Below are 127,735 nucleotides of genomic sequence, written 5' to 3'. Positions count from 1 at the left end.
AACACCTCACACTGACACAAACACAACCACACTCACTTGTTCACACACACATCTCACACATCACACATACTATATCATACATACATACGCACTCACACCCATGCATAGGTACACACACACCACATCTCACACACTACTTACAAATGCAATCATACCCATGCACAGGTATACACATTCACATACACACACATAACACATATACTTACTCATACACAATCACAACCACTTGTACATACACACACCTCACACCACACATACACTCACTCACAAATATACCCATTCACACATATACAAACATCTCCCACGCTCACTCACACACACACACACACACTCACGCACTCACAAAGACAATCACAACCACTTGCACACACACAAACATCTCGCACCACACAGATAGCCACGCACACACTCACAAACATAAGCACACCCACTCACACATGTTCACATAGCCACACACACACACTCTCACACATACACTCACACGTGTTCTGTGCTCCAGGGAAGCAAGACCAGCACCCTCTATGTTAAGGGGGAGGATGTGTACGGGCCCGTGAACTTGGGGTCTCGTGTGCACGGCTTCTGCAGTCTTGTTCTCCGCCGCCCGCAGGGCACCAGGGTTGGGTGATGTCAGCAGTGCCCTCCTGTTCCCGCAACCGGACTCACCAAAAGCTCATTGTTTCGCCCAAGTGCCTTGCAGCTCTTTTACGTCCCGTTTATTGAAGCAGAACATCTGCACAGAAACGTGCCCAGATTGTAAGTGCAGGTTCGATGCCTTTTCACCAAGGTCGTTCTCAGATCAAGAGGCAGACCATTTCCTGAACCCCAGAGGCCCCCACGTGCCTCCTTCCTGGGATAACCACTCCCCTGGCCTCTCAGTGCATCGATCAGCTTTGCCTGGTTTTGAACTTCATATAAATGCAATCAGAAGTCCACTTTGACGCCTCCTAGCAACACCCACATCAAGAGCTTCATACCACTGACATGCAAGACAAGAGGAGACTAGGAAGCAGGAGCGGAGGAGCAGGATGAGGGAGGGCTTTGAAGCGTGAAAACGGGCCCTACGGATGCAAGGGGTTCTCTGACGCATCAGGCCCAGCTAGCCGCCCAGAGTGAAGCCAGACTTCTTGCTGCAAGATGTGAGCCAGAAAAGGGGGACATGAGGTACACCCTGACTCTTCTCATTGGGGGCACTTTTCAAAGTGGGTTGAAACCACCACTCTGCACACAGATTCAGGAGATCTGGGTCAGAGTCTCGGCTCTGCCACTAACCCCCCGGAGGCCCTGGGTAAGCAGCCATTGAGCCTCTCTGAACCTCTGCTTTCTCACCTGTACAGTGGGCGTGAGAGTAAAAATATTTTACACTTTCTTGAGCACTTACTATGAGCTGAGCACTGCTCCAACTCACTTGATCCTCTGGCCAGGGCTCAGCAGTCTATGGTCCTCAGACCAATCCAGTCTCTCCCCCTCCCCACCCCCGGTTGTGTATACCCTGCAAGCTAAAAGTCACTCATATTTTTTAATGGTTTGGTGGGAAAATAATGCTCTGTGACAGTGATGATATTCAAATTTCAGTGTTCAGAAATAAAGTTTTATTGCAACACAGCCATGCACATTCATTTACATCATGACTGTTTCCAGAGTAGTTGTGACAAAGACCTTCTGGGCCACAGAGCTGAAAATATTCATTTAACTGGCTCTTTATGTTAGAAGTTTGCTGACTCCACTCTAAACCACCCTTACCGGGGGGCACTCTCTTTATCATCCCCATGTAACAGGTAGGGAAGCCGAGATCCAGAGAGGTTAAGAAAACGGCCAGGGGGACCCAGCAGGGAGTGGGAGGGACAGAGCGGTAGGCCGGGGTGCATCACGGGACAAGGTGGAATTGCGTTTCACCTAGGAGTGGAATTACTGGGCGAAGTGTAGGTGGCAGCTCCAGTCTACCCACTGCACATGAGGCTCCCTGAGAAAGTAGGCATGATGGCTTGGCAAACTGTGGAAAAAGAAAGAAACTTGAGCCTGGCTCAGTGGTTGAGCATCGACCTATGAACCAGGAGATCACAGTTCGATTCCTGGTCAGGGCACATGCCCGGGTTGCAGGCTCGATCCCCAGTGTGGGGTGTGTGGGAGGCAGCTGATCAGTGACTCTCGTCACTGATGTTTCTATCTATCTCTCCCTCCCTTCCTCTCTGAAATCTTCACGCATATATACAGTATCTGAAAGAAACTTGAGGTAGATGCCTCCTTGCCTCCTGGCAGGCATCAGTGATGGAGTCTACACTCACCTCTCAGATCAAAATACCCCAACACCCCCACACAAAGCACATCCAGCCCAAAGACCTCCTGATTAATTAACTAGCGATTTTCTACAAACTTCTCAGAGGCAGAGGGTTGAGTTAACCAATACTCCCTGTTTATGGCCTGTTATCATAATTAGTCTTTGCAGGGCCCTGCTCTTGGTTTTCATTCATTCATCCATCCATCCATTCTCTTTTATCCCCTTAGCCTATGTCCATATGATAGTGTCTTCCTGTTTGCTGAATTCTTGCAGAATGGGTGGTTATTTCATATGCATGCGGTCTTTTGTTTACATAAATAGTATTGTGTCATAGCTCCTTGTTTTCTACTTTTATTCCCCCCTCGGCAACATTTTTCACCCTGTTGAGTGAGGTATAACACGCATGCAGTGAACTGTGTAATTGCAGTGGTCTTAACTATAAACTCTCCTTTTTCCTCTATGTGTACACCTGTGTAATCACCACCTAGATCAAACCATAACACATTGCCAGCACCCAGAAAAGTTCCCTTGGGCCTCTTCCCAGTCAACAAACTATCCCTTCCCCTTTCCGCTGTCAGCGGCACTGCTCCAGCTTCTGTCACCACCCCTTAGTTCAGCTTGTTCTTGAACCTCATCTAAATGAAATCTTATAGGGGCCCTCTTTCCTGTCTTGCTGCTCTCCTTCACCTTGTCTGAGAGGTTCCTCCGTGTGGTGTGGGTAGCAGTAGCTTGCTTTTCTTTTTTTTTTCTTCTATTTTGACTGCTGTGAAGCACTCAGCTCTTAAGATCGAGCCACAGTACACCTGAAACTAACACAAAATAATATTGAATGTAAACTGCAATTGAAAGACATTTTAATTTAATAATAATAACCTGGGGAAAGTGTCTAGCCACGTGGCTCTGTGTCCATCCAGTCCTCTGCTTCTTGCTGCTGCTCCGTGGCATATCCACCCCATTTTACCTTTCTGCTCTCCCAGCGAGGGTCACCTTAAGGTGCCTCGGGGATCACCCTCATCCATGTCCCCTTATGGAGCTGTGTGAACATCGCTCTGGGACGAATACCTAGGAGCGGAATTGCTGGGGCACAGGGTCAGGGCATCCGAAACGGACAATCCTACCAAAGCAGAAGGAACGTGGAGAAGAGCCGCTCTGTGGCTCCTTCCCTGATCCCATTCTCCCCTCCCCCTCCCCCTCCCCCTCCAGGAAAGCCTTCCAGCTCCTCCTCCGCGTCCTCTTGCAGGACCCCGCTAAGCACCTCGCTTCCTGAGAGTCGCTGCCTCGGCGGCAGCCCGCTCCATCCTGCTGCATTATAACAAGACGATAATCAATGAACTGCTAACTCTATTGCAATAAAGGAGCGAGCCCAACCTTATATAATTCTTTTTAATTGTTTTCTCACATTACAAGGGTTTCTCGCTCCCTTTTTTTCCCCCCTAAACTTATTCCACCATAAGTTATGTCGTTTAATTTCTCAAAGTGCTAATAATTTAATTGCTTCCTTCCTGCGCACAAAGTGCCTGCGCCGTCCTCCCTCCCCGGCGCGGAGATTATAAAACGGAGTTGGCAGGAATCGCTAAGAGGGGAGTCTTTTGGCGGCAGGATTTGATGGGAAGCAGCTTTCTCAGAAGTCGGTGTGTGGGGCTGGGAACCTGGCAGAGGACTTCAAAGGGCCGTGGGGCCCAGCCAAGCCTGCCCACTGCAGGGGGTTGTGATAATCACAGGGGAGGGAAGGAGGGAAGGGCCTGAGATTAGGGGGGCAGGATGAGGGTAGGGAACACGGAACACCCAGTGCAGTCCCTGCCTGCCAGGCTCTCGGGGAAGCTGGGGGTCCCTCCGCAGCAGGAGGCATTTAGCTCAGACTCTCAGCACTCAGGGGCTGATGGGCCGGGGCAGGGTGGGGAGGTGACCTCTGATAACAAGAACTAGTATTTACTGAACCTTCATTGACAGCCTGGCTGTGCTCCCCTGTAGCATCTCATTTTATCTTCACCCCCAACTCTCCGAGGCAGGTTCTGTTATCACTGCTAGTTTACCGATGAGGAAACGGAGGCAAAGAGGGGTTAACTTGCTCAAGTCCCCATGACTTGCTGGTGGCAGAGCATGAGTCAGGCCCCGGAGCCCGTGTTTTCATCTGCCATCTGCTGGGTTGAATCATGGCATCACGTCTTACGTGGCAAGAGGCCGGGAGGTGTAAGCCTGGAGACGGGGTCAGGGATGAGCTACTGTTGAAGATTCCAAGCTAATGCCCTCCCTCCTGAGGTCTAATGTGTCAGGACTGCTGTAACACCTCCCACACCCATCCCGCACCCCATGGCTCCCCGTTGTCTGCAGGATACAATCCAAGCTCCTTTTATATGGTCTCCAAAATGTCAACACTCCCCAGCCCCACCCTCAATACCCAAACTCACCACTCTGGGCCGTGTATTTCCTCTGGGGCCCCTCCACCTTTGCAAAGGCTGCTCCTGGGACCTGGAAACTCTTTTCCTTCCCCACGAATGACATCTCACTCACCCTCACAAGGGCCCGGATCAAATGCCTCCTCCCCACTTCCCCAAGTGGAGCTCCCTCTCTCAAATCCCCGGCCCAGCACACTCAGAGCGCACCTCTCAGAGAGGGAGACCTGCTCTATTGAGCTTACTCAGCTGTGTGACTTGGGGAAAGTTACTCAACTTCTCTGAGCCCCACGTGTGTGCGATGTGGAATAAGTAACACGTGTAAAACATTTAGCCTGGCACATGGAAAGTGCTGAAAGATTTGCTGTTATTTTTGGCTGTCGTTGGCTATGTATTCCCATCTCCTGGCACAGAATGAAATGGATAAAATAACTAATGAGTGCATTACCTTCCCTCTCCTACCTCCACCCTAGCCCCAGTCAGAAATGCTCCTGTTTGTCCAAGTTTGAGGCCCCCAGATGGAGCCCCTGTTTTCTGTTTCCATTAGCCTGGTATTTTCTCTGGAAGATGGGGCTCCAAGGGTTCCACATAACACCTGTCCCACCTGCACTGCACCCCGGGAAGCAGGCAGCAGAGGGCATCCTGAACCAGCAGCCACCAGGCATGAAGCCTTGGCCAGATGTCCTGCCTCCAGATGGGGAGAGCACAGAGCTTTGTCATGAGAAGTTCCTCTCCTTTTCACTTTCCTTTCTCTGGCTCTTGTTCCATCTCTATGATCTGGAACCAGGTGTCTTCAGTTGGGACTCTCTACCTCCTTGCCCTGCTCCTTGGGATGGGGGTGTCCGGGACAGGCCTCGTATCTCCTATTCTCCGTCTATTGAATCCACGCAGACAATGGAAAAAACACTGGACAATCAGAGCAGATCATTGTCCAACTACCATTCCTGGCTGTGTGACCTCGGGCAAGTCACTTAACCTCTCTGAGCCCCAGGTTGTAATATGATTTTGTAGACACAGGTGAGACTTGGCAATGGAAAGCCTCGAAGAGATTTTCTGATTGGTCTGCTTCCCTGTGGCAGCTGCCTGCCCTGGGAGAGGGGAGAGGGGAGGGACAGAGGAATGCCTGACCCTGAGATCCTGAGGGGGCTGGTAGAGGGATGGGAAACAGAGCCACCACCATTACCCTGGCCACGGAAAGGTAAGCGATTTGGAGAGCAGGAGCAGAAACCGTTCCACCAGGGAGACCCCTGGGACAGGGCACCATGAGTGTGGCTCAGGGCTGCCATGTTTCCCCCTTCAAATGCAGTTGCTGGAATTGGGTTTGAGCAAAAAGCACCAGTTCCCCAGAACTGTCTGAGCAGAGAAAGTAAGCTTTGCAACTCCTGGAGGGGGCCAAGGGGTGGGCCCAAAGTCACCAAGGCCCCCTCCCTCCACCGCCCCAGGGAGTACACAGTCCTATCAGTGTGTTTCTGGAGTCTCCCTCCTGGGCAGAATTACCTTCCACCTCCTACCCCCACCCCGCCCCAAACAGAAATGCTCCTGTTTGTCCAAGTTGGAGACCCCAGATTGGAGCAAAAATAGGGCCGGACACCTGTACTGTGGGTGTAAGGGGTCCAGCACAGAAGGACCTCCAGGAATAGCCACTGCTGAGCAGGGCAAGGAGCTCAGACCCTCTGGGACTGGGGACACCCCCTCCAGGAGTGGTCCCCCACCCTTGTGTTGACACGGACCTCACCCAGGTTGCCTTTGGTGCCTTCAACTCGTGTTGTGAAATACGTTGTTATTATTATAGCATTACCCCGCCACTCCCACCCACCTCCCCGACTAGACAGGAAGCCTCTGGCAGGCAGAGGCCTGTTTCATACCTCCGAGGACAAACCCCTCCCCCAGCACCCACGCAACTTCTTCCTTCATTCACAAGCATTTGTCGAGCACTGATGTAGGTGCCAGGACCCCGGTTAGATGCCTGGGGCTCATTGTTGGAGGTGTCTGCTGCTAAATCTTCCATTGGGCCCCAGCTTTGGTCTTCCGGGTTCCTGAAGGTAAAAGTTCCCCCACTCCACCCTAGAAAGGGGCCCTGGGTCCCGCCTGAGGAGCAGCCACATCTGCATGCCTACAAAGTTCCCTCGTTCTTCCTTCCCTCCCGTGGTGTGCCAGCCCCATGGAAAATCCACTGGCAGGATCTGGAATCTCAGCGGGGAGCGAGCCCAGGCTCCATGGGGGGGAATCCCAGCACCCAGACCAGCCTGAGCCCTGGGAAATGCGTTCAAAGCTCCGGGTGAGCGCAGGCCTGGGCCCACTGGGGCCTCTCTTTCTCTCCCACTGGCCTGAAATTTCTCCCTCAGCGTTGTGGACAGTAACGCATAGACATCAGGCCTGTGGCCACAGAGCCAAGATCCCAAAGAGAACATTCCAAGGCAACTATCTCGGGGGTTTGGGCCTCCCCACAACCCCGTCATGACACCCTGGCGTCTTCACCTAGCCTTTGGTCCTGATATTCCCTGAACCTGGAATACCCTCCCCACAACCCCGTACCGAAATCCCACCCACCTCTGTGCCCGCCCCATTGCCACCTCCTCTGAGAAGGCTTCTCTGATCCTCCCAGCGAGGAAGGTCTCGCTCCCCTTTGAACACCCACCGTTCAGGCTGTGGGTAGGACTTTGGCCTCTCAAACCAGACAAGCCAGGGTTCATGGGCTGGCTCAGCCCCTTCCCCACTGGGTGACCTCAGGCAAGTTCCCTCTCCTCCCTGAGCGGGTGTGCTCCCGTCTGTAATAAGAGGGTAACCGCAGTGCCTCTCTAACCTCCCACGGCGTTTTTGGGAGGGTCAATGCTCCCCACAACCCCCTTTCATGACACCCTGGAGTCTCCACCAATCTACACAACCCCATGACCAGATGGTGGGCTCCCCTGGGCCAGGGCAGGGGCCTGACTCATTGCTGAGGGACCTCGAGAACAAGCTTTTGCACAAAGCAGATTTTGGAAAACCCTTGCTGAGACTGAATGGAAGCTGGGGTTACGGCAGAAGTTGACAAAGAAGCGTTCTGATGGAAACTGGATCAAGTAGATGGGGTTGTTCCCTCTATCTTATCCATCTTCCCAGGCCCCAGAAAGACATTTCCCACGGCATGTCCGGCCGTCTTGGGCACAACCTTAGAGTCTCTTAGAGGGGACTCCTCATTCTGAAAAAAATTACTGCAGCCTTCTGACTTCTTGGCAATGGCCATTGTAACCTGTGTGTATATATGTGTATACACACACACACACACAAGGACCCACAATCCTCCTTCCCTTGACAGTCACCTCCTGCCTTTTAACTAGAACCCCCACTTCTCTGCCAAAGGTGGGACCCTTTGCCCCTAGAAGCTTACACATACCAACAGCCACTGCAGACTAGGCCCTGGGGACCTCGAAGCCATCTCCCATAGAATCCAAGCAAGCCTGGCCACCAACACCCAGAATATGAGAGAGGCCACTGCCGCTAAGCTAGCACTCCAGAACCATGGCTAAGCAGTCTTTGAGGCTCCCCTAAGATGGCAACATGCAGGACTGGCTGAACAGAGCTCCCCCCACCCACAGGGACCTGCTTTCTCCTCACCCTGGCAACCATGCCTGACTCATCTCCCTGAGAGGAGGTCTCAGGTTACTGGGACTCAGCCCCTCCCCCCGTGGGTGCCTTTGATCCTGCAGCGAGCCCAGCACAGCCCAGGAGACCTGACCCCCCCATCCAAACTTCAGCCCCACACACTGAGAGCAGGAGAGGCGGTGAAGTGAGGATGTGCAAGGAGAAGGGGATGGCCACAGAGACCTGCACGTGTGTGCACATACATACACAGAGAGAGGTTTAAAGGAGGCTCATTCCACCCGGCTGGTGTGGCTCAGTGGTTGAGCACTGACCCATGCACCAAGAGGTCACCAGTTCTATTCCTGGTCAGGGCACGTGCCAGGGTTTCAGGCTTGATCCCCAGTAGAGGACGTGCAAGAGACAAGGTGATCAATGTTTCTCTCTCATCAATGTTTCTATCTCTCCCTCTCCCTGCCTCTTTCTATCAACAAAAACATATTTTAAAAATAATAAAATAAAGGAGGCTCATTCCTGTTAACTCAGCATTGACAACAGACTATCTCCAGTCCCCTCACTGGTACAAGGTAACTGAAATGAAGAACCAAGATAGATCTTAGCCCTGGATGGGTAGCTCAGTTGGTTAGAGCTAGAACGTTGTCCCAAAAAGCCAAGGTTTTGGGTTCGATCCCTGGTCAGGGCACATACAAGAATCAACTAATGAATGCACAAATAAGTGGAACAACAAGTCAAAGTTCTCTCTCTCTCTCTCTCTCTCTCTCTCTTCCTTCCTCTCTCTAAAATCAATTTTAGAAAAAAGAACCAAGCTAGATCTTATTGTCCCCATTGCACAGATGAGTAAACTGAGGCTCAGGGCAATTAACTGACTCGTCCAGATCACAACGTTACTCAGAGGCACAAGCAGGATTTGTACCTGGGCCTGTCTATCTCAAAACCCATGCCAGGTAACCCCAGTCAGACTAAGATTGTGCTCAGACCTCCACCAAAGTAGAGGCACCATTTTAAAAAAACAAACAAACTTTGGTATTGATCATCAGGAGGGAAATTTGTCTGGACTTCCTCTAATTTATGCTATGGTTTATATTGTCATTATTTTTAAGGTGAGGGAATGGACACAACCATCCTAATAGTAGACAGAACAATTTCTAGAAGTTCCAGTCCAGCTGCATAAATTGCTTCTTGGCCTATACGGTATGTTGTCTGGTTGTGCCAGGCTCTGTCAGGATGGAGTTGTTTTGGCTCTTGATATGTTCATGCCACAGTGCTCACAATTCCACATCATTTGTGTAAACAAAGGAGAAGGGATTGGTGTGTGTGTGTGAGGTCTCTAATTGTTGTATATGTGTATGTGGTCTATGTCACCAAGAATGCACAAGACTTTGAGTAGCTTGGCTGCCTCTAGGAAGTTAAAATGAAATTATGTGAGAGATCATGATATGATGTCTGGATTTTATACCACGTGGCTGTCAGTGCTGCTCAAGATGTTCACCTTTCTCAAATAAAGAAACATTTCACAACATTTACAACCTTATTTGAAGCAAAAGCAACATGAAATGTGAATTCAATAGCTTCTGTTTTCAACGCTGCAGACATAGCTGGGAAAAGAAAAACAACGGTCTGATTACTACCTTGTAGTAAGGCAGAGAGAGAAACAGAGAACCAAATACCATTAAAATCTCACCAAATGAGATCTACGCAGAATAAGAATCCAGCCTGGGAAGCCACACTGGGTCAGAGGGAGGGAGCTGGGTAAAAAAGTAATTGGGTACCAACCGGGGAGGTGGCAGGGAGGTGGCGGAAGGGACTCCAGAGGCCAAGCCCCTCCCAACAGGAGTTTGCAGTGGGGGTTGGGAGCAAAGGGGAGATATTTAAAGAGAGAGGAGCCGAGCCTCTCTTGAGAGACACCGGTAAGTTCAAGTAGGGAAGAACCTGCCCTTCACACAACACTGGAACTTCCGGGGCCCCTTCCCCAGGCTGAGACTCAGTTTCTTTGTCTATGAAATGAAGGGTTTGGCCCAGAAAGATCTCCAGGTGTCTCAGGGCTCTAATATTCTCTGATTTGATGGCTGCAGCCTCGGCAAACGTGCATAAAATAGATTAGTTTTAGCAGTAGTAAAAACAAAACTGAAAATCAGATTTATCATTTTAATTAAATATACTTTACATTCTCAATTTCTAGGGAGCAAAATGCTCCACCCCCACCCCCATCAGTTTTCCCTTTGTGGGAGACGTTCATGTCTGATGTGCAATTTAAGAAAATGCCGAACCGCCCCCTAAGAAGGCACACAATTAACAAGCCCCGAACAGGTATCTCTGAACAGGAAAGTGGGACTTGTAGACGGAAAAGAAGAACATGAAAAGGAAATGTCAGGGAGGGGAGGGTCAGGTGGGGTCAGGATATCCGAGGGCTGGGGATCAGGCGGGTAAGAACATGTGCTTTCATCTCTTCTCGGCTCTCAGAAGTGGCTGCCCCGGGAGCTGAGGGGAGCCCCGGAAAAGGAATTTGGAGGTGGTTTGGTCCCATCTCCTACTCCCCCACCCCTGGGTGACATAAGGCAAATTGCTCTCTGAACTTTAGAGTGCTCCTCTATAAAAATGGAACTAAAAATACCTACTTGGAGGAATGCTGGGAAAATATAATAAGATAACAATCTCTGCAGAGGCTCGGGAAGACAATCAAGTGTAAAGCATGCGTGCAAACACCATATTCTGGAAATTACAATTGGGATCCAGCATGCCTGGTCCGCCTCTGGTCAGGTATTGTGTCTTCTCAGCATGGGATCCCCCAAAGTCCTTCCTTCCTGCCACTCTCTTCTCCACCTCGGTGCTGGGTCCCCACGGAGTGAAAAGAAAGCGCTTTCACCCCGGAGAAGCGTCATTTCCTGGGCTCGGGGCTCCACGGCCCCAGATCGTAAATTAACACCTGTGGCTGTAAATTACCAGATAAATCTGAGCTGGGGTCGGCAGCAAGATAGATGAGAAATAAATCTACAGCAGCAGCTCCCCAGGGGAAGCCCTGAGCCTCAGGAGCAGTCAGGGCTGGGTGGGGGGAGGGAACAGACAGGGACAAAAGAGGAGAAAGAGTTTCTGTTTGGGGGTTGGGGCTCAGAAATAAAACCAGGGATCCCTCGCCCCTACGCCCCCATCATCATTCCCTGAAAAAAGAGTCCAGGATGAGCCACGTTGCCAGGCTTCTGCCAGCTATGGGGTTCCCTGCAGCTGCCCAGCGAGCTGGGGCATCCACCGGATTGCCCATTATTCGTGATGACAAGAGCAAATATAGACACTCAGAGAGCTGAGGAGAGACTAAGTGGAATAAACGGCGTTTAAATCTTTGAAGAGAGAAACTGCCCTCCCTGGGCAGAGCCCCGCCCAGTGGGAGCTGTGGCCCTCATCATTCAAGTCCGCACTTAATTAAAAAGGGGAGCATCCTGGACTCTGCCCAACTGGCACCGATTCCATTCCAATCCTTCAGTCGGCTGACATTTGTCCGTTTGTCACTCTTTGACAGGAAGGGATAAAATTCCAAAAGAAAAATAAACTCTGCCCTGGCCGGCGTGGCTCGGTTGGTTGGGCGTAGTCGCGCGCCCCAGAAAGGTTCCCGTTTAGATTGCCAGTCAGGGGCACATGCCCGGGTCGTGGGCTCGATCCCCGGTAGGGGGCGTGCAGGAGGCAGCGGATGGATGTTTCGTCCTCACATCCATGTTCCTCTCTCTCTGACCCCCCCCCCCTTCCTTGTTCTCTAAAAATCAACTTTAAAATCTTTTTAAAAGAAAGAAAATCTTATATCCCGCAGCTTTCAGAGAGAGCCTGTCCTTGAGCCGGGCTGCTCTGTCTGAAAGCAGAGGGCTGAAATCTGAACCAATGAGGGAAGAGACAGGACAGAAAAGAACCGCTTTGCACTTGGGGGAGTCCTGAGCTGCTTGTAGGCAGCAACTCTGAAAAGCTGAAGTCACCAGCACCCCCGGAAAATAAAAGTCCCTTTCCTGGGGGCACCCTTGATCTCTTTGGCCTCACAAACCCTTTTTTAAAAAAATATATTTTTATGGATTTCAGAGAGGAAGGGAGGATAGCAACATCAATGATGAGAGAGAATCATTGATCGGCTGCCTCCTGCGTGCCCCACACCAAGGATCCAGCCGGCACCCCGGGCATATGCCCTGACCAGGGATTGAACTATGACCTTCTGGTTCATAGATCGACGGTCAACCACTGAGCCGCGCCGGCCAGGCTCCAACATTTTTAAGGTAATAATATTGACAAGATCTATGATCCTGCAAAGCCATCTGTGACAAAAGACATAGAGCAGTGGTTCTTCACAATCCTGCTCTGGTGGTGACCCCTGATGGCCCCCTCTCCTCAGCAAATGCACACACACATCAGGCAGGGACTACATAGCCATAGTCCCTTGGTTTCAGGGACTACATAGCCATTGTCCCTGGGTTCGGAACCCTGGCAGTTTAGAGGAAGCCATGTGAAATGGGACTGTGAGACAAGGACAAAAGGAAGTCCTGATTCACCAGCCCATGGGCAGACCCCATGTTCCTCCATCCGCACCGCTCTCTGGTTCATTCCCCCTGGTGACAGGTCCAGTCTGGGAGACACTCAAGGATTTTAGGACACCACTTAACCGTTTATCTCATCCATTGGCCTTACCAAGCTGTCCCTGGGTGAGCCTCTGGGCTCCACCCTCTAAGCCTTGGGACTCTCAGCTCTTCCAGACAATCTGTCTTCCCTTCACAGTCAGGTTGTACAGGTCACCCAGTCCCCTGCCGCTACCCTATCTGGAGGCCCCAGGGGGAGAACCTGCTTCTCTAATGCAACCTGAGCCTCTTAGTCTGATCCCGGTGCCTCATACAGCTTCTCCTCCCTTCACATCCCCGAGCTAAGCCTCAGGCTGCCTTGGTATGAACATCTGCATATCTCAAACCCACATTTACATTTTATAACTTAGACTCCTGGGAAACTGGTCAGATAACAGTTCCAACACACTAAAGGGGAGGAAACATTTACCTCTGCAAACCCCACCAACGCTGTGATGGGAGGTGTCAGGTAGGATGCTGTGTGTGTCCGGGAGAATACAGTGAGCATCCTTCACCCAGGTGTGTCTATGGGTATTCCCTGGCTCAGGCTTGTCCTCCATCTGGTTTGTTGTGTCTTCGCTCAAAGTGTAGTCTTTGTGCCTGTGAGTCTGCTTGGGGTGTCCTCAGTCTATTGAGTGGACCCTTGGGGTCGATGTGTGTTTTTGAGGCCTCAGTTTCCTCATTTGTAAAATGGGGACGACACCTCACAGGACTGCTGTGAGGCCTGCATGAGTTAATGGCGAGTGGGTGTTGGTCATTGTAACGTGACTCCAACAGAAACCTCCAGCCTCTCCCTTCCTCTCCCCAACTACCTCGAACCCTGGAAGAGGCTCTGATGTTCCCCCCAGGAGAGCTCACTGCTACAAGCCTGGGTGTTGGTGAATTGGAGGCCAGGTGACAGCAGTGGCACCTTCTCTTACTCAGCCAGCAAGCTGAGCCTGAGCCAGAGCCAGAGGAGGAGGTCCCTGCATGGGAAGTGGGGATGAGCCAGGGGCCCCCCTCAGAAACAGCTGGGAACCCCTAAAAACCCCAACCTGAGTGCCCACTCTGGGACCCACCAGAATTGTCTTCATTGTCTTGGAGACATATCAGAGCTGCCTTCAGGAAGAATCCTCTGTCCTCCTCCCCCACTTCTCTTGGCCCGGAGACTTTACAAACTCCTCCCTAAACTGGTTCCATCCAGCCCAAAGCTGGGATTTGCTTGAGCTTGTCTCTCCTCCTTTGGGCAGAATCCCTGCTAAGTTACATTAGTTTTGTCTTTCTTGTACCTATTCACCAAACACGTATTTCATGAGACCCTCATAAGCATGAAGCAGGCTAGGGGAAGAATTTCAGAGGCACATGAGACCGCCTTCAGGCCCTGGAGAAATCTTCATACTTAGGGATGACTAGACCATGAGGCAGAATAACAGACATCCACGCCAGAGACATAGGTAAGAATGTGTGGGTCCTTGAGGAATTGATTCAGACTATCTGGAGGAGGGGCAGCAGACATGAGCCTTAAAGAATATTTCAGCAGAGAAAAGAGGAAAATTTGTTTTCATTTGCCCAAGGTGATCTCATGGAATGAGCCCTAAACAGGTGCTAGAGGTTTGGTGTTTCAGTCCCAGCTCTGACCCTGACCAGCGGAAAGAGCTCAATGTATCATTTCCTTCTCTGAACCTCCCGCTGCCTCCTCTGTAAAGTGGGGTGTTAGATTAGATGAATTTGAAAGCAGCCACTAGCGACCTGGGGATTGGCCAGTCTCTTGTGTTTGTCACAAACATGCAGCAAGCAAAATCAGGCTCTCCTCAAAGACGGGCATCCACGTTAGACCCAGAGAATTGTCTCCAGGGTGGGGGCGGGGGGGGGGGGGCCTGGGGGTTTCATGTCCTGTGTGTCCCCATGGCTGCAGCCTCAGCAGCCCAGCTCCCAAGTGCTTGTCTTGGTCACAGCTGTTTGCCTGGCACCCAGCATTGTGTCTGGCAAAATAAATGTTTCTTGAATGAAGAGAATAAATGAGGTGACAGAGATAATGACCAGGTTTTTGGCTAGAACGGAAAGCAGTCCTACCCCCAGATCATCAGATCCTTTGGGCTTTTGCTCCTTAATCCGCATGTTTGTAAGAGGAAAGATGGCTGAGGGGAGCTGTCCTTTCTGAGGTCCAAGCTGGGGCCTCTGCCGCAATTACTAGAAAGTGGGTCACACAACTGCTCCGCAGAGCACAGACCCTTGAGGAAGAGCCTGGATTCCATGCCAGCTCACATTTATTGAGTGCCTACTGTGTATTAGTTGTTGTCACATAGCTTTAATTCATCTCATTGTGGCCTCAAAGGGCTGTACAGGAGAACGGGGGCGATGGGGAACCGTAAACCCCAGCAACTGAGTGACCTCAGCCAAGTCACCGCCCCTCTCGGGGTGTCCATTTTCAATCTCTGTAAAATGGAGACAATAGAGTCACCTCGCCAGCTTATGGGGATGAAATGAGCACGTGGAAGAGGAGCGTTTCATAAACGCTAGTTATTATTGTTCCTCTGGGCATACAAGTCCGCTCGCCTCCCCCCAGGGCGCATACACAGACATGTTCACACTCCCACGTACATGCAGATGCACAGAGACGCGTGCAGACGCCGGCCGGAGGAGCTCGCTGAGCCTCAGACCCAGGGCCACCGCCGAGCCCCTCCGAGAAGCCATCGAGTCCTCAGCGTCCCTCTTTTCCTCTCAGCTCTTTCTGAATGAACTCCGGCCGCGACTTTATTTTTTTATGAATGAGAGCCCAAGCAGTGAATGAAGCCAGGAAGCAGCCCCTGCTTTCTGATTGGCCCCCGCGACTGGGAAACTCCGCCCCTCGGCTTGGCCAAGCGAGCCTCCGGATTGGCGGGCGTGCCCGGCCCTGGGGTTTCATTCACAAAAGTCAATGAAACAAAGGGAACGGGTTTGGGGGGGCAAGGGGGAGAGAGCCTGGGCCGAGGCAAGGGAAATGCACCAATCGGCGGCTCCCCCGGGCACACAACTGTCCGCCGCGCCCGGAAAACTAGCTCGTGCGCTGGGGATCCGAGGCCCGGGCCGCCGCGCTCCGGCCTAGCCCCGCGGCCTCGCTGCCGCCCCAGAGCATGCTCAGGACCCCCTGCGTCTCCAGCACAGAAGCCCCGGCCTCAGGTGAGGCTGTGGGAGGAAGAGGGAGGGAGAGTGCCCGTGATTCCCCGCCTCGCCTTCAACACACCCCACACTCTCACTGCCACCTCCGCAGATTCCAGGGCGGGGGTGGGAGGCGCTGAAATTCAGGGTTGGAGGGGGCGCGGGAGTTGTGGGCGTGCGAATGGTGCGCGCCTTGCCCGCTCCTCCGCGCGCGAGCGCGCGCGCACACACACACACACACACACACACACACACACACACACACACACACACGTGTCTTATGTAACCGAGCCTGGGTAGAGCAGGGCTGCAGAAAGCAGCCGAAACCGCGAGCCCGGCTCCCGGGAGCAGGTGGGACCTCCTTTGGCGGGAGGGGAGTGGTGACGGCGATCAGAGCTCAGCAAACGAAACCCCACCATCGCCTGAGTGAGTCGGAGAAGTTTTGCCGTCGGACCCAGAGCCTGGGGACGGTCCCCTCCCCGTCGCCCTTACCCACCCCACCCCGCTGCTTTCCCTGGACGGTGTGCGAACGCAGCCCCCCCCTCCCAGGTCTCTGCCCCCGCGCGGGGCCCGGGCCTCGCGGCCGGAGGGAGCGGCCGGATGGAGCGGAGGATGAAAGGCGGATACTTGGACCAGCAAGTGCCCTACACCTTCTGCAGCGTGAGCGCCGCGCCTGCCTCCACGCCCGCCCCCGCCTGGCACCTCGCCCCGCAGCCCCTTCCCCAAGGCCCCAGGGGGTCCAGGGTTGCCCGGCCCCTGAATCACCCCGAGAACCCCGTCCCACCCCCTAGACCAGCCGGCCTCAGGGTGATTAAGGGGCATTCTTCTCCTTCCCCGTAGAAATCTCCCGGAAATGGGAGCTTGCGCGAAGCGCTGATGGTCCCGCAGGGGAAACTCATGGACCCCGGCTCCCTGCCGCCCCCCGACTCCGAAGGTAAAGAGCCGGAGAGAGAACCGCTACCCTCCCCACCACACAGCCCCAAAGGACCGATCCTGGAGCCCCCACCCTTTTGCCAAAAAGACTCGCCCTCCAAGGGACTCTGATCATTCTTGGCCCCTGCCACCCCAAGGGGGGTCGCCGGGCTCGCTGGGGCTCCCTCTCTCTCACCATCACCTCCACCTCACCTTCTCCAATTCCATTATTCACCCCTCAGATCTCTTCCAGGATCTAAGTCACTTCCAGGAGACGTGGCTCGCTGAAGGTGAGTAGTCTATGACCTTTTCCATTACTGGGGCGGGGGGTGCTCTCAACCCCGCTATTCCAACCCAGCCCACTTCCTCTCCCCCTGGCCTCGGAAGCTCTCCAATGCCCCCTCCCCAAGGCCCCTGCCCTTCTGGTCCCAGCGCCCAGCATGGACACTTATATTGATATTTATTTTCTCTACCCTGAGCCGGGCTTGTGTAACTAGGCCTGGGGATGAATCAGACCATTGTGTGGGGTATTTGCTTATTTGAATGGAACTTGGCCCCAGGCCCGTTTTCCTGGTTGAAATTTTCATTTGCAAAGTTTATTTGGCAGCAACCACCAGGCTGAGGTGTGTGTTGGGGTGTTGGGGGGAGGGGTGTGAGGAACAGGAAGATGAGGAGAAAGAGCAATTAATTTGTGACGGATCTTCAGGAGTTGCCAAAACATTGATTTTTACCTAAATTCTTGGTTTCTCTGCTTCCCAACTCCCAGTGCCAAACAATTTTCTGTCTGAGCCAAAAGAACAACAAACGTTTAAATAATTCTTTTTTGCAGCACTTTGTCAAAGAGGGCTTTGCCCCCCCCCCCCACTTCCCCTAATAGCCTTGATTGTAATTCTGATGGCAACTGATCCTCCTCCTTTCCTCCTGAATTCCTCCACCCCAGGCAAAGCCCCCCACTTGTGTGCCAGTGGGTCAGCTGTAGCTGCAAGCTGGCTGAGGTGGGGTCAGTGTTGGGGGGGGGGGGTCTCCTGGTTGGAGTCATTGGTGTGTTTTGGTGGGGCTGCAGGCAGGAGGCGAATGGTGTTTGGTCTCTGAGGGGGAAGGGTTAACACCCCCATCTTAGGGTCCCTTTATTTTAACTCTCTGGAAACCAAGAAACCTTTTCGAAGGCTTTTCTCTTCTTTAGAATCTCCCCAGCCCTCCATCTGGGCATCCTTGGTGGTGGTTGTAAAGCTCAAACCCTGCTCCTCTGGGTAGGAAGGGAAGATTCCTGATTAGATCCTTGGAGTGAGACGACATCTGTCTTGACCACTGTGGTATCCCCCAAAAACATATGCGTTACAGAGTGACTATTTAGCATAGAGCAATGCTGGAAACATTTTGTGGAATTGATGGCTCACTGGCTGGCTACGCGAGTGCTGGAGGGATCTGGGGGTTCTGGGGTACTGTGCACATCTTCCAGACTCAGCAAGCCCTGGGTGCCCAGCTGCGAGCTACAGGCAGAGCTATGCCCGGCCTGCCCAGCCTCCTCCCGAGGTCCCGAGGTTCCGGAGCTGGGCTGGAGCTGAAGAACGCAGAGGTGTCAGTTTCCACGTCTCTCAAAGACTTCCTTTCCCAGCGCCTGATTCCTGTCTGGCTCACCAGGCTCCTTGTCTGTCAGCTGAGGGTCCCAGCGCTCCCCGCAGTGGGCAGCTCCCAGGGCTGTGATCTAGGAGTGGGCTCAGAGGTTGGCATTTGGGCAGCAGCTGGTCCATTTGTGCCTGGGGTGGGATGGGAAGGAGAGGAAAATGTTCTCATCTTCTCTCAACCTTGGAAGCCCCACCCCTTGGCGGTGGGGGTCTAGGGACTGTACGGGTGTCTATCTGCATGTGTCAGTGTGACCGTGAGTGTGTGTGTTTCATGCTGCTGTCCTGCAAGTCTCTGGACATTTAAATCCAGTGGGTGGGGAGGTGGGGGTGGGGATCGTAAGACGGAGGGGGGGGGCGCGCTGGGATCTCCTTGGTTCCCTCTCCTTCCTTCTGAGGGAGCAGCTCAGGTTCCCAGCTGGCGATGGATGGCCAGGCCTGAGGGGGGGATGCTGAGGCCGCTTGCTCCTTCTCATTCTCTCTGTGGAGACAGATGCAGCTGCCGGGGCCCTGTCCCCCTGCACCACCCCAGCACCACCCCAGCCTCCTCTCCTGCCTCTTCCCACCAGGTCAGTGACCCCTGCAGCCCAGGGGGAGCTTTGGGGTGGCAGGGAGCTTTGGGGTGGCAAGTTACCCTTTGGAAACTTGCCAGAAATGGGGCGCATCCGTAGGAATGGGGACTGGAGTCCAACCGCCCTCCCTCAGCCTGAATTTTTCCTACAACCCCAATTTGGAAAGAAGCAGCAGGTCCTTGTAGTGTGTGTGGGTGGGGTGAGAGGGGGGGCCGCGAGGATTGTGAAACAGTCAATGGATGCCCAGGTTGGATCCAGGTCGATGTGATTGTGGGTTCAGAGTCTGTCCGGTCATCTTTGGGGGTGAGTGTGAGTGGGGTTCTGTAGGGGCAGGCAGTTCAGATATCTTTGGGGTTGGGTTTTTTCTAGACAGAGCAAAGGGGGATAAAGTGAGTCTAAGAGGGCATGTCTGGTTTCGGGGTGCCTGGGATCTGTTGAGTTGCCGGAGAAAGGATCAGGCTGCTGTACGGAAACGCAGGCTCAGGAGGCTGAGCCCACGCTGCGCTGCTTATGGCAAAAGGTGTGTTGCTTTTGGTCCAGAGTTGCTTTCCTGGCTTGTGGGGGACCCTTGGGGACAATGACATCGGTCTATGTAAGGAACATGGACTCTGGGCCATCTATGGCCTTTGTGTGGGTCTGTGGAGCCCGAGAAGCTCTGCAGATGAATTGCAGGGGTCCTTGAGCTCTCTGACACGGTAAAATGTTGGGGTGTGCCATACACAAAGGAATGTGGATTTTCTAGAAAGAGAATGATCCTTACCTTTTTGAGATTCTCAGAGGTGGGTCTCTGCTCCCCTTTTCGTAAGAATCACTGCTCTCGATCCCCCGCCGAGGTCTCCAGTCCCCTGGCCCTTTGGTTTCCCCCATTGTCTTTGTAAATCCAAAGGAGACCCTTTGTGGGAAGGGCGTGCATGGGGGATGTGTTTTACTCGTGTGCTGCTGTGAAGTAAAAGGAATTGGGGGGGGGGGGCTGTGAATCCCTGTGTATGCCCGCCAGTGCCTTAGCATGTCTGTGGGGAGAGATGAGGTTAATCCCATCCCCCAGTCTTTTAGCGACAATACCTCCTTCTACATATTTCCATCTCCATCTCTTCTAGAAGGTTCTTGGGGACAGAGGTCTCCTCCATAGGCACAGAACTGGTTCCTTCCAGTACAGAGGATGGGGGCAGGGTAAGGGGTGAGAGCTGAGGCCAGTGTTGACACAAAGGAGCAGAAGCTTTGGGGAATGGCTCCCCGCCTCTCCACTAGGATTCCTTAAAAGGCCCCTTCCTCCTGCGATTGGACCCTGGGAGGGGGAGATGGTGATGGGGCTTACGTGGTGTTGCTGAGTGGCTAATCTGGGGTGGAATTAGCTGCTTGGCTGGCTTAACCTTCCAATTCTGGCACCCTGCTTGGGAAGTCCCCAAGCCCCTCCTCTTCTACTACCCTCCCCCCCCCCCCCCCCCCCAGCCTCCTTGTTGGAAGGATGTTCCCTAAAAATTCTCTCTTTGGGCATTTTGCTGGCTTGGCACTTTTCCCATCCTTCATCACCTGCCATGTCCTCAAGGCAGATAATCGCGACCTTAGTGCCAGGGTGGAGTTGGGGGAAGACTGGCACACTGGCTTGGCAGCCAAAACTCAGCCAAGTTAACAAATAAATAAAGAATGGCGTACACTCAAGACCAAACATGGTCATTAGAAATCTGCTCTCCAGGAAGGTGAGGTGCAATGTTAAATGTTACTGTTTCTGTTTCTTTTTGTTGTTGTTAATCCTCACCCCAGAATATTTTCCCATTGATTTTTAGAGAGAGTAGAAGGAAGGGGGAGAGAGAGAGAAACATCGATGTATCAATTGATTGCCTCCCGGGTCGAGCCTGCAACCGAGGTACATGCCCTTGACCGGAATCAAACCCGGGACTCTTCAGTCCACAGGCCGATGCTCTACCCACTGAGCCAAACCGGGCAGGGCTTACTGTTCCTATTTCTATCTTTGTTAACAGTTTCTGAGCAACTGAGGCCCTGTCCTGCCCCTTTGGGAGAAGCCAGTGTTCTAGGGAAGGGCCAATCAGGGACTGGGGTTCATGCCACAGCCCCTTGCCTCCACTGATTTCTCCTGGCCCTGGGAAGAGGATGGCACACGGGAGTGTGGTCTGTGTGCTGGGCATGGCACACAGCCTCTGGGACTGCTGTGGAGAGGAGGTCCTGGCCAAATCTTCAGGCCTGGGGTAGAAGGAAGGGCAAAATGAACCCTAGGGTTCTCATGTGAACTGGCATGTGACGTCAGTGGGAGATGCCCCCAGCCATTACCTCAGTAGAAAGCAGCAGTTAATGAAGCCCCAGAGGGGACTCAAGTGCGTCAGCCTCCCCATGGTCTGCACCCCCCACCTCCCGGCCTCAGGTCCCGCCTTGCCTACGTAGCAGGGAGGGAAATGTTGCTCATCCTGCTCCCATTACCCCCGTCCAGCCACCTGTGGTTGGGCCAGAGGACGCGGCATGGATGAACGTAGGCTTGCACCAATCTTGCCCATTCTTAAGGCACTTGTTAAAAATGAAGATGCCTGTGGAATGAGACTTGGGGGTGGCTTGGAATCCACGGTTTACCCATGTCCCTAGATTCTTGATCCGGGCCAGTTTGGAAATAGTTGCCTTTGTGCCCTAGTGGCGCTTCCGAAAAGATGTGTGCTCCCTGTATGTTTTTGTTTTTGCCAAGGGGTTTCATGTCCCACTGACTTACTTGATCACTTTAGAATTGTTTTACGTTGATGTTCCATCAGTTCTCTAGCTGTTGGTGGCTCCTGATTCTTAAACCCCCTCTGCCCAATCCCTCTGTCAAGAAGTCAACTGCCTATAAACATCTATTTTCATAAAACACTTGAGTTTTAAAGAGTGGCATACACTCAAGACCAAACATGCTATTTAAAGCAAGTTGGTGAAGAATTTTCCTGCCGCCGCCTAAAATGTCCCACGTGAGAAGGGTTTTCCCCTGAGGACCTGCCTCTAATGGTACCTGGTGGTGGAGAGGGGGAGCCCTCGGGGTGAAGGAAGGGCTGGTTGGTTAGGATCTCTTCAGTTCTTGCTCCCAGGCCTACCACCCCGGTTCCCACCAGCCTGAGGACAGAGGTCATTCTATCTTTATTCACAGAGTTGACAAATAATGCATTGAGTGCCTATTCTGAGCCAGACCCCATTCCTGGGGTACTGGGGAATCAGATGAACAAGACAGATAAGCCCCATGCCCTCAGCAAGCTTAACTTCCTGGTAGAAGAGATGGACAATAAACATGTGAACATAGTTATAATAAGTTCAGGTACCCATACCGTGCTGGGGAAGAAATAAAATGGATGCGAGAAAGGAGTGGGAGGGGGACCATTTTGGTCTGGGTGGTCAGAGAAGACCTCTGAGGAGGTGACAGAGTGAACTAAAACTTCAATGGCCAGAAAAAAATAGGTAGGCAAAGATCTGGGGGAGAGGGATCAAGCTGATGAGCTTTGGAAAGAGAGCAGAGCTCTAGAGAGTAAAGGGCCAGCAGAGGCAGGTCAAAGAGGTAAGCAGCATCAGACCATGCGGGGCCTTGGAGGCCGAGGGGAAGAGTTTGGGATTCACACTTTAAGCAAGAGAGCGAAGTGATTTGACTTCTGTTGCCCTGACAGCTATGTGGAGAACAACCGACCATAGGAGGTGAGAGTGGAAGTAGGGAGTTTTGATTAGAGGCTGTGGCTGAAATCACCAAGGAAGATACTATGGAGCCTTTGCAAATGGGGTGCCTATTTGTACAGGCTAGAATGAGTGAGGGTGCTCTCCAGCCGTCTCCTTGGACCCTCACCCTTACCCGCCATTCCTGATTCTGGTCATCTTATCCATCAGCTTCTCCATTGTCTAATCTGAGAGCAGTCTCCTTGGGTTTCAGCACCTCACCTTTGAGCCCTTCTCTTCCTGGACTATCAGGAAGTTCTTCTTGGTGACTTCCCTTTCCCTTCCTGCTATAACCTAGTCTTGAGAGAGGGGCAAACCTGGGCAAAGACTCTGGAGTCAGGGGAGGTACTCCGCTGTAGACCCACCTGAAGGAGTTGGTGAGACCAGGATAAGAACTGGAAATCAACCCAGATGTCCAGGTTGGAGGCCATGGATGAGCTACTGTTCTGTTTCAGTTTTGCTGCCTAATTCCCAAACCCAGCGCCACGCCACCCACGCTGGCACACTGGGAATGCTCCTTGAGAACTTCCAAGCTTGGGAGCCCTTCTCTCTTCTAGCTGCACATCAAAGGGATGAGGCCCTGACCTCCCAGGGTCCCCAGCCTCTTCCTCTCCATTGTCATCCCTTTTTTTTTACCTGCCTCCAACCACCCTCTTTTCTCCATTCCATCTCTTTTCCTGGGATCTAGAGTTCTAGATTTCACCTTGGAGGTTGTATAAAATGCAGATTCCAGCCCAGAGTCAGAATCTCCCCTGTGACTCAAAGTCCACAGGATCTCACTCCTTGTAATGCCTGCCCATCCCAGATGTGACTGCTGTTGCTTTGAGAGAGCTTTGTAAACTCTGAGGGGCAGGGCTGTCTTCACTTCAGAAACATGGAGGGAATAAAGACAAAGCACCTAGGAAAAGACTGGAATCTGCTCAGACAGGTTCTGAGAATTTGCAGCCTCTCCCCTCCAGGGTCTTAATGGAGCCAGAGATGGAGGGCACTAGGACCTGGTGTGGAGTTGCCTTTATTTCTAGGAAGGCTGTTTTATTTTGGGGTGGGTGCTGATCTGCTGGGCTGCTTTCATGGTATCTCCCAGGGGCTGCCATCCAGGGCCCACCCCCCCTTCCCCCCACTCTAGACTCACCTTTGACCTCTCTTCGCAGCTCAGGTACCAGATAGTGATGAACAGTTTGTTCCTGATTTCCATTCAGAAAACTGTGAGTAGAGGGCCCTGGGTAGAGGGAATGGGGAGTGGGGAAGGGCAGGAAATGAGTCACAGGGACAGAGAATCACAAAAGATCAACTTGTTCTCTCCTAAAGAGAGGGGTGAAGGGCAGGGCTCCCCATGCTTGGGTTTGGACTCAAAGACCAAGGCAGTAACTGGGACATGAAGACCTTGGTTCCAATGGGGGCTTTCTCCATCTTAGCTGTGTGGCCTTGGAGCAGACACTTCATCTCTCTGATCCTCCATTCTCTTATTTCTGAAATGGGCAGGCTTGGACCAGTTCAGTAGGGTCCAGTTCTACCATCCTAAGTTACTTTCATGCAACCTGGGAGCTATTTTGTGCCCCCCAACCCATTAGCAATGTTTGTAGACATTTTTGGTTGCCACAACTGGAACTAGATGCTACCAGCCCCTCGTGGAGAGAGTGTCATGGGATGCTACTAAATACCCTATACCCTTGGTCGGCAAACTGCGGCTCACGAGCCGCATGCGGCTCTTTGGCCCCTTGAGTGTGGCTCTTCCACAAAATACCACGGCCTGGGCAAGTCTATTTTGAAGAAGTGGCATTAGAAGTTTAAGTTTAAAAAATTTGACTCTCAAAAGAAATTTCAATCGTTGTACTGTTGATATTTGGCTCTGTTGACTAATGAGTTTGCCGACCACTGCCCTATACAATGCTCAGGATAACCCCCCCAACAAAACATTATCTGGCCCAAATGTCAATAGTGCCGCTGTTGAGAAACCCTGCTTTAATGTCAGATACTTTGCTCTCAATTGTCTTCCCCAGTGAAATGAAACAGGGCACACATCATTGAAAACAGCAGATAACAGATGGGTTGATAGTAGGCATTTGACCCGGCTGCAGTAAGACAGAACCTCACACTCTGCCAACTTGGACCCAACTCTTTGCTTCTCCGCCTGGTGGCTGGAGTTTGTAGCCCCAGCAGAGGCTACAGGCAAGGCCAATGTTCTTCACAGATAATTAGGAGCGTGTGTATAATGTTCGTCAGCTGACACACGAGTGGCTAATATCCAACCTCCACCAGAAAGAGAAAGATTCTTTATAGCCCCAAATAAAAAAAACATATCTCTCCCTTAGAATTTTCCAGGGCACTCAGGAAAACCACAGGCCCTAGGTTTAAAGTGCTCACCCCTACAAAGTTGTTTTTGGGGGTTTGGGGGTTGCATGAAATGTTGAACTCGAGACCATTTCTTTGGTTAATATTAGACATTTTCCTGATGTATAAAACTAGACGTAACGTAAATAGCCAAACTTCTTAAAAGTGTGTGACTACAGCTCTCTGAAAACAGACCCAGAGCAGGGACGAGGCTGTGCCGGTCACCCAGCCGGTCCTCAGAGAGCAGCAAGTGGAGGAAGCTCTTACTGCCTCTTCTGAGACACTCTCTGCCCTGCTCTGCACCCCCCCCCCCCCAATCCCCACAGTAGCTTTCCACAGCCCCACCACCAGGATCAAGAAGGAGCCCCAGAGTCCCCGCACAGACCCGGCCCTGTCCTGCAGCAGGAAGCCGCCACTCCCCTACCACCATGGCGAGCAGTGCCTTTACTCCAGGTGAGAGGGCGATGAAGGAGGGAGGGGGGCACTCATGAGCAGAGGCAGCAGTTGAAATGCAAGTGAGACGACAGAAAGGATTTCCGAGCTCCCGTCAGGGAGCAGTGCAGTGAGGGTATCCTCCGAGTAGTTAGGATGAGAAACGCAGGAGTGGGTCCGAGGGATATGTGTGAAGGCCGGCCGAGTTTGTTTCCACCGAAGAAGCCCAGTGGCTCTGGGCTGGGGAGAAGTGTTCTCAAGACCACACCCAGTTTCAGCATTTATAAAAGGTGAAGAAGAGTTCATGCGGGGCCGAGTCTGGCTCCTGCCATTCCTTTCCCAGCACCCTGTCCTCTTCCTTCTGCTATCATCCCTGTGCCCTGACTTCTCTGGGGATGGATGAAGGGTTCAAAGATGCTCGCCTGGCTTCTCTGCCCCCTCACCCCTGTCTCCCCCTCAACTCCAGTGCCTATGACCCCCCTAGACAAATCGCCATCAAGTCCCCCGCCCCTGGTGCCCCCGGACAGTCGCCCCTGCAGCCCTTTCCCCGGGCAGAACAACGGAGTTTCGTGAGATCCTCTGGCACCTCCCAGCCCCCCCCTGGCCATGGGTACCTCGGGGAGCATAGGTAAGGAGACCCCCCCCCAGGATGGGAGCCGGGATCTCAACCGTTTTTCCTCAGTCCCTGAGGGTCCTCCATCTGCCCTTAAGAGACCTGGTGTGGGGGGAGGTAGGGAGGAAGGGATATTGACACCCACGCCCACACTGGAGCCCACTCTGCAAGCTTTGGGAGTGGCAGGCATGAGAAGGACTTAATCTAATACTCTCTTCCTTCTCCTTCCACCATATCCAGCTCCGTCTTCCAGCAGCCCTTGGATATTTGCCACTCCTTCACATCCTCTCAGGGAGGGGGCCGGGAGCCCCTCCCAACCCCCTACCAACACCAGCTGTCGGAGCCCTGCCCACCCTACCCCCAGCAGAGCTTCAAGCAGGAATACCTGGACCCCCTGTACGAACAGCTGGCCATGGGCCAGGGTGGGGTCAATGGGCACAGGTACCCAGGGGCGGGGGTGGTGATCAAACAAGAGCAGACGGACTTCGCCTATGACTCGGGTAAGAGACATTTCAGGTGGGAGGGGTTGGGGTGAGGTTGCTGGGTGGGGTGGCATGTGATAACCCCCAGAATGTCTTCCCACAAGTTCTTTACCTTCCTATCTTTTTGCTAGTTCACAAACCCAACCCATTCACTTTCTTCATGGGTTCAAAAGAAGTGTCATTTTTTTCAGTCAGCAAACTTATATTCAGATAAAAAATAAATGGGATGTAGGTCCTTACCCTCAGGTAGCATGTGACTTAATAGGAAAGTTAAGCCATTTCTTTCTATGTGTATTTAACAGGTGTTTGGGGGTTTAATTACCTGTAGAGACCATAGTACTGTTTGAGGAGTATGAATTTGTGGATTTAGAGGATACAAAGATTAATAGGTTGTTCTCAGTCCCAGAGATGCTTAACAATATGAAGGGAGCCCAGGGTGGCTCATCAGTTGAGCGTTGACCCATGAACCAGGAGGTCAGAGTTCAATTCCCAATTCGGGCTCCATCCCCAGTCTGGGGTGTGCAGGAGGCAGCCAATCAATGATTCTCTCTCATCATTGATGTTTCTCTCCCTCTCCTTTCCTCTCTTTGAAATCAATAAAAAATACGAAGGAATTTGAATGAAGAGAAACATGAACTTGAAACTAGCCAGGTTCATAGTTCCCAGTTGGGACTCAGGGTTAATACAACCTGTTCTAGCCCACCATCTTGGCCAGAGCTGGGTACCGGAAGTAGGGGCTGCTGTAAATTCTAGTTCCACCCCGTGTTGACCTGAGTGAGCTGCACTCAGCCATATTATATTCATAAACAGCTGTAGTTCCAGGCCCCGAGTGCACAGGGATGGCCCTTCTCAGTTAGGAAGGGCCCAGAAAACCTTGGCTTGTTACACGGTTACCATCCCCGACTGAATTTCTATGCACACTTGCATGAGAAAAATATGCAGCCATTAGAATAGGCTCAGAGCTGGCCAGAGCTTTCGCATTTCCCTTTTTCTGATGCACAGTCTTAGGGGCAGGGGAGTGAACCACAAAGCCCCAGGCTGCCTGAGTGAGAACCCGAAGGGCGCACCTCTCCTCAACCCCGGGGCGTAAGCCTGAGCCACGCCTGGCAGTGAGATGCAGGAAAGAGGAGGGAGACGCTCTTGCCGCTGACCTTCAAAGGATGTAGACCGGAGGAGATCATGTTACTTGCCCTTGAACTCCTGCCCCTCCCCCTTCAGCTTCCTCTGAAAGGAGTCAGGAATTCCATTCACAAAATGGATGCATGAATGAGCCCACTCTCCCGCCTCCTCCCGGAGGTGTCAGGTTTCACCATCTCATTCATAGGTGGGAGTGGAGGGCCAAGGGGCTGGAACTTGAATGGGTGGCTTCACACCACCAACTCCTCCAGGTGGAGTGGGGATGTTTCCATCCTATGGAATGGAATCAAATGGAGTGGAATGTGCTGTGCTGTCAGAGCTGGAAAAAAAACCGGCCCAGTGCCCACTGCCTCTTCCCTAATTACAGATCCATGCAGTCTCTTTCCCTCCCACCCACTCTCCTTTCCTCCATTGATTCCTCCCTCCCTCATATAACACACTGGGCAGGGAATCTGACCTGCTGACCGGAGGTTGGCCCATTCCAAGGGAGTCTTAGACTTGGACACTGTACCCTTTCCCCGGAGGTTCATCTCTATCCCTCCCTCCTCCCCCTAAACTCACAGGAAACAGCTGCTCCCTGGAATCCTGGGCCTTGTGGAACAGCTTTACCCACCCCAGCTGCTGCCATCCCTGCCCTCTGGCTCAGCCCTCAAGCTGAAGGGTTCCAGCCTCACACCCCCTCTGGGTGAACTTCCCCTGGGATTGTGGTGGGCAGGCAGCTGGGAACAGAACGGAAAGCAGGCTGGCAGGAAGTTCTTAAGTGTGTGTAGGCCTGCTGCCCCCACCTCCACCCCAGCCACCTATAACATCAGCCTTCTTTCTCTACCCCCAGATGTCCCTGGGTGTGCGTCAATGTACCTTCACACAGAGGGTTTCCCCGGACCCTCTCCAGGTGACGGGACCATGGGTAAGGCAGCCCCCTCTCCGTGCCAAGTCCTCCAGGTTGGAAGAGGGTCCTGCCGTGGGGGAGGGTCTCCTGACCAGGAATCCCTCTGCACACTCTGGGGTCTCATCAGTGAACCCCCAGATCTGAGTGACCCCCAACTTCCTCCTCAAGGCTATGGCTATGAGAAACCTGTGCGACCATTCCCAGATGATGTCTGTGTCGTCCCTGAGAAATTTGAAGGTCAGAGACGTGACTGTTCATGAGAGGGTCAGGGTTTTTTCCGTGCCCTCTGACTATGTCACCTGGGAATCACATGACATTTCATGAGAAAGGGCCTGGAAAGGCCCCGGGGAGAGAAGGTTGCTTGGGGGACCCAAAGGCACAAACCCTACACTCCTGTTCCCTGTGTTCCCCAGGAGACATCAAGCAGGAGGGGATGGGAGCATTCCGAGAGGGACCGCCCTACCAGCGCCGGGGTGCCTTGCAGCTGTGGCAGTTTCTGGTGGCCCTGCTGGATGACCCAACGAATGCTCACTTCATTGCCTGGACGGGCCGGGGGATGGAGTTCAAACTAATCGAGCCTGAGGAGGTGGGCCTCTCAGATGTTCCCACCTCTCCTTCCCACGGATCTTGGGCCTGGAGATGAGAGAGCCTGGGAACGGATGGCATGGGTCCTCACCATCATTGTTGCTTTATCTAACCTGAGTTCTTACCAAACCGGGGTCTCTGAGCTGGTGCTTATTTGCCTGACCAGCTCAGCATTTTACACTAAAAATCTCAAGTGCTCTCTCTGGCCTGCCTCTCACGTTTCCTCTGCTGAGCTAGCATCGCCATCCCAAAATTCTCCTGTTTCCCGCAGGTCGCCAGGCTCTGGGGCATCCAGAAGAACCGGCCCGCCATGAATTACGACAAACTGAGCCGCTCACTCCGATACTATTATGAGAAAGGCATCATGCAGAAGGTCAAGGGCTAAGGGGTCCAGGGACAAGAGGGTGGGGGCAGGGGGACAGAAGCACATTCTTGGGAGTTTGTAGGAGCAGATAGATAGTGAACCAGTCGGAAGGGACAAGAAATTGTGGACAATCCCAAAAAAAGTGCTAAACATTAAGAAGTCCACAGCATGGAGAGATGGAGATTAGAGGTGAACCCCAGAAGGGAGTTGGCTGCTGAGAGGAACGAGTATGGAGAGAAATGAACTCCACACAACTGCCTAGACCCATTCCCCACCCCTACACTGACCTGAAGAGAGTTAGACTGACCCAGCCCCTCTCTTCCCACAGGTGGCTGGAGAGCGTTACGTATACAAGTTTGTGTGCGAGCCTGAGGCCCTCTTCTCTCTGGCCTTCCCGGACAATCAGCGTCCAGCTCTCAAGGCCGAGTTTGACAGGCCGGTCAGTGAGGAAGACACAGTCCCTTTGTCCCACTTGGACGAGAGCCCTGCCTACCTCCCAGAGCTGGCTGGTCCTACCCAGCCCTTTGGCCCTAAGGGTGGCTATTCCTACTAGCCCCTGGCAGCTGCTCCCTGGCCACCGGGGTGCTGTCCTGTGTACATATAGATGAATCTGGTGTTGGGGAAACCCTCACTCTGAAACCCACAGATGTCTTGGAGCAGGTCCCCACTGGCCTATCAGCCGCCCTGGCCCAGACTCTGAGCTGTGCACCAGAGTCCATGGGAAGGACACGTGGAGACACTGCAGGTGCAAGTTGGAGTCTCAGAAACTCCTGAGGGTCTCACCTCTGGCCTCTTCCTAGGTCCATCCTAGAGGCCCAAGCCCCACCCCCTCCCCCCATCACAGAGAACAAGGGTTTGTTCTCTTCTGGGGGACAAAGAAGCATCCCTACTTTACCCTGGTGGGGAGGATGCACTGGGCTCCCCAGATCGCCCGCTGTGGGGAGGCAGAAGCCTGGATCTTGCACTCCACTCCAAGCTGTGGCCCTGGAGGGTCCTGCTTGTCAGCTCTTGGTGCTCTGTTTCCCAGGGGTGGGGGCAGGGGCAGGGGCGCTGGAGGAAGGAACCTGGGATGGGGCAGGGCTGGAGGCAGGGAGGGCTGGGTTCCTGCTCTGAGGGCCCTTTGCTCTGCCCGTTCCTCGGCCCAGGCCTGGGATATCACCTCCACATCTGCCAGACCCTAATAAAGGCCCCTGCTTCTCCTGTTCTCCTGTGTCCTCTTTGCTGCCAGGGGAGAAGGACTCGGGTTTAAAAAGAGCTTGACCTTGAGGCAGATGACCAGTTTGGGGTGTTTCCCTGACACAAGTTACCAGATGGGTTCTTGGGAAAGGACCGTTCACCTTTTTCCTCTGGAAAACGGGTTCATGGGCTCAGTGATACGTTTCCCCTCCCAGGATTATTATGGGAAGATCCCGAAATAATGTGCATAGGGTACTTTGTAATCTAGACCAGTGCTTCTTGGCCATCTCCCTGGGGGGGGGTAGGGCTCCTGGAGCGTGTTCAGGCAGGATTTGGCCTGTGGTTTGTGACCACAGTTGCTCCCGTGAGCCATGAACAGTGTGTCCCCCCACCTCCTGCCATGACTCCAGATTGCTGTCTCTGCTGAAGTTGGGGACGAGTTTGGAGAGGATCTGGAGAACGGGAAGAGACACCCAGACACAAGGGTGAAGGGAGGCTGGAGCAAGCCCTGGGCTCTGGCCAGTGTAGGAAAAGGACACTAGATCTTTAGGGGAAAGGTAAGTGGGGAACAGCAGGTTCTCCTTGCCCAAATCGGGGAGAGCAGAACCCTGGAGCTGAGTTTTCGGGGGATGGGGTGGGAAGGGCAAGGCTGAGAAATCGGTGACACCTAGAGAAAGGGGTGTGACTGAGTATGACAAAGGGGTTCTGTGGAGGTAAGAGGGAGGCCATTGTAGACCCAGGCCCTGTGCAAACAGCTTCCCAGGAGCCAGGCGCTCTCCAGTTAAATCCGAGCCACAGCCATGCTGAGGCTGGACTGCCCTACCCTCCAGTGCCTGCCACACCTCCACCCTAAGTTCCTGCTCAGCACTAATGCTAAGACCCAACAGTCTTCACAGGAAGGGATGCCTCTCAACCACTGCCTACAAATAGAAAGCAACATCTTATTCCCCTAGAAACAAAATATCAATGTACTGATGTTTTTAAAATTTAGAGCAAGAAAAATAAAAATTTTAAATACAAGTTCAAATACACACACACACACACATACACATATATATATATATATATATATATAAATTTAATTCCATATTAAAGCCAGGATATCAGCAAGAAGGTGTAAAATTTGAATGGAAACAGGTCCTGAGCACCTGCACATGACACAGGGATTTAGATGAGAATCAGCATCATGGAAAACGTCTCGCAGGCTGAGACCTGTGACCTCTGACCTCGAAAATGTTCATTAACAAGCCACTCCTCACAACTCTGTTCAAAGCTTTACACTTGGAGGGGCACTGCTCCAAGGAGACAGCTACAACAGCCCCCCGAGGAAATTCCTCGGGCCAAAGGAAAGAGCCAAAACCACACCGTGCTCCAGACTGGATGAAGGTGAACCCAGGACCCAGAAGCCTGACCCAGCAGTAGAGCTTACACATGCCCCCTGGGGACAGTCCCCCCCACACACACACAAACAAGCACAGACTCAGCACATGTGCAGGCGCAGGAAACTCCTGAGCTGGGCTCCCGCAGGGGTGCAGTGAACAGTCGACTTTAATGGCCAAGAAGATTCCAGCTCCCTGCATGAGACCCACATCCTCTCCTGGGTTGTCACTCAACCTCGGGTAATACTGGTTCAAGGAAGAGAAACAAGGGCCCCATTGTGTGGAAGCAGCAGGCGAGTCCTTCCGAACTGCTGGAAGCCCCCTTCTGAGCAGACTGGGCAATGCGGCCGGTTTGCCGTTTCCTGATGGACAGTCAGGTCGGACCCCACCATGCTGTGATAGCAGAGAAGTTCCCCAGCACCTAGGGGGAACGTTCAAGAACACCCACAGAGCTAGGGTCCTTCATTGTTCGTACCAAAAACCCAGAAAGATGACCAGCCCTGTCTCTCACCTTGGCCTGTTAAACATCCCCCCCTCAACCTGAGCTTATCCCAAAAGTCCATCCTCAGGGAATACGATCTCAGAGGTGACAATGCCATCAGTGCTGGTCACTCATCTGGGACAGGTGGGCGACGAAGCCCAGAGTTGGTTCCTGAACTGGACCTGGGCTGGAATTAAGACTGGGGAGCCGAGTGCCCAGCCAATACGGCCTTTTCCGTTTCCTCTGTCAGCCCCTGCACTCTTCTCCCTGTAAGGCCTTCAGTGTTAGCACACAAACATCCCCCTGCCCTTAATTACAGGCCTGGGCTTCCTGAGGAGTGCACTCAGACAGAATCGGGGGCTCACGCTCAGCTCAAGGGGGGCAGGGACCTGTCGGCAGACTCCCTGGCCTGTACTCCTCTGCACTGGATTCTCTGAATTGTCTCTTTAGAGTGATTTGTCTGCGGCCCAATGACAGCCTACATTCCTTCATTTCCTACAATGCTGCATAGTCTTTTAATGTCTGGCTACAATTCTATGGCAGTTCTAGTATTTACATAATTTCAGAACTTACTAGAATGGGGGAGGTAGTGCAGGCAACATACAAGGTGCCGAACTGCCTAGGAGCTTCTAAACAAGCTCCACATCCAGAACAGCTTTCCCGATGTCCCACAACCCGCCTGGCAGCATCTGTTTCTCCTAGTCAAGAGCCTCCTCAAAAACGGTGAGAAGCCCTGGCCGGGTAGCTCAGTTGGGTAGAGTGTTGCTCTGATACGCCAAGGTTATGGATTCAGTCTCTGGTCAGGGCACATACAAGCAACCAACAAATGCATAAACAAGTGGAACAACAAATCAATGTCTCTCTCTCTCTCTAAAAAAAATAAAAAATCAATTAATAAAAATTAAAAAATAACTGGGCACTGGGAAGTGGTTATTCCACAACAGAATGCTAAGAGCACACCACTCAGTGAGAGACCCAGAGCAGATACTGGGCAGCACAAACCGGCTCTGAGAGGTGTCATGTTGGTTTTCTGTTTGGGACACGGGAGGGGAGGCTTTGACCATAAAAACCCTTTGTTAAAGCCCATCGAGGGCCTCAGGGAAAACAAAATAAAAGCTTTGTGATTACCTGCACGTTTCAGAAGGAAATAGGATACGCTGCACATGGTGAGTGTGGTAGGCGGCAGAGCCAGGGACAGCCTCTGTATTCAATGTGTGGCATCTGTAACCACTCAGGCGCCAGACCCGAGAGCCTGTGCAGTGGAAGAGGTTAATCGTGGCGCGATCCTCGGCAGGGCTGGGACAGCGTAGGTGCCAAGACAGGAGATCTGGGCTGTGCATCACCTCTCAGCCTAAAGAGGCCCTGGGCTCTGGTTTCAGGGGACTCTCCACTATGTACACCAAAGCCCCAGATACTAACCCCCTCCACCCTGAGTCCAGGCCAATATCCTAACCTTTCAGCTCAAAGAAATCTTCACAGAAACCATTTTTGTTTCCTTAAGAAAATAAATATTATCAGGTCAAGGGAAAGCACAGGGGCTGGACAGGAGCAGGAAGTGGGGCCAACACTTTCATTGAGCTTCACGGCTCCCTCCTCCACACAGTACCCGCTAGGGCATCAGGGTCCCCATCGTGTCCATCTGTCCGCATGTCCAGGTGTCCGATGCTCACAACCCATTTCCCATCCCGGGGTTGCACGAGTTACCCCTTTCTTGGGGATGATACAGTGTACCCCTGTGTTGGCTGTGAGCCCCAGGTGGCCCCAGTGAGTTGGGGTAATGCGGGCTGGACATTCTGGTCAAACCAGGCGTAAATCCCTGGTTCTATTTTACCACAAGGGAAGAAATGCAAATCAAGTTTGGAAAATGTCCAGTTAAGATCGTATCCTCATGGTCAGCTTTTCACCAATAAGAGCGAGTCCAAGCCCTGGGCCACTGCCGCGAGAGAGGCAAACGAGTCTTGCCTGTCAGCGCCGCCGGAAAGCCCGGGATATTCTCCAGGCGTTAGGCTCCTCGTAGCGGTTGTACAAGGGTTCCAGGCGCTGCTGCTTCTTCTGCTTGCTTAACTTCGTTGGGTCGGAGACCTTGAAGAAGGCAGGAGCGAACTCCACAAGCCACCGGGGGTCGATGGTGGTGACCTCACGCATGTACTCCTTCGTGGTCAGCACCAGCTCGTGGTACACCACCCTGAGAGGGGATAAAGACAGGATCAAGTCTCCAGTCACCCTGGTCCCTGATGGGCCGCAGCTGAGCTTGCATTTTACCCTCTCACCTCTCCTGCCTGACCCCTCGGGAGGCTGCAGTCGCTCTATTACAACCACACTCCAATACTGAGGAGGCTGCACACCTTAACCACAAGAAAGCTGTCAGAATCATGTGTTCTAGACCTGGCTCTGGCTCCAACTAGTCATTGACAGAGTGGATCACACCACTTCTCTGGACCCGTTTCCTGCTCTGTGAAATGGGACGGTGGTTTTTCAGGCTGTCTCCACAGAACTCCAGGGCCCTGAAGAGGAGGCTCAGGAGCTGCCACAAGGATGGGGGAAAGCCAAAGCAGGCAAGGCTCCATATCTGCAACCCTTCTACCACGGCGGCACGATGGTTTTAAATCCGCTTTATATTAGGATAGGTAAGATTACCATTTTTTTAAAATGCTACTTGAAAAAAAATTTTTAAACCACCTCACTAAATGATCTCAAAGATCCTTCCTACCCCTCATTCCCATGATTTTATTTCTCTCAAAAGGGTCTGACTGTGCCTAATTCACACTTCTGCTGCCCTAGAAATATAAGCAGTGTTAGAATAGGAAGTGCTGGCGGGGGGGCGGGGGGGGCGGAGAAGGGCCAAAGGCACAAACACAAAGTGCCAACAGATTTACAGGATCTCTCTGCCCAGAACGGCTCCCAGACCTGGGGCCTGCCCACCTACCATTCCGGCTGTCTGTTGAAGAGAGCGCTGGAAGGATGGATGTAGACCACTTGCTGGTCGATCAGTGTCCGGTAACCCTCCTGTGGGTCTTTCTTGGCAGCATTTCGGAAGAATCCACTGCAGATGGCCTTTTGCACTCGGACTGTGGACTTACCGCAGGAAACCACATCCAGCTTGTGTCTATCAGGAAAATAAATCGAGAGAGGACAAAGATGTGAGACAACTCTGTTTTCAGAGATTCTATCTTCCAAGATGACAGTGCCCAACACCCCCATCTCGGGTCCCCAGAGTAGGCACCAGGACCCTGCTTCTAGCCCTAAGAGTATTAAAGGGGCAGCTCTGCCAAGTGGGCAAGATGGACACAATAAGAGCCAGGGACTTAATTTAACTTGACTAGTAATGTTTCAGATGCTTGTAAATAAAGAGATTTTTTTTTCAACAAAAAATCATCTTCCTCTCAGAAACTTTTTATTGATTGATATGAGAGAGCGAGCGAGCGAGAGAGAGGAGAAACATCAATGTGAGAAAGAAACATGGATCGGCTGCCTCCTACACATACCCCAACTGGAGATCGAGCCCACAACCTGGGTATGTGCCCTTATTGAAAATCAAACCCGCAACCCTTCGGTGCACGGGATGACGCTCCAACCAACTGAGCCACACTGGCCAGGGCTCTCAGGAACATTCTGAAGTGATTCTCAGCTGCACCCTTTCATGGAGAGGAGTATAACAAAAATGGAAAAGCTAAAGGAAAAGAGTTATGCAAGGAATCTGTAGCTCCACAGTACATCTAGAGATGAACAGACATGACATTCGAGGAAGTTCAACTCAAACATGGGGAAAAGACACCAGATGTTACCTGTCCATTATGCCTAACATCTGCTTGCGAATGTCCTGGGCCCGGCGCAGAGAACGAGCTTGGATAAAGTTCTCATAGCACCAAGGGTTGGAAAACTTGTTGTTCTTCCAAGAATTGTACACGGCCAACAGGGTGAGGTGGTCTCCTTCGGTTTGGTGGAATTTGGCCTTCTTCTGATCAGCGAGGGCTTGTTTATCCTGCCAAACAGAGGGAAAGAAGATTATTTTCCGCCCAGCAGCTACTAAATGAACACCCAGCAGTTCCAGGAAGCCCTACATGGCCCTGTTAAGCGTCCACATTAAGCACCGGAGTGGCAATGGCTGATTTCACTCAGCTTCGCCACATCTCCATATGAACGTGGGTCCGAACTCCCTACCTTGGGTCTGTAAAAAACGTTCTGCACAGACAGCATGGACACAATGGTCAGCATTTCCTCACTGCAGCCCAGATGCACAGACATGATCAGCATTTTGCACAGCATTGGTTCCAGAGGGAATTCTGCCATCTAGAGGGAGAAGAAGAAACTACAATTGCTTCCCTGTGGAAGCTCCATCTGGACTTGCCAACGTGAGACACTGGTGAACAGACCATAGGAGGTTTACCCAAGCATGATGATGCAGGATGCCTGTCTCTATCAGAAGACATTGCTGTTTTTATTTCCCAATGAAATACACGTGATCAAGAACATAACTACTGTTACAGTAGGTGGAAATTTTGCAGACATCTTTTAAAATTAAGGCTAGACTCAATAATATATCCCAAGGTAAAATTGACTGTGGATAAAATTTATTTTTCTATAAAGAAACAGTCTTAAGCCCTGGCTAGTGTGGCTCAGTTAGCTGGAGCATTGTCCCATGCACCAAAGGGTTGCGGGCTCGATTCCCGGTTAGGGCACATAACCAGGTTGCAGTTTCAATCCCGGTCGGGGCATGTGCAGGAGGCAGCTGATCAATATTTCTCTCTCGCATCGATGACTCCCTCTTTCGCCCCCTTCCTCCCTCTAAAAATCAATAAAAAAATAAAACAGTGGGAAATGCAGTTAAAAAACAGGCATCTAGAATTGTGCCCAAACTTATCCAGAGCCTCAGAGCTTGATTTTGCACAAAACAAAGAGTAAAGAAGACTGGCCAGGGGATCTTTCCAAAAGCACCAGAAATTAAGTGTGTCCCCTACCCTGCGGCCCAGGCGAGTAAGCAGGCCCTCATCATCCAGGGCCCCCAGTGTGTACAGTTGCTCCATGGCTGTGATCAAGGTTTCCATTGGTGGGGCATCCATGAAGTCAAAGGACAGAAGGTCATTGATGCCCATGGCCTAGAAGAGAAGGGAAGAAAGTATGTGATGGGAGGGTCAGCCTCGCCAGTGAAAAAAGACTACTTATTGGCTTTCTTTCCTGTTTCTTCAACGGCAATTAGGAAGCCATCAGCAAGATTAGCAGCAACCTCCAGGGCTGGGCCACACAAAACTCAAGACTAGTAGAAAGCATATACTTTCTCAGAAACTTTAAAAACACTTCTCAAAATGACAGTATATACAACTCAACAACAAAAAGACAATTAAAAAACGGGCAAAGGACCTGAATAGACATTTCTCCCAAGAAGATATAAAAATGGCCAAGAAGCACATGAAAACATATTCAACCACCCAGACAGCATGGCTCAGTGGTTGAGCATCGACCTATGAACCAGGAGGTCACGGTTTGATTCCCAGTTGGGCACATGCCCAGGTTGTGGACTGAATCCCCAGTGTGGGGCATGCAGGAGGCAGCCGATCAATGATTCTCTCTCATCATTGATGTTTTTATCTCTCTCTCCCTCTCCCTTCCTCTCTGAAATCAATAAAAATACGTTTAAAAAAAGAAAAGATATTCAACATAACTAGTGATTAGGGAAATGCAAATGAAAACCACAATGAAATACCACTTTATACCACTAGGAGGATGGCTATTAAAAAACACACACACACAAAAAAAAAAACAGAAAATAAGTATTGGCAAGGATATGGAGAAATAAGAATCCCCATACATTGCTGGTGGGAATGGAAAACAATTTGGTGATTCCTCCATAAACAGAATCTCCGTATCATCCAGCACTTCCACTTCCAGATATATACCCAAAAGAATTGCAATCAGGGCCTCAAACAGATACTTGTACACTAATGTTCAGTGGCATCATTCACAATAGCCAAAAGGTAAAACCCCCAAAATATCCATCAATAGATGAATGGATCAACAACACATGATATACACATGCAATGGAATATTATTCACCCTTAAAAAGGGATGAAATTTTAAAACATGCTACAACATGATGAATTCTGAAAACATTATGCTAAGTAAAATAAGTCAAATACAAAAGGACAAATATTGTTTGATTCCACTTACATGGGATAAATTCATAAAGAATAGAAAATAGAATAATGATTACAGGGGCTGGAGGGAGGGGAAAAGGGATAGTTGTTTAATAGGTACAGAGTTTCTGTTTGGGATGATAGAAAAGTTCTGGAAATGGATAGTGGTGATGGCTGCACAACACTGTGCATGTAATTAATGCCACTGAACTGTACATTTTTAAAAGGTAACAATGGTAAAGTGTTATGTATTTCACCATAATTAAAAAAAAATAAGACAGTATGCCAGACTGTCCTCTTGCATACATAATTTCCACTGTGCATCTAGGAAGTGTCATGTATCACATTCAGTGGCAGAGATATGAAGATGACTAAGATACTACCCCTACTCTCAAAGAGTTCATAATGGTGAGATACACTGACACAAGGCTCCATGCCTGGCACAGAGCAGGCCATCAATGCATTTGTTACCCTAATGTGATGAATAAAAGAAACAAATGAATGATGTATTCACCAAGTGTGTACATAGGGTGATGTGGTAAGACCTAAGCTTTCTGTGTCTTTCCTATAAACGGATCGTGACCATAAACACAGCAGGTGTTCAATAAATGTTTATTGTATGAACAATGACTATAAGAAATTATGTTAGCAATCAGTAAGCAATGTGCCAACTGCCTTTACCTGGCATTATCTCATTTATCTCCACAACAGATACTATTAATAGCACTCCCTTTCGAGAGGAGAATACAGAATAGGGGGCCTCGCAGGTAAATTTGTTAAGAGCACACAGCCTGGAGCAGAAGTTTGAGCCACACATGCCTCTCTGTTCTCACTCCAGAGACTGGAGCAAGTTTTTCTCTGAAGCTCTGTTTTAGCCTCTCTCACAGGGAATGAATAATAAATTACAACAGAGCCGTCTGCACCAGCAAAGTGCCAGGCCTCCAGGGTAGCATCTGTGTTGGGGGTTGGGGGTGTGCCATCATCTGGAAAATTACTCCTGTGGCTCCCCCTGCCAAAGGAGAATGAAGGTCCTCACTGGGGCCTGAGGGAGGAAGAGCAATGATTCAGAATGAAAACCAAGCCCCCAGAGAGCCAGTCTGAAACCTCCACTGAGAGCTCCCTCTGCAAAGTTTTTGGACTGGGAGTTTTGCTTCCGTTCTAAAAGAACAGAATTGAATCTGGAAGCTAAAGGGATGAAGGAAGTAAGTTTGTCCATAGTTTGGCACTGATTAGATTTTTCCAATATCCTTTTAGAAAATGCTCCTAACTAAAATCTTTTACAAGCACATTCTGCTGGTTAGTATGGTAAGGAAAAAAAAAATGTGTGTTCACAGCAAACATGCCAACTTAGCCCTAGACCCAACAGTGCAAAGGCTGTGATCACAGCCATTTGCATTTCACTCAAAGGGAAAGGTTCTATGAGGGTACTAAAGTATTTAACAAGGTTCATAAGACTGAGATTAATTTACCAAGGCCACAGCATTGGACTGTTCCACCAACCCATTCTAGCAAGACAGTGATTTCTACCTTGAGCGAGAGCACTGTGCTTGCTAAGTTGGTTCTCTGGATTTCCGGCACATTGGTGGTCAGCATTTCATCTCGGTAGGCTCGTTCTGTGTACAGCCTGTAACACTTCCCTGGGCCTGTTCTTCCAGCTCTGCCAGCTCGTTGCTTTGCCTGAGCCTAGAGGAGTGAGCATATAAAAGTAACATATCTGTTAAACATCATCTAACAGCCTTACCCAGGAAATCTGTTAAAAGAGGGGTACTTAACTACTGGCAAAAATCCAAAATGGGGTTTATTTCACTTCCTTTAGGACCATTTCCAAGACTACCAATGTTATTATCATCCCCTCTCCAACACTCAACATTTCAGGAAAGTTTGTTCAAGTGAGGCAAATATAGACAAAGAGAATGGAAGAAATATTATAAAGATCGCAGAAATATACCTTCAAAATAGTGTGGCACAACATAAAAGACAAAGCATAAAACAAGATGACAGTTAATGCCAAAAATGTAAGTGAACTAAGTAGTTAATATACCAATGATGACTATGGCCATTTTAAAAATCAGGTTTAATATCCTCAATGCCAGAAGTAAATGTTCACTCACATAGATGAAAAAGCAAGTTACAAAACAATATAATACTGATTTTGTAAAAAAAATCTTTATGATCTAGTATAAAGCACCAGAAGGAAAAAGCCAGGGAAAGATACCCTGAAGTGTTAGCTGTGGCTAACTGACAGCAGGCTTGCAGATGGGTCCTATTTTCTTTACTTTATCAATATCCAATATTGAACACTTATTACCTTAATAACCAGGAAAATTAAATACTTAAACAAAAATAAACAAAACATACTTACTAGACTATTGGAATTATAATCATGAAATCAACAAACATGAAAAAAGGTGTGTACAAAAAAAACATCAAAATTATGACAGTAGTGGTAGTAGGATTATGGGTAATTTAAAATCTTTTATATTTCTCAGAAATAATGTAATATTACTTCTGTATTTAGGGGAGAGGAGTGCTCATTTTTTAATTTAAAAAATATAGATATGGCCTGGCCGGTGTGGCTCAATTGATTGAGCATCGACCCATGAACCAAGAGGTCTCTGGTTTAATTATCGGTCAGGGCACATGCCCAGGTTGTGGGCTCGATCCCCGGTGGGGGGCATGCAGAAGGTAGATGATGGATTTTTCTCTCTCATCAATGTTTCTATCTCTCTATCCATCTCCCTTCCTTGCTCTCTAAAGTCAATAAAACCATATTTTAAAATATGTATATATATAAATATGTAGTTTAGCCACAGGTTGCTAGGAAACATTGAATAGCAAACTGAAGGGGACCATTTTTTGACAAAACCACCTGTCTTACAAATAGTAACAGGATTTACAAATTCCTATGTCAGCTCCAAACAAAGGATGTAGTATGAAAGGTCACTAACCACACAAAGGCAGTCAGCAACCACACAAGGTGGCAAACTCCACAGCATTCTAAGATGTCTCTCCAAATGAGAGGGCAAGTGTAACTAATTTCTCGATCTCTGTGCTTTGCCTGCACCACCCTGAGAAGTGGTACAGAGCACACGCACAGACTGCCCAGGCTCAAATCCTGGCTCCACCAGCTGTGTGACCCTAACCCCTCTGTGTCTCAGTCTCATCTGAGAAATGAGGATAATAATAATATCTACCTCAAAGTATTGACACAGAATGTAATCCGTTCATGTAAGTGAAAGCACCTAGGACAGTGCCTGGTAAGGCACTTAGTAAGTACCCTGCAAGTGTTAGCTACTATTACTTGACTTGCAAAATGAAAATAGCCTGATGGCCCTAGCTGGATAGAGCGTCGGCCTGTGGACTGAAGGGTCCCGGGTTTGTCTCCGGGTTTCGGGCTCGATCCCCAGTAGAGGGTGTGCAAGAGGCAGCCAATCAATGATTCTCATCTTTGATGTTTCTCTCTCTCTCTACCTCTCCCTTCCTCTCTGAAATCAATAAAAACTTTTTTTTTAAAGTGTAAAGAAAAAAAAGTACTTCACCCATTAGAACAGTAACCAGCAGCACCACTGAAAAATAACCTCAACTAACATTTCAACTACATGCTTTCAAGTCTCAGGCAGGTTCACATACACTGTGCACAAGTGCACATCATCTATTTTTAAACAAAAATTGGATTATACTACTCCTGCTTTTTGTAGCTCACTTCTTTCAAATAATATATCACAGTTCTATGTTTCTGTCATTAAATATAGATACACACCACCATGTTAATGCCATATCACATTCTATGGCATGGATATGCCATATTTTATTAAACTACTTCCCTCTGAAGGGAATTTTTCCAGTTTCTTTTAATATAAACAGTCATTCAGGGAACATCCTTTTGCATTACCTTTAGGTATGTATTCAACCATTTTTAACTTTCAGATATATTGGAACTGTCAGGTTGAAGAGATGATTTTTTAAAATGTTGGCTACATTGTGGCCAAACTGCCCTCAAAAAGGATAATCAGATTATTCATTTTAAAATATAATTTAGGCAGGAAATTATTCCATAATTACCAAAAAACACATTATCATCTCATGAATTGTTACTATCTCAGATATCTCTGGCTAAGTACAGTACTTTAAAAATAGGTTCTTACTACCCATATTAGATAATCTATAATGCTAGGATTCAAACTTATTTTAAGTTCAAATTTATGGGGCTTTTTAATGTTCAAACACTATTCTAAAGATTAAAAACAAACAACACAAAATCTTTCTTATCTCATGAAAGCACCCAGGACCTTAAAAGTTCATCTTTGAAAACAATAAAGTTCAAAATACAAAACCATAAAAAAATGTCAGAAATGGATTGACCAGGATTTTCAGGAAAGTTGTTGGTAGAAGCTGCCATACCTGAGAAATAGGAGTCACCACGAGCTGGTCGATCCCTGTCTTGGAATTGTAAACTTTCTGCTTCACAAATCCAGGGTCCACCACATAGTAGATGCCGTCGATAGTCAGCGATGTCTCTGCAATGTTGGTGGCAATCACGACCTGCAGATGAAGGGGACACAGCTGGACTGAGCTAACCAGATTCACGCTGAGCTGTATACTTTAAGGAGGTAGGAAATAGGACTTCTGAACTCAAACATCTTCCCAAAGGAGTGTGCGGTAATCTCCCTCTCTATAGGATTAGAGAGCACTTAATCTCAGTTTGGCTTCAAAAGGGGAGGTGCCTTCCTTTTAAGGGTTAGCTTGGGATTGGAAGGGGGTGTGTACCTGAGAGGAAAAGTGGAATAGGAAAAAGCAAAGGCCACTCAAAGCCAATTTCATTTGATACAAATGGCTACATATCTCATTTTCTAGATCCAATGTTGATTACTACAATTTTAATTTTCTAGCACCCTGGGAAAGCACAGACTTCCTGGCATCACATGTGCCAGGGCAAAATGAGATTTTTCTTCCCCCACGGGGACATCTGGACTACAAAATGGGCTGTTTGTGTATGTGGAACAAGAGGGAGTTTTTTCTTCTTCCTAATCATAAAATGAACCATGAGGCAGCAGAGGAATTTCACAGTTTGCGTGCATGCAGCAGTATACGTGATCTAGAAAATTATTGGTCTCAGCTTGGCACTGCCACTGCTCTTCCACCCAGAGGTTCAGCTAATAAAACACAATTGCTTGGAAAAATCATTGCTAGGAGGCACCAGAACATCTCAAATCATGCCAGCACCTTACCGGCCCTGAGAGGCTTCTACCTGCCACAGAGCTGCAGAAGCCCTCTCAAAAAAAAGTCTAATCATAAGGAACAGAACAGAACAGAGAAAAAATCACAATCTTTCCCCCAAAACCTGCTCCTCTTCCATGTTTCTCTCCTCAGCACCATCTTCCATCCAGCTGCCCAAGCCAGAAACCTGGGAGTCATTCCTGACTTCTCCCCTGCCCTTCTCCCCTACACTTCAGGCACCCACTATGTCTTGTCCAGTCTAACTCTTTAATGTTTTTCAAATCCATCTGTTTTCCATTCCTAAGGAAATGAAAACATCTGTCCATACAAAAACTTGTAAACAAATATTCATAGCAGCATTATTCATAATAGCTAAAATGTGGCAACAACCCAAATCCATCAACTGATAAATGGATAAACAAAATGTGGCACATCCATATTTTGGCTATAGAATAATATTCTACAACTAGAGGCCCAGTGCACAAATTCGTGCACCAGTGGGGTCCCTTGGCCTGGCCTGCGGGATAGGGTTGAAACAATCTCTCCAACATCCCCCGAGGGGTCCCAGATTGCGAGAGGGCGCAGGCCAGGGAGGGACACGGGAGGCTGGCCAGCCAGGGAGGGACCGCGGGAGGGCTCCAGGGTGTCCGGCTCGTCTAGCTCAGCGCTCAGTCCCAATCGGCCAGACCCCAGCAGCAAGCTAACCTACCAGTCGGAGCATCTGCCCCCTGGTGGTCAGTGCACATCATAGCGACTGGTCAACTGGTCAACTGCCTGCCCCCTGGTGGTCAGTGCATGTCATAGCGAGCGGTTGAACAGCCTTAGCATATCATTAACATATTATGCTTTGATTGTTTGAACGGATGACCAGGTGACCAGACACTTAGCATATTAGATTTTTATTATATAGGATATTTGGCAATAAAAAGAAATGAAGTACTTATACATACTAGAACATGGATGAACTTTGAAAACATGCTACATCAAAGAAGCTAGTTACCAAAGACCACACATTATATGATCCCACTTATATGAAACACTAAGATGAGGTAAATTCATAGAGATAAAAAACTGATTAGTGGTTTCCAGAGGCTGAGCAGAGAGGTGAATAGAGGGTGATTGCTAAATGATACAAGTGTGTGTTTTTTTGGGGGAGGAGGTGGGAGGTGATAAAATTGTTCTAAAATTGTAGTGATTAATGACTAGTTGCCATTAATAATGGTAATTAATGATTGCACAATTCTGTGAATATGCTAAAAATCATTGAATTGTATACTTTAAAGAAGTAACTTGTATGGTATGAAAATTATATCTCAATAAAGCTGTTATTTTAAAAAATCCATCTCTCTCCTTTCCCATCACCTCATGCACACGTGCACATGCACAGTCAGTTCCAACTACTGGAACTACACAGCTCCCTGAAATGGCCACACTCTCTCACCTCTAGGCTGTCACAGGCTATGCTGTCTACTCAGAACACCTGTCCGCCTGCTCTTCTTGCTCTGATGAACCACCACGTGTTCTTCAAGACTAGCTTGGATCCTTACTTCCTATAAGAATACAGGGTTGGATGCTCCCCCTCTGGGTATCCAGAGCACCAGTAGCACTTTTACACTATATGTTAAAGGCAGGTCTGCTGGTGGATGCCTCACAGTAGAGAGAGGCCTGTCTTCGAACTGCCACCCTGGTTCTACCCCAAAGCCTGAAAGATGCTCAAAAAATATGTGTCCAATGAAAAAGAGAAGAAGATAAGCAGGGATCACATACAAAACCCACATTCCTTAACAAACTGACTGGAGCAGTCCCAAAACATAATAAACAAGACTTACATATATCTAAGCAATCCCCTTTAGGGCCAGCACAAGGGAGCTTCATTTCTGCCCAGGGTTACCTTTCTGCTGCCAGGTGGAGCTGGGTCAAAGATTCGGGTCTGCATCTCACTGGGAAGAGCAGAGTACACTGGGAGGATAATCAACTCTGGAACATCAGGCCCCAGGGATTTCATTCTTTCATACAGGATCTCACAGGCAGTGTCGATCTCCTCCTGACCCGTCAGAAAGACTAGGATGTCACCTAAGAAGAGAACAGGGCATTAATTTATTTTTTTTGTGTGTCTTCTATCCAAAGCCCATAATGACATTAACAGAGCTCCAAATGACAGAAAACACACTCAAATTCCAACTTCTAATAAAGAGGGTTTTATCCGTCTGTTTATTCTGTTTACTTATTTGTAATTCGTGTCTATGTTTAAATAGGTGCATTAAACCCTGCACATCAATCTTATTTCTATTTTTACCACCACCATTCCAAACATGTAAGCCTGACACAATATTTAAAAGGCATTTTTAGAAAGCTGAATGAAAAAGATAACTACATTGACTTTTGGCCTAAGAGGAGAAAATCCTCTTTCCCCCTACCTGGTGGTTCTGTTAAATGGATCTGCATGACGGTGATCAAGCTGGCATCCAGATAATCTGTCTCGGGTTCCTTTGTGTACAATATTTCCACTGGATACGTTCGGCCAGGGATGGTGAAGATGGGCGCTTCATAGAAGTACTGAGAAAACTTCACTGCATCCAAGGTAGCTGAGGTGACAATCAGCTTCATGTCCTGCCGCTTCTGAACTGTCTAAAGGGAAATGTGATATGGCTTACTAAAAAGGACTACCCTGCCCGGCCGGTGTGATCAGTGGTTGAGTATCAACCTATGAACCAGGAGGTCGTGGTTCAATTCCCAGTCAGGGCACATGCCCGGGTTATGAGCTCAATCCCCAAGAGGAGGCAGCTGATCAATGATTCTTTCATCATTTAAGTTTGTATCTCTCTCCCCCTCTCCCTTACTCTCCCTAAAATCAATTTAGAAAAATTTTTTTTAAGTTTAAAAAAAATTTTAAAAAGGACTACCCAAAAAGGCACAGGTATTCAAATCCCCAGAATTCAGTTCTCAACAGCTAGGAGGGTCACCAAAGTGTACCCAGTTACCTTCTTCAACAATCCAAAGAGCACATCAGTGTGAATTGTTCTCTCATGAGCTTCATCCAACATGATGATCGCATACTGCGTGAGGTCAGGGTCAATCAGGCACTCTCGGAGCAACATCCCGTCTGTCATGTACTTGATGACTGTTTCAGGGCTGGTACAGTCCTCAAATCGAATGGTATAGCCCACCTAAAGCAGAAGTTCAAAATTTTAGACACAAATCTCTCCTTCATGTAATCACCAGGCAAGATTTCAGCCCAGTCAAACCTTTACCGTAATCTTGATAGACTAGAATTTAACCAAGATGTACGGTGATTTCCTCATAGTAAAATCAACCTTGGATTTGATCCTGAACATATCAATGATGACAATGAGAACCGCTCTCCCTCAGGAGAAACCTGAAAAAAGGCTGCATTTATTCCCGCTTTATAGATAAGAGATCTGAGACCTGGCCTTACCCTTTCTTCAGGGATTTTACAGAACAGCTTCCACTACCCACTTACCTCTTGGCCTAAGCAACAACCAAACTCCTCTGACACTCTTTTGGCCACTGACATGGCTGCCACTCTTCTGGGCTGGGTACATCCAATCTTGCCCCTGGAAGTGTAGCCCGCCTCCGCCAGATACTGGGTGATCTGCGTTGTCTTCCCAGATCCCGTCTCTCCGATAACAATCAGGATCTGATTGTCATGGACAGCCTGAAAGCCAACAGAATACAAATACAGTCATTAAAATTTGCCACACATTACTCTGGAGTGAAATAATGAATGCGTATGTCCTAACACTAAAGGAGAAAAAAGCATACACAATAGTTAGTATACATATGGTAAGATTACAACCAGGATGTAAGATTACATGCCTGGGTTGCGGGCTCAATCCCCAGTAGGGGGCATGCAAGAGGCAACCAATCAATGAGATTCTCTCTCATCATTGATGTTTCTGTCTCTCCCTCTCCCTTCCTCTCTAAAATCAATAAAAATATATATTTTTTAAAAACCCACTTGGAAATGTTCTGGATTTTTTCCTATCCCCTTTGGAAAAGTCATTTCACATACCTGTCCAGCTAATTTCAATTAAAACATGTCATCTTATTCCCAGACCAGTATATCATAAAGGGGCTTCTTACCTGGACCAGCTGCTCCTTCAGTTTGTAGATGGGCAGGCTCTCTCTCTGCTCAAGGATTGACATCTGGGTCTTTTTTCCATAAGAAGCTTTGTTGCCCCCAAAGGCATGCTTCTTCCACTCGGGGATGTCATTGGGCATCATCCCAATACCCCTCATGTTGGCAGCAATCTGCCTGCCTTCCGCTGTAAAGGAAACAAGTAACTTAATATTGTCTTCAAGCTACCCCACTGCCCCCTCCTCCACATTCAACAAATCAGATTTCTCCAGTACATCCCTCCTCTCTGTTAGCTCTGTGTTCAAGCCACCATCCTCTCCCCTCTGAACCAGTATTATAAAAGCCTCCTAATTTATCGCAGTGTCTATTCCTGCTATTCTTCAGGGCACCCTCAAAATCCTTTAGAAATGCAACTCTGATCATGCCACACTCCTGCTTAGAACTATGCACAGACCTAGCTGCTTTGGCTCAGTGGATAGAGCGTCAGCCTATGGACTGAAGGGTCCCGGGTTCAATTCCAGTCAAGGGCACATGCCCGGATTGTAGGCTCGATCCCCAGTAGGGGACATGCAGGAGGCAGCTGATCAATGATTCTCTCTCATCATTGATGTTTCTATCTCTCTTCCTCCCCCCCCCTTACTTTCTGAAATCAATTTTAAAAATATACTATTAAAAAAAAAAGAACTATGCAACGTTTCCCAGTGAACTTCAAAATTGAGCCCTAATGCCTAATACCATCTACCAAGTCCTGGCCTTCCCCCTCACCCCCACCACTCACCCATTACTCTGTATTCCAGCCACACAGGCCTTCTTTCCCACCTCACAGCCTCAGCACAGGCTAGTCCTCAACCTAGAACACACTCCCTAGCCCCCTTTAACAGACTTTCCCAGGGAAGTGACCCACTGCAGCCAACTACACTATCTGTACTTCTTCATATAGCACTGGTCATGATTTCGTTAGTTACTTGGTAATTATTTGATAAACATAATCTTCCCCACTAAATTGTAAGTCTCATCAAAGCAGCTGTATCCCCAGTTGCCTAACACAAATTAACAAACTACTTGTCATGACTATATCCAGCAGTTAATATTTATTGTACAAAAAATTTTATGAAAAGAGAAGTTTCAAAGCTGTATTATTTTTAAGTTATTCAGTGGAAAAACTCAGCCAGTTTAATAATTTTATCAGGGTTACTAAAACATTTTGTATTTTAAACATTTGTTTGAAAAAACAAGCTTTAACTAAAGGAAAAAGCAAATCACCAAACCCAAGGCTAACTCTTTGGTACGTGCTGGCAGTGCCCCTCCCAGCATACTTTAAAGGGTCAGATTTTTTAAGTTCACACCCTCCTTCCTAGGGTCCTACCATCAGGCAAAGGATCAACCCAATGTTTGTTGAGTCCCATGGGAATAGAATCCATCTCGGCTTCCCGTTGGGCTTGCTTGAGTTCCCGTCTTTCTTTGGCCAAGGCACTTTGCATCATAGCTGCTTGAGAGAGCGAGCCATCTGGGTTCTAATGCAACAGACGACAAAGCAACATTAGAGTGGGATCTCAGCATGCATTAAATGTCCAGGAAATAAAATGTAGATGTTAAACCACTTGAATCTAAAGAATAAGACCCACCTAGAAAAAAAGTTCATATCAACATACCAGACTACATGAAAGAAAGAAAGTATAGCTAATTCAGAGAAAATGAACAAGGACAATAATAAATCACTGAAGGAATTGCGGATGTTGACTTAAAATTGAGAACCCCAAGAGAGACAGAACATATAAGAAAGGAATAAAGCCCTAGTTGGCTTGGCTCAGTGGCTAGAGCATTGGCTTGCGGACTGAAGGGTCCCAGGTTCGATTCCGGCCAAGGGCACGTGCCCGGGTTGCGGGCTCGATCCCCAGTGGGGGGTGTGCAGGAGGCAGCTGATCAATGATTCTCTCTCATCATTGATGTTTTTTTTGTTTGTTTGTTTGTGTTTTTTTTTAATATATTTTATTGATTTATTACAGAGAGGGAGAGAGAGTTAGAAACATCGATGAGAGAGAAACATCGATCAGCTGCCTCCTGCACACCCCGTCCTGGGGATGTGCCTGCAACCAAGGTACATGCCCTTGACCGGAATCCAACTTGGGACCCTTGAGTCCAGAGGCCGACGCTCTATCCACTGAGCCAAACCGGTTAGGGCATCATTGATGTTTTTATCTCTCTCTCCTTCTCCCTTCCTCTCTGAAATCAATAAAGAAATATATTTAAATAAAATAATAAAATAAAATTAAGACCAATGTGGACACTTCTGGAAGACAGATTTCAGTTCCACCTAAAGTACTAATGATCAGATCCACCTGCAGGTAGAATGAGCCTCCTTAGGGCTGTGAATTCCCTATCACCAACAATGTCAAGCAGATATGAGACGACCATATGGAGGAACACAGCAGAAGGATACATGGGTGAATACAAGCACTGAATGGGTGGCTGGGCTGAGAGACCTTTAAGAAAACCCATTTCCAAATCTAAAATTTTATCTTAACTGTTCCATGAATTCTTCTCCTGACAGATAGGCCACAACACCCAGTGCTAATAGCTTTATGTTGGGGGCCAACAGCAAGGGAACCCTTCCAAATTGCCTTTGACTATGCAAGGTTATGATTCAAGCCCTGGGGCCGGGGCATAATTGAGATGGTAGATCAAGCACACATATTTATCTCTGCTTCCTCAAAAAAAAAAAAAAGAAAGAAAGAAAGTAAAAGAATTACAAAGGCAAAAGCAGGGTCAATATCCTTTTAAAACCAAAAATATTCTAGACCCTAATCAACAGTCAATACTACCTCCTGTGGCCTGAGTTCTGCTTACACAGATTAATACACTGCTGTGAAAAACTGAATTGTTACATTAAGAAAGAAGTTCACTTGACAAGTCCCGATTAGAGTCCCAGCATTTCTCACCTTAACAATTTTAATAGGGCTCATGTCCATGCTTTGCTTGGTGTGCCCTCTCAGGAAGGGAGGCTCTTCCTCAACCAGTTCGATCTCAAGGTCCTCATCTAAAAATCCCCCAAAAAGAAGAATTAGTCAAAAACAAAAGAGAGACGTGACCAACCATTTTCATCAAAAGAATTAATTTCCATAGGCACCAGCAATCATTACCAAATTTGGCTCCCAAGGTCAAAAGGACAGAAATGCAAGTAAAACCATACCCAGGTGTCTTGTTACCCCAGGTCTCTAGCCATTTCTAGGGCATTTGTGCTCCCACCCAAGAACTAACCAGAGCTACTTTAAAAGACATTAAGCCTGTGGAAAATGCTGCTCTGATATTCTTAGATGGTACTAAGGTACTTGCCATCCAACTTAATTATGGAATTTACTCTTAACCCACAATAGAGTTGCACACACACAAAAAGAATTAAGTTGGACAAAGGGACAATACCAAATGTTGGCAAGAATGTGGAGCTATAGGACCCTGCTGGTTTGGCTCAGTGGATAGAGCATCAGCCTATGAACTGAAGGGTCTCAGGTTTGATTCCAGTCAAGGGCACATGCCCAGTTGTGGGCTCGATCCCCAGTGGGGGGCGTGCAGAAGGCAGCTGATCAGTGATTCTCTCTCATCATTGATATTTCCATCTCTCTCTCCCCCTCTCCCTTCCTTTCTGAAATCTATTTAAAAAAAAAAATGTGGAGCAAGAGGAACTCAGTCACACTTACGTTAGAAATGTAAATTGATACAAAAACTTTAGAAAACAATTTGGACTGCTGGTAAGTTGAACATGCACATTCCCTACCACCCAGTAATTCTTCTCAATATTTAGAAAAAAAGAGAAGGTCTTGCATATGTGCTGCAAGAGACAAGTATAGGAATTTTATAATAGTATTATTCATAAAGGTAAATAAAGACCAGAAACAGCCCATATGCCCATCAAAAGTAAAATAGATAAATTATGGTAAATTTAGATAGAGCAACACTCTATAGCAATGAAAATGAATGAAATACAACTACAAAAATCAACATAGATAAGTACCAAAAGAATGATAATGAATCAAAAAAATTAAGTTCAAAAACAAACTAATGTTTAGGGACAAATATATACAGTAGATAGTAAAATGTTAGTAAGAGTGAGGAAATGAGCAACACAAAATTTAAGAGGGTGGATGCACAGAGGAAGGAGAAAGATCTAATCAGGGGCATGTAGGGGGTCAAAGGTTCTGGTAAAGCTCTACTTTGCTGGTAGGTAGGTGTGTAGATGTTCATTTAGTAGGTGCTCATTTACTATTGTTATATAAATTATGTATGTTCCGTTACAGGATTTATGTCACAATTTTTAAAAACTGTTAATGGACTGAGTTAAAAATTGTTTCTAGGGCAACTCAGAGTTCATGTAAGTGGACCCAGGGTTTTCAGAACAATTACTAAGAATATGAGATCAAATTTAATCCTCAAAATATAATTTAACATTTTCTATCTTAAAAACTTATTATAAGCACCAAGCATAATAATGTACAAATGTTTGCCAGAAACATGAATATTTTTGCTTCCATCAGGGAGAGACCCTTGTTCTTAGATGAGTGGTGAGACCCAATGAACAAATGATTCAGAACCACTGGATTAAACTACAAATAAACCACCTTGTCCAATAGCTCAACTTTCCAACTTTCCTCCCAACCCATTGTCCTGCTCAATCCCAGTGGCTAGTTACCTTCTTCATCATCCACTTTAGGAAGAATGCCAGTCTCTTCATCAAAGTCTGGAAACTCTTCTTTGGAAAGAACATTAGCAGCAATCATCTAGCCAAAGGACAGAAAGCAGCATTTGTAACTTGCTAAGATCAAAATTCTTCTTTTGTAGGAGAATTCATACAGAGGTTTCATGTAGAAAACTAAGGTTTTTCTTCTCTTCTAACCCAGGATTGCAGAGCCTCAAACATCATAAATCCCATTCCTGGGGGACAAGACAACATGGTGCCCGAAAGCCTGGCTCAAGTGTCTCTTTCCCAGAAGTTATTGCTAATTCTGCTCCTTTCCTTGGTTCCATAGCATTCTACACATTCCTTATGTAATACGTAAACCTTCACAATTTTTTGTTTCAATTTGTCTCCTCCACTGGACTTGGGAGTTCCTCAAAGGCAGGAACCATGTCTTTGTAGCCCTAGCATCTACATAGTACCTAGGACACCCGAGGTTCTGATATTTACTGATGAATGCTAAAAACAAGAACAAAAATTTACATAGCATTACCATATATGCAGGCACTAGCCTAAGAGTTTTACTTCTATTAACTCACTTAGTCCCCACAAGTCCACCACCGGCTGTTTTTACAGAAAAGCATACTGAGGCACAAGGAGGGAGAATAACTTGGCTTAGAATCACACAGCTACTAAGTGGCCAGAAGTCACCCAGGCCATCAAGCTCCAGGGCCCACCCTCTTAACCACCATGCTACATACTGAATGGCTATGAGCTATAACAGCAAATGGCCCCAACCTGTTTGATCTCCCACTTCTCTGGGTCAGAGATGCGGGTAAGGCGCTTGCGCTCCAGCGAGTCATCCTCTACTTCAGGGGCACTGACGAGGGAGAGGTGAGTGGGTCTGTCCGGATTCCTCATAGAAGTCTCCTCATTGGTCTCCCCTACAAGATTTCGTCGTCGATTGGGGTTTAGATCTTCCCCAGTCTCTTGATCCACATCCTAAGGCACACAAAAAATGAAACCAGCTCACTTGCTGTCATCTTATGTGTCCTGGGCCATGAGATGTGGTAACAGGCTGGATATCTCACCTACCTTCATGCTCAAACTGGTCTTGGTCCCAGTGAAGGACAACACTTTGACCTTGACTCTCTGGCCTTTGCTCACCACATCAGCCACATTAGCGACACGGCCTTCCCGCCGGAGCTCAGAGATATGCACCAGGCCTTCCCACCGCTTCCTGGGGGAGAGTCAGATACATCTAAAGCATGTCTAAAATACCTTTTCCCAACAGAATTCTACCCTTGAACTGAAAAAATGTAAATGGTCTTAAACTCAAGAGGAAAGTAACAAGAAGGTGGTCAAACAATAGAATAGCACTATAGTATTACCACCCTCCATCCCAAAAACATGAGGAGGTGGCGGGGATAAAAATTGAGCAAATTCTTATCTGTCTCAATCAGCCAAAGGGCAGATCTCCTGAAGACAGAGGAAAGAAGAAATGGCTCTGCAATATGAAGTCAATTTCTAATCAACTGATATGGCTAATTTGATTTAAGTGTCATTAATCATAATAACTTTTTATTATGTGAAAATCCCATGATAAAAGAAATTCTGCCCATTACTGGTGTGAAGGAAGGGCACTAGGCATTACCTTAGTCCCTCTAGCTGCACAAAGCATCCAAACTGCATGATGCTGGTAACTTTGCCATTGTAAATGTCCCCGATAGCAGGCTCTTCCGGGGGAGGGCGGTCCACATGCTTATCCCGCCATCTGTCCAGATTCCTCTCCCCATACTTGTCTCGGTCCTTCCGGTCTTTGGGGGGACTCTGACTTCTGCTCCTGGACCGATATCTAGACTTCCCTTTATTCCTCTCCCGGGTCCTGGAACGTGATCGAGAGCGGGACCGGTGTCTCCGCTTGTGGTCTCTATCACGGTCTCGTTCTCTATCACGATCACGGTCACGCTCTCGGTCTCGCTCTCTGTCTCGGCTCCGGCTCCGCTTCTTCTTCTTTGTCTTGTCCCTAACAAATCAACAAACACCTGTGTAAAAAAGAAACCAGCCCAATTCCATCTTCGTATCCCCAAGCGCCCAGCACAGTGCCATGCACCTCGTTAAGTGCCTTCTAAGAATTAAACTGCATTACAGTTTCAATAACTATGACATCCCTGCAGATCAATAAAGAATGAGGCCATAAACATATTCAGACTCTGAGCCCATACTTCTATCTTCTGAACATCTTAGCATTTGCTGCACACATACTCTTGACAGGGAACAATACAAACAGATCTAATAATACGGTAATGGCCAGTCTAGATTCTGTAAACTAGCCCAAAATTTTACTTGGCTGGTCCGCAAAATTCAACTACCATAGTACACTAAACTTCCAAAAGATAGGACATCAAGGACAAACCGGTGCTCAGCATCTCTTTGCTTCTCCTGGCCCGCTGCGCTGGGCATTAAAGCCTCCAGTTCTTTCAGGACATCCACAGCGACTTTCACATCATCCTCATCCAGCATGGTCTACAGAGAGGCAGCGGCAGCAAAGTTAGAAGAGGTGGGGAAAGAAAATCACTCAAAAATCTGTACTTTAGGAGCATATGAGATCTTGTTTTCTGACAATGTCCTCAGTTTGGCTCAAATAAACACTTATATATAAAAAAAAAGAATCTGTACTTCAGGTACTACAAATTTGACAGTCTCTACATTGGAAGTCATTTCTACATTTGGCAAATCCCCTTTATCCTTAATGCAAGGCTACGGAGGGAAATTAGATATCACCCCTTCTGTGAAAGCAATGCAAATGATGATTATAAATAGAAAATAGATGCTAAAATTTTTAAAAAGCAACTCTCCCTCTGCATGTCCTTCTCCCCTTTCACCTGCTTGATTTCTACTATAGTTCTTATCCCTGTCAGCTACATATACATACGTACTTACTTATTTGTTTATTGCCTATCTCCTCTCTGCTAGAGGAGTTTACATATTTATTTCCTGCCCCCACCCCAATACTAGAATGTAACCATCTCCAAGAGGGCAGAAACTCTAATCTATTTTGTTCACTGCTGTATCCCTGGCACTTAGAACAGTGCTTGGCACATAGTAAATACTCAATAAATACTTGCTAAAATAAAATTTCAAAACCCAAACAGTTCAAAAATTAGACATTCTAACAAGTAATGGAGCAAAAAAATCTAATTTTACACATCAGGCATCTGTTCCAGAACCTTAAGTTATTTTATATCTATTTCATATCCCTAATCACAGCTTTCCACAATTCCTAATCTCATTTCTTTCAAATATCATTCTTGAACCCTTTAACACTATTCTATACATAGTATGTGCTCAGGGAGTGATCAAATATTTTCACTTTGAAAAATATATTACAATAAAGGAAAACTTAAAATAATAAGTAATGGAAAAAGAGAGAAATAAAGAAATTAACAACTAATGAGACAAAGAAAAGAGACTGGGTGGGGGTAACATGCAGTTATAGTAGACATTCTCAAAATGGTATCAGTACCCGAACAGAAGGGTTGTCTGGTTGGCAAAGGACTGGAAAGAGTTCTTTCAGCTTTTCTTTCTCAGTTTTGGGTTTAACAACTGGATCTTGTTTCATTAAAGAACATGAAAGAATTTAAAAGAAAAGACATATTTAATATTCTTAATTGTTAACAAAATAACTTCATTAGATTTGCATCAAACTAACAGCAGAACATGGAACTTTTCTACCTATTACTCTTAAAACATATATATATATATACATATATATATATATATATATATATATGTATGTATAAAACCCTAATATGCAAATAGACCGAATGGTAGAACAACCGAACAATAGGTCGCTATGATGTGCGCTGACCACCAGAAGGTGCATGCGGAACATGGCGAGCATCAGCGGTGGCGGAATGGTGGAGCAGGTGAGCAGGGGCACCAGACCAAGGGAGGGCACTGGTCACTGTCATTGGGGCAAGCCTCTGGTGGTTACTGAAAATTCTTTGCTGCTGCATGCCACAGTCCCGCTGGGCGCCGGCCCTGCTCGCACTTGCTGCCGGCACCTGAGCCACCGCTCGGACCTGCTGCCGGTGCCCGGTGCCGGTCCCAATCACTCAGCACCTTCAGCAGGTGCAAGCAGCAGCTACCAGCCCCAATTACCCCTGAGGGCTTTTCCATCTTCCCCTACTCCTGAGGGGCAATCAGGGCAGCAGTAGCTGCTTGCACCCGCTGATGGCATCAGCCCTGCTCGCACCTGCTGCTGATGCTGACCCCAATCGCTCCCCACAGTCAGCAGGGCAAGCGGGGCCAGCGCAGTCAGCACGTGGGAGCAGCAGGGAAGGGAGCGGGGCTGCCAGCAGACAGGGGACCAGGGGCTGCAGCAGGAGGGGCCAGGCGGGGGCGTGGAGGATGGGTCAAGACCCGTCCCTGTGCTCCACAGCCTCACGGCCCACAGTTCCTTTCTTTCTTTCTTTCTTTCTTTTTTTTTTTTTGTGGCTGGCCACGTAAAGTCCTACATACCTCTCCAGCACCACTCACCTGGAGAAGTTGCCACTAATGCCAGCTGCTGTTTTTTCTCCCTTCCCAAACAGATACAGCTTGGTCTGTAGCTGCACTGCCCCATCATAAGGAGACCACAGTTCCTTTCAAGGTGCACGAATTCATGCACTGGGCGCCTAGTTGATTATAAAGCCTCAACAAACTATGTGGGCATCGGGAAGTGCATCAGTATTCATTTGGTTGGTTATGTCTTATAATTCTCACAATTTTAATTTTGTTTTAAGTCATTTGAAAAATTTTACTACAACATTTACTTGTTCAGCAGCTGCAACAAGCGAAACAAATACAATATTCTTAATGGTTAACAAATGAACTTCCACACTAGATTTGCATCAAACTAAAAACAGAATGCTTGACAATCTAAACCATTCTGGAGGCTAAGCTCAGCTAGGAGCTCTGCTCACCTTTACTAGTAGAAGGCTTTGCTGGAGGCCGCATGGTTTGTATGAGACGCAGCAAGTTACTAATAAGAGAATCCTTTGAAAACAAACAGAACAAAAATTGTCAGCTCCTGGATCGGTGCTTAAAAACACTAAGAAAAGGGATGTCCTCTAAAGTTTAGAGAAGAGTGGTTATCCCTGCCTGCCCCATTTTTCTAGAAAAGTGTCACAGGAAATCCAGTTACATCACCACTTAGTGCCATGAAAACATTACACTTGATTGTCTAACCACTATGCTGTACATCTGAAACTGATACCGAATATTGAATATCAACTGTAATTGAAAAATAAGAAAATAAAAATATTACACACTTAATGTTGTATTAGATTGGTACGTACAAAGTATCTCCTTTCTCTATCAAAACCCTAATTAAATCCTATCAAAATTAAAATTCAATAGTGACAGTAAAATAAAGCAGGGGTCTCCAGACACACATACCGTGAATTCTGCGCCATTTTTGACCAGAGAAGTCTTAAAAGTATCAAAGGTGGTATTTTTCTCAGCAAGACTGATCACAAATTCAGCTGCAAATGAGAAAAGGAATTAAAACAAGAATGGAGACTTGAGTAAAACAAAACAGTTTAAAAAATGCTATAAACAAAACTAATTAGGTATCCAAAGTCATAAAAACCAAAGACCACCATCTAGTAAGGGTGAAGAAAGAGAACTTAAGACTACCGAGATTAGCCATGTAGGTTCCAGTTAAATTTTTTTAAAGATCTCATTGGCTTTATTGAACGATTCATGAGTCAGGCAGCATCCCATCTAGTAAACAGAAAGGTATTCTTATTCTAGTTCATTCTTTTAAATTCTCACCCCAGAATATGATTATTAATTTTAGAGAGAGAAGAAGGGAGAGTGAGAAACATCGACTGGTTGCGTCCCATATGCGCCCCAACTGGGGATCAAACCTGAAACCTAGGTATGTGCCCCAAACCTTTTTGGTGTACAGGTGATACCCCAACCAACTGAACTACCCAGCCAGGGCTCCAGTTAATTTTCACAAATGAAAAGCTGTAACTACAAAATGGCTCACCAGGCCTCTGAGTGAATTTAAGGGAGGAAAACCTCCTTGTCCCATATAATCTCTTCCATGAAACTACTAGCTAGAGGTTACAATGTCTGAAAGCATGAGTCCATACATACACCCACACATACACACACTCACAACGGATGCATGCACAGGATGCTTTCTACAGTTTTTGGAAAGGCAGACTCTACATATGAGGGTCGGGCAACTGTTGGATGGTACAATCTCCAAGTTAATGAAAGACTCACTCCCCCCCACACACAATTTTTCTCCGAACACCTGCCTAGTTTTTGAAACTTCTAATGTTAGAGCTACTTAATAATTAAGAGATTTTCAGGAAAGAAGTGCATAAACCAAATGCCATCAGGCTACAATGGACTTAATAACAACAGTGCCAATGGTTAAGACTTTTTGACCATCTACTACCTGCCAATCACTATGCTAAGTGTTTCCCATGATCCTCACAACAGCCCTCACGGGTAGTTATTGTGGGGTATCTCAGGCCAGGTCAGGCCGCCCCAAGATATCCCACAACGGCATATTAAAGTTACTCAACAAACAGCTGGTGCAGGAAGAGTAATGTCTATCATCATCATCATCATCAAAACAACAGCGCAGCTGCTGTTGTTAACGCTGCTTAATTTATTTGGGACTGAAAAAATAAAAATAAAAAGAGCAAGCAGCGATGGCCGCTCTGGGTTTCACTGACAGCCCTAGAAAATGGTTTCTAACAACTCCGCCGGGAGAACTCTTATGCTGAGGCCACGGCCGCAGGTTTCTGTGCCCAAGTCTCTGACACAGAGAGAGATTCCTACGGACACACACTCAGCCCCTCAACCCCATTTCTCCTTCCGCTTCCCTGGACCCCAACCCGGAGGCCGCAGACACGTCCCCGAGCTCACCCAGATCCTTGTCGTTGATCCCCAAGTGATTGTCCAACTCGGTGCACACCTTCGACACTAAAGACAGATACTCGAGTTTGGCGAGTTCTTCCGCGGGGCCTAGCTCCGTCCCGTTGACGGCTCCCACCATGGCCACAGCCACCGCCATGGCTACGGCTTCCCCCCGCCTCCTCACGGCTGGCCTTCGGAGCTACACCGGCCCGGTTCCAATTTCCACTTCCGGGTCGGCGCACATCCCTTTTGTTTACGATAAATTGAAAACTCCAGGAACCTCCCGTGACGTAACCGGGTGGATCATAGAGATCAGACAGGAAGTGTTTAAGGAAGGGACGGCCGAGTGGGTTACTCTGCACACCGGGTGGCGCCCTCTGCAGGCCAGCGAGGTTTTTGGAGGACTCTCCGGCCCGGAAACAGTCACTCTCAGCGCGTTCCTTTCCTGCGTCGGCAGAGGGCGACCGTGGCCCGCGCAAAGGGCGCCGAGGAGGTCACGATCCACGCGCGCCTGCGCTTTAGAAGCCTTAATAAAGAAACCCAAATTCAAGGGGAAAAGGCAAAGCTTGCTTTACAAGAGATCCCTACGTTCACAAGGCTTTGCCTCTTCGTGGCTCATGATTATCTCAGGCGACTCTGTAACAAACCAGCAGGCAATGGAGTCTAGTTCTGTTATTAACTCATTTTACACGTGAGGAAACTGACAAGTGATCTTGGGCAAATTCATCTCAGGGGCCTCCGTTTTCTCTTCTGTTCATTGGGATGATGATGCTCTAACTGGGTTTAGGTGATGACTAAATGAGATAGTTATGCAAGGAGCCTGGCGCAGTAAACACACTACAAATGGCAGTTACTACCACCCCAAGGCCAAAACAATGGTCACTATAAAGTTTGTCGACCACAGATCCCCTCAGTCTGAGTCCCCAGAATGCCACCTGGCTCCTCTCTTGTGAAAACCACTTCTCAACCCCTGATTTTCTTCATGCTAATAGCCTCAGTCCTCTCAGAACTTGTACCCAAAAATATCTGCTATGCTGTGAGCCCAATGTCATAAGCTCAGGTCTCCCAATTTCTGCTTCAGGTCCCCTTTTCCTTTTCGGTAACTCTATGCTGAGGTGAGGATTTTCCCACACCACACTGCTCTGTGTGATGAACAAGGAAACCGAGGCACCCCCAAAGTGGGGAAATCAGATTCTTTTGCTTTTAGCTTCAGGCTACATCACACTGCTGCACTTTGGAGTCTGTTCATCCAACATCCCACCATGCACTAAAGAAGGGCAAGGAGAAAACCCTGGAGTGGTAGTTCTCACTGCCGCCAAGAGCTCCATGTTTCCAGGTTCCTAAAAAGTCAGTACTGGCCCTACCCAGTTTGGCTCAGTGGAAAGAGCATTGGCCCGAAGACTAAAGGGTCAAGGGCACGTACCTCTGTTACAGGCTCGGTTCCCGGCCAGGTCGGGATGCCTGCAGGAGACAACCAATCAATGTACCTCTTTCACATTGATGTTTCTCTCTCCCTGTCTCTCCCTGTCCCTTCCACTCTTTCTAAAAATCCATGGAAAAATATCCTTGGGTGAGGATTTTAAAAAAAAGTCAGTACTGTACTATCTAACCTCTTCCTACCCCTCCCCTTTCTCTTTCTCCTTTTCCCCGTGTGTAGAATGGAAAATCCTGCACTGATTCCACATGCTCAATTTGCCAGTTCGGAGTTGGGATAACAAGGGCTTATTCCATTTGACTTCCTTTCTTCATGCTTCTTTGCCTTTAAATTAGATTTATATTCTGCTTTCCTCAAATACTTAACTGGAAGGGGGGAAAACCTGGAGTTTGTTTTGTTTTAAAAGCTCTGTGGGAGGGAAAAAAAGGCTATAGAACCATAACATGTAGCAAGAGTAACAATATAAGACTATAAAAACTTTTCTAATTATTTGAAAATTATTGAACATTTATCTCCATAGTAAATATTAACAGCAAAACTTATTAAGTTTTATTTATTTTTTTAATATATTTTATTGATTTTTCACAGAGAGGAAGAGAGAGGGATAGAGAGTTAGAAACATCGATGATAGAGAAACATCTATCAGCTGCCTCCTGCACACCCCCTACTGGGAATGAGCCCACAACCAAGGTACATGCCCTTGACCGGAATCGAACCTGGGACCTTTCAGTCCACAGGCTGATGCTCTATCCACTGAGCCAAACCGGTTTCGGCTTATTAAGTTTTATTTACATATGACATTAAATGCATGTTTTCCAAAGTGAACGTTTTTTATGCAACACACATATTACCTGCTACACCATGGAATTTTTTTTCTTAAACTGAAGGAAAACAAGTAAATACATAGGTACTGACAACGTGACAGCCCAAACACAGATGCATGTAGAATCCTACTGGGGAGGAAAAGGGGGTGCTGTAATAAACTATAAATTCCTAACTGGGCAGGTCCTGGTGTGTAGTCATGCCCCAGGCCTATAACTTCTGTAAGGAAAAGTTTTTAAGCCAGCCCTCTCCACTGTTCTTGTGCATCTAGGTTAATATGCCTTTGAAATGCCAGAATGAATACCCCCTCAAAGACATAACCACCCTCAAGAAAGCACATAATCCCTGCCTTGACTTCTCCCACCTTCATGTAATCTCCCTCATGTGTTCCCTTAATTTCAAATGCATTAAAGAAACTGTGAAACTGTCATTCTCCAGAGCATTTGAGATCTTGCTTCTCAGCACTGTCACTGTCAGTTTTAGCTCAAATAAATTCATAAAAATTCTCTACAGGTTTGGACATTTTTTTCATCAATACTACTCTCGCTCCCCATAAAAGATGCTGAACCAAATGCAGGTCAAATGCATTCTAGTTGTCCTTTGGGTATTATATATTTTTTAAATTATATCACCTATAATTAATTGTCCATTATTATTATATTACCTTCCTTGGACAGCCTCTATGTGGCCCTTTTAACACAGCCATTGATAGTTCCCAGTAAATAATGTACCTTCACACAAAAAAATAGTAAAACAAATAGTCTATGCTCAGTTACCACCCACACCACCACCTGTGATGGATAAATTATTTCCCACCACCCTCCTCATAACAAGGGCTTTGTTTATATACTTATTCCCAGGCTGATGTATGTGTTCAACCCTAACCACAATTCGTACATTATTTCTGCTCTGTCCCAAAGACTGCTTCCAGCTGTGAGCAGTTGGGTAAGACCTTGGGAAGTGGGAAAGAAAGTACTGAACCTCTTAGCAACTCTAGATTGGACGGGGACAGGCAGAAATAATCTAAGTGTGTGTAGCTGAAAGGTGGCATCCTCAGGGGAAGTTGGTGAGAAAAGTCACAGGACTTCCTGTCACCAATCAAAATGGTGTTGCTGCAAACAAGACAGCCCTGGCTTTTTCTGCTAGGGTGAAATCGAGATCTGAGAGGAGACACCTCTGTTCTGCAGGCAAAATCAGAATGGTTTGCTTCTAAGTGTGTAACTGCCACTCAACTGTGCTTGTTATTAATGAAGAGAGATTCAGGGGGGAAATGGCTTCTTTTTCACTGCTCCACTGAGGCCCTGACCCAACTGGGGAGTCTGGGAACCAACCTAAAGACATTGATGAGATGGCCTGAGCTCTTTCATCTGAGGCCCTCACGGATAGGGACAGGACCCCAGAGAAAGTGAAGTCGTGAAACACCCCTTGAACTTTTCCCCAAATTCTTCTCCAAATTCAATTCATCAAACACGTATTGAACATCTACTTTGTGCGCAAGCACTGTGATAGGTTTTGGAAAGGATCATTGGGGGAAAACCATTAAGAAATATCTAGAATACTCTGCATGCCATCACTCCTGGTGGGTGGCAGAGCTGTGTTTATAACTCTGGCCACTCTGCTGCCTTAACTTCAGCTCAGGTGATTGGAAGACAAAAAAAAAAAAAAAAATCAGATCTGCTCCCTCCTGGCAGCTGGGAAGGGGGCAGGGGGCCAGGATTATCTCACAGGGCAGGTCCTCCTGTTGCAATCCATTATTTGTCTGCCTTATCTTCTAAAGCCCAGGCACAGCTTCAAATTTGTCCCTGACCTGAAATTCCCTTTCTTCTTAGGCCATCAACCTGCCATCACTAATAGAATGTTTTGGGTTCTAAGTTCTCTAGAGTTTTTCAGTATCAGACAAAAAAAAATTTGTTCTGTCTCACCTAGCATTTTCTCTTTATTTTTTATTTTTTGGTCACAACCAAGTTCCTCTTTTCTCTCTCATTTTAAGGGCTATCTTTAAAATGCCAGGAAATGATGTGAACTTCTTAAGAAAATTTATTCCCCCATCTCTACATCCTCCCCTGTGAGGATTTTCACATGTTTATTTACAAGCTAATCATCCTTTGGCAACTAGGTGGTATTTCTTAGACTTACTTTAGGTTAGTTTTCTTTTTTAAAAAAAATTAAATCAATATTACAAGTATAGGTGACTAAGTAACAAGTTATCTTGGGCTTCTTTTTTCGCTAGTGATATTTAGCCCCCACCTCTGGGGATAGGGTATTTGTGTAGCCTCTGGTTTCTGTTTAAGGTCATTCTTTAGGAATTTTTTTAAAATATATTTTTATTGATTTTTTTTACAGAGAGGAAGGGAGAGGGATAGACAGTTAGAAACATCGATGAGAGAGAAACATTGATCAGCTGCCTCCTGCACACCCCCCAATGGGGATGTGTCCGCAACCAAGGTACATGCCCTTGACCGGAATCGAACCTGGGACCCTTCAGTCTGCAGGCTGACGCTCTATCCACTGAGCCAAATCAGTCAGAGCTAGGAATTTTTTTAAAGAGTTTAAAGTGAAAGAGAGATTATTGGGGAAACCGTGACACAGAGAGTGGCTACTCCACAGACAGAACAGGTCTTTAGGAACTTTTAAGGCTTTCCTTAGGAAAGAGGCAAAAACCAAGCCAAACCAAGAAGTGTGTTGATGGGGAGAGAACAGAGAAAAGAGGGATTGACATTCTGTTTGCACACCACACTTGTTACCAGCTGTCCAATTAGCCCAGGACCAAAGGTCTATGTTTATCTGCACACTCTTGCCACTAACTCAAAAGAAACTGCTCCTCCATGCCCTGGCCGATGTGGTTTAGCTGGTTGAGCATTGTCCTGTGCAACTAAAGGTTGCTGGTTCAATCCCCGGTTACGGGTTCAGTCCCTGGTAGGGGGTATGCAGGAGGCAGCCCGAGCAATGTTTCTCTCTCACATCGATGTTTCTCCCTCTCCCTTCCTCTCTCTTTCTAAAAATCAATTTTTTAAAAATATATTTTATTGATTTTTTACAGAGAGGAAGAGAGAGGGATAGAGAGTTAGAAACATCGATGAGAGAGAAACATGGATCAGCTGCCTCTTGCACACCCCCTACTGGGGATGTGCTCGCAACCAAGGTACATGCCCTTGACCAGAATCGAACCTGGGACCCTTGAGTCCGCAGGCCGACGCTCTATCCACTGAGCCAAACCGGTTTCGGCTAAAAATCAATTTTTAAAAAAATTTTTTAAAGAAAAGCTATTCTTCCAGGAACTCCATTTCTTTCCCCATGTGAAAAAGGACCAGTTCCCAGCATGCCCTCTATCCCAAATCTGAGAGTTCGGGGCAAAGCAGCTCTTGGAAATCCTTCCTGGTTCTCCAGGCCCTGAGCCGCAGGTAGAGAGCTTTGGTGCTGCCCGTAGCTGCGCCCTGGTGCTGGAATAGCTGCCTCTCTGTCTTGGGATTACAGTAATTAGGGTAATGTATGCTTCCAGAGTGAAAATTAGCAATCTGGTGAGGTAACTGAAAATGAATACATCTCTTCCTAGAGTTCAGTCTACCCAGCTGAGCCACCAAATAAAATCAGCATATGGGGCAATTAGAGCGCTAAGCTCCTGCTTCCAGAGCCCAGCAGAAAGTGAGAGAGTTCAGGGGCCCCACTTCCCCTGCCAGGTTCAGTAATGATCAAAGGCCCCCTAAGCCTCCTTTATTTGCAATAGTGCCCTCGTCTGCATCCTCCCACAAATACCGGCCTGCGGGTTTGCCTTTCAAACAAAGTCACTTGTCCCACGCCATCGCCATTTTACCCTCTTTCATTGCAGACTGGCTGAGGGAGGAGGAAGGGGGAAGTGAGAATAAACTTCTGTCACATGGGTATGTGTGGAACAAAGATGTTTTTTCTTCTTAGTCATATACTTGCTTTTACATGACCCAGAAGGACTCAGATCTTCCCTAACTCCCATGCCGACTCTCAAATAAGGGTGTGGGTAGAATTTGTGTGAAAATTATTGAAAGACTTAGAGACCCAATATTGATCGACCCTCCTCACTACCGAGCACAGGCAGAAACCCCCATTCTGTTTTATCCCCATGGACTTGGACCTAATGGGACTTCACGTGCAACAAGGATCGATGGGGATCACGCTGTCAGCTACTTGGAATTTGGGGTTTCACTGCAGTATTCAAGCACTCATACTTCTCCTAAAGTTTTAGAGTTGGAGGAGATTTAAGAGATAATGTAATCAGCCCTGGCCGGCCTGGTTCAGTAGTTAGAGCTTCCACCCACGCACCGAAGGGTCTTGGTTTCGATTCCTGGTCCAGGGCAGATACCTGGGTTACAGGTTTTTGTTTTGTGTTTATTTGTTTGTTTAAATATATTTTTATTGATTTCAGAGAGGAAGGGGAGAGAGAGAGAGAGAAACATCAATGATGAGAGAGAATCGTTGATCGGCTGCCTCCTGCACACCTGGGGATCAAGCCTGCAACCCAGGCATGTGCCTTGACCGGGAATCGAACCGGGACCTCCTGGTTCATAGGTAGATGCTCAACCACTGAGCCACATTGGCTGGACGGCATCAGGATTTTTTTAATATATTTTATTGATTTTTTATAGAGAGTAAGGGAGAAGGATAGTTAGAAACATCAATGAGAGAGAAACATCGATCAGCTGCCTCCTGCACACCTCCTATTGCCCACAACCAAGGTATATGCCCTTGACGGGAATCGAGCCTGGGACCTTTCAGTCCACAGGCCGATGCTCTATTCACTGAGCCAAACCCGTTAGGGCTGGCATCAGGATTTTTAAAAACTCCCCAGGTGATTCTAATGTGTGGCAAAGTTTGGGAAACACTGCCCAAATTCCAAAATGCAGCAATTTTCAACCTTTTTCATCTCATGTCACACATAAACTAATTACTAAAATTCTGCAGCACACAGAATATATATTTTTGCTGATCTGACAAAAAATAGGTATAACTTTTATTGATTTACAAAAAAATAATCATAGTAATTACCTACCCTTTTTGCTCTAAAGTGACTTTTTAATAAATCAGGTGCCCAAAAGGGGCTATATGTAATACTTTCAACAATAAAGAATATTTTTTTAAAAAATCAGGTGCCTATCCTTGTATATAAGGATTTCTGGTACCAAGAATTAACCAATCAGGCACAACCTTATTATGTGATGTGACCAACAAGATGCAACTCTATTATATATTTACTAGAGGCCCAGTGCACAAGTTCGTGCATGGGTGGTGTCTGGCTGGCCAGCCCTGATCTGGTCAATTGGGCCAGGCGGCCGGGGAGGGGGGCTGCAGATGGTTGGCTGGCCGGCCCCACCCCCTGGTCGAACTCCTGGTGGAACTCCTGGTCGAGGGGACAATTTGCATATTAGCCTTTTATTATATAGGATGGTTCAAGACAAATGGCTATTGTTGTGTTGGCTGTTGTCATTTTTTTATTTGACGAACTAAGGGAAAAGAGGTCAGTGCCCCTAACTAAATAGTCAGGTATTGCATGTTTTAAAAATTCTTGCGGCACACCTGTTGAAAATCAATGTCCTAATGCAAAGTTTCTCAACTTCAACATATTGACATTTTGGGGCAAGATCATTCTTTGTTGTTGGAGGGTTTGCACTGTAGGTTGTTTACCAGCGTCCCTGGCCTCTACCTACTAGAAGCCAATAGCATCCCCTCCCCCCAGTTGTCACAAATGTCAAGAACTTGCCAAATGTCCCCTGGGAAACAAAATCATCCTGGTTGAGGGCCACTGTTTTAAGATCTTTAGCTCTCACCCTCCTTCAGAAGACCCCCTCCCCTTATTTGGCTTTCACAATCCTACACTCTCTGACTCTGCATGCAAGGACATACTGATATTCAAAACATGTTTATAAGGTGGACCTAGAAGTTGCTCACATGTCTTTTGCTCACTTCCCATTGGCCACTTATCCGCAAGGGAGACAAGAAATGTAACCTTTACATTTTAATGTAACCCATGTGTCTAGTTGAAGACTAGGGTTCTGGTCCTATAATGCTTTCAGGTCATGTCTTTTTCTCATTTTCCCCACTTCCCACCAGCTGGAGGTACACATGTGGAAATGTTGAGTCATCCTGGACCATATGAACAAGGTCATGACCCTGGGGTTGGTAGAGCAAAAGATAGAAGGAGCATAAATCTCTGACCTCCCAGAGCCACCATACCAGCCCTAGACTGCGTATTCCTGAATTATTATCTGAGAAAGAAAGAAATACACTTTCGTTTGGTTTAAGCCACCATTATTTGGTGCCACTATTCTATCAACTTGTATCTACTCCTAATCAATAGAGAGGCAATCAAGTTTAACTGTCACTTCCAACAACTCTCAGATCTATAGCTCCAGCTACTGAGACTTTTCCAAGCTCTAATCCCACTTTTGGAAACTCCAGCTAGATATCCAACTAGTATTTATTATATAAACTTAGAATGTATTTTTTTAAAAACTTAGAATGTATTTTTAAAATATATTTTCATTTATTTCAGAGAGGAAGGGAGAGGGAAAGAGAGATAGAAAAATCATTGAGAATCATTGATCGGCTGCCTCTTGCACACCCCACTGGGGATCAAGCCTGCAATACGGGCATGTGCCCTTGACCAGAATCAAATCCGGGACCCATCAGTCCACAGGCTGACATTCTATCCACTGAGCCAAACTAGCTAGGGCTTAAAGTTAGTATATTTAAAACCAAAATCACCATTCTTTTCCCCACACTAACTCTTCGTCTGTGTTTCCTAATGCTATTTAAAAGACATCTCCAATTCGCCCAGGCTCCAAATCTGTGACACCTGCCTCCCTTATGACCTCTGTATCCAATTAATAGCTCCCCCACAACCTTAGCTCCCCCCCACTCTCCTACATGCCTCATACACTTAAACCAAACCACGTGCTAGTCCACCCTCCTAAATATGCCCTAAGCTTCCAGAACTATTGCAGATTCTGTACTTAACTTTTATTGAAAGTCCCTACCCAACATGCCTTTTTCCCTAAAGGCATATCTGAGTCATGCCACAGAAGTCCATCCCAAAGCCTTGCATGTGGTAGGTACAAAAATATTTTTCAGATTGAAGAAATCAAGCAGCTTGCCCAAAGCCACGTGGCTAGTTAGAAATGATGAAGACAGCACATACAGACCATAAACTATATTTCCTGATTTTTTTTTATTGGGCTGACAATGTCATGAGGACATTGACTTCTTAGGAAAAGGTGGTGATTTGAGAAATTCTAAACTACAATTTAAATCAGTGTTCTGCTATTTTGAGCCTTTCGCATACGCTCCACTATAATTACATCAATGTGACTGTGTAATGGAAGATAAAATATAATCATTTTATATATTTTCATGGACTATATGTGAATCTTCACCCAACATGTGCTAGCCTGCCTGATTCCTCCTGGGTCAGGAAGCATTTAGAATACTGAGATATTTTTCAAATTGAGAATCACTGTGTGATCCTCTGGGCCGATTTTAAACAAATCAGCGGGTACCAAGATCAATATTTGAGCCATATGGCCTGCTCTTACAATTGAATGAATGTCTATAGCCAGCTTTGTTTATGTGCCCATGATTTTCTTAATGTTATAACCACATTTAATAAAACAGTACATGGATTTTCATGACATAAAAGGAAACTAAAACCAATAAAATATAACATTCTTGTCTTTTTGACAAGACACAAAGAAAAGGATTTCCTTAGATATTGTGGTTGTGCCCATCATTTTTTTTTACAAGAGAAAGAGAATCAGTATTTATTGAGTACCTACTTAGGCATATGGCTAGATACTTTAGTCATTATCATCACAACCCTAGCAGGGAGGTAGGGACTATAAGTTACAAGGAAGTGGGGGAGGCGGGCAGCAGGGCCATTTGGCCAGGCTGAGGCCTCTGAATTTTGCTGCTTTTCAGAAGCAAATTATGGAGTCGAGTTTCCCACATTTGGGAAAATCGCAGGGGTCAGCACAGCCAGAGTGCAATGGGTGAGCCTCGCCCTGGGAAAACCACCTTTGTGATCATGGTATCTCCCTTGTCAGGTAAGTAGCCTTTATTGGTTTTAAACCTGTTTTATATAAAACAGAAAGATTTCACATTCAATTATTTTTTATGCTTCCACTAGTGTTTTTTTTTTGTCTTTTTGCCAGTTCTATAATAATGCTTCCCAGATTAATCTACATTTTTAAATATTAACAGTTTCATTTACCTTTTTAAAAATATTTTTTTATTGATTTTTAGAGAAAGAGGAAGGGAGAGGAAGAAAAAGAAATATCAATCATGAGAGAGAAACATCCCTCGGCTGCCTCCTGCACACCCCTTACAGGGGATCAAGCCTACAACCCAGGCATGTACTCTGGGAATCAAACCAGCAACCTTTTGGTGCATGGGATGATGCCCAACCAACTGAGCCACACCAGCCAGGGTCATTTACCATTTTTAAAGGTATTATTTAATTAGACACTGAATTTCAGAATTTAGGTCTTGACTAGGAAATAATTTATGTTTAAAAGTAATCGCTTTACACAATTTTGACATGTGAAATAAATATTGTATGTCACCAAATTTCTGTGTATTAATAAATTAAATGTTTTTCTGGTTTGTCTCATTATTTCTAAGCCCCAAGTACTAGTTAAATCTAAAGGCAAGATAAAAGTGTCAAAATGTCAGAGCTATATACCTTATTGTGGTGTTGGATGGGTTTTTTGTTTGTTTAATCCTCGCCTGAGGATATTTTTCCCATTGATTTTTAGAGAGTGGAAGGGAGAAAGAGAGACATCGATATGAGAAAGACACATCGATCCATCGGTTGCCTCCTTCATGAACCCCAATAAGGGCCAGGAATCGAACCTGCAACCCAGGTACATGCCCTTGACTGGGAATCAAACCTGAGACCCTTTGGTGCATGTGTGGCTGAAGCTCTAACCATTGAGTAACACTGGCCAGGGCTTGGATGGCATAATTAGTCCCATTTTGCATATGAGGAAACTGAGGTTCTGAGAGGCGAACTAAGTGGGTTAGCTTCCAGACTCACATGAATTCCCAATCTCTGGGAATACTTTTGTTTCTTTGTTGTGAAATACCCCACCCCTTTCCACAATTGACCAGGACCAGACATCTGACCCAAGCTAAGCCAATCAGACTTCTTCTCCAAGGATTTTAAAAATTGGACATGAGGGGAGTGAACAGGACTTCTCTAATGGTAAAGTTATGATCCTTGAGACAAAAGAACTACCAAAGGGGAAGTACTGAATGAATAAAGCCAACACGAGGGGGTGGGGGACAGAGAGCAGAGAGGGTCCTGGGGAGCATTTAAGTCCTGAGTTGTTACCCCTCATTCTAGATGTCCTAGGATCCTTCCACTAGATGCCCCTTTTTCCCACACTGTGTCAAGCATCTTTTTAAAAATATATTTTTTTATTGATTTTTTACAGAGAGGAAGGGAGAAGGAGAGAGAGTTAGAAACATCGATGAGAGAAACATCAATGAGCTGCCTCCTGCACACCCCCCACTGGGGATGTGCCCGGCAACCAAGGTACATGCCCTTGACCGGAATCGAACCTGGGACCCTTGAATCTGCAGGCCGACACTCCATCCACTGAGCCAAACCAGTTAGAGCTCAAGCATCTTTTTACAAAGAGCAAAGAGATCTGGATTGGAGGGTCTAACTCCGAAGCCCATGCTCTTTTGGCTGCGGGAGATCAAGTTCACCTGCTGGCTCAGATCTTGTCTCTGACAATGTGGGAACGAGCAGCACAAAGGCACTGAACCCTGCCCTCCGACTTCACATGATTCACACACCTATTCGACCACAATCTAACCATGGCATGTGGGAAACTGGTGTTCTTACTGATGCTTTACATTTTGAGATGACACGTGCACCTGAGGGCATGGGTTTGGAAGGAAATGCTACACTCCCAGCTATGTGTCTATACTAGATTTGGGTGACACGGTGAATAATCAGCCCCATGAAGCCACACCCAGGCAAACTCATATCGTCTTGGGAGGATGGGAAATAAAAACGGAGGAAGTAGAAAAATTTGAATTAAAGGCAAAGGTAACAGGCCTCCACATGGTTATATTACTGCAGCTTCCAAAGTGCTTTCCCACACATCATCTTGTTTTGAGTCCCATGGAGTCCCTGGAGGCATAGAGAGCAGGTACAGTATTACCTACATTTTACAGAGAAAAAAAATTTAAAGAGATACCTACCACAGTGCCAGGAGCATAGGAGGTGCTCAATAAACCCATTCATTCATTCATTCATTCATTCATTCATTCCATATACCACCAATGCTCAGTGACCATTTGATGAATGAGTATATGTGGCTCAGAGGCATGAAGTGACTCGTTCAATGTGACACAGCTATTAAGGGGCAGAGGAGACACTTAAACTTGAGTTGTCTTGCTCTGCGCTTCACTACACAAGCTGCATCTGAAACTGAGCCAATTCCAACTCCTTCATGAATTCATGCATCACATGCCCAGAGACCCTCATTCCCCCACTGCAAGCGAAAGAGGCACTTCCAATGTCTCCCAGCCCGGTAGCAAGTTCTTCAAATAAAATGCTTCTGGTCCTAGAAACAATGAGGTATTCTACCACTGAAAGGTCTTGCTACGTGCCCTGGCTGGTGTGGCTCAGATGATGGTCAGCCTATGCACTGAAGAGTCACCGTTTCGATTCCCAGTCAGGGCACATGCCCAGGTTGGGGGTTCGATCCCTGGTCTGGGTGCGCACAAGAGGCAACCGATCTATGTTTCTCTTCACATCAATGTTTATCTTTCTCTCCCTCCCTCTCCCTTCAAAAAAAAAAAAAATCAATAAAGAAAGGTCTTGCTACTCAAGCAAGCTGTTTTCAGAAATCTGTGGCCTGAGCACAAAAACGCTCAAGAAAAACAGGGTGATTACCTTAGGATCTAGTGAATGGTTTATGGGTAAGACATGCAGCCCCAATCTCTTTTTTGCTGCTTTCAAGGACATGAAGCTAATTCAAGGAAACAGAAGGACATTGTCTGTCCTGTGGTGGTGAAAACCCTGCTCTTCTATTAGCAGGCCGTGCCGGCAGTAAAAAATATATATATATATGTGTGTAACTTCTCCCACTGAGCACATGAAGATGATTGATGTCTGTCATTGCTTTATTCCCTTGTCATCAGAAGAATATCAGTTCAGAAATCACACGCAGAAAATAGATCAGAATTTAAATGGGGGCGGAGGCACTGCTGTCCCTTGGGGACTCTCCCAGCTGAAGGTGCAGAAGCTCTTCCTACAGTCCCGGAGAGGCACTGTCCCTGACGCCCCCTGCACCTGACAGATGCTTCTGATCCCTGGGCGGCAGAATCCGCTGGATCCGAATCTCTTCCTCAAATCTGTCTTGGACAATCAGATTCCTGGCTGGATTCCAACCAGACCCAATCCTGAAGAGATGACTGGGATAATCCCCAGGGGCAGATGCTTTCCTTCTTAGGGCTAACTCTTCAAGGTCAGCCAGCATCAACACGGGAGGCCCCTGGGCTTTGGGAAACATAAGATCTCAGATTTATCCCAGGTCTCAGGTTGGCTCTGAGCATTTGGTCATTCAAGCCAGCAATCCAGCGAGCAGCTAAGGGTGCAGGGCTAAATGCGGGGGGGGGGGGGGGGGGGGGGGGGGAGTAAGGGGGATTTAGGCTGTGGCATTTACCCTTGGAAATATGCCCTTAGGGTATTTATAATCCACAGGAGAGTTAAATCACATTGTGGTTATGACTATACACTTAAAAATGGTTAAGATAGTAAATTTTATGTATGCGCATTTTACCACATTTTTTTTTAAATGCATGCAGACGAGTACCCTTCCATTCAACTTCATTTACTAAATCACACTTTACAAATCCATGAAATCAGGCTTAGTTTTTTTTAAACAAATGGTAAGGAGAAAATAAAACAAAAACAAAAGTCTACCCCTTTTAAAAATTATTTTAGAAAGAGGGAGAGCGAGAGAGAGAAAGAGAAACAGTGATTTGTTGTTCCACTTATTTATGCGTTCTTTGGTTGATTCTTGTATATACCCTGACCAGGGATCAAACCCACAACCTTGATCAAACCCACAATCTTGGCATATCAGGACAGCATTCTAACCAACTGAGCTGCTATCTTGCCAGAGCCCTACCCCATTTTTGTTTTTTTCTTTCTTCCTTTCTTTTTTAATATGCTTGTATTGATTTTTTATTATTTTTATTTATTTATTTATTTTAGAGAGAGATAGAAACATCGATGAGGGAGAAACATTAATCAGCTGCCTCCTGCATGAGCCCACAACCCGGGCATGTGCCTTGACAGGGTATCAAACAAGTGCCTCTTGGGGCATGGGTGGACACTCAGCCACTGAGCTACAGCATCCGGGCCCTACTCCGCTTTGTAATGCATTCTATCTGACAGAATCAAGGACAGCCACTGGGATTTGGGCAGATTAGGTCCACTCTCTCTGCAGAACAAATTAAAAGTTCCTTCTACATTACCCAGCTCTCGAGATCTTTTCTCCTTATTATACAGCACTATTTTAAAAGGAAATATATTTGTAGGACACCAGGAAGGGAGCCATTTGTAAAGGACCAGAACAAATAAAAATTAACTGTGAGCTTGAGAACTATAGAGTTCTACTAACACCCTCAATGTAATCATATATGTGTATTATGCATGCAATTATGTATATCCTTCTATTTTGAGCTGTGATACACCTGAGTCAAGGATTGTGCCTTCGTCTTCCTATATCTGGTGACCAAATGAGGCCAAGATCATGCTAATGTATGGTTTGTTGAAGGCAGGTATGAATGTCTCGATCCTCTCTCTCCCCACTTCCCCTCTCAGACACATACACACAGACACAAACACACACACCAGCCACGTTCACTAAACCCAGGGTAACTGAATGCCAGGAAGAGAGGGAGAGGGAAAAAATTCACTGTGAGCCCTTGAGTGTGACAGAATATAGTGAACCAAGGCGAATAAAATGAAACAGACATCCTAATAGCTTCTCCTGCAGCACTCCGATGTCTAACGGGTCATTGTTTCCATGTTAGCTCACCAGCCACTAATTAACATCCAATTATCTGGCCAAGTCACAGAGCAGATGTCTGACTCCCGCTAACTCAGAAAAAACAGGGATGTGTGGCAAGTTCTGCACATTGAAGAAGTTTACTGATTGCAGGAAAGTAATCTTTTTGGTGAGTGAAAGGGACAACAGGCTGGATCTCAGTCCCTTATCCTGATTTCCAGTTTGAATCTGAGTGGACTGCAGGTCTGGAAAAAATGATTCTGTCCTCAGAGAGTCTGGAAAAATTATAAGTAGGAAACTTTTTTTAAAAAAAATTTTTGACCCAAGAACAGGCAGAGCTCCACATTCCCTTTCCCATCGAGAGGCCAGCTGCTTCCTTTGTTGCAAGGTTCTCCTCACTTAACTTCCTTGAGCCTCAATTTTGTCATCTGTAAAGTGGGAGAATAGTGCCTACCTCACATGATTATAGTTAGGATTATATGAGTTAACATGGGAAAAGTAATTAGCACAGAACCTGGCCAGTGTGAGAGATAACACCACTGTCACCATCATCACCTTCATTATTGCAGGTATTTCCAAATGTGTCCTTGCCTCAGTCACAGCCAGCTCTTTGCCAACCCCATTCTCTCTCAGTTAATACTTATCGTTGACTTGGAAATATTTCCCTTGGCTCCTGTTTATGTCCTCTCCGCAGATTTTCTCCAAATGTTACCCAGTTAACTTTGATAGCAAGAGCCTTACAAGGTCCTTTTCACAATCCCTCTGCTGCTAGTGATGGTGAACTAGATGCCGCACAGGCTGGAGGTCATTCTGACTTACACCACAGCTGACTTTGAAAACCTGCATTTGAGAGGTAGACGTAAGGTGACCAAGCATCCCAGGTTGCCTGGGCTAAGGGGGTTCCCAGGATATGGGGCTCTTGGTGGCAAATCAGGAAAGTCCTAGGCAAACCAGGACAAGTTGATCACCGTGGGCAGAAGAGCATAATGTAGGCTCTGAAGTCTGGATTCAAATTCTGATCCTGCCACTTTCTAGCTGTGTAACCTTGGACAAGTCACATAAACTCTCTGAACCTCAGTTTCCTCATCTGTAGAATGGAGATCATTAAAGTACCTACATAGGATTGTTGTGAAAAATAAATGAGTTCACAGCTCAGGATAGTGCCTGGCACATCGTCTATGCATATTATACACTGAGTGGCCAGATTATTATGATCTCTGAATGCATAATAATCTGGCCACTCAGTATATATATTAGAGGTCCGGTGCATGAATTCGTGCATGGGTGGGGTCCAGCCAGCCTGGTCAGGGGGAGGGGACATGGGCGGTTGGCTGGCCTGCCTGCTGGTCGAACTCCTGGTAGAGGGGACAATTTGCATATTAGCCTTTTATTATATAGGATATACACTGAGTGGCCAGATAATTATGCATTCAGAGATCATAATAATCTGGCCACTCAGTGTATGTCACCTATTACTGATTCAAAGTTGTGAAACTTGAAAGCATAACCCAAATGCACAATAAAATTTCTTTTGACCAGATATAATCCAGCCTGGATCGGCAACTAACTTTTGTTTCAGTACTTCCCTTTTAACTGGAAGTACAAAAGTAGAACAAGCCAATGTTTTATTCCCTCTAATCGTAAAGTCCAAGCTTAATCTTTGGTGCGTGTTGGTTTTAGCTCAAATCACCTACACACATTTGCTGTATGTGTCTATTATCACCGGCCAGGAGCCATCATGGCTAATGTTGATATAACCACTCCCAAGCAAGCCCTTGATCCTGAACCAAGAAACAGCCAATCACCTTTATTATACTGTACTATTCTAGCATCATGAGCCAGGACAAAGTAGCCCTCCTTTAACCAGAAAACTCCATTATTCAGAACCTCCTCTACTCCCAAACACTCTAGTCTATCAAGGAATTCCTATACTAGGGAAGCCAGTCCTAGTGATACATTTATATCACAACTAGAGTCCCCATGCACAAAAATTCGTGCACTCAGGGGGGGTCCCTCAGCCCAGCCTGTGCCCTCTGGCAGCCCAGCAACCCTTGGGGGATGGAGGCAGGAGAGGCTCCCGCCACCGCTGCTGTGCTTGGAGCCATCAGCCCGGCTTGTGGCTGGCAAAGCTCCCCCTGTGGAAGCACACTGACCACCAGGGGGTAGCTCCTGCGTTGAGAGTCTGCCCCCTGGTGGTCAGTGCACATCATAGCAACTGGTCATTCTGGTCATTCCGCTGTTAGGGTCAATTTGCAAATTACCCTTTTATTATATAGGAAGGTGAGACAGTTGCTGTGGTTTGAACTGTGTTCCTCCAAAAGATACTGCAGTGAGGACTCTGTACCCAATTACAACATGTGGGCACTTCCCCCCACATCACTGGATACATCTGTCTATGAAAAACATGATCCCCTGTTCATTCATTAAACAAATGCTTATTGAGCATCTTTACGTTTTTTTGTTTCTTTTTCTTTTTTATTTTCTTTTAAAAAAATGTTTGGTGTGTTTTTTTTTGTTTGTTTCTTTATATCGAGCATCTTTAAAGGTAAGACACCCTTGCAGACACTGATGGTAGACACTGGAAAACAAGAAAGAAATGTCTCTGCCCTCATGGAGGTTCTAATGTAGCCAGAGAGACAGACAAACAAGCAAACAGGTAAGTAAACAGGGTGACCTTAGGTAGCAATAAGGGCTGTGGGAAGTATAAAGCAGGGCGATGATTTCATTCAGTGTTTATTCAAATAGATGTCTGAGCCTAAGCCTAACCAATGGACACAGACAACAGGGGGGTGAGGGCATGAGTGGGGGGGATGCGAGGGTAATAGGGGGATAAGGACACATATGTAACACCTTAATCAATAAAGAAATTTAAAATAATAAAATAAATTTAAAATAATCATAAAATTAAAAAAATAGATGTATGAGCCTGTGCGATGGGCCAGGCACTGTGCTAGGTGCTGGAGAGATGTCACTGAGCAAAACCCGGCAGAGACCCCTGCGCACTGGATCTAAGAATCAGCCATCAGGGAAGCCTCTTTGAGGAAAAGACTTCTGAGCTGAAGGGGAAGACTCTCCAAGAACCTGGCAGGAGAACAGCAGATGCCAAGGCAGGAAAGTGGCGTCCCCGAACAGAAATGAGGCCGGTGGACCTGAAGCTGAGCAGGAGGCATCTGACACTTTCTGGAAAAATCTACCAAGTTCCCAAACTTCTAACCTATAGTTGGGCAGAGGAGTCCTGGGGCACTGGGCATGAGAATGCAGATGGATGCCTGGAAGGTTTTCACTTCCTTCCTCCACTCGCCCACTTTTCCTGTGCCTGGAACAGAACTCTGAAAGGGACTTGTCCAGCTTCCTAATCCTGAACTCCAAGGAAAGTGAGAGTTTAGATGAGGAAAAACTAGTGTGCCACCACCCAGAGGGTGAGGAGCCAGTCATCCTGCCAGAGGCATGCCTCTCCCTGCCGGAGGGAGCTGAGACACCGAGGCAGCGTGCTCTCACTGTTCTACTAGGTTTTCCCAGCTTCCAAGCCCAGCCACCTCTCACTTCTCTGCTGTGTTTCTTTCTTTCTCTCCCCATCCCCCCATCGTTTCTGCTGTGTTGGAGCTCAGAATTTATTTCTGCCTCCAGGTGCAGAACCCTGTGAGAGAAGGTGTGTTTTGATCTGCTTTGATTGCTTCTGTTTGTTTTCTCCACGTAGAGAATTCCCTCACCCCCAAGCAGCCTAGACAACCCCTTTCATTCTGTGTATTTCCCACCTCTGGGTGTGAGGCTGTCGGGTCCCGCAACTGGCAAAGAAAGGCATCTCTACAAGGGCGCCTCTCTGCAAAGGTGCAACATGAAGCTGTTGGGAGTAATTTGCACTGGAAGTAGATGTTGGAGGTGACTCCCTGATTTGCAGCTCCCTGGCATTTCACACGTGATGAAACTCACTGGTCCTCATAAGGGGCCAGGTCAGTAATTCATTCTCTCTCTCTCTCTCTCTCTCTCTCTCTCTCACACACACACACACACACACACACACACACACACACACACACAAGAAAAGCATTTGCCACCTCTCCTTTTACTTCAGAGGAAAACGAGTTCAGAGCCACATCCCAGAGCTGGCAGGCAGGGACAAGGCGGTTCAGGACCTGACACTCATAGTGGGGTAAGAATGAACCACCCTCCCTCGCCCCAGGGCTCAGCGCTTCCTCTTCGTTCCCGTCACTTCTGGGAAAGGCTCTCCTACCAGGGAGTGCTGAGAAATTGGCTTTGTATCCTAAATTGCAAGATCTCTCGTCCACTGGGATCGAGAGGTGCCAAGGTGAGAACTTGGAAGAAGCCCACTTTTAAGTTCGGTTGGACAGTTGCCCCTGGACATGGCTTCAGGTTTCTAGAGGCTGGTGGAGTCAGTACTGTCTGTCCTGATGAACAACCTGGAGAGGGTGTTGTACGCAGAGAAACGGGAACCCAGAGGAGCAGAGACCCCAGTTCCCAGTCCTGGGAAGAGATGTGGGGTCACCAAAGCTTAGAGAGGCTTCATCCATCCCTGTAATCAGCCAGCCCCGCTGCCTGGCTTTGATGGGGACTATTGCTCGGCACTGACTGCTTCCCAATCTCTTGTAAAGGGCAAGCCCCCACTCCCACCTTCCATGTGGTTGCCCTTTAAGATAGAAGTTTTGAAACCACCCTCAGGAAAAAATAGTAATTCAGAAACCACTCAAGACCCTCTGCCATCCATATCCCCAACCTCAAAATATTTTATATATTTATAGAACACGTCACAACTTCCACAGCCCTTTCCCCATACATTATGGTTTTGAATTTCATGACAAATCCTTGAGGTAACCGGGATTATTAGCCCCCTTTCACTGCAGACGAAACTAATGCTCAGAGAGGTTAAGTAAGTTGTCCAAGGTCAGCCAGCTCACAGAGGAAGTGGTGAAACAGGGACACGGCTCCATGCAACTATCAGATCTTGATGGTTGGCAAACAGAGATCACACATGCCTCGGTTGGCCCGGGAAGACGTGGAGCAGGCTTCCCCACCAGGGCTGGCAGAGCGTGCTCTCAGTGACAGCCTCGTTACAGTGATTAAATCGTTCTGTGTCAGTGACAGATTGCAAGACTGGGAGGCAGGTGGACTATGAACCCAAGAGCACCTCTGGGACAGCCCAGCCAACGCGAGTCATCCATCACCAGGAGCTGGCAGGACCCGGTGGGCCCCTCCAGCACCTCTGGGGACAAGACAGCCACGGGCTCTGATGAGCCAGATGTTAGCTACTGCCATTTGCATCTAAAGGTCCTCACTTTGTGGCATGAATTGATGGAGGAGGCATAAAGGGGTGGTATAATGGGGTTGGCACTTTTGATTCCTTTTTGACCCCGATTTAGAGCAGTCTCGAGGGAAAAGTTCCCCAAAGGTTAACGGACTTCAGGTGATGAGCAGGAATATAATTAGACAACTTGGCCAAGAAGCATCAGAGGCCTGTGGAGGGCAGTTTGGCAGAATCTATCCAACTTTAAATGAATGAATTTATCCTACAAATATATGCTTTCACGGGTCACATGAAGCATTCACAAAGACATTCATTGTAGCATGTGTACATATACAAGCATACCTCAGAGATAGTTTAGGTTTGATTCCAGACCACCACAATAAAGCACATATCATAATAAAGCAAGTCACACAAATTTTTTGATCTTCCTGTGCATATAGAAGTTATATTTACACTACACTGTAGTCTATTAAGTGTGCAATAGCATTGTGTCAAAAATGTACATACCTTAATTTAAAAATACTTTATTGCTGCCCAGCTGGCATGGCTCAGTAGTTGAGCATTGACCTATGAACCAGGAGGTCATGGTTCTATTCCCAGTCAGGGCACATGCCCTGGTTTCGGGATCGATCCCCAGTGGGGGGCGTGCAGGAGGCAGCTGATCAATGATTCTCTCTCATCATTGATGTTTCTATCTCTCTCTCCCTCTCCCTTCCTCTCTGAAGTCAATAAAATATTTTTAAATTATTTATTGCTAAAAAATTTGAACCATCATCTGAGCCTTCAGCAATTCCTAATCTTTTTGCTGGTGTAGGGTCTTACCTTCAATTTGTAAAATATGTAATACCCGTTAAGTACAATAAAGCAAAGAGAGCCTGGCTACTCATGAACCAAGAGGTCACCGGCTCAATTCCAGGTTGGGGCACATGTCCGGGCTGCAGGCTCGATTCCCATTGGGGGTTGGAGGGGAGGCATGCAGGAGGCAGCTGATCAATTATGTTTCTCTCTCACTGGTGTTTCTATTTCTCTATCCCTATCTCTTTCTCTATCTCTCTCAAAATCAATACAGGAAAAAAATATATATTTTTAAATAAAGCAAAGAGCAATAAAAGGAGAAATGCCTGTATTGAACAATATCTACTAAGCACTCACTGCAGGTAGAGCAGGAGATTTTATTCTGGAAAGGAAACATTTATTCATTCAATACATCTTTACTGAGTACCTCCTATGTGCCAGACATTGTTCTAAAATAAGATACAGGTGCCCTGTTACATTTGAATTTCAGATAAACACAATATTTTTTGTAGTATAACTATATCCCAAATGGCCTGCCCTCTTGGGACATAAGTATAAAACATACATAAATGAAAAAAGTATTTGCCCAGCCTGTGTTGGTCAGTGGTTAAGCATCAACCCATGAACCAGAAGGTCACGGTTCAATTCCCAGTCAGGGCACACACCCAGGTTTCAGGCTCTGTCCCTGGTGGAGGTGGGGGGGGGGGAGGGTTGCAGGAGGCAGCCCATCAATGATTCTCTCTTATCATTGATGTTTCCATCTCTCTCTCCCTCTCTCTTCCTCCCTCTGAAATCCATAAAAGAACATATTTTTTTTAATTATTCATGGTTTACCTGAAATTCAAACTTAACTGGTAAGCCTGTATTTTAATTTGCTAACTCCAACAACCCAATTCTAAGAACATTGTTTGTAGGAGCTAAAGTTCAGAAACAACCTAAGTAAGTGTCCATCAATAGGGGATTTGTTAAGTAAATTATATTAAATCCAAACAACGGGAAATTGTTACCAAAAAAACAATAATGTAAATCTTTGCGATGACTTGGAATTTTCTAAGATGTATAGTTAGGTAAAAAGAGGAAGGTTCAAAACAGCGTAGAAGCCCTAACCGGTTTGGCTCAGTGGATAGAGCATCGGCCTGCGGACCCCAGTGTCCCAGGTTTGATTCCAGTCAAGGGCATGTACCTTGGTTGTGGGCACATCCCCAGTAGGGGGTTTGCAGGAGGCAGCTGATTGATGTTTCTCTCTCATTGATGTTTCTAACTCTCTATCCCTCTCCCTTCCTCTCTGTAAAAAATCAATAAATAGATTTTTTTTAAAAAAAACAGCATAGAAATTATCCCACCATCTGGTAAAGAAAATAAATATATGGCAATAAGTACATATATGTTTCTCAAAGCACACATGCCCAGAGATGGGTGGCAGTGCTTACTTCTGTAGGAGGGGAGCAAGAAAGCTAAGGGATAGCAAGGGTGCCACAAGGCACACTTTTGAATTTAAATATATCCACACATTACTTATTTTTTTAAACAAATACTTTATCTTTTAAGAGATCTTGGCTGGCAGGGCTATAAGAGTCTTGGATAGAGTCACCATAGCCTCCCTGATGGTGAGGGTCTTCAAAGGTCAGGATTTCAGGATGGTCCTCGAGGCAGGAGAAAGGACAGAATGACCTTGGAGGGTCACTTGAGTTCAAGATCAAGAACCATGCATGGCCTACCCACAGGATCGGACACATGATCTTCAGGGCCCAGTGCAAAATGTTGACCCCTTGCTCATAAATTAAGAATTTCAAAATGGCAACAGCAGAGCATTAAATCAAGAGTGGAAGTCTTTCTAAATACGGGGCCCTGCTTGACCGCACAGGTCACACGCCCATGGAGCCAGCCCTGCACACACACACACACACATACACACACAACACACACACACACACACAGTGGCCAGTGGGGGCATAGGGGCAGTTTTGCTGCAAGACATGCCAGCCCTGCAAAGCAGAGAAAACCCACGGCAGCTGGTCGCTGTCCTTGCATAAGGACACACAGAACATAATTCCTCACAGAGCTATTTTCCACACTCTCCACTGCTCTGGTCATGAGCTCAAAAGAGAAACCAACGCAGTAAAATAAACGTAAATCAAAGCCAACCGTGTTCATAAAATGGACCCAAAGGGTCAGTGTGGCATGGCAGGCAGGACGTTAGCATTCAGACAGCTTTAGTATCTTCCTGGACAAATTACACAAATTGCTGTCAGAGGTACCCCAAAGTTCACACAAAATACGCCTCCTGACTCATTTAATTCCCATTTCCCCAGCAGTAAATTATTAACCGAACAAGCTGGAGCTGGTACAGCTGTTGTTCCAACACAGGCCTTATGTCTGCACAGAAATCTTGCTCAGTGATCTGTCCTGGAAGAGACCCAGCGCTAAACCCTCTCTGCCTGAGCACAGCACCCAGCTGCAGGGGAGGAATCCTCCACACGAGTCCCTCTTCCTTTTGGACTGGGGTGCAGAGTCCCCACTGAGAGACCAAAGGTGGTCCTGCAGCCTCAGAGCAGCACTTCCTAACCCAGCGGTCAGTGACCTCATAAGGCCAAGGACGCCAGAGGGGCCCACAGAGGCCTCCGCTGGGTGGGAAGGAAAAGTGGGGGAGGAAGGACAAGGAAAGAAAGAGATTGCATGAAATGAGAGCACAGGCTGAAGAGGGGAGGGGACAGAATGAGGGAGAGGGAAGAAATAGAAGCTTTGGGAGAAAGTATATAGTCCCAAAGAGCAGCTTCCACCTCGTCACCGCCCCCATCTCAACTTCGAGAAGTCCTTTCAGTCCTTGAGGCTCAGCTCAAAGGACACAGCCTCCAGGGAGCTTTCACTGATTCCCACAGAACAATGTTGCTATAAAAAGAAGTAATAACAGCTGACGATGGTGGAGAGTGATGGAAGGATCCCCTATCTTCCCCGGGGTCGTCAAACTCATTAGTTAACAGAGCCAAATATCAACAGTACAACGATTGAAATTTCTTTTGAGAGCCAAATTTTTTAAACTTATTCTAACGCCACTTCTTCAAAATAGACCCGCCCAGGCTGTGGTATTTTGTGGAAGAGCCACACTCAAGGGGCCAAAGAGCCGCATGTGGCTCACGAGCTGCGGTTTGCCGACCACAGCCCTATCCTGACGATGGGAGTAGTTTTATAAATCTATATATGTGTCAAAATTTATAGAACTACCCACTAGGATGGCTATAATCAAAAAGACATAATAACAAGTGCTGGTAAGGATGTGAAGAAATTGGAACCCTCACACGTTGCTGGTAGGAATGTAAAATTCTGCAGCCTCTTTGGAAGACATCTGGCAGTCCCTCAAAAAGTTAAACATAGAGTTCCCATATGATTTAGTAATTTCAGTCTTAGATATATGCCAAGACAATGAAAACATATACACAACACACACACACACACACACACACACACACACAAGCTTGTATACAAATGTTCATAGCAGCATTATTCACCATGGCCCAAAAATGGAAACAACCCAAGTGTGCATCAACCGATGAACGATTAAACATGTGGTACATCCATACGATAAAATACTACCTGGCCATATAAAGGAACAAAGTATTGCCCTACCCAGTGTGGCTCAGTTGGTTGGATGTTGTCCTGCACACTGCAAGGTTGCCAGTTCAGTTCCTGGTCAGGGCACATGCCCAGGTTGCAGGCTCGATCCTCATTAGGCGGTGTGCAGCAGGCAGCTGATGGATGATACTCTCTCATCATCGATATTTCTATCTCTCTCCCTCTCCAAGTAATGGGCCCAGATCCCAACCCTCAGCCTCCTTCCCTGCCTCCTCTGTTCCGGGTCCTGTAGAATGAATAGTGGGGTTCTCAGTGTTTCACCTCTGATCAACTCTTGAGGGTAGTGATTCCCAGATCTAGCTGCTTCCCAAATCCCTTGAGAGAACCCTTCCCACTTCCCACTCAAGGATTCCTGATCTAAGGAATCAGAATCTCCAGGGCCTGGGGCCTGGGAATCTACAGTTTTTAACCCCCTTCAGGTAAGGATGAGGCTCACCTAGGTTTAGAACCCACCGCTTCAGGGTTCATAAGATCACCCAGGGGTGCTTGTTAAAGATTCCAGCCTCGAGAAACCAAGATGGCGGCATAGGAAAACACCTAAACTGCTGCCTCGCACAACAATTTCAAAACTACAACTAAAAGACAAAACGGACATCATCCAGAACCACAGGAAAGCTGGCTGAGTGGAAATTCTACAACTAGAAGGAAAGAGGAAAGCACACGGAGAAATCAGAGGAGCTGCAAAAGGCTGAGGTTCGGAGACACGCGAGGGTGGCTGGCTTTCTCTAGCGGGAAGGAGACAAAAGCTCCCAACTGCGCTGAACCCCAGTTCCGACTGCACTGAACCCCAGTTCTGGGCGAGATCCTGGGGACCCAGGCTTATACGGGGGGAATCTGGACTGTCAGCTGGAAACTCAGGGGAGCCACGAAAGGCAGAGGTCTGGAGGTGCGTGCGCGCAAGTGTGCAAAGAGAGGACGGACTGCTGAGTGCGCCGCTGGCTTTCTCAAGCGGGTAGGAAACGGAAGCTCCCCACTGCACTGAACCCCAGTTCCGGGCAAGAATCTGGGAATCCAGATTCATTGGGGGAGAATCTGGACTGTCTGGCAGCGGGCGAAACTCGAGGGCGGCTTACTCTTAGAGGTTCTTGCAGCGATTACCGAGGGACACTGAGACCCAGTGGCCTCATAGGGCAGGGCTGATGGGAAGCCAAGACTGTCTGGTCAGCCCTGAGACTCCGCCCCATCCAAGCTGAGCACAGAGGCTTTTGCAATTTTGCAAGTCTTGTCTCATAAGGCTGTCTTCAGCACAGAAGTTCTCCCGGCGTAGACACAGCTGATCCTCACAGTCAATTGGCCTGGAGGTCAATTCCTCCCATTGATACCAACAACAATCAAGACTTAACTACAACAAGGCTGTACACACAGTCCAAAAAGGGGTGCACCAAGAGTGTCCACCTCAGGTAACTGGGGAGGCTGAGCCACTAGGCCATATAGGACACCTAGCACACAAAGCTACCCTACCAACTCAGGGAAGCAGAGAAAATGCGGAGACAAAGAAACAGATTACAAACAAAAGAAATGGAGGAAAACAAACAACTGGATATAGAGTTCAAAACCACGGTTATAAGGTTTTTCAAGAATTTCCTAGAAAAGGTCGATAAATTTAGCGAGACCCTCGAGGATATGAAAAAGGACCAACTAGAAATTAAACATACACTGACTGAAATAAAAAATATTATACAGCCCTCGCCGGTTTGGCTCAGTGGATGGAGCGTTGGCCTGCGGACGGAAGGGTCCCAGGTTCGATTCCGGTCAAGGGCATATGCCTGGGTTGCAGGCTCGGTCCAACATGCAGGAGGCTGCCAATCAATGATTCCCTCTCATCATTGATGTTTCTTCCTCTCCTTTCCTCTCTGAAATCAATAAAAAAATATTTTAAAATCTTTATGAAAAAAAAAAATTATACAGAGACCCAACAGCAGACTAGAGAAATGCAAGAATCAAGTCAAAGATTTGAAATACCAAGAAGCAAAAAACACTCATCCGGAAAAGCAAAAATAAAAAAGAATCCAAAAAGTTGAAGATAGTGTAAGAAGCCTCTGGGACAACTTCAAGCGTACCAACATCAGAATAATGGGGGTGCCAGAAGAAGAGAGAGAGCAAGATACTGAAAACCTATTTGAAGAAATAATGACTGAAAACTTCCCCCACCTGGTGAAAGAAATAGACTTACAAGTCCAGGAAGCCCACAAAACCCCAAACAAAAGGAATCCAAAGAGGACCACACCAAGACACATCATAATTAAAATGCCAAGAGCAAAAGACAAAGACAGAATATTAAAAGCAGCAAGAGAAAAACAGTTAATTACCTACAAGGGAGCACCCATACGATTGTCAGCTGATTTCTCAACAGAAACTATGCAGGCCAGACAGGAGTGGCAAGAAATATTCAAAGTGATGAATAGCAAGAACCTACAACCAAGATTACTCTACCCAGCAAAGCTATCATTCAGAATTGAAGGTCAGATAAAGAGCTTCACAGATAAGAAAAAGTTAAAAGAGTTCATCAACACCAAACCAGTATTATATGAAATGCTGAAAGGTATTCTTTAAGAAGAGGAAGAAGAAGAAAAAGGTAAAGATAAAAATTATGAACAACAAATACATATCTATCAACAAGTGAATCTAAAAATCAAGTGAATTAAAAATCTGATGAACAGAATAAACTGGTGAATATAATAGAATCAGGGGCATAGAAAGGGAGTGGATTGATAATTCTCAGGGGGGAAGGGGTGTGGGGGGGTGCGGGAAGAGACTGGACAAAAATCGTACACCTATGGATGAGGACAGTGAGGGGGAGGTAAGGGCAGAGGGTGGGGTGGGAACCGGGTGGAGGGGAGCTATGGGGGGAAAAAGGAGGAACAATTGTAATAATCTGAACAATAAAGATTTATTAAATTAAAAAAAAAAAGATTCCAGCCACCTTGGGTCTGGTGTTAGGGCCATAGAATTTGCATTCCAACCAGCATGGTGTCCGCAAGTCACACTAAAGGGGACTTTGGGAACTGGGAAAGGGTCTCTGCAGCCCAGGCTTTTCCAATTTAATTCAAAATAGATGAGCCTCAATTAAAAACGGCTCTTCCTTCTTCCCAGAGGAACCAACTAAACTTCCTGTAAATCCAGTTTTCTCGTCTAGCTCCCAAACATTAGCATAAAAACATTGGAGAGTGAAGGAAAAGGAGAACAGCTTTTCAGCCCAGGAGAAAACTCTCCCTCCTCATCAGAAGGGGTGCTGCGTGGACAGCATGACAGGTGGTGTTTATCTGCAATCATGGGCTATTCACCAAACTCCCAAACCGCCTCTTACATGCAAATTGTTCATCAGCGTCTTCACTTAGCCATTCATCCTAGGAATCGATGGCGGCAACTTAAATTGCCTTTCCCGCCCCCTTTCCCAAATCAAACTCCTAAAGAGCCAGCAGAGCCTGGAAGCCACACAAAGGCACCACTTTCTGTATCACTGGACAGGACATCACCCTGGGGGTGGACCACCGGTCGCAGGACTTAAAACAAGGGTTTGTTTACACAGGCAAAATCACAAAGATGTTTTTTTTTTTTTTTTTTAATATATTTTTATTGATTTTTCACAGAGAGGAAGAGAGAGGGATAGAGAGTTAGAAACATCGATGAGAGAGAAACATCGATCAGCTGCCTCTTGCACACCCCCCACTGGGGATGTGCCCACAACCAAGGTACATGCCCCCGACCGGAACCGAACCTGGGACCCTTCAGTCCGAAGGCCGATGCTCTATCCACTGAGCCAAACCGGTTTCGGCACAAAGATGTTTTTACGTAAGTTCTAATATATTTATCCCTTTATTGGAGGTGGGAAGAAAAAACATTTAACTTTTGAATGATGGCCATCTTCCTACCTTACTCACCACTGCATACTTATCTGTGAGCAGGAATCTGAGTCCCAGCCCAGAGCAAATAAATCATTTGTCTAACTAACTGTCCTTACTGCAAGTTCAAAAACCCACAGCCTTGGAGACAAAGGTCTGGTAAAACCAGTATCTCTATGTCATGATCTGCAAACAAAAACCACTAAATGAAGATACGCACCATGGGATTACAATCACAGTGGGGGGGGGGGGGATATTTTTAATACTTTTAAAAACCTATTAAATTGGCAAAGACTAAAAGGAACTAATAATGCCCAGTGTTGGCAAAATTTGAGAAAGAAGGCAACTTGACAGTTGTGTCACAAGCCCTAAAAATTAGGCAAATCCCATGCCCCAGCATTCACACTTCTAGGAATTTATCCTAAGGGCGGGGGTGGGGGGTGGGAAGGTACATAGATATTACTTGCAGTAATATTTGTAATATTTTTAAATGGAAATGACTTAATAATGCTTAAAGGAAGACAACACAAGTTGTAGACATACAATGGGAACCTAGTAAGCTCTTCAAAATAATGCTCTAGAACAGGAATTGGCAAACCGCATCCAATGGCCAACTGTGTTACCGGACAGGGGACTGGCCCTGAGTGGGTCTGCCTAGGGCCAGCCAGTGGTATGGATAGTTCTTGACTTTGGGCAGGAGAGAATTCCCAATGAGTCCAGATGATTGAGAATACATTTATTAAAGTTGGGGACAGTGAAATAAGGAAGGGCTTAGCACAGAAGAAGCAACAGGAGAGCCCAGGCTGGGCTGCTTTGATTTTCTAAAACTGTTATAGGAAAGGGATGAACTGAGGCAGGGCTGCCTTAGCTCACTGGGAAGTCAGAGAAAAGGGGGCCTGAGACACTGGTGCGGGAGGTTAGCCCAGGACAAGCTGCCACTGCCCATTGCTCCCCTGGCTGCAAGGCATGGGGTCCCTTAGAGTTTAGGAGATGTGGCCTGTGGGGGAAGAAGAAGAGGAAGGGAAAGGCACAGGTGTGCTCCCCCGAGGGAGAGCAAGATGGGTCCCTTGTCTTAAGAGTTGTTATCTCTCTCTTGAGATGGAAATCTCAGGGGAGAGTTTCAGCAAAATATTCATTCTTTTCCAGGCGCGCTCTTTCAGGGTCTTCATTGATTGCTCAGCACCAGGGGGATCACTAGTCATTGCAGCTGGTTCTGGAGCTGAAATACAACGGAGGCCTAGATGTTATCTCTAGGGAGGTGACCTTCTGTATCTGGCTGTAAATTTTTTGGCCAATTTGTTCAGCTGTCTCAGTTTTCCTATTCTACCTGTCAAGGAACTTTCCTAGCTTCTTACTACCCTGCCTCAAATGGACCTGCCTCCTGCTTTGATAAATAAAGTTTTATTGGAACATAGCCATGCTCATTTTATTGGAACATAGCCATGCTCATTTTTTTATGTGTTGCCTATGACTGTTCTCATGCTACAATGCCAGGGTTAAGTAGTTGCAATAGACCTTATGGCCTGCAAAGCCTAAAATATTTACTGTCTTTTATTTATGTATGCATGGATTTATTTATTTAAGAAAAAAAAAAGAGAAACATTGATTTGTTGTTCCATTTATCTATGCTTTCATTGGTTGCTTCTTGTATGTGCCCTGACCAGGAATCAAACCCACCACTTTGACATACCTGGACGATGCTCTAACCAACTGAGCTACCTGGCCAGGACAAATATTTATTATCTTGGCCTTAATAGAAAAAGTTTGCCAACCTCTGCTATAGAAGAATATTTCCTAACAAAGACAAACGTTTATGATATGTTGTTAAGTGAAAATAAAACATCAGGCCACCATATAGTGCCATGTTTGTTATGCATAGACATAAGCATGAAGAAAATTCAAACAACCATGGTTCTCTCCAGGTGGTGGAATTATGGTAGTCAGGTGTGTCCAGATGTTTCCGGCAGGCTTTTTTATTATTTACATCGTCCTTAGGAGTGTCCTGCATTTCTTTGTAATTGGTAAGAGGGAGGAGAAAAAATAAGAATAACTGGTTGTTGGATCATTCTTTCGTCTGGCTTCAGTGCCATTCATTTCCCACTCTCTCCTCTTGACCCCTACCTCAAACCCCAACCCCCAATCTTCCTCAGCCCCCATCCTCACCCCAATCTTGCCTTACTTTGCAAAATTCCTGCTCTGAAGAAAAAGGGAGGGATTCCTTTTAATGTGGCAGGGACCAAAGCAGCATTTGCACCTGGAGACTTAGAGTGGTGGGAGTGAAGAAGGAGTGGGGAGGGAGAAAGAAGGGAAGGAAGTGGTATGGGGCTTTTAATTGATTTTTTAGAAAGAGGGAGAGATAGAAACATCAATGAAAGAAAAACATCTATTGGCTGCCTCCTGCACACACCGCTCCCCCCACCCAGGGATCAAGCCCACAACCCTGGCATGTGCCCTGACCGGGAAATGAACCAATGTCCTCCTGGTTCATGGGTCAATGCTCAACCACTGACCCATGCCGGCCGGGTGGAAGTGGGTTTTTTATGGGTTTTGGCTCTGAACTAAAAAGACATGCCTTAGTAGCTTAGGTATTCAAGGCCCTAACCCACTCTCCAAACCAAACTGCATTGCCACAGTCTAGGACACTCGTAAGCCCTATGGCAAGGTTGAAACCCGAGTACTATGCATCATCACAATATCATAAAGGGCTCCCTTTCATGTACACATTCAACAAACTGTTCCTGAGCACTCACTAGCACCAAACAGAGCCCTACGTCAAAACTGCAGATAAACCTGAACTTTAAAATAGTAATAATGAGCTCAATAATAAAACATTTGTGCTTGCCCAGCACATTACAATTGTCAAATCTCTTTTACACATTTGCCATTCTATTTCTCCTTAATCATTCAATGTATAAAAAATTAGACATGCCGAAACCGGTTTGGCTCAGTGGATGGAGCGTCGGTCTGTGGACTGAAGGGTCCCAGGTTCGATTCCGGTCAAGGGCATGTACCTTGGTTGTGGGCACATCCCCGGTGGGGGGTTGTGCAGGAGGCAGCTGGTCGATGTTTCTGTCTCATCGATGTTTCTAGCTCTCTATCCCTCTCCCTGTCTCTCTGTAAAAAATCAATAAAATATATATTTTTTAAAAAGAATTAGGCACTTTTAAAAAAAATAGACATTATTAAGTACCTACTGTGTACATGGTCCCACGGGAAATATAAAAAATATAGGCATAGTTGATTAGAGTGTCATCCCAATACACCAAGGTTTTGGGTTCGATCCCTGGTCAGGGCACATACAGGAATCAGCCAAAGAATGCATAAATAAGTGCAACAACAAATTGATGATTCTCTCTCCGTCTCTCTCTTTTTCTCTCTCTCTAAAATCAATAAGTAAAAAATTATTATATATATATATATATATATATATATATATGCATAGCACAGTGGCCCACAATCAAGTTGAACATCAGAATCACCTGGGAAGGTTGAAAAAATATTCAGATATCAGAACCTCCAGGGGTGACGCCAGGGAATCTGGTTTTTGAAGCTTCCCCAGCCAGCTCTCCCATATGCAAGGCGATAAGTCCACCTTATTCCAATAGATGGTTCTGGAATTTGGCTGCACAATTAGAATCACCTGGAGAGTCTAAGCAAGTCCCAGTCCCCAGTCGGACACCCAGGTTAAATAGAGTGTCTGTGGGGAGAGCCAGGCACTGGTATTTCCTGGAGCTCCCCGGGTGATCCCAGCATGCAGCCAAGCTTGAGAACCACTGAGCTGGAGGAATGCAGAGGTGATAAGAGGGTAGGCTAGGGTGGACACGGAATGTTTCTGCAGGAGGTGGGATCTGAGCCATGACTTCAAGAATGAGCAGAAAAGAAGACAGGAATTTGAGGGTGGAGAACAGCATGAGCACATGTTTGGCTTGGGCAAAAGCTTCGTCATGTAATAAGAAATCAGGCTGGGAGTACAGGGTGGGGCCAGATCCTGAGGGGCCCAGAATGCTAAGTAAGGGATTTAACTCATTTGTAAGAGACAGTCATGGATCTTGAGAAGTTCTTGGCGAAGATAAACCTGGGAGTAAATAGTAAGTACATAGAGAAAGGCTGGAGTCAGAGGGACCAGATAAGAGGCTGTTAAAGAGTTACCAAAGTGATTAATACCTAGTAATGGAGAGGATACAGAGATGGACTTTCTCACGTACTGCTCGTGGGTGTATAACGTGGTACAGCCTTTCTGAAAGGCAGGGCAGCCCCCGCCCTTTGGGTGCCTTTGTGAGGATGGACACAAGACACCCCTCCCTCCAAACAGACACAATCCCATGCCACAGTGTGTGCCTTGGCAAACATTCAATTTTCAGCCCCATCTTGTTCCCCTTAACACTAGCCCCACGTGTAACAGACAACCCTCACAATTGTCTGCAGCAGCCTTTCTACAGGGCAAGTTCACCAGGTGGTTAGGACTGCACACAATCAGTCTCAGCTGTGGAGCGTGTAGGGCTTGTTCCTGCACAGGTTCACTCACCGTGGAGCTGCAGGTGTCTTGGAAGTGCCTAAGGAAGCAGTGAGGGTTCTGCAAGAACCTGGACAAAAACAGAGCACATCCGTGGCAAGCATCCTTTTTTTTTTTTTTTTTTTAATATATTTTATTGATTTTTTACAAAGAGGAAGAGAGAGTGATAGAAACATTGATGAGAGAGAAACATTGATCAGCTGCCTCTTGCACACCCCCCACTGGGGATGTGCCCGCAACCAAGGTACATGCCCTTGACCGGAATCGAACCTGGGACCCTTGAGTCCGCAGGCCAACGCTCTATCCACTGAGCCAAACCGGTTTCGGCCGTGGCAAGCATCCTTAATACAGTCGATATTTCCCTCTTCTGCCTGTATTCAAAACCCTACTTTTGTCATGCACCGATGGGCCCAGCACCAAGGATGACTTGGGATTGGTCTAAGCCTGTGGTCGGCAAACTGCGGCTCTCGATCCACATGCGGCTCTTTGGCCCCTTGAGTGTGGCTCTTCCACAAAATACCACGGCCTGGGCGAGTCTATTTTGAAGAAGTGGCGTTAGAAGAAGTTTAAGTTTAAAAAATTTGGCTCTCAAAAGAAATTTCAATCATTGTACTGTTGATATTTGGCTCTGTTGACTAATGAGTTTGCCGACCACTGGTCTAAGCTATTTCTGGTAGTATTTGCTGTTTCCTTTGCTAGAGATTGGTCCAAGGGAGCATTTAACAGGCCTAGCTACCAATAATAAGAGGATTTGCATCCTCCCAAAAGAAGGGTATGTGAGCCCTAACCAGTTTGGCTCAGTGGATAGAGTGTCAGCCTGCGGACTCAAGGGTCCCAGGTTCGATTGCCGTCAAGGGCATGTAGCTTGGTTGCGGGCACATACCCAGTAGGGAATGTGCAGAAGGCAGCTGATCGATGTTTCTCTCTCATCAATGATTCTAACTCTCTCTCCCTCTCTCTTCCTCTCTGTAAAAAAATCAATAAAGTATTTTTTTTTAAAAAGGAGAGGTATGTGAAGTGTGAAGCCCTTTTGCTGACACCAAGAACCTCCCCCCATCCTATCCACCCTCATTCATGTTTCCTGTTTGGAAGGCTGTTGTGTGAGGATGTAATGTTAGAATCCTGGAGCTGTGGCAACTACTTTGCAACCATGAAGAATCTCAGAGATTCTCAGAGATCCTGAGCTAAGAGAGTCCCAGAGATTCTGATCAGTACCCTGACCTTGCTGAGCTACTTAACTAACCACCTACCTTCAGACTTCACGTTTTGTGAGACAATCAAACGCCTTTACATTTTAAGTTACTATCCTTCAAGTATTGTATTACTTGCAGCTGAACATATCTGACGTTTGCAAATTAATTTGTTCAACAAGAACCTAATGAGCTCCTACTTCATACTAGGGATTCAACGATGAATGTTTCCAGCCCTCTGGGAGTTTAAATTCTGGAGGGGAAGACAAACAGTTAAAACAAATAACTGGGGTATGACTAAGTACTGCAGTATGAGGAGGCAAATTTACTTAGTCTGAGAAGAAGAGGATATATCGATGGGGTTTTGTGCTAGACGTTAGGTTTGAAGGATATTCAGGTGAAGATGTCTGTGATGCTGCAAGCGAGAGGTATGAATTAAACATATCAAGTTGGGAGGCCTCAGCTGGTAGTTGAAGTCATGGGAGATGTTAGTATCTGCCAGTACATCTGTCAGCCATGTTTTCAGCAGGGCCATGCCAAGATTGAAGCATTAACTACATCAGGCTTTACTACATCAAAGCTCCAGGGCAGCATGGCTGGGATTGAGCCTATTGGTCTTCCAGGCTCACAAGATGGATGCTGAAGCTTCAGGTACCATACCCTCACATCTTGTTTAAAGGCAAGAAGGACTACTTCTCCTCACTCATTCTTTCCCCTGAAATCCCTCCCACTCAAACTTCTACTCATGGCCCACTGACCAGAACTATGTCGGGTATCTACCCTTAAACAAATCACAGGCAAAGATGAATTATTTACTGTGATTTATTGAACCGATCATGATTCAGCCCCTGCAGGGTCACCTTCCCTGAACAAAGGGGGGAAAGAGAAAGTTATTATTGAATGGGTGACCAACAGTATCTGCCACTCCCTGAGGGAGCCAAGAGAATAGACAAAGGCCTAAGACAGAGAGCTGGGAACTTGTCGACATTTTCAGCTCTGGGGAGAAAAGTGAGAATGGAGAAGAAAAGATCAGAAAAGCAGGAGGAGGGAGTTCCAGAAGACGAGAAAAGAGGTTCCAGAAGGAAGACGTGACCAACAGCTTCAAACATTATAGGAAGGTCAAATAGATGAGGACAGTTCTGGAGGTCATTCATCTTGGTGAGTAGATCACTCTTGACCTTGGTAAGAGTGTTGCCAAAAACATAAAAACATGTTGAAAGGGGTGAGTGGGCCCAGCTGGTATGGCTCAGTGGTTAAGCATCAGCCCATGAACCAGGAGGTCACCGGGTTGATTCCCGGTCAGGACACATGCCCAGGTTGTAAGTCAATCCTCAGTAGGGGGCATGCAGAAGGCAGCCAATCAATGTTTCTCTCTCATCGATGTTTCTATCTCTCTATCCATCTCCCTTCCTCTCTCTAAAAAATTAAAGCTTTTTTTTTTTAAAGAAGGTTTTAAAAGGAGTCAGTGGGAGGTGAAGAAATCAAGTGTACAGGAAAGAGGGGAAATAAAATATGCAGCAAAGGGAGAAGATTTGGAGGAAAAGCTGTATTGAGCACAGAGTCAGCCAGAACCCTAAGCTATAGCTAGACCTGATTGGAGCTAAGCAGGAAGACTGACCAGCTTCCTCTACTGCATATTCATCAGGGACCTTCTTGCCAGCTTGAGGAAGAGTGATGAGACAGAGGAGCCCCTCCCACCCTGGCTCCTTGATTAATTCCCATCTCTGGGGGAGGGGGATGGCATTAAAGAGGAACTAATCATGCTTTCCCACCATCTGGGCAATTATGGTCTCCCATCAGCTGGTACAAAATGAGGGGCTTGTGACACTTAGCGGGAACTCTGCCTCCATCACATCTGGGCCTTAATCTTTTGAATTAGCCAAATCAAGGGAAATTTGGGGATGTATTGTGATTCAAGTGATGGAATAAATAACCGGTGGGCCAGGCTGCACTCCAAGTCTCCCCCTTTTGTAATGCTTAATTGGGGAAGGCTAAAATGGCATGACTGCCTCTGCAGACTTCTTACAGGGAGACACAGGGGTCTGGGCAGTAGGGTTATGGCAGGACTGTGAGCAGCCTGGGTTCCTCCTGTGGGGTCTTCCTAGAGCTGCCTCATCTGCTGTTCACCCTGGACCCATGAGCGAGAGCAGGAGTGGGGAAACGTTTTTCTGCCAAGGGCCATTTGGATATTTATAACATCATTTGCAGGCCATACAAAATTATCAACTTAAAAATTAGCCTGCTATCTTTGGTCAAACATTTAATTAACTCACCCCTAATGCCTTGGCAGGGCCAGACCAAGTGATTTCCCAGGCCTTATACAGCCTGTGGGCCGGACGTTCCCTACCCCTCAAGTAGAGAAAAGGGATATCTCAGGTGGAGCTGAGAGAATCATGTTGGGCAGACAGCCCCCCCTCCTCCATAAGTTGGACAGGAGTGATATGAGGATTATGTGAACCCTAAGCCCCTGAGTGTCCCTCTATCTTGGCACCAACCACACAGCATTGGAATCCCCCAGGACTCTCTGTCCCACAGGCTGTTAGCTGGGCAAGGACCCTAGCTGCCTTGTTCACCCCAGGAAACTCAATGCCCAGTACCCAGAATAGGGACTGGCAGGGAGCAGTACTCAGGAGTGTTGACCACATGAACAAACAGACAAATGAATGAAAGACTGAGAGGGTGCAGAGAATACATTCTGATCACAAAACACTCCTCCAAAGGCATTTCTCCAGGAACCACCGTGTGTTCAGCGCCTACTATGTCACCGGGACCGTGCCTTCTGTCTGACAGGAAGGGAACCGGCTGGACCCTGGGCCCCTTTAGATTACAAAGCACCTGCACATCCGGTATCCCATGCAATATTCACAAATATTGTTTGCAAACCTCTCTGTGTTGGGCACTTTCCTAAATACTCCAGACACGCAGCAAATAAAACAAGGGTCCCTTCTTTGTATAGTTTACAGTCTAATTTGGGAAGATGAACGGTAAAAACGTAAGCTATTAACCCTTGCAAAAACTGTTCAGAGTAGTTACTATTGTTATCCCTATCTTTTAAATGAGGAAACGGAAACATAGAGAAGTTAAGGGATTTGTTCAGTCACACAGCAGGTAAGCAATAGGCATGGATTTAAACACAAACTGTTGAGCTCCAGAGGCCACACACGCCGCCTCTACGCTATTCTGCCTCTCCCGTAATGGCCTCACAGGCTCCTGTGAGAATCAAGTGAGAGAAAAAGCAGTCTATAAACTGTGAAGGGCTGTGCGCACGTTGGAGCTGATGATGTGGCTGGCCAGGATCTGCTGAGACAATGACTATGGTGGAAAATCAACCCCCAGTCTCCCACTCACCACTAGGCCAAGGACTCCTTCTCTGCCACCCTTCAGCTCTGGGTTCTCCAGGATGCTTCAGATGTGAGTATTGGGGGGCCTGGGAGAGGTGCAAAATCATGAGTTTAGCTCCCTTCCTGGTGGCTCAGACACCCCGCAGAGACACAGCCAGGAACACTAACTTTCTCCTCAGCCATGTTTTTATTTTGGGACTTTGTCTTGTAGGAACAGAAGTCCTGATGGCAGGGTGACTAAGGCTGGTGAGTCATGTACCGCAGCCTCCTCCATGCACCAGCATCCATCACCCGAGGGAGACAAGAGCGGGGGGAGCCTCCCCCTTCCCCGCGTGGGTGCTGGGGAAGCTAGGACTTCCCTTCCGAGAGAGCAGATGGTGGCTGCTTGATGAAGATGTGCTGTAGTAACTCACACACATACACACCCACGTGCACGAAACAGGCTCCTGCCTCGAAGAGGGGCTTGTCAGACCTTAGAAGGGGGCACTCAATAGTTACTGGCTGACTGAATGAGTGTTTCAGTGGAAGGACAATAAACAGATCACATTTGCAAAGGACTTTCCGTTTACAAAGCATTGTCCCGTACATTATGAGTTCAAGTAATCCTCCAGAAAAAATGATGAGGTGTGTGTCACCAGTATCTCAAGTACATACATGAGAAAACTGAAGATCAGAGAAGTAATGTCAATTTTTCAAGGTCTCACATCTGACCCACGGAAATTCATTTATTGAATTAATTAATTAATTAATTAATGGAGTTGGTGAGCCAGGATTTATAACCATGTGGTCTTCTCCAAATTCAGTACTCTTTTTTTTTAATTTTTTATTTATTGATTTGAGAGAGAGAGAGAGAAAAGAGAGAGAGAAACGTCAATTTGTTGTTCCACTTATTTATGCATTCGGTGGTTGCTTCTTGTATGTGTCCTAACTGAGATAGAATCTGAAACCTTGGCGTATCTGGATGACACTCTAACCAACTGAGCTACCCAGCCAGGGCAGTACTCTTTCTGCTGTATATGCTGCTACTCTCCTCATGAAGAGTTAAACAGCCCTGACTGGGTATCTCTGTTGGTTGGAGCATCTTCCAGTGCACCAAAAGTTTGCAGGTTCGATTCCTGGTCAGGGCACATACCTAGGTTGTGGGTTCGATCCTGGTTAGGGCTCATATGAGAGGCAACCAATTGATGTTTCTCTTTCACTAAAGTCAATTTAAAATAAAATAAAATAAAAAGAGTTAAAAAGGTTAGAGCATTGTCCTGATAGGCCAAGGTTGTGGGTTCCTTCCCAGTCAGGGCACATACAAGAATCAACCAATGAATGCATAAGTGGCACAACAAAACGATGTTTCTCTCTCTTTCAAATCATTTAAGAAATAAAAATTTTTTTAAATAAGAGTTAAAGAGAGTCTCTTCTGAGGAATTGAAGATGGAGGCAGTTGTGAGAAAAGGACTGTGCAGAAGTCTATCCTAAAGGGCAAATGTCACCTTCTTAGCTGATGACTTCCCATGGACAAAGTGACCTCCCCTCCAAGCCCACCGATCCCTGGCTCTCACAGCCATCCCAGACCACACCTGTTATAACGTATCTACTTAAACATCTCATCCCCCCTTAGACAGTGAGCTCCAAGAGCACTGAGCCTTATTTATCCCTGTACCTCAGCATCTGGTATCACCCATGAATGAATGAGTGAATGAATGAATCAATCCATGAGGTGTGTGACAGATGCTCTTCAAAATAAAACAAACAAACAAAGAAACAAAACAAAACAATAGCAGCCTGACCCCCAAGATCCTGCCTACTGGTTTGGTAGCAAGGAACTATTTAAGTCAGTTCTGAAAATCCATAATCTCTCTCTCTTTCTTACCCCCATCTCTATCTCTATCTCTGTCCCCCTCCCTTAGAAAGCCCACCAATATTTAGGAGGCTAAATATCAACAGGGCAATCTCAGCTTCCAGAGAGCAAAAGGGGGCACACACCCCCCCCCCAGCTGCTCCACCCCAGGCAGCTCCAAAGCGCTAAATTTTCTTTCTTCCTCAAAAGGGCCCAAATAGCAATGCTTCCATCCACGTCGTGGCTCTCCCGCACCTCCCTTTTCCACCTCCCTACAGACAGCATGATGCTGCCACCCTCCCACCCAGCTCTCTGCTATCAGAGCTCTGAACACCCAAAAAGGAAAAACGATTTGTGCTGAGGGAAGACAGAGCCAGGGAGGAAGGGAAGGGCTGCTCGCTGCCAGCTGACGTTCTGCAGACTGAGCTGCCTGTGTCTGTGCCAAGGGCGCGGCTGCCAGCAAAATCTGAGAGATGGAGGCGGGGGAGAGATCTCCACAGCACATCCTGAGTCCTATCTCAAACTGGCCTGAATTGGCCTCCTCAAGAGGGAGGATGAGATCAAAGGCCCATAGATGACAGAGAACTACAGGAGGTCATACATTTATTCAACAAATGCTTCCTGGGCTCACTACCTGCCAAGCAACACGCTCAGCACAAGGCACTGCAGGGGTGAAAGACAGCATACCTGTCCTGAGAACTCTCACACTGGAGGAGGAGAAACGGACAAGTAAACAGGCAACGGTACTGCAGTGCCGTCAGAGGGAAGGAAGAGACAAGCACTGGACACAATAAGAGCTCAGGGGGGTTTGCACATCACCCAGACTCGGAAGGGAAGGTGTAGCCAGAGAGCCTGCCTGGAGGAGGTGACACCCAAAATGCTGAGTGGTGAAGAAAGAGGAGGAATTACATCAGTGAAAATGGGAGGAGAGGCATTCCAAGGCAGCAGGAATAGCCTGTGTGAAGGCAGGGGGCTGACAAAGAGAGAAGGGCCATGATTTGGTGCAGCCGAGTGAGAGATGAAGAAGAGGAATAGTTAGACTATGGAAGTCTTTGTAGCAGATGCCAAGGAGTTTGAATGTTATTTTTAAGGAGCTTATATCAAAAGGTTTTAAAAGGAGGAGGTAACTGATTTGCATTTTGGAAAACTGAGTCTGGCAACCACCAGAGGAACATATTCACAGGATGCAAGAGGGGAAACTAGGAGACCACCGAGGAAGGTAACCCAGGGACAAATGGGGAGGACCTTGAACTTAGGTGGTTCCCATGGGGCAGAAGAGGAAGACACGGGATCTGTTAGGTATTTAGGGAGTAGAATCACTGGATGTGGTGATGTGACCAGCATTGGGGGTGAGGAGGGGAGAGGGAGAAGAGGATGATGCCCAGGTTCTGACTTGGCTGTTGAGTGGGTCAGATGAAGGTGCCATGAATAGAGATGGGGAATCTGGGTGGTGGAGAAAGTTTAGACAGGAAACAAATGAGTTCAATGTGGGGTCTGCAGACATCCAGGGGGAGATATTCAGTAGTAGGTTAGAGATAAGGTGTGGGACTCAAGAAGAAGTCTGGACTTGGAAATTAGCATAGCTGCTGTAGTTAAAACCATGGGTGTGGCCCTAGCCAGTTTGGCTCAGTGGACAGAGCGTCGGCCTACAGACCAAAGGGTCCTGGGTTCAATTCTGGTCAAGGGCATGTACCTCTGTTGCAGGCTCCTCCCCAGCCCAGGCCCTTTCTGGGCTCGTGCAGGAGGCAACCAATTGATGTGATAGATCGATATTTCTCTCTGTCTTTCCCTCTCTTTTCCACTCTCTCTGAAAATCAGTAGAAAAATATCCTTGGGTGAGAATTTTGAGAGAGAGAGAGAGAGAGAGAGAGAGAGAGAGAGAGAGAGAGAGAGAGAGAGAGAGAAAGATCATTCTTTAAAACAAACAAACACCATGGGTGTGGATGAGATCGCCCAAGAAGAATGTGCACATCTGAGAGTGTGTGGACTCTGTCTTCCTGCCCCCAGGCGTGATGGGCTGAGACTATGTAAGTGAAAGTACTTGTCCCACGCGTGGGTCAGAATAGGCTCTCAATAAATTGTAGTTGAATGAATAGTAGGTCAAGAAAGAATCATGAATAATCATTTAGTATAATGTTTTACTTCCAGACATGATCAACACCATTTCCCTCTTTCTTTCAAAACCTTCTATCCTATTGTCTCCTGATCCTGATCATTGGAATCCTACCAGGATTCCATCCAGCCTTTCCAGGCCCGAGTCCTGATCGCCTTGCTGCCTATATTCACCAACCGCTCACCCTCCCTCTTTGCCTCCTACACTCTCCCTTGTCAGATATTTTTAAACTATTTTATTTCCAGACAGTATTCGTCACTGCCATCAGCTGCCTATTTGAGATATTTTCATCAAATATTGTATCTGTGTAGTTAAACCATAACTATGCATAGGGGAAAGCAATGACACAATCCAAAAATGATCAATTCAAATTACGTCTAATTGGATTGGAAAGCTGCTTTGCCTCTAAATATAAGTAAGTTATATATTCCAAAAATCAAGTTCAAACAAAATGGCCATATTAGGGGAATTGATAGAGGAACTTGCCTAGAAAGTGGACAGTTGTTCTATCCAAAGGCCTTCAACATGGTACCTAGCCTTCTATCTAGCTACCTTTCTATCCACACATCCATTCCATCTATATTCTAGTTCCGTGGTCGGCAAACTGCGGCTCGTGAGCCACATGCAGCTCTTTGGCCCCTTGAGTGTGGCTCTTCCACAAAATACCACGGCCTGGGTGAGTCTATTTTGCAGAAGTGGCGTTAGAAGAAGTTTAAGTTTAAAAAATTTGGCTCTCCAAAGAAATTTCAATCGTTGTACTGTTGATATTTGGCTGTGTTGACTAATGAGTTTGCCGACCACTGTTCTAGTTCATCCATCCATCCTCCAAATCCATACATCTGTCCACCCATTCACCATCCATATATCTATCTAAAAACATCCTTTGAATTCCTGCTCTATGCCAGACACTGCACTGGGTGTTGAGGGATAGGAAAATAAATGAACCCAGTCAGCGTTGCTCAGTGGTTGAGCATCAACCTTGAACCAGGAGGTCACAGTTTGATTCCTAGTCAGGGCACATGCCCAGGTTTCAGCTAGATTCCTAGTGGTGGGGGGCGGGGAGTGCAGGAGTCAGCAGATCAATGATTCTCTCTCACCATTGATGTTTCTATCTCTCCCTTCCTCTCTGAAATCAATATAATATATATATATACTAGAGGCCTGGTGCACGAAATTTGTGCACTCGGGGGCGGGGGTCTCTCAGCCCGGCCTGCACCCTCTCACAGTCTGGGAACTCTCAGGGGATGTCCAACTGCCAGCTTAGGCCCGCAGGGAGCAGGCCTAAGCCCTCAGTCAGACATCCTTAGCGCTGCCACAGAGGTGGGAGAGGCTCCCGCCACCGCTGCTGCGCTGGCCAGCGTGAGCCCATCTTCTGGCTGAGCGGTGCTCCCCCTGTGGGAGCGCACTGACCACCAGGGGTGCAGCTCCTGCATTGAGTGTCTGCCCCCTGGTGGTCAGTGCGCATCATAGTGACTGGTCGTTACACAGTTTAGTTTATTTGCATATTAGCCTTTTATTATATAGGATTTTTTAAAGATTTTTTAAAAAGAAAAGAAATGAGACATGGAAATAAGAACCATCCAGTCCAAATAGGAAGAAAGACTCAAGATAAAAATGCTCTAAGAGAAGAATTTGGAGACAGGACATAACTTTTTCTAGAGAGATAAGGGAAGTTCATAAGATATGTCCTTGAAGCAGGAGAGAAATTTGGAGGTGAACAGGGATACAAGGCAATGAGACATAATTTACCAGGTGTACTGGTTAATAATGCAGATGTTATAATCAAAGAAAACATGATAATTTCAATATTAACTGGTACACCTGGTTTGTACATTGGGGAATCAAGGTAGGCTACTCCTGGGCATGGGGAATCTATGGGACTTCACATCACCTCTCTTGGCCTCAATATCTTCATCAATAGATCAAAGAAGTTGTATTACTGGTTTTCTATGCTCCATTGAATGTAGGGCAACCAACTCAACTGTCCTGGTTTGCCTGGTTATCGCAGATTTCTTGGGGTTCGGGAGTTGCAATGCTAAAACCGAACAAACTGGGAGGAATTGATCACCCCAACTGAACCTTAGAGATATCCTAGGGAGGCCACAGAGACAAGAGGTAGTAGGAGGACAGTCCGGGAGATTCCAAAGTCTTCAGTTCTACGTTAACTGAATCAGCTGTGACTTGTTTTAGACATTGAACTTCTATGTTAGATTTTGTTTGAAGAAACATTCCTATTGCTTCCTTCTCCCCCCATCACTTTTTTTAAATGGGGGAGAAAATTTTTTAGAATGTTTTTAAATTGACTTTAGAGAGATAGGAAGGGAGAGAGAAACATCAGTGTGAGAGAGAAACACCAACCCGTTACCTTCCACATGCATCCCAACAGGGGACTGAGCCCACAACCTGGGCATGTGCCCTGGCCAGGAATCCGTACACGGGACAACACTCAACCAACTGAGCTGCACCAGCGAGGGCATCATTGCTTTTTTTAAGAAGAGTTGGAAAACCATTGAACTAAATGATTTCTAGTGTCCCTACAGTCTTTAGAAATTAAAATTAGTGTATATCTATGAAAAACTTATTTTTTTCTCCTTTCCATTATTCTGCCTTGTATTTTTTTTCCTTTGATGCGACACAAAGGGGGACTATAAGTTATAAATAAGTAGTTTGGCTCAAAAGTCTTCTTTCCTATAGGACTTCTAGAAGTTCTAAAATAGATGAGAAAATACTAAATTATATTAAGCATGGTTGAGTTTTAAAAGCTATAGCATCCCAGACCAGCCTGCAGGAAGGCATCCTTCGTTTTAGACCTTTCTCCCTCTCCACTCTGGTCCCACCTGCTCTGAAATTGTATCTCTTGGGGTAAGTTCAGGGTTAGGAGGGACAAGCAGCCTTAAAAAAAAAATCCTCTTGTTTGGGGCAGGGCAGAGAGCAGAGAAGTGACCAAGAGAAGCAGTTGGAAACCATATCTCAGCTCCCCCTCCCATTCCAGATCCTCTGGCAGCTCTAATTGAGGCCTGTCACGGGGAGGGAAGCCAGCTGCAAATTGCATTCATCAACAAATTACAGCAATTACAGCCCCAGCCGCAGCCTAAAGGGGGTGGCACGTCTACTCAGGCAATCTCTTCCTCTGATTCAGAGGTGCCAAATGTTTCCGACCTCCAGGGTCACTTTCCCTGCTCCAGACCAAACTTTATCCTCGCCCCACACCCTGCCTTTAGCCATACGTCAGGGAGAATGCGTGCTTCCCAACCGTCTCCAGGGTGCTTCTCTCGACTATCACTGAAGTTCACCCAGCAATCTAGGCCCTGTTCCTGCCACTGATCTTTCAGATGAGTTTTCCCCCAGATTTGGTCCTTGAGAGAATTGATTTGCAGACAGTTCAAAGGCCTCTTAAGAAGGCTTTCCTTGCCCTAGCCGGTTTGGCTCGGTGGATAGAGTGTCGGCCTGTGGACTGAAGGGTCTTGGGTTCGATTCCAGTCGAGGACATGTGCCCAGGTTTTCGGACTCCATCCCAGTGGGGGGCATGCAGGAGGCAGCCGATCAATGATTCTCTCTCATCTTTAATGTTTCTGTCTCTCTCTCCCTCTCCCTCTCCCTTCCTCTCTAAAATCAATAAAAATATATGTATTAAAAAAAAACACACAGAATAAAGAACTCTCAAAAACAAGCAACCTAATTTAAAAAATAAAGAAAGAAAGAATGCTCTCCTTGCCCCGGCTGGGTGGCTCAGTGGCAGTTGATTCCTGGTCAGGACATATACCTAGGTTTCGGTTCAATCCCTAGATAGGTGCATACTGGAAGTAACTGATCAATATTCCTCACTCTCTCCCTCTCTAAAAATCAATAATAATAATAAGCCCTAGCCAGTTTGGCTCAGTGGCTAGAGTGTCGGCTGTGGACTGAAGGGTTCTGGGTTCGGTTCCAGGTTCGATTCTGGTCAAGGGCATATGCCTGGGTTGCGAGCTCAATCCCTAGTCGGGGTGCGGGGGGGAGCGGGGGGAGGTGCAGGAGGCAGCTGATTAATGATACTCTCTCATTATTGGTGTTTCTATCTCCCTCTCCCTTCCTCTCTGTAATCAATAAAAATATATTTTTTAGAAATAATAATAATAATAAATAATAATATTTTTTCTCATTGGCAGGGAGCCAGCTCAGCTTCTCCTGTTTACCCTGACCACGCGGGACCAGGCGAGGGTGAGGTTCAGATGAAACCTGTGGAGGTGTATGGAAGTGTCACCGCCCAGAAGGAAAGGTATGTAGCCACCCACAGCTGTCCACAGTTGCTTCCTCACTCCCCTCCCTGGAGCCAGCAGCTCTGGTTTCAACAATGTGTGTGTGTGTGTGTGTGTGTGTGTGTGAGTGTGTGTGTGTGTTGTGTGTGTGTGAGTGTGTGGTGTGTGATATACCACAAGAAAGCCACACGTGAAGAACAGGGCGATGTGGAGGGCATGACACCGGGCCCTCGGTGTCATTTGGGGTATAAAAGAGCAGCCAAATGGCCTCAGAGAACGCTTTTTCCCTCTCTTTTGCTACAAACAGGGCTATGCCAGAGAAAAGCAAGGTTCAGAGGTCAATTCATCCATCCCCCAGCCTTTGGGTGGAAACAGTCATCTCTTCCTCCTCCCAGTCCCTGTTTGAACTTGGGAGGGGCCGGGACAGGAGGTGTCTTTTCTGAGCTGACGTTTTTAAGGAAGCCAGCCTAGATCCCACCCTTCCCTTTCGGAGAGTGCATCCTGTGATGTTTCGGTCAAGCCTGGAGAGTGAATTTCTCCTGAACTGTCCTTTCTCCGCCAGAGGAGGTGAGGATGGGTACATAAGAGAAGGGGTTTGAGTCCAATGTCCCTGAGACACCAACGCTTTCTGCCTAAGGGAACGTGGGGCTCAACTGGCCCGTTGGCAAGGGAAGAGGTCAAGTGGGCTGACTCAGTAGCCCCAGCTTCCTGGAGGCTCTGGAAGAAACTCAGGGCTTTATCCTGAATTTCAGATAAACCCGCAGAAAAGAGAGATATAGATCAAAGGCGGGAACCAGGGACAAAGAGACAGATGGCAGGAGGAACAAGGAGAGACGTGGGCAGATAAAGGCTGAGGCTGAGGCCGAGAGTGAGAGTAGCAAGAGGCCTGGATTGCCAAACAAACAGGGCAATCAGGGCTCTGGCTTGCCCAGGTCAGCGGCTCTTGTCTTCTCGGGCTACACCCTGAGAGGGAGGATGCCCTCGATGCCCCACCCAGATCCCCTGGACTGGCTGCGTGTTGCTCCCAAGGGCTGCTGGCTGCCCCTTCCCTGAAGACTTGAACAAGCAGCAGCCCATGAGCTGGCTGCTGAGGACATACACCGCCAGCCTCCCTATCTCTGCAGGATCCTTTCTGGGTCCGTTCTCCATCCAGAGCTGCCCCACAGGATCACACCAATATCACACCAGCGGTGGGAGCTCATCTTTCTCCTCCCCTGCGCCATCCTGCTCCCCTTCTCTGAGACTTGGCCCTCAATAAATCATGTGTCCCCTGAATTCCTGCCTCCTCTAGGAGGCCTTGTGTACAGATTGCACCTGAACTCCAGTGCCTAGGACAGTGTCAGACTGATTGAATTAACGCTGTGGATGGGAGATAAGTAGGTGAAAGATTTTATTGTGGGATATCTCTCTCTCTCTCTCTCTCTCTCTCTCTCTCTCTCTCTCTCTCTCTCTCTCTCTCTCTCTCTCTCTCTCTGAGTTAACCTCATTCCTCATGGTTCATCCCAGTGCATCCTGTCTGTATATAGGCCACCTACTTATGTAGATGCAAACTCGGGCAAAGATAATCCAGTTTGTAGATTATCCAGAACCCCAGCTGGCCTCTTCCCCTCAGGATTACCTGCCTCAGCCCTCTCTCTGCTCCAGCACCTGTGAGTGGGGTGCAGGGCAGGTGGGGCAGAGGAAGGCAGCAGGGGAGGGCAAGATGGTGAAACCTCAGTCTATCAGCACTACTGCTACTATCGCAGCAGTCTCAGGGACGATCAGAAACTGTTGGATAATATCATGTTAAGAATTTGTGTGGATTCCAGATATTTGGGCTGATCATCAAATGCACAGTTACATTGATGTTTATAGAGGGAAAATACCCTGAATGAAGCTAAGAAAACAGAGAATCCTAGTTTGATAAGATCTTTTTAGACAATTCAAGATATGCAAAGTTTTCGCTTACTCAGAAAGCTCTTCAGGAAGGAAAGTATGCAGATCTGTCAGGTTTTTCAGTCCTTCTAGTCATCTCCCCTCCTTCCAGGCTGCTGCAGTTTGATCTGTTTCTCTTCTGATTTCAGAAGAAAAGAAGAATGATGGCCCTCCCATTCTTTGACCCATAACGCTCCTTCCTCCAAATATCTGGGCCTGCATTGTCAATAGAAATAGAATGTGAACCACAGATGTCATTTTGGGGTCTCTGGTAGCCACATTTTTACGTATTTTATTTAACTCAATATGTTAAAAATATTTCACCTCAACATACCTATATTAAAAAGTATGAATGTACTAACGAAATTTATGAATGAGATAGTTTACATTCTTTTTTGTGCTAAGTCTTCAAACTCGGTTGTGCATTTCACACAGTGTGTTTCAGTTCAGTTCAGCCACGTATTCCCTGCTCAGTCACCACATGTGGCTGGGGGCTGCCATCCAGGGCCGCTCAGGTCTAAATCTTGGGAATCCCTTCTCAACACCTGTTCCACACTGGACTCCTCTGCAGTGGGAGGCAGAGAGTGGCAATCCTAGGGTAATCTTGGGAGGAGCTGGGGGAGGGTAGTGGTAAACAGACTCTAGGGAGCGTCTCAGGCCAGGTAATTAAATCCTGGAGAGGGAGGAATGAAACTGTGTGTATTAAGCCTCAGACTCAAGTCGTTCCTCCTGAGCAGCAGGCAGGGTGAAGAAAGTACTCCTAAGCCCACAGTCCTCCAAGTAAACCTGCTTCTTTTCCTCACCTCCTCCAGGAAGGCTTCCCAGATAAACTCCCCAACCTTACTTGATAGCTTCTTTCCTGAGTGCTGTCAGCATGTATAGACCAAAACCACTTCTTTATTGAGATGGAACCCCAACCCTTCAATTCTTGAGTGGACATCCCACATTCCATAGATATGAGTTGAACACCTACTGTGTGCCTGCCATACACATTGGTGATACAATGGTGAACAAAACGGATGAGTGCTGTCCTCCTAAAAAGCATATCCTAGAGGTGAAAGCAGACAGTAAACAAACTTAAAAACAAAACACAAACAAGGTAATTTCAGAGAATGATAAGATGAAGGGAGAGAGATCATTAATGAGTTCCTCACGCTCACCTTGTCCTGAAAACCATAGAAAGTGAACCAGGAAAAAAAAAAAAAAAGAAAGAAGAGAAAAAAAAAAATAGAACAAACAAAAAAATAAATAAATAAATGCAAATGAAGCAGAAAATATCTGGAGTTGTTGACTCAACCCCCTCACTTTACAACAGGGTAAACTGAGGCCGGGAGAGCAGGAATGGCTTGGTCGAGGCCACAGAAGCTGGCGGCGGAGCCAAGTCTTGCTCTGTGGGTTACTTCCTGAAATGCCGCCTGGTCACTCTGGTGGCTCGCCTGTTCCTCCCATCAGACTGGAAGAGTGTCAGAGCCAGAGAGTGATTAAGCAGTTCTGCCTTCTAGCTCCCTAAGGATAAGAGTCAGCATCTGGAGTGAAAAGCAATGGATGATAATCTTATAAAAACAAATACAATCAAAAGCACAAAACCTCACTCTCTGCAATCTTTAAAACCCAGCAGTCATTCCTACCCTCCTCACCAGATCTAATAGGTGGGGTGGGAGGTGCTAAAGAGAGGAACCCTCCTGCCTCCCCACTTCCCGCCACCCCATCTGAAGGGGCTTGGACCCAGGATTAGGCCAGGAGCCTGAATGAACTAATGAGAGGCGGAGCCCCAGACAGACCCGAGTGGCTGAGGTATCTGACACGTCAGGCTTCTGCTTCCTGTTCCAGGATTCCTTAGCAGTTGGTGGGGGTCCCCACTAGAGGAGCCAGGGGTCGCCCCGAAGGAGGTCCAGGGCCTACGCTGCCCTCCTTCAGGCTCCAGATCTGTCCCCATGTTCCCTTCACAGCGCGCACTCCTAGTCCCAGCCTGACGCCCTCTCTGAGCCAAGTCCCGGGGATTTATTTTAGGAGTCGTTTCGCCCACTCTGCCTGCCTTCTTCGAGAAGCGAGAAGCGAAGCCCGGGGCTTAGGAGTCCTCACCATCTGCCCACGTCCGCCGGCAGCCAGGCAGCCCCGGCGGGGCTCAATCCCCAGGGCCAGTAAATCAGCCCAAGCTCACTCCGCAGGCCTGCACATCTTCTGCCAACTTGCTGGTGGTTTTGTTTCTTACCTCCACAAAAGCAAGAGTGCTAGAATGTCTACCCCACACCACAGGCCCCCTCCGTTTGAAGAGGCCTTGAAATCTGGCCATGCGGAGGCTGGATTAAATTTCCCTCCCCTCCCAAACCCTCTCTACACAAACACGCACTGTGCACTATCTGTGAAAACCTGAAATACATATACCCTTTGACAACCATCCCACTTCTAGAAATTTCTCTGAAAGGGTCTCTTCCCCCAAGTGTACAAAGAAAATATGTGCAAGCAAGTTCATTACTGTGGACACTCTGGATTTAATTAATAAGTGATGGCGCATTCACACAATGGAATCTCATGCAGTCATCAAAAAAGAACGAGGAAAATCCATTTGTCCTGACACTGAATAATGCCCAAGACATAAATGAGAAAAGCAGGCTCCCTCTCAGGAGCACCCCGCCTTTCCTGTCCCCTCCACTCCCCCAGGCGTGTTACCTTTACCTTTTTCTCTCCTAAACTCCGAGGGCCCCTTCTTTTGCCTCTGGAACTTGTTTCCTGAGCCCATGTCTTCTGCACTTCACTTCTTCTACCTCTGTGACTTTCTTAACAAACTCTTTCTTATAGTTTGGGGGGAGAAGGGGGGGAGCTCTGGCCAGGTGGCTTGGTTGGTTGGAACATTGTCCTGTACACCAAAATGGTTGCAGGTTCTATTCCCGGTTAGGGCACATACCTAGCTTTCGGTTCACCCTGGGTGGGCAATGATTCTCTCTCACATGTTTTTTTTTTTTCTCTCTCTCTCCCGCTTCCACTCTCTAAAATCAATACTAAGTAAATAAACAAACATATCCTTAAGTTAGGATTTTAAAAATTGTTTTTCAAAAGAGAAAAGCAAAACTGTATGACAATATGGCCTATAATCCCATGTGTGTTGTATATGCATACCTTTTATGTCTATGCAAAAAAAAAAAAAAAATCTGGAAAATTCTATGTAAGACCCTGTTCAAATGTTTAGCTGGCCCTGAAGTTTACATTACAGGGTTATCCATTTCCAAAGTTTCTAAACTGCTTCCCCAACAAAGACTTTTGTAAGCAGGTGAGGGAGGGGGAGAAAAGTAAACAAAAAAAAATCTGTAAAAGGAAGGAAGGAAAACAGCCTCCTCTGCCTTAGCTAGGGAGCAGGTCCTGAAACACCCTCCAACAAACCCCCCGGCCCCCGCCGGGGTCCAGCAGAGGGCCTTGGGAATGATGTGTGGTTACAGACTGCTTACCCCTTAGCCCAGTGCTGGCCTGGGCCTCCCTTACGCCTTCATTCAGCCCGCCCTCCCCCTGGCCTCCGTCCAGCGCAGCCTGTGGTGGAGAACAGACTGTCCTGAGCACCCTCAGTGCTTCGGTGGAATTCAGTGCCTCCCAGGCCCCAGTGAGGCTGTCCATCTCAACGAGGACTTAGAATGACAGTGTGAAAGGAGGGTGGGGACTTCTGGCCAGATTTGAGGCCAGAGCTGTCCTGGGCTTCAGAGATAAAACGGCCACTCCTCAGGAAGGGGAGTAGGGGAGCGGAAAGCCGGCCCTTCGTCTAATCAAGGCGGGAAGGAGGGAGGGAAGGGGAGGTCAGAGCGCTGAGATGCCGCTTAGCTCCTATCCCCTGGTGTCTGTGCCAGGAGTACAAAGAGCCCGCCTGGGAGGGAGGGAGGATCTGGATGTACCACCAAGGAGTCCTGGGTCCTTGGGCAAGTCATGCCCCCTCTGGGACTTAGGAACTTCTTTCTTCCTCTTTGCCTTTTCTCTTCCCTAAGCAAGTGCAGACAGGAGAATCGGAGAGGACGGAGAGGACGTGGGAAGGGGACCACTGCCATCTTTGCCCTAATGAGGAGGGGCTCAGGGAAGGGCAGGGCCCCCAGGGAAAGTGCCCTCCGTCTGGATTTTTCAACCCAACTCGTACGAGGAGAGGTGGGGGAGGGCAGCTCAGAAGGGGGCCCCCCATCTGGGCCCACCGGCTTCCTTCAGCTTCACCTCACAGGCAGCCGACCCCTGCCCATCACTCCTGGCCCCCAGAGGTCCTCTGCCTTCAGGAGCCTCTCCCTCAGCATCCATCTCAGGGAGTCAAAGGAAGTCTATTTAATATCCAAGCTGAAACAAGGGACCTACAACCCACCCCCAACCCTGAGCCTATCCCCACTCCAAACCGTCAGCCCAAAAGCTCAACAGGAAGAATGCCGAGGCAGGAGGGACCAAGGCCAGATGATTCCAAAGCTCGCCACCGACACCCCGCCAGAACGTAGCTTCCTAACCAGAATTCCCCAGTGCTGCCCTCTCCCCACCACCCCTCCAAAACCCCTGGCTCCTCCACCTCACCTCACTCTCACTCGCACCACCCCCGCCAGCTGGTTGTGGGGAAGAGTTGGGATATTCCTTGGTCTCCTGGGGACCATGGCCCCAGGCTAGAGCCTGCCCTGGGGGAGAAGATGGTCCTAACCAGACAGGGAGGGAGGGCAGAGCCAGAACCAAAAGCTGGCACCTTGGAGGCCCCTTTGCTAGAGGGAGGAGCACCTATTCATGCATCCTTCTCCCAAATCCAGAGACCTCGGTCCCCCAGCTGACCAGACTTGGAGAAAACAGGTCCTTGGAGATTTCGAGACAAAAGAGCAAAATTTGGGATGGAGTAGGGAGGAAAGACTGCCCAGCAGAACAGGTTTTTTTAAAAAATATATATATTTTTGTTGATTTCAGAGAGGAAAGGAGAGGGAGAGAGAGATAAACATCAATGAGAGAGAATCATTAATTGACTGCCTCCTGCATGCCCCCTACGGGGGATCGAGTCTGCAGCCTGGGCATGTGCCCTTGACCGGGAATCAAACCATGACTGAGCCACGCCAGCTGGGCCGAACAGATCTTCTAACCAGGTTTGCCCCAGCCTGTTCCTGGGCTGCAGACGAGGACTGTTGTGAGGACGGGAGCCATGAATCACAGGCATGGGTAGAGGGTGGCCAGGTAGCACGTGTCCCCAGCAGAACCAGCCAGCCGCTCTGTCAAGCAGGCCCCAGCTCTGATGCACACTGGGCACCCTTCCGGATCAATGCACACTCACCCCTGTTCTGCCAGCCACTGGGGTGAGGGGTGGGGAGGGGAGGGAACAAATCTAAACTGGCCAGACTCAGCAGCAAAACGTGGCTTCTGCAAGCCTGGCTGGGAAGAAGCCATTCCTTAGGCAGGCTCCTCCGGGATAGGGTTGCCAGCACCTTCTCTCCCTCTCCAGGCCCTTTTATCTGATTCTGGAGCAGGGGCCTGCTCTGGAGACCCCATGCGTGCACAAAGGTTGGGAGTGTGGCTGGGGGGCTGGGGGCTGGAAAGAACTGTGCTGGGTTTTTACTTGCCTCTCTCACCTTAGGAGGTGCTGATTGTTCTGTTATCTCAGACACAGCTGGCCCTGATGCAGGTGAGGAAGGGCAAGGGTACTCAGGCCTCACAATGTTAGCATTTCAGTCTCACTATCCCTGCTAACATTCGTGGCCTTCCCCCTCCTCTCCCAGAGCGGGGGGGGGGGGGGTGTCCAGCAGTCCCCACTCCCAGCAGGCACAAACAGCTGCTACTACTGCCCCTCCCCTGGGAATAGCTCTCATCCCCAGAGCTGGGAGACTAATGGTTTAGTCACAGAGCCAGGCTGGCTCAATCCAGCCCAGGCTTCCCCAGCTCCAGCCCCTACCATAGCTGCCAGTAAGTAAGCACAGTCAGCAGGTTGAGCACCCTGAGGTGGCTTTAGGCCAGGAAGGAGTTACTTTCCATTCTCACAGCATCCCCCCAGGGCGGGGGAGGGGGGATAAGGGAGGGAAACCAGACCAACCTGAATGCTGGGGAGAGGGGAGAACGGGGCAGAATGGCTCTTTGAGGATTTACCTATATAAACCTAAGGATGTGTTCCCAAGGGTAAAAACCTAGGAACGGGCTCCGACCAGCAAATCTTGAAGTTAAATCTTCAAGACCAGATGGTATCAGGGACAAGTAAGAGCCACAGGATGAGGGTAGGGGAGGCAAGAGAAAAAAGAAGGAACACCGCCCCCCCCCCCAAAAAAAAAAATCCCTGCAGATTAGGCAATAGCTTGGGGAGCAGCTCAACTAATTTTTAGAAAAGTGCTTGCTTGGCAAATTCAACTTCAAGATAAATTATTCTCCCCACCCACCCCCAAACCCCACCCCTGCCCCCAAACCCCACCCATATAGAAATGTTGGACTAAGGAGAGAAAAATGCCAGACCAAGCTTAGAGGTACAGTATCATCAGTCTTTAATAACTTATAAATGCTAAAAAATAGTTAATCCAGAGGACACACAGCTTATAAAACGGCAGTGGATCTACAAATGTGGGGAGAGGTTCTTGGCACTTTCACACAGACACAAAAATAAAGACTATTATGAGTGGCATCCCTAGAAAAGCGGTGTGGGGGGACTCCCAGTTGGGGGAGGGGGAGGCAGTACCCCATACCAAATGCATCCTCCGAGTAACTTTCCTTTGCCCTAAAACACGTCTAATTAAAAAGCCAGAGAAAAACGTGAAACAAGGTCGAGGTAGATTTGCAGTTTATACTGAAGCCTCCTCAGTTCTGCAGCCCCCACATCTCTAGAGGTGAGGATGGGGGAGACGTGAGTAGACAGCCCATCTCACATCCCCCTCCCCAAAGCAGGACACCCGCTGCGGGCTTGCCTCAGTCCTTCATTTAGGGGGTCAGGGCCTGCACCCTGGGGCTGAGGGAGGGGCCACAGGCTCTGCCTGGCTGTCCCAGTGTAAAGACCCCTACTGGTGAGGAGGGGGCGGCCTGGGGTCACCGTCTCTTCTTGCTTCCCCGGGCAGCTTTTTTCCTCTTGAGGATCATCTCATACAGGCGCTCAAGGCCGGGCTGCAGACCCACCCCGTCCACAGCGCTGCAGGCCTGCACGTGGGTGAGCGTGGCAGCAGCCAGCTCTCGGACTGCCAGCCTCTTCTCCACCTCAGCGGAGCTCAGAGCCCCGGGCTGGTCCTGCTTGTTGGCCAGCACCAACACAGGCACACCCTGGTTGTCAGAGGCCCGGCTGATTCGGTGCAGCTCCACCTTGGCCTCCTCCAGCCGCTCAGCCTCGGCGGCGTCTACCACAAACACCAGCCCGTCAGTCCGGCGGGTGTAGGAGCGCCACAGCGGTCGCAGCTTCTCCTGCCCGCCCACATCCCACACTTGGAAGGTGATGCCGCGGGACCCTCCCAGGGCCACCCGGATCTTCTCCATGTTGAAGCCTTTGGTGGGGACGCTCTGGACAAACTCCTTGAACTTGAGTCGGTAAAGGAGGGAGGTCTTTCCAGCTGAGTCCAGCCCGATGACCACGACGTGCAGGGCCTGGAAATGGGGCAAGAAGGAGGGGGTGGGCGCCATCTCTGTCAAGTGGTTCCCCATGGTGAGCTCCAGCTAAGGTGTGGGTGTTGGGGCTCACAGGAGAGGCGCAAAGGTGGCCTTGCAATCAAGCGCAGGCTCTGGAGACCGCAGCTGGGTTATCTAAACAAGGAAAGGTCATGAGAGAAAACAGGAGAAGAGGTTTAACAAACATGAAATGTGCAACTTCTTGATCTTTTCCTGAATCAGCTTCCTTGTTAAAATTCCCTTTTTCTTTTTCTTTTTCCTTAAGCAGCTGCAGGTGTAATAAAGCCGCTCCCCTCTCCCTGGGGCGCTAACAAGGGCGATGAGACCTAGATAAAGCCCCAGGTCCCGGGACACTGAAGTCGGGGTGGGGGGGTGGGGGGGGGGAGGCCTGGATCCAGCGCCTCTTCGTCCGCTAGTGGTGCCGCAACAGACGCCGCAACCCCTACTCCCCAGGCGATAATCCTCGCGGGAAGGGGCAGGTCGGACAGCGCCCGCAAATTAAGAGTTAGGGTGCCGGCGCTGAGACGGGAGATGGAGGCCCGCTCCCACCCACCCTCCACGTCCCCAGGCGGCCGACAGCGACCCCCTCCTTACGCGGAGACCCCTTCCCCAACGCCCCGCGACACTCCGGTGCCAGCCTTCCTCGGATCGCTGACTCCAGCTCCCCAGGCCCCGCATCGGGGCCGCCTCGGCCCGGCCCGTTCAGCCCCTTTACCTCCGTCAACGGCTCTCCCGCGGCGACCCTCCGGGCCAGCCACCCGAACAGTCCCGCCGACCTCCCCGCCGGCCTCCAGCGCGCCCGCACTGCCCGGCGGTCCCGGGGACTCACCCTTAAAACCCGTGGGTGACGTCACGACGCGCGTGCCAATCAGCAGCCCCGCAGCGGCGGAGTGGGCGTGGAAATACGCGCGCTGCGGCCCCGACCTCACAGTGACGGGTGTCTGCTCAATCCGGGACCGTTTTAATTGACTTTTCTACCGTATTCTAACATTTGCTATTAAACTCGGGAGCACTCAGGGACAGATGGTGGGAGGGGCAAAGGGAACGCCGAGTGGCAGCCTTTAACTCGTGAGAAGTAACGAGTTTACTAATACCGCATCCCCCTCCCCAGGCAGCTTCCACACACACGTACAATCCCTCCACCAGCTTATTTTTCAGGGCTGCTGACAAGTCTTCCTCCTTTACCTTTCCTAATTCAATATTCAAACCTCTGTGAACCTAGAGCCCCACAAAAGTCTAAATCCGTTACCCTTCTCGATTCTCACAACAGCCCTAGAGGCAGGAACTGGTGTTGCTGCATTTTATAGGTGAAGGAAGCTCAAAGGGGTTCAATCACTGGTCCAAGATCACACACAGCTAGTAAGAGGCTGAGCAAGGCTCTGTCTGAATCCAGGGCCTGGGCCCTGACCACTGAACTACCCGTCTTCTCTTATAGGGAGGGCCAAGCATCCCCAGCAAAAAAAGCCCTCAATCGCTGATCTGAGTGCTGGCCAGCAGCAGACCCCGCAAGGGCCGCCCTTGTTCAAATAGACAGACAGGATTCTTATTCACTCCACAGGGCGGGCATTTATTGACCTCGTTCTCATTGTGTGCTCTGCATGAGCCAGAGACCATGGCGATATACATAGACGATGTGCAGGCCACAGGGCCTGGCCTCAGAGGGCTTACACTCTAGTGAGAGAGACAAGATTGGCCACTGACAGGTGTGGACAAAAAGGGGTTCTACCCGAAGTAACCTTACAGGGTGATCTGATCATAAACTCCAATTCCTGTCCTGGCTGGTAGCTCGGTGGTGAGAGCCTCAGCCTGCACACCGAAGGGTCTCGAGTTCGATTCCAGGCCAAGGGCCAAGGGCAAGTCGCTGGGTAGCAGATTCAAACCCAGACCCAGTCAGGACATGTGTGGGAGGCAGCCAATGGATGTGTCCAATGGATGTGTCTCTTTCACCTCTCTCTCTCTCTCCCTCCCTCCCTCCCTCCCTCCCTCCCTAGGTTAATACACCTGTGCATATAGGTTAACAAACCTTTAAAATAAGCTTAACTGCTATCAGGAAAGTACATATTCTTGCTATCCTATAATGTATCAATTTTCAACCTTTTTCATCTCATGACACACATAAACTAATTACTAAAATGCTGCGGCACACCAAAAATATATATATATTTTGCTGCTCTGACAAAAACAACTGGGTATAATTTTGATTCATTCACACCTTATGGCTATTATAGTGTAGGCTGTTGTCATTTTTTTATTTGACCTTCTAAGGGAAAGAGGTCAGTGCCCCTGACTAAATAGTCAGATGTTGCATATTTTAAAAATCCTTGCAGCACACCAGAGTGCCGAGGCACACTGATTGAAAATCGCCCCTGTAATCCAATCCCCGCCTTGGTTTCTCCTACCCTTATGTAATCTTTCTTGCTTCCCTGCTTAATTTTAAATGCATAGAAGAAACTGCAAAACTGTCATTCTCTGGAGCATTTGAGATCTTGCTTCCCAGCAATTGTCATTAGTTTTGGCTCAATTAAAGTCTGATAAAAATTCTCCACAGGTTTGAATGTTTCTTTCGTCAATCACAGGGAGTGCAGGGACAGTACAGGACAGTATATGTACTAGGCCTTTGTAAATCTTGACTTGTAAAACTGCAGACAAGGGAGCAAGTGCCCAGTGAAAGCTTCTGGAAAGGTTTCTAGAAGTTCATTAGTCCTATGTGGGACTGATTAGGAGGGGCTCAGGGCCGGACGGCATCTTCCCAGCCACTGCAGACTGGTACAGTCTGGGCATTCTTAAAGAGGACATGTCACAAAGGGGCAGTGTAACCAAAATGAAAACAGCAAAAGGATGACAGCGATGACAGGGTAAAATGGGAGGAGAGGGGGATCAAAGGACAATGGAATTATAACTCTAATATCTCCGTTTTTACAAGGTGACTGAGTTCTTGCATTTATTACATGCTCCAGTGTTAACCTTTTAAAGGCTCTCTTTGAGGGGGGTGAGAAAAAGGGGAGGGGCAGTCATTGCCAAACAAGAAGGCCTCGCCCTGCTGCCCACAAGCTCCCCATCTGTTTAGCACCAGCCTGCCTTGCCGCCTCCTTCATCCCCTCCCTGCTACAAACCAGCCACTTGGTTACTCCCTCCAAGATGCTGGAAGCCTCCTTGAAGCCCTGAAGAGATGAAGACCTTAGGAACTTGGTTTATTACACCCCCACTTCATGGGGGTGACAGATGGCTGCAGGAGCTAAGGCTCAGAGGTTGAGCTGCGCACGGTGAGTTAGGAGAGGGAAAGACAGAGCAGGCCAGGAGGTGGGTGACCACTACCCAGTGAGTGACACTGCATGCCAGACTCTGGTCTAGGAACTTTGCATACTTCTCCTTTAAATTTATTTTATTTTATTTATTTTATTTTATTAATTTCAGAGAGAGGAAGGGAGAGGGAGATAGATAGACATCAATGATGAGAATCAATTGGCTGCCTCCTGCACGCCCCCTACTGGGGATGGAGGCAGCCCGGGCATGTGCCTCCAGGTTCATGGGTCAACACTTAACCACTGAGTGACACAGGCCAGGCACTTTTCCTTTTTTTATTTTATATTTTTCAATTAGCAATAATTGTGCCTCAGATAAACCTCCTTGGCTGCAATACTGCCACTGTTCAAAACTCACTTTTCCTTTTTTAATACCCAGCTGAACCCAAGAAGTATAATTCTTCTAAAAGGAAGAAACCAAAGCACAGAAAGGTTAGGTAATTTACCCAAGGTTACCCAGATAGAAATTAGCCAAACATGGCTTTGAACAAATGTTTCAACAGCTATGAAACCCAAACACACACAGAAACAGAGAACTGAAAACATACAGATTGTCTTATGTTTCTTCAACAATCTTTGAAACTTCTTTTTTAAAAATATATTTTTATTTATTTCAGAGAGGAGGGGAGAGAAAGAGAGAGGTAGAAACATCAATGATGAGAGAGAATCATTGATCAGCTGCCTCCTGCATGCCCCCTACTGGGGGTCCGGCCTGCAACCCAGGCATATGCCCTTGATCAGAATTGAACACAGGACCCTTCAGTCCACAGGCCGATACTCTATCCACTGAGCCAAACCAGCTAGGGCAATCTTTGAAACTTCTTTAACATTTCTCCAGGATCTCCTGGGCCCTACACCCAAGAAGGAAATTGTCACTTGATTCTCTAATAAAGAATATGAAACTGGCGATCTCACCCCACCCTTCACCTTTTGTGTTTGCCAGAGAAGGTGCTGAACAAATGGGAAGGAGAAGGTGGGGGGCAGGGAGGAATGAAGGAAGAGGCCCAGCTTTGCAGGGTAACATCAGGTTCTAGGCCCGTCCCAGTGAGCATTTCCAACAAGTTCCTTTAGATGCGAACTCCAGTCTCCACCCCCAGCGCTGGCCTCGGGAAGCCTTCCTCCATTAACGACCATTTGCTTTCCTGGCATTCTTACCTCGTTTCTCTCCACAAGATCACAGCCCAGGACCTAGTGCACTGGGGGATTCGCTGCAGAAAACATTCAAACACTTTTACTTTTTGCCCAGATCAGTATCAAACATTCAAACATTTGTACATTGAACATTCATAGATGGAGTGCCTGCTACGTGCAAGGCCCCACTCCACTCTAGGCTCAGAGTATGAGATGGATAAGGACCTGCCCTCATGGAGTGCACATCATAGTGGGGAGTGGGAGAGCCAGGCAATGAATAAAGACGCTAATTTCAGAGGGTGATACATGCTGTCAAGGAAAATAAAGCAGATGCATGTGCTGGAGGGAACGACTTCATAGAGGGGATACTCAGGAAGCCCTCTCCGATTGGTAGCATTAGAACCAAGGTTTAAGTGACAAGGAGTCAAGTAAGCATTCTAGACAGGACCGACTACCTGGGACCTATCTACTTCCCCCTATTGGTCCCCCCCAACCCCCCGATCAGATTGCACCTGCTGTGTCACTGCTTTTCCTCAGAGCTGTCTCTCCCCCTACCCCCCCCCCCCCCCCAAAACTAAGCCCTGAGCTCAGGAGCTGGTTGTTCTCCTCCGGAGCTCTGTAGCACCCAGCACCATGCCTGGCACACTAGGCAGTCAGGAAATCCTGCAGGAATTTAGGAATGCATGAGGGAATGATTACATATGGGAACCAAACATTCCCCCCTGGGGTCCTTAAGCCCTCGGGAGTTCTGTTGATACTGAGTTGAACATTCTTGGCAAGGTCTGAGTAGTATTGAACTCACAGGCCTTTACTGGGCCGGCGGGGAGGGGAGGAGGGGGGGGGACTTCTTGGAAGAGCAAAACAGAGGCTAGGGGTGGGGATGACACTGGAGAGAGAGGCCCACCTCGAAGCCTGGCGGGCTGGAACCCTGGGCTGAGAGTCATCATGAGTTCTGCCCTCACTAGTAGACTGGCTTGGCAAAGCCACTGCCCCCCCCCCCCCCTCCCCCAGGAGCCTGTTTCCTCAGCATGTGAGGAGGGGCTTAGATGATTCCAGGTCCCTTCCTCGTGACAGTCCATGCTGTGGAGTAGGGAAGGGAGGGAATGGATGGAGTTTCCCTAGGAAGTGGCTGAGGACATCCTATTTTTTAATATATGCTTTTATTCATTTTTTTTTTTTTTTTGAGAGAGAGAAACATTGAAATATCTATGCGGGACAGAAACATTAATTGCCTCCCATACAAACCCCAACCAGGGACTGAACCCAAAACCTGGGCACGTGCCCTGACCAGGAATCCAACTGGCGACCTTTCGGACCCTGACCAGGGCACTGAGAACATCCTCGCCTCTGCAGCACAACATCCTAAACCAAGTACTTGTCCGAGTGCACAGATGAACGGGAGAGAGAGGTGGGGTTGGGGAGTGGATTCCAAGGCGCAGCTGTTAGCTTCAGAATCACAAAGACCCATTTTTCAAATCCCAGCTTTGTTTCATCAACAGTAAGATGGAGAAAACACAACCTACGTCTTAGAGGGGGGGGGGGGGTGGCATAGGTACCCTCCTCCCCTACCAAGGGCCCTTTCAGAGGCAACCCTTCCAAAACCAAGTCCCTGCTCCCAGGCAAGGCTGGAAAGCAGCAGATGCTGCCCCCTGGTGGATATGCTTGTCACTGCCTGATTCCTGAAGAAAAGGAGCGGACTACCTTAAGTTGTACAGGTTCCTTTGCCGCCTTCTGGAGTCTTCCTTTCAGACAGGGCCTTTTGTACAGTTTGGGGTTGGGAATGGCAACTCTGCCCTCTTCAAGTTTGTTTATTTGTTTGTTGTGGATGTGAGATCAGATTTGAATGGACATTATTTGAGCAGAAAATCTAATTTCAATTATATTTCTCATACTTTTACTGAGGGCCTGGCAGGGAAGGCTGAGGTAGGAGGAGGCTGCAGGGCGGGAAGATTCTGGAGAGCTCAGCTGCAGCCATGCTGCAGTGTTTGTGGGAAAAGATCCACGTGGGGACGGGTGTCCAGCATCCATTTGCATGGGGTGGCCTTGGCTGGAGGAGGGGACTTGGGTGGTAAGAAACAGCAACAAGGAGCCCCGAGAGGGTGAAAATGCCTGGGGAGCAACGACCAGGGAGTAGGGACAACCAAGTTAGAGAGATGAGGAAGGGGAGACCAGGCCCACACTCTGAAGGGAACATGCTGACTGGCCAGTTATCCCAGCTGATGGGCTCCTCGGAGCATTCACAACAGGAACCAATCCCCAGTGACCTTAACAGTCTGATTCAGTCTTTAGCATTTGAGAGATGTCCCTGCCAAGTCACCAATGTTGCCTTGCATAAATTGAGAGAGCGTAGAGCTTCCAATAGTGGTTCCCAACTTTGTGGATACATCAGAATAATCTGGGGGACTTGACAAAACACAGATTGCTGGGCCCCACTTCCAGAATTTCTGTCAGCCAGCCAGTCACCGGTGGAGAATGAGCATTTCCAACAAGTTCTCAGGTGAGACTGATGCTGCTGGCCCTGGGACCACCACTGGCTGGGAAGATGAGTTCCAATCCTGACTTTAACAACTCCCAGTGAGCACCTGGGCAAGTTACTTATCTCTCCCAGCCTCAATCTCTTCATCTGCAAAGTCAGAGGATAATCCTTATTTCATAGGGTTATTATGAAAATAAAATAAGTGAAGTACTCAGCAAAGGGCTTGGCATATACAAATCCTCTCTACCTGGCAGCTATTATGATGATAATAAATTATTTATCTCAACCAATAACAAAAAACATTGACCCAGGAAGCCAGTTGTGGAATATCTTCCTCAGATAACATACAAAGTGACATGTACAAATGGACCACCCACTGCTTTCTCACAAAGCAGATGGGAATAAGGATCCATCCATAAAAAAAATATAAAACCGCCAGCCAGGAGCACAGGGTCCCTTAATGCCTAGCGAGGAAGAAGAAACCTGAGGACTTTGGGGAGTCAGCCTCAGCAGCCTCAGTTTCTTCAGACGCAAAATTGGAAAAATAACGCCTTTCGTTGTTGAAAGAAACTGTAGGGACTTGCTGGCACACCAGTGGGTACTCAATAATGGCAAGGAAGTTTTTTTTGTTTTTTGTTTTTTAATATGTTTTTATTGATTTTTTACAGAGAGGAAGGGAGAGGGATAGAGAGTCTGAAACATTGATGGGAGAGAAACATCGATCAGCTGCCTCCTGCACACCTTCTACTGGGGATGTGCCTGCAACCAAGGTACATGCCCTTGACCGGAATCGAACCTGGGACCTTTCAGTCCACAGGCCGACGCTCTATCCACTGAGCCAAACCGGTTAGGGCGGCAAGGAAGTTTTGAAGCCAATTCTTAGTTGAATCTAACTAGTTTTTTTGTGATTGTTTTTGTTGTTGTTTTGGGGGGAGGGTGTTGTGTTTTGATTTTCTTTTTATTTTATTTTCATTCTTTTCCTTGAGTCTAACTACTTTTATGGATCCAGTCTAGCTGGCCATGAAACTTGCTCTCCAGCACACAAACTCTTGTTTTAGCCCCACGATCCAGAGCACACTGGGAGTGAGGGGAGTGTGGGCCAGGCATTCTGCTGGCCCATACATACCTCTTTAACCGTCATCATATGTAACTCTTGGGAAGTCATACATCCTGGTTCTCAGGGCTGGAGTAACGCTGCCTGTCAAAGAAATACAGTATCACAACCCCAGACCTCTGTGGGGCTGGGAGGGTGAGAGGGGGGAAATCCATTCTTTGCTCATGTCTCAAGAAACATTAAAGGAAAGCCAATTAATAACCCATGGTAACCTAGTGTCGTCTATGCTTTTTTTGTTATCTCATCCACAGCTCTCCTCCCATCCCAATAGTTCTTAGAGCCTCCTAGTCACAACTCAAAAAGGAAAAAAAAAAAAAACACACACAACACACACACACACACACAAATTTCGCTCAGGTGTTATGGATGCCTTCCTGTCCTCTGTCTCTCACCACCAGAAGATTCTAGAAGCTGCAGACTCTCTGCAGGGACTTAGAAGGTAAGGGTGAGAAAAGAGTGGTGAGGAATTGATTCATCAGTTGGTAGTGGGAGTTGAGATCCTGAAAAATATATTCGCTGCTTCGCCCTCAGGCTCTCTCCTTCAGCCATGGAGTCCTGTAGCAGAACGCTTCTCAGACTTGACCGTGCGTGTGCATTCCAGGGGAGTTTGTTAGCCATCAGATTGGGGTTCAGCAGGTCTGAGGCCCAGGCTTCTGCGTTTTCAACCTGCTCCGCGGTGACCAGTGCTGCCGGGCAGTATCACACTGCGAGCACAGGCCGCGGCCGATGTCCCACGTGGGTTCACTCACAGGGGCACATGCAGCCGCACTTTGCTGGCTGTCGCTAGCAGCCTCCTCCCCACGGCAAGGTCACAGCCACTGACCTCGTTCCGTCGCTAGGGGTGGACCTGCAGACTTTCCAAGTGAATGCTTTTGCTGTGCAGCCGGGGAAAAGGAGAGGGAGAGAGAGAGAGAAAGAGAGAGAGAGAGAGAGAGAGAGAGAGAGAGAGAGAGAGAGAGAGAAACTGAGGACGAGAGAAAAGGGTCCGAGAGAAGGGAGAGAAGTTTCTGTGACAAAAAGAACCCGACCGAGCTGTCCCAGAGGCCAGGGTGCAGCCGCGCGGGCAGGACTGCGGCGGGCACAGGGCGCAGGCGGGAGAGCGTCCTCCCCGCAGGCCCGGCACCCGCAGCCCCGCGGCCCCGACCCCGGGGCGGAACACTCGGGAGCGCCTGCAGTTGGCAGCCTGGGCCGGGCAGACGGACACTCTCTGGTCGCACCGGCTGCCCCAGCAGCTTCGCGACGGGCGGATGTGGCTGAGTGGCAGCCAGAAGGGGACGGGGGAGACCAGACGCCCTCGCCCACCACGGCCACAGGGTCACATTCGCCTGCGCCATCCCAGGGCCCACACGGTGGCAGGCGTGACCCACAGAATCAGTTGAATTGACACGTTTTTTTAAAAGGCACAAGTTTTTTTTTAAAAAAGAAAAGCCCAGAAATGAGTCTAGAAATAAACCTACCTGGAGAGAGAGAGAGAGAGAAAATTTTTCTATGATAGAGGTGGCATCTGACATGGATGGGCTGTTCCATATATGACGCTGGGACAACTGGGTGGGCATCCGGGGGGAAAATCAAGTCAGATCTATGCCTGAACTCATTCACCGGGACACGGACAAAGTGGGACAGAGATGGCGCGCACAAAGGTCCCCGCTTCCGAGGACAGCGGGCAGAGGGTGAGCACCGGGTTCCCGGGAAGAAGAGGCTGCGGCTCCTCAGGCCACGGGGAGAGGCACAGGCTTGCTCGCAGGAAGAGAGGGGCCCGGAGACCGGGCACAGGTTTGACCGCACGATGGCTGGGCGAGGCCGTGCGCCACGGGCACTGGCGGCGAAGGCGAGCTGTGCTCTTCAAGCACCGCCCTGGGCAGAGCAGTGCCAGCTCCCCGGCAGGGACGGTCACCCGGCCCACGGTGAGACAGCCACCCGATCACCGCCACGAGCTACACGCACAGCTCACATCACTTAATGCCTGTTCACCCATTAGCCGGGCGCTGCCCTGAGCCCTGGAGACACAGAGGCGGACAAGGGAGACAAAGATCCCTGCTCTGGAGCTCACATGCTGTCGGGCTAAAAGGCAACCAAGTGGGAGGTGCCTCGGAGGGAAACATGCCAGGAGCCGGAGAAGGAAGACTGAGCACAGGACTGCATGCCAGGCGTCAATCGTCTCACCTGCTACATGCGTGGTTCCCACGGTGGGGCGCACGCCCCACAGGGGGGCAACTTGATTTTTAAGGGGGGCAATTCCGGGATGAGTTAACAGTGAATTTCTTATGGTTCTAGGGACGTCATGTACAGTATATAAATATTTATTGTGACCTACTTATGCATTTCAGTTCTATGTTATATGTTTTGAAACTTTATTTGCTCCTTTTTCATATCTTTTTTTTTTTTTTACAATTTCTTCCTCCGTACTTCAACTGTCCTTTCGTGCTTTTATTTTTCCCTTTCGTGGATGCCATTTAAGACCAAGTTCATGGCCTTTTAGGCTTCCTCCACGTGACTAGGAGTCCACTCTGAATAATAAGAATTCTATGGGGCGGGGGAGAGGGGCATCAGGATTCCGGAGATGCTTAGGTGGGGCACGGCCACAGCAAAGGTCGGGAACCACTGTCCCGGATGGAAGGGCTAACCGGGGGAGAAGTGACCTTCCCGAGACATTCTCCCTCGGGTTTGGTTCTGACCGGTGTTCTGTGCGCCGGCCACGTCTCATCATTCCTAGTACCTACGTCTGTTCGTGTCTCACCCATTCTGTACAGATGACATATGGAAGGCAGGGGTCCAGCCAGGAGGGCGAGTCAAGTACCCGGTCACAGGGTCACCGAGGGACGCAGGGTAGGGCCCAGGTCCTCAGGTCCTCCGCGTCTCCGCTCTCAGCCGCCGCACCGGCCGGCTGGGTCCCCATCTCTGCACACACGGAGTCCACGCTCGTCTGGACTAAACCAAGGTGGCCTCGGGCGCTCCGCTTACGCGTCCTCAGTCCCCCAAGGCGGGCGTGAAGGTCCCCACTTCTCCCCTTCTCGCTCGTCTGGGCACGCTGAGGCTCGGGAGGTGAAGGCGCCTGGCCAAGTGCCCTGCCCACAGGGTAGGGCGGGGGTCCTAGCAGAGCTCTTTCCCGGGAGGGAGTCAGCCCTCGCAGGGCCGCAGGGCCGGACCAACTTTGTTCTCCGCAGCCCCTGCCAGGCGACCCCGGACGGGCGCTTCTCGGCCGGTGGAGTCCTGGGCCTGGACCGAGCCAGCCCCGGGGGACGCTCTCGTCTTCCCAGCCATGACCCGACGGCTTCCTTCGGAACTAGGACCCCTCTGCTTCAACTCCCGTCCCCCGACCGCTCGGTCGGCCGCCGCCCAAATCCCCTGGGCCGCGTCATTTCGCTAGAGCTCGTGCCGCGGAAGAGCTCGGCCACAGCCCCCGCTTCCGCTTCTGCGCGCAGAGGTCGTCCCGAGGAGGGGCCGGAAGCCCGAACGGCGCCGGTAGGGTAGGCCTACCCGCACGGAAAAGGCGGGGCATGCAAATGAGCATCGGCCCTTTGGCCACCGCGCCAAGCGGAGATAAAAATGTCCTTAAAAACGTAGAGAATTGAAAAAAAGTCTTCACAGAGTCTAATGTTTTCTATATATCTGTCAGGATCCTGTGTAAATGAGACTTCGCTTGATGGTGACCAGGCTCACCGTGAGTGAAATATGGGTGGAAGGAGGAGAGTGGCGGCGAGGGCCGAACAGACGGCATCGCTTCTCGGCCTTTTGGCTAAGATCAAGTGTAGTATCTGTTCTTATCAGTTTAATATCTGATACGTCCTCTATCCGAGGACATTATATTAAATGTATTTTTGGAGCAGGGAGATGGAATAGGAGCTTGCTCCGTCCACTCCACGCATCGACCCGGTATTGCAGTACCTCCGGGAACGGTGCACCCCCTCGGGGGAAATAATTTGGGTCCTTAAAGAAAGACTTTGCCTCAGCCTGAGCTGTTTCTGTGGCGAGCGCTCTCTCGCCGTGAGCTGATGGGGGTTCACCTACACCCTGTGTAGAAGCTCGGCTCTCTCCTGGGGTTTGGCTGTAAGCCCTTAGTTCGCTTGTTTGGGACGTGAAGTGACGCTCCTGCGTACGTGCTGGCGAGGAGAGACCCGCCGTGCCAGCCAGTTCCCGCCCTCGGGGCGCGCCCAACCCAGGCTAGAGCCTAGGACACCCGTCCAAATGGCCACACTACCAGCCAGGACAAGGCAAGGAGGCGATGAACCAATGCTTGGGGAAACCAAAGGAGTGAGCGCAAGATGGCTTCACACGCACGGGTCTCAACAGAGATCACGGGATGGGAATGCCTGAAGGAAGGGTCACGTCAGGTGCAGGCTAAGCACATTCCATGTTGTCTCTCACTCAACAAATACCTACCAGGTGCCAAGTACGTGCCGAACTCGGTCCTAGCTGCGGAGCGTAGAGCAGCAAACAAAATCTCCGCCATCAGGGTGACAAGCTTATTTGCTTCTAAGAAGGTGTGCATGTTTGTCAATGTGCCTCTACACCTCTGTGTCCGTATGTACATGTCTATGT

General features: G+C 47.8%; 3 protein-coding genes, 1 non-coding gene and 2 pseudogenes across 7 annotated transcripts; 2 read left to right on the top strand and 4 right to left on the bottom strand.

The window, feature by feature from the left end:
- The first annotated feature begins 15,925 nt into the window (after positions 1-15,925).
- ETV4 (ETS variant transcription factor 4) lies at positions 15,926-30,582 on the top strand. Of its 4 annotated transcripts, none has more exons than XM_028157195.2 (12): positions 15,926-15,971; positions 16,500-16,610; positions 17,105-17,152; positions 23,880-23,933; positions 25,386-25,512; positions 25,958-26,119; positions 26,345-26,604; positions 28,556-28,630; positions 28,781-28,849; positions 29,026-29,198; positions 29,469-29,570; positions 29,890-30,582. In XM_028157195.2, exons 1-12 carry the CDS (start codon positions 15,926-15,928, stop codon positions 30,112-30,114), a joined length of 1,452 nt encoding a protein of 483 aa, XP_028012996.2. In that variant the 3' UTR covers positions 30,115-30,582. The 4 variants fall into 4 exon arrangements, with proteins under 4 accessions (XP_028012996.2, XP_008147521.2, XP_028012972.2 ...); XM_008149299.3 differs by lacking the exon at positions 15,926-15,971 and adding an exon at positions 16,791-16,884 and having other exon boundaries at positions 16,526-16,610; positions 25,389-25,512; XM_028157171.2 differs by lacking the exon at positions 15,926-15,971 and adding an exon at positions 16,791-16,884 and having other exon boundaries at positions 16,526-16,610; positions 28,556-28,615.
- A 1,218-nt stretch (positions 30,583-31,800) lies between these two features.
- Positions 31,801-59,814, bottom strand: DHX8 (DEAH-box helicase 8). The gene is made up of 23 exons (XM_008149305.3): positions 59,650-59,814; positions 58,156-58,241; positions 57,681-57,753; positions 56,240-56,325; positions 55,130-55,239; positions 54,368-54,739; positions 53,809-53,953; positions 53,512-53,715; positions 52,729-52,816; positions 50,984-51,081; positions 49,411-49,558; positions 48,050-48,231; positions 47,427-47,621; positions 46,927-47,112; positions 46,363-46,573; positions 45,837-46,018; positions 43,130-43,270; positions 40,256-40,411; positions 37,556-37,693; positions 36,759-36,887; positions 36,383-36,579; positions 35,524-35,703; positions 31,801-34,782 (listed from the first exon to the last, which is right to left on the bottom strand). Exons 1-23 carry the CDS (start codon positions 59,795-59,797, stop codon positions 34,563-34,565), a joined length of 3,675 nt encoding a protein of 1,224 aa, XP_008147527.2. The 5' UTR covers positions 59,798-59,814; the 3' UTR covers positions 31,801-34,562.
- Positions 59,815-69,837: 10,023 nt separating this feature from the next.
- On the bottom strand, positions 69,838-69,971 carry LOC114230008 (U1 spliceosomal RNA; annotated as a pseudogene).
- A 44,083-nt stretch (positions 69,972-114,054) lies between these two features.
- Positions 114,055-115,970, bottom strand: ARL4D (ADP ribosylation factor like GTPase 4D). The gene is made up of 2 exons (XM_008149306.3): positions 115,889-115,970; positions 114,055-115,308 (listed from the first exon to the last, which is right to left on the bottom strand). Exon 2 carries the CDS (start codon positions 115,207-115,209, stop codon positions 114,607-114,609), a length of 603 nt encoding a protein of 200 aa, XP_008147528.1. The 5' UTR covers positions 115,210-115,308; positions 115,889-115,970; the 3' UTR covers positions 114,055-114,606.
- Positions 115,971-118,747: 2,777 nt separating this feature from the next.
- LOC129147513 (U4 spliceosomal RNA) lies at positions 118,748-118,830 on the bottom strand (annotated as a pseudogene).
- An 8,082-nt stretch (positions 118,831-126,912) lies between these two features.
- Positions 126,913-127,103, top strand: LOC129147510 (U2 spliceosomal RNA). The gene has a single exon (XR_008554878.1). It is a non-coding gene; the product is annotated as a U2 spliceosomal RNA (small nuclear RNA).
- The last annotated feature ends 632 nt before the right edge of the window (positions 127,104-127,735 follow it).

The sequence above is a fragment of the Eptesicus fuscus genome, chromosome 20 (genome assembly GCF_027574615.1).
Source record: "Eptesicus fuscus isolate TK198812 chromosome 20, DD_ASM_mEF_20220401, whole genome shotgun sequence".
Taxonomy (NCBI): domain Eukaryota; kingdom Metazoa; phylum Chordata; class Mammalia; order Chiroptera; family Vespertilionidae; genus Eptesicus; species Eptesicus fuscus.
This window is presented reverse-complemented; position numbering and strand designations above follow the sequence as displayed.

Excerpts from the sequence above, each read along its gene's own strand:
- ARL4D (XM_008149306.3), bottom strand. The coding sequence starts at position 115,209 with ATGGGGAACCACTTGACAGAGATGGCGCCCACCCCCTCCTTCTTGCCC.
- DHX8 (XM_008149305.3), bottom strand. The coding sequence starts at position 59,797 with ATGGCGGTGGCTGTGGCCATGGTGGGAGCCGTCAACGGGACGGAGCTA. Across the intron at positions 58,242-59,649 it reads GATCAACGACAAGGATCTGG|CTGAATTTGTGATCAGTCTT; the intron begins GTGAGCTCGGGG and ends TCTCATTTGCAG. Across the intron at positions 46,574-46,926 it reads TCTTTGGATTGTTGAAGAAG|ACAGTTCAGAAGCGGCAGGA; the intron begins GTAACTGGGTAC and ends ATTTCCCTTTAG.
- ETV4 (XM_028157195.2), top strand. The coding sequence starts at position 15,926 with ATGCTCAGGACCCCCTGCGTCTCCAGCACAGAAGCCCCGGCCTCAG. Across the intron at positions 16,611-17,104 it reads TGCCCTACACCTTCTGCAGC|ATCTCTTCCAGGATCTAAGT; the intron begins GTGAGCGCCGCG and ends TTCACCCCTCAG. Across the intron at positions 26,120-26,344 it reads GGGTACCTCGGGGAGCATAG|CTCCGTCTTCCAGCAGCCCT; the intron begins GTAAGGAGACCC and ends CACCATATCCAG.